Consider the following 144179-nt stretch of genomic DNA (forward strand, 5'->3'; position numbering starts at 1 on the left):
TGTTCCACCAGAAGCTATGATATAAGGCTTGGAATGTTCACTACCACTCCCCCCATGCTAGACCTTGAGAAACTCGTCCAATTTCAATGTAATGGAGATGAGTACATTTAAAAAAATGCATATTCTGAAAAATTTTTTCTGAATGTGCATATTCCAAAAACACATTTTTAGCACATTTTTTCTATACCACTCTCAAATTATTTGCTTCAGTGGGTGGAGCTGGCGTGAATCTGGCCCTACCCACTAAATGTTTTTTTTTAGGACAAGGGAATGAGCACATTTTTAAAGTGGGTATTCTGAGAGCACATTTTTAGCACATTTTTTTGGTACCATTCTCAAATCATTCCCTTGAGTGGGTGGGGCTGGCGTGAAGCTTGGAATGTTCACTACCACTCCCCCCATGCTAGACCTTGAGAAACTCGTCCAATTTCAATGTAATGGAGATGAGTACATTTAAAAAAATGCATATTCTGAAAAATTTTTTCTGAATGTGCATATTCCAAAAACACATTTTTAGCACATTTTTTCTATACCACTCTCAAATTATTTGCTTCAGTGGGTGGAGCTGGCGTGAATCTGGCCCTACCCACTAAATGTTTTTTTTTAGGACAAGGGAATGAGCACATTTTTAAAGTGGGTATTCTGAGAGCACATTTTTAGCACATTTTTTTGGTACCATTCTCAAATCATTCCCTTGAGTGGGTGGGGCTGGCGTGAAGCTTGGAATGTTCACCACCACTCCCTTCACGCTGGAACTTGAGAAACTCGCCCAATTTCAATGTAATGGAGATAAGTACATTTAAAAAAAATGCATATCCTGAAATTTTTTTTCTGAAAGTGCATATTCTAAAAACACATTTTCAGCACATTTTTTCTATACCACTCTCAAATTATTTGCTTCAGTGGGTGGGGTTGGTGTGAATCTGGCCCTACCCACTAAATGTGTGTTTTTAGGACAAGGGAATGAGCACATTTTTTTCAAAGTGGATATTCTAAGAGCACATTTTCAGCACATTTTTCTGGTATAATTTTGAAAGAATTCGGTTGAGTTGGTGGGGCCAGCCCCACCCATTGAATGTGCTTTTTTTTAGGACAATGAAATGATCACATTTTTCTCTAAATGCATATCCTAAGAGCACATTTTTAGTACATTTTTTCTGTGCCACTTTCAAAAAAATTGCTTGTGTGGGTGGGGCTGAGCGTGAAGCTGGCCCCACCCACTAAATGTGTTTTTTTTTAGGACAATGGTATGAGCACATTTTTTTTAAAGTGTATATTCTAAGAGCACATTTCCAGCACATTTTTTGGTTCTATTAACAAAAAATGTGCTCAACTGGGTGGGGTCAGCTTCACGGAGCTCGTTGCGATTTCCCCTTATTTCCCAGTCAATGAGTTTTTTAATATCTCAGCCAGTTTCTCCATTATGTAGTAAACATCTTCTTCCTCAGCCAACGGCACCCCTATGATAACTAAATTGTCCTTTCGTGAATTTTGGTTCAAGGAGGAATCTCTTTTTTCAAGTCGCAAATTTGATTTTGCATATGGTAGTTGTCACTTTTCAAAACTTTACATTCTTCTTTCAATACTGCAAATTCATCTTTCGTCGTTTCTTTAACATCTTGACGGAATGAGGTTATTTGTTCCATAATTGATGCAAAAGACTTATCAACAGTTTCGAATTTGCTGTCTATTTTACTACTAAGATTTGAAATAGATAGTTCAAGATGCGAATCACTTCCCATTTTACTATTACTACCAGATTTAGATTTATTACAATCATCACATATCCATCGTCACACATCACAAGTGTTTTTACATTTACCTAGATTTTTAACTGATCCTATACGGCAACACTTGGCATGGAATGATTTATCACACTGAACACATTTTATTTGATTTTTGACGTCGTCTAAAATGGCTTTGCAATTAGAACAATCTACCATTTTCACAGAGTACAGGCAAAAGTTATAGAACACGGTATTTGCGGATCAACATCACTAATCTAATCAGACGCCAGAGCGAAAACAACCTTTCCAATTGAAAGCTCAGACTAGACTGGTCTAGAATTGTGTTTCTCAGACTAGACTGCTCTAGACTGATGCTCTATGAGCTTATAATCAAGAAAATATGTTTTTCAAAAAATGTCTAACCTTCAAGAGCGGATATCACGAAAAGTGAAGAGATAAGGTTTAGAAAAAGTTAATGATTCAGTTTTTTTAAAAATTATGTATAGCCTAAGTTTTAATTTCGTATAGAATAGTCATGTCATGTCCGTAAGATGCACAGTTCTCAAGTTATATGCGAGAAACTAAAAAAAGTTACCTCTGAACTACCCCCACCCCCTTAGCACAGGGGCTAGGGTAGGGACTTTTGATATGTTTACCTCCTCACTACCCTGAACAGAACTGCGGGGTAAAAAATTGACTTTCAAACTTTTCTCTCAATAATCCTTTGTTTATTGGAGGACAATTAAGTGATATTTGTTAGCCTATTATATTTATAAATGTGATCACTGTGATTTTAGTCAATTCTAGAAATCTATGCATGGGATAGAGAATATTATGTTTACTACCATTTTTCCGAAAACAACCCTCCGATGCCTGGCCCATTTTGGGGTCATTACACAGTAATTCCAAAACTCCCTCCGAAAGCAATTGCATTCTTCTTCAGGCAAATATCACTTCAGTTTTTAGGTATTTCTCTTGAAATATGAAAGTTGAGCTTCTCCCACATCCTTTGAAAGTTTTTATGTATTCATGTAAAATACTTTCCTCATTTTGGTCACACAAACATGTCTCAGGTTGTCTACGAGACATGTCTATAGAACAATCCTCGTCTATGGGCTGGTTGTGAGACCAAAAATTGTAGTAAATAATGTCCCCTAACAGAAATGGAAGTGTTTCTAACATGCAATGTTAGAAATTCTTGTGAAAATTTCTTTGCCTCTTTCAAATATGTATATGAACGTGAGAATGCTTGACATTTTAATGCATATGGTATCTCAGTCTTTAGATGGCGGCTTATAGACTATGCTCTTGACCGTCTTGCTACCTGGTCTCCCTCTAGTAGGAGAAAATAAAACAACAAATATTTTTGCTATTCATATCTACCTCTAGTTCCCCAGTACCTATTTTTTCATATATCAAATTCTCACTATAGGTTCCCGATATCAAGTTACACGATAATCTATTGTTCTCTGAACTCAATTTTGGCTTCTATGAAGAGCATATAATATATATATTTGAAGCTACATAAAAAATAAGGACGATCACATATCCTGAAAACATCTATCCTGTCTCTCTCTCCTGTGGAAGTACTTGTGTGCTAGCAAAACGTACATACATTCTTTCAAATCAGTGAAAGAATATTATAAAAGAAGGACAATATTATATTTGATTGAAGTAGTCTCTATTTACGGAAACTGGGAAGCTTTTTTATGAGTTTTCCCCCCTCCCCCCTCCCTCCCGCACCCATCCTACACACCCCCCTCCCCCCGCACCCATCCTATCCCACCTCCCCCGCTCCTGCCGCCCCTCTCCAGCCCAATCCGCCGCTCCTTAGAAGGAGAAGAAGCTCTCTCTCTGTCTCTCTTTCTCTCTCTCTCTCTCTCTCTCTCTAGAAGAAGGAGAGGTGGGAGGAGAAGGAGAAAAAGAGGAAGAAGAAGGAGAGGTGGAAGGAGAAGGAGAAGAAGATGGAGAAGAAGAAGATGATAATGATGATACTCTCTCTCTCTCTCTCTCTCTTTCTCTCTCTAGTCATGCTCCAGTTAATATAGTCATGCCTAATTACACTCAGTCATGCTCAATTACATTTAGTCACGGTCTATTTGATGTTGAAGCAGAGAGAGAGATATGTGTGAGAGAGAAAGGCAATCTACTGACAGATTTAAGTGAAACAAACTTCTGCCAGATTTAAGTGAAATGAATATCTTACTCTCAGATTTAACTGAAACATGTACTTGACAACGATGTGAAGCACATGCAGAATTGTGGGTTGTACACACAACCAACATTATATTTTTAATGTTTCCTCAATCATAACTAATGCATAGAATGAACTTGTATATCCAAATACACACACATTGGTAGAGATCTAGAGATCTTTAAACTCTCTAGAGAGTGATCTATGATCTTTTACATTTTTTATTGGCAATGTCATATAAGAATTTACAGAGATCAATAGAATTATTAACAATAGCAAATGATTCATCATTATTTGAACAACCATAATGCAAATGTCCAGTTTCTAGTATATCGAGTAATTAAAAAATTTCAGATAAAATTGGAAAGTGGAGATTTTCTGTTTTTGTTAATGCAAGATCACTCACCTCATCACCCGTTGAAAATTTAATATTCTTTGCAATTAGATCAAATTCATTGAATGAAATTGACATCAAGAGACGAGATAGTTTCTTGAACTTTGAAAAGCTATAACAATCAACCATATTTTTCAGTTGAGTGTATGTACAGGTAAAATGTGATAAGAAACTATTTGAATGAACTTGTATCTGCACACTATACTACACACTTCTATAAATAGAATTGAGCTTCAACGCATGTGAGATCTTTACAGCTCAACTAACAAAGCATTACTGAACGATTAAACCTAGACATTGCAGGTACAATGGAAAATGAAAACAATCGAGTATACACTAGAAATTTATTTACACAATTCACTACAATTGTTCATCACTTCCTCTTCAATTTTTATTAGTTTACTAACAGACAGTTTATGGGGTCTGTAATAGCATAGATAATCATTTATATTGTTCAAATTCACTGTGATTAAGAAAATGTCTTTTTGTTGTTTCACCAAATGATGATTTTCATGAGTTGAATGTTTAATTGCAATTTCACAGGCATCATACCAATCAATACACTGTTCTAACCTCATTTCCAATTCACTATCAGCTTGCATCCACTTGCACGGGTCCATGATGAGCAAATGAAGAAACTATACATATGTCGGTACTAATATAGAGAAATTAAATGGTTCCTGGCCCTTCCCTCCAATGCAACATACACGAGCAGTATGATATTTCAATGCTTGCATACAATAAACACATTGAAATTTCTTGTCCGTTATAGAAAAAGCCATATCTTGCAAAGTTTTTCTTTTCTGTATTTGAATAGAATAGACATTTTTTCATGCTAAGCATTCTATTGTTTTCGCACATGAAATTTTGGAGATGAGTCCATATTTTTCATTATCAATGAATTATAATGAACCGCCACGAAGAGCACACATTGGCCGCCTGGATTGCGATGATGAATTTCACAGGCATTATAACACCAAGAACTTGTAAAGTAGTTAAAATTTGGTTTCTCAATTTCATCTGGTAAACAACATACGTTTTTGTGTAACCTTCTAAGAAACTTAGCTTTCTCTGTACCTTTTGTGTAGATTTTATCATATCCTTCAAGATAAGATATCAATAATTTGTCTGTATAAATAAAATGACCATCTTCCCAGCGTATTTTGTGATAATTGTTCTTTGCCCATGTTGCTTGCTTACGCAATTTAGCATTCAATTCCGACTTTGCAAATGGCGACTTGAAATGCAACACAACAAAGCTATTTACCTGATCTACGATTCCGATTTCTTTCATGATAATTTGATTAGAATTTCCCTTGAACCAATGCATGTCGACTGTTGCGAATTTTTTACAGGAGAGAGTTTCTTCCTTCTGTTCGATGATGTGCTCTGTTTTCTCCTCCTCCATTGTCCTCCTTTGTCCTCCCTTCTCCTCCTCCTCCATTGTCCTCCTTTGTCCTCCCTTCTCCTCCTGTGGTTTAGGTGTACTACATCTTGAGTGATAGCAGAAGAAGTCTTGTTTGACATTAAGATCACACTGTGTCCCAATAGATTGTGTTTTCTTCTCAGAATTAGAAGACATTATAGGTGTACTACATCTTGAGTCATAGTAGATGCTGTCTTCTTCCTCCTCATCAAGATCACACTGTATCCCGATAGAGCGTGTTTTCTTCTCAGAATTAGAAGACATTGTAGATGTTAACCGATCAAAGCTAAAACCTCAAATGAGTAAAATTTGAAGAATGCAATACTCATATAGCTTGTGCTCTATCGAGAAATTACTGAACTTCCTTCACCATAGAAGTAAGAGGAGTGTACTCCATGATACGATCACTGATTAAAATGGAATAAGCGGAAGTATTTGGAGGTACAGCTTCCTTAAATTCCATATCTATTCTAATATCTATGGAGGATTTCAAATGAGAAGATTGATGTGAACAGTCAATTACAATCAGGGGTGTTTTAGTACAAAATGTGTCAAAATCAATCTCTGTTCCAAGCTCACTATTGATACTATGGTTATAGTACGCCGACGCAAAATCCAAAAACATATGGTACATCAATTCTTGTTTACCAAGGAGGTTTTCATAAGGAAAATAGTCAGAGTTCAAGTAGACCTTTGCATTTTGAAGATTACAACTATCAAATTCCGAGATTGATTTATTCATTTTATTCTTACGATCTGTTTGAAATGCTAAAACAACATACTTTGGTGTGTCGAGATGGGATGCAGTTTTTACTGCCCAAGAATGAACAGTGCTATTTTGTAAATTTGGTAATTCTGAGATCTCCCAATGACAAAAGCTCAGCTTCAGCGGTGTATCAGCATCAAGCAATCTCAAAAATTTCAACCTCACATTATCTTCTAAAGTAATATAGGGAATTCTCCATTGAAGCTTCGTTATTTTTATATTAACGTTTGTTGCTTCTGTAGACTCGTTGCAATTGAGATCTGTTGGTGATCTTAATAATACAAGTTCTTGTTTCAAGTTTAGAATTATTCTTTGAAAGTCTTCAAAAAATGGTAAAACTAATTCAAGAGGTACACAGAATGTAAACTCATTATCTTTTAGTGTATATCCTGCTCTTTCAAACCCAGCCAAGTGATATGTGTTCTTATCAAACATATTTTTCACTAGTATAGCTTTAATTGTTGATGTTAATCCAATTAGTCTTGATTTAGAAATTTGTTGTCCAGCCAATTCATATCGAATTTCATCAAAGAGATTTCCAATGAGGTTACTGGATAATATATACTTATCTTCTATCAGATCATCCCCGGCCTTCGCAGCTGGTTTTGTACACTTCACCTCCCCCTCAATAAATATAAATGATTTGCATGGAAGACTGTACTGATCCATAGAAGCCACATGGATCTGAGCTTCATCTGAGGGTTTAATTTCTTGACCCAAATATACTGTATGAGTATGGAACTGAAATTTAGTAATATCATTATAGAACTCGAGTTGAGATTCAACATCGAGAATTTCACTAATTGCTGCGCTGTACATGATGCCAATCTACTATAAATCCCAACTTTTCCAATATTCTTGCGCTTTTCGGTGATATAGCACGTAGCTTTTTAGGTGTTGACTCTATCACATTCGAGTCTCTAATGAGCTTCTGTGAGCAAATGCTAGTGTGAGGTTTGAAAACAAGGAATCCCATTTCAAGTTCTTTGTTTTTCACGAATGTGAAGTCTAATTGTAATTATATCTCCCCAGAAATCAATAAACGATCCTTCTTGATCGGTTACCTTTACATTAATGCTTTGAATTCTATGTGTGTTTAAAGGCATATAGATTATCAGATTAGGCGTTTCATTTATCAAATACCCACTAGGTACTCTAGGTGAGAACTCGTATATAATATGTTTCTGTTTGCCATCAGAGTGACTCCCACAGGCTATATTGCACCCAACTACAATAGAGTCAATATTTGTTATTCTAACTAAATGCTGAGAATAATACCATTTATTCGGTTGTAATATAACATTATCAAAACCAAGCATTTTTCCTATTGAAGTAGATGATGTAAAGTCAATAGGCTTATCAGAAAGAATTTTGAGCTTCATAATATTTGTGTTAGCTCTTATATTAAGTTTCTTTTCGTCACTATTCAATTTAGTTTTTAAAGCTAATATAATGTCATCAACTTCATACGCACCCGTATCAAGATCAATTAATTTATCACCATATTTGAAGGTAGAATTTTTACCTTTTATAACATTTGCAATGCTATTGTAAGTACAGAAATTAATCAATCCAATTTCCCATTCTTTATTTTTATCCAAATCGAGAATTTCTTGCAAATGTTCATAGAGATCACTTGATCTAGATCATAATGTAATAACAACCATCTTATATGTTTTCGGTACAAATACTGGATTACAACTGGTTCGCAAAAAACAAGAGCATAAGGTGTCCACATATATTTGTATGTAATGGTTGCATGTGCTCAACATTGTAAAAAATATTTACACCTGTTTCTTTTTTCCAATATTTATTCAATTCATAAGGTGGTTGTAAATTACCAATTGGATCAAAATAGTAAACATTTGATCCTCGTTTCTTATAACCAACCCAGTGTGTACCATGTCCAGATTGAGTGTCTAAATTAACAATACAATTCTCATTTTTTAGAATTTTATTAGGTAATTTATCTATCATGTATACACCTCGTAGGGGAATTTGTAATAATTTATATCATTTTATTAGATCGTGATTAGACAATTCATCATCGATATTCATTTTTTCACCTTCTTTGCCTTTCTATATTTTTTAACTTTTTTTTTACTTTTTTCTTTGGGAATAAACGTACACCATATGGTGAGGAGGATGTGGGGTTGGGCCCAATCAAAATACGACCACCACTCGAGATTGGAGGGTATGGTTTCAAAAAGTAACCTCTACCTGCAATATGCTGTTTCAACTGAGCAATGACTTTTTTCCTTATCGAGCTGCTATGAGTTTTCCTAACACTTGTGCTCTTCTTCTTCTTTCTCAAACCACCGCCAAATGCTGCTTTAGCTTTCATCACGTTTGTTACAAGATAACTAAGTGCTTTTTCACTTAGAGATGATTTTGGATTCTTGAATATTTCCCATGCTGTGTTTGCAAGAGCTCTGTCTGCAATCGCTCGCGACCTATTATCACTATTTTGAGTGTATGCTATATCATGTACCTTACAGGCTCTATCTAATGAATTTATACCTTGATCGCCTCTCTTTAACCTTTCATTAACCTTCGTGCCAGGGCCACACCACTGATAGCCAGGGAAATGGGTTTCCGGTGATGCGTTTATTAATTTATTTATAATAGTTGATGTAATGTCCCCCGCAGTACCCGCTATACCTTTGACAATTTTGCTAGCCGAACTCAAGATTCCTCTCCCTCGTTTCCTAGAAGATAACTTTCTTCTACATACCATTTTTCATTACCTTTCAACTCAATAGTTGAACATCGACTGAGGTTAATTAATCAAACACTTAACCTCAATCGAGAGACAAAGAAATTGTCTCACTATGTGCTTTATATATTACTACAAAGTTGGTATGTTTTAATCAATAGGGAATACAATTTTCTATCATCATGATGTGTCTTATTAACACACTTGTTAAGTATGTTGTAAGTTTTGTAGAAATTGCAAAGAATTGAACGTTCATCAATCATAAATCTATACCAATGTCTTGGACTAACATCGAGAGAAGCATCTGATGAATTGACACATGATTTGATATAAGATAATGTATGATTTCTTACTAGCAGTGATTCCTGCATCAATTGAGGTGTTTCCAAATCCCTAATCTTATTTCGTACATTTTGTATAGATTCCAATATTCTCTTACTATCATTTTGCATTGAATCATATTTTTTCAAAGCAATATGGAAAAGTAATCGCATATTCACACAACATCTTATAAAGAGAAGAACAAATAAAACTCTCCATACGATTATCTTCATTGCACAACTTCTCCATTCAAGTGTTGTAAGCATACTGATAAAAATAGATTGCAATATCTATAGTGAGTGTATAGCGCTAACAGATGGAAGAGAATCTCGCAACAAGGTCAAGACCGACATGTGTTGCATGCGCATGCGCAAGCAGCAGCAACTATAAAATAGCTTCTCTTGTGAGCGAACACTCATTGACTGTACAAGAGCATTACTATTCTTGCGTGAACTATTCTACATTCATTGAGTGTTCAGTTACAAGAGGATCTATTCTTGCGTGAACAGTATACTATTCTACATCTTCTTCTTTGACACAACAAACAGGTGAGAATTAAAAACAATTTTTATAAAAACAATATTACAATTTATTATCAATCACTACAATATTTACATTATATACTACTACTACTACTACTTGTAAAGCATCTCACCGCAACATGGTATGACAATAAGATTGTTAAATTTTAACAATCTTAATGTCAGTCCATGTAGCGGTGACATGCTTCACCACTATTGCTAAATTTTTACAATTAGCATTAAATTTAATAACTTTTACGGGGGAAATTATGGATGAAAATCTCTGAGGTAGATATACCTCAGAGATTTTCTTTGTAGATGAAATGTTTATTTTTTATATTATTTGTCTCCCGTGGTGGTTTGTTTCCCCACGAGCCGAGATGATACTATGTGGGACATCTTCTCGCGGAGAGGCATCCACGGTTTAGCTGTGGGTCTCTTGATGATTGCAACAAAATCATCCTGATTGTCATCATCGCAGCCTCCTTCTCTAGTAGTGGAACCATGGAGGAGTTCTCACCTTCATATGCACATTGTTTCTGTTAAATAAAAATAAATCTATGATTAGTAACTTATTATAATTTGTTTCAGATTATCAACTACTTGTGATCAACAGATTATTGTCATAATCTCAACTTGATATCATCCGATTGACAAGACATTCTCTACACAAAGTGAGTAATATCAGTTATTGAAATAATATTTCTTGCTTCATATTGCAGAATCCAATAGTGATGCATACATCAAATTAATAAGCAAACTCTTCCAATGTACATTGCAACAAATAACTATCAACTGAATCAGTAATTTTCTTAACACACCACTTCAATATTATATTCTATTATAGCAGAAAATATTATGCATGATTAGTACAAATAATATGTAAGCATCATAATAATGAAATCAAAATATTCATCTTATTCAATTTTTTGACTGAAGTCCAATCAACTAGTAAGCTTGATCAGTTTAATTTCAAAAAGTAATCATTATAATATTCATGAATTCAAAATATACACATCTTAACTGAACTCTAATCATTTAATATCACATTGTGCATGCATGTAATACGAAGACATCTATTGGAAATTAGTTTTTTTTTCTCAGTAAAGTGAGAAATTTATTAGATAGTAGCATGCATTCAATCTAATCACTTCAAATAATAATATTTCTTGATTTCATAAAACAACATAGAAGTTGCTCAATTCAAATGAATATATCAATGTAATCATCATATTCATGAACTCAAATATACATCTTATTCAATTCTGAACTGAACTCTAAAGTTGAATAGTTTCATTTCCTATATTACAATTCGTAATCAAGGATTAATTCTTGATTGAAATTGTCTTTCAAATCAGATTCATCAATTTCTCACAATAAATTGAACTCTAATCATTTAATATCACAATGTGAGTACATGTAATGTGAACAGATCTATTGGAAATTAGTTTTTCTCAGTAAAGTAAGAAATTTATCAGATCCTAGCAAGCTTCTAGTAGCAAGCTTTCAACAAATTAATGACAACATATAAAGATTTAAAATTATCTGTTCACATTACATGTTAATAATATTTGAAATAACTAACCTTTGAGGGTACAAAGTTGGTTTCCTCCTCATCCTCCTCCAGAAAGTGCAGCTTTCTCTTCTCCTGTTGCTTGTTGGAAATCATCGTGAGCGGTACACGCCTCGGTGCCCACCCCAGATGAGATGGTGGTGTGTCCGGTACAATGAATTCCTCACTGCTCATCCCTCTCTCCACAAAAACACCACGGCTCTTCAGCGGTGAGTCCTCGCAGTCGGATGCAGCAGCAGCAGCAGCGGGAGCAGCACTGGTATTGGCGGATGGAAGTTTCTTCTTCTGTGCAGCTTGCGCTGCCCAGTAAGATGGGAAGGAAGTGCTTTGTTGTTGATGAGGAGGAGTATCTGGAAGAATGTAGTCCTGACGCGTAGATGATGAGTCCATGATGACAAGGATATGTGTAACAGGAATGTGACTAGTACTCGAATGAAGCTGGCAATCCAATAACCGCTACTTATATACTCGTTTGTTTCTCTCTCTCTGTTTTAGGATGAGTGAGAGATAGTGCATTTTCCCGCTTATCACATCCTTGACATACAAATGCATTCTAACACGTACAGCAAGGTGCATTCAGAGAAAAAATATCAAATTCTCACAATGCACTAATATAAAATTTCTCAGTTCCAGATATAATATCTCGAATAGCAATATTTAGAATGTGAGAGCAATGTAATATCAAATCTCCTCATTAATTTTCATAATTAACATCACTTGTTGACTTGCTAAATTTCTTCTCAATATTATTGTGATTTTCATTATGTTCGTTGATTCCACAGAGTTCAAGTGTGCACTACTGCATAATCACTCCAGTCTTTGAGGAGGAAAGACGTATGAAGAACTAGTCTGAGAGTTGGAGTGTAAGCAGAGAGAGAGAGACAGTACAGCACATCATTCATTGCATGTAAGTATGATACAATTCTTTATTTTTCTAATCATGATTTTTTCAGAACTTACTTCTTTCCTGATACTACTACAATGCACTTATTCCTAACAAATCACTAACATCTCGCTTCTGATTAGGAATTACTTCTACAACAGAGTGCATATTGTACAATATCCACCTTGTTTTCCCACAGCATCTTCTTCAACATTCGTCTTTTCTTTCCCATTATAGCTCATCTTTTTATATATACAAAATGGAACATGTATCACTTTTTCATAAGGATTTTCAATAATATATTTTCAATATACACATTGCAGATATGATTTCTCATTTAAAAAATATCCATTTATTGCAAAATAGTCTGCTCTATCAATAAATACCAAGAGCTTGAATGGTTCTGGACGATGGAAAGTTAAAACTCGTTCTTCATATTGTCGTAGAATATTATTATTGAAATTCTCCTCTTCACATGAGATATTATCTTCTTTGCGCCATCCACAATTTGGACTGCATCGCTCATGTTCCTTACTAGGATTGTCTGTTGCCAACCAATTTTCTAAATATACTGAACAAAACACACATTGAACAACATCAGGTGCTCGCACAAATTTAAAACCCTGTTTAGCCATATTTTGAGGTGACAACAGACTCGATTCTAATTTCCAACGATTATCAAATGTTAATAACCTCAATCGTTCGTGCATGAAAATCTGATCCTGAGATAACATTTTTTGCACTGTACTTGCAGCTTGTCAAATCACAACTGATTTTTTAGATTAATGTTTACTTGTTTTTATATCTAATTCTATGTCATAGTAATATATTCTTTGTTTGTTTTCAGCAACCCGCTAGTAGCAGAGATGGAGCACACCAGAGAACACAGGGTTGGGGGCGTGAGTTTGCGAGCAATTCGCCATTGCATTTCCTTCGAAAATGTAGCACCTGACATTGAAAATGTGCTTCAAAACTCAAAATCTTGTGTTTTCGAGATAATAAGAGAACATGCTGCACGTTTTGAAGGAAATGTGAAATGGTTTTTAGTATTAAATGTATTATTGTATAAGATGGTAGTTTTAGAATCAGAGGAATCCGAAGCTGTTTCATCCATTGTGAATCTTCATAGCTACTCGGCCATAGGCTTGAATGTCTTGGACAGTTATGTCAAATTGAATGAACAATTTATGTTAGCAGTTAGGAAAATTTTAAGTTCATTCGATAACTTTGTTCGATTTGGGAGTTGGTGGGTGTTGAAGAAGATTGACTCGTTTGATGTAAATGTGATTAGATATAATCCAATATACACAAGCAGTTATATTCAAACACCCCAGTTCATCAACAATGAGAAATGTGTTATCAATGTCAAAAATCTTTCTGATAAAAAGTTTTTTTCTGTGGAGTGTTCTAGCCTATTTCCACCAGAAACCAAATAACAGACACTTAACGGTGAAATATTTAAGCAAATTTGCTCACAGGCTGAACACTCGCAGAGTTAATTTCCCAACCACCGATCGCGACATAAAGAAATTTGAAATTCCTTATACAGACATCGCAATTCATGCTATCACGTATGACAACAAAAAGTTGTTCCCCTATCGAACAAGCATATTCCATATGCGTAAATACCAAATTAATCTTTTAATGTTGAAAGGCGATGCAGGAAAAACACATTTTTGTTTAATTAACACCGCGAATGGGAAAAACGGATTGTCGCATCTTCTTTCTCACCTTTCGAAAGCTAAAGCACAAGTAGATGTTTGTAATTTCTGTTTTCACAGATTTACAACAAACAAATCTAAAAATTGTGATGGGAAAGCAAATTTGATGAGACATCTAGAGCTTTGTTCAAAGTTCCAGTCTCAGAGAACTTTGTACCCAAAACGAGGTGAGACAATCAAATTTAAAAAACTCGGTTCAACTTTGAAGAAAAAGTATACAATCTACGCGGATTTGGAAACATTTGTTGTAAATATGGATGGTAATGAATCTGAGGATATACCTATCACCAGAAGTTACACCAAGAAAACAGTGCGTCATATTCCATGCGGGTATTGTTTCGTTGTAATTGATGTGAATGGAGATATTGCGTACGGCCCAGTACTCTATAGATCGAGTAATATCAATGAAAAGATCATGGAGAAATTTCTCAAGGAAATAATCGAAATTATTATTGAGTGCAGATATAAAATGTGAAATTCCAATGAAGCATTCAAGTGAGCGTCAGCAATGCAAATTTCAAAACACTGATAAGTGCTGCCTTTGCGATGAAGTTTTTACCGAAACATACACAAAGGTACGCCATCATGCACATGAAAATGGAAAGTTTTTGTGTGCTGCTCATGTGTCGTGTAATTTAAATACTCAAACTGACGATACGATTAGCTGTTACTTCCATAATTTTAGCGGATTTGACAGTCATTTTATTCTAAATCTCTCGGAAAATGTAAAAAAGAAATTTCCTGTATTGCCAATACATCAGAGAGATTTTTGACATTGACAGTGGGAAAAATCAAGTTTTTAGATTCATATAAATTTATGAATGAATCTTTAGAAGTATTAGTGTGCAACTTGGTAGATAGTACAGATATGGAATCAAAGTTCAAATGTATGTTTTCAGTATTTAATGACCCCGATCTTGAACATAGGCAACTCTTGTTAAAAAAACGAGTATATCCCTATTCGTACATATCTTGCCCTGAAAAATTCGCTGAGACTTCTCTCCCTCCGATAGAATGTTTTTATAATGATCTTAACGATACACCCCTCTCCCCCAAAGAATATGAGCATGCACAAAGAGTGTTCTCAACATTCAAGTTGAAATCTCTTGGCGAGTATCATGATTTCTATCTGTGCCTAGACATCATAGGTCATATGGCCTCAATGTGACTCATTTTCTTTCGCTTGCTCATTAAACTTGGAATTGTATGTTAAAGTTCACCGGGGTTGAACTCCAATTGATTAGCGATCCCGATATACATCTATTGTTTGAATCAGGAATGCACGGTGGTGTTTCATTTATTGGCAAGCGTTATTGGGGAAGCCAATAACAAACACATCCCTGACACATACGATCCCACAAAACCAAGTAACTATTTGCTTTATATAGATTGTAATTCTTTGTATGCCCACTCTATGAATCAATGGTAATTGAATTGAATGGTAATTGAATTGACTCTATGAATCAATAATAATTTACCTTATGGAAATTTCAAGTTCCTCTCAGAGGAAGAAATCCATGCTCTTGACTTTACAAATTTGGAGAGTGAATCAGAAACTGGTTATGTAATTGAATGTGATCTCAAGTACCCACAGGAGTTACATGATATGCATGCCAATTTCCCTCTCACTCCACTTCAAATTCCTCGTAGCGAATTGTTCTCCGAGTACCAAACCAATGAGAATGGTCAAACTCTGACTAAAAAACTCATGAACACACTTTTTGATTGAGAGAGGTACATTGTTCATTACATGAATTTGAAACTGTACCTTCAACTCGGATTGCAATTAACAAAAGTACATTGTGTCATTAGCTTTTCCCAATCACCTTGGTTGAAGAACTACATTGAGTTCAATACCTGTAATAGGCAAGCCACAAAAAATAAATTTGAAGTCTCATTCTTCAAACAGATGAGCAATTTAATTTATGGGAAGTCATTACAGAATAGTCAGCATCATTGTAATGTTCAAATTATCACAGACGCCAAGCATCTAGATAAGTACATTTCAAATCCCCTATGTAAACGCTGGCAGATAATAAGTTTGGATGTGATTGCGGTTTTCTCGCGAAAGTTGGAACTAAAAATGAATAAGCCAATCTATTCAGGTTTCTGCATCCTGGATTTGAGTAAACTACACATGTATGATTTTTTCTACTGTAAATTGCAAAAAATCATAATGTGGCAACACATCCAGCTTTGTATGACTGATACAGATAGCTTCCTCTTATCGTTGGAGACACCCGACGTCTACCAACTGATAAGAGAAAATCTAGAATTGTTTGACACTTTAAATTACCCAGCTGAGCATGAATGCTTCTCCAATGAGAGGAATAAAGTTGTTGGGAAATTTAAGGATGAGGCGGCTTCAATTCCTTTAAAATCTTTTCTGGGACTATGGGCGAAATTGTATTCATATCTTGTAAATAATGAGGAGGAAACTGTAAATAAGTGTGTAGCAAAAGGTGTGAAGACACATGTAAAAAATAGAAAACTTAGTTTTGACTTGTATAAGAAATGTTTGATTGAACGATGCCAACATATAGAAAAATATGATATGTTGAGATCCTTCAATCAAAACATGCATCAAATTGAATGTGCAAAGGTTTGTTTAAGCCCGTTCAATGACAAGCGCTTTATTGCAGAGAACGGAATCGATACATTACCATTCGGTCACTACAAAATAGCAAACTGATTGCACAGATCAGTGTGTGTGTAACGAGGTAGTGACCAACACATCGAATTCTGTTTCAAGCGTGTCTTCACACAAAGAAGAATGAGTAATATTAGAGTAAAATTAGCAGCAGAGCTTCACTCTGCTGCACGTGTAAATTACCCCACACATAGATATGAGTTGAAGAATGAGAACAATTTATATCAATCAGATCTGATTGAGATGGGTAGCTTATCTAAATTCAATAAAGGATATCGTTATATTTTAGTTGTTATTAATTGTTTTACTAAGTATGCTTATTGTATACCTTTAAAGAATAAGACTGCACAGTGTTTATAATGCACTCGAACCCATTATTCATAAGAATAAACATATGCGTTTTTTCCAGACAGATGGAGGGAAGGAGTATTTTAATAAGCATGTGAAAGATTTGTTAGATAAGTATAATATCAAGCATTATTCTGTTTTTACTGATAAGAAAGCTAGTATCGCTGAGAGATTTAATCGTACAATAAAATCAAAAATATATCGATCTTTAACTGAACGTGGGAGTAAAAACTGGGTTAATAACTTACAAAATATTGTAGATGATTATAACAATACAGTACACAGTACCATTGGAATGCGACCTAAAGATGTAACTAAAAAACATCATAAACGCGTTTTAGAATCACTAAACTCTGCATTTAATAGACGATTCAAATTAAAAGTGTTGAAACCAAAATATAAGCTAGGTGATATTGTGAAAATTTCTAAAAAGTAACAGATATTTGATAAAAAATATCTAATGAATTGGTCACCCGAATATTTCCGAATTGTGAGCATACATCCCACAAGACCTATCACTTACTCATTAGAAGATCTTAGTGGTGAGATAATACAGGGTAATTTTCATCAAGAAGAAATTAAAAAAACACATTTGAATGAATCTGAAAGAAATGTTTATTTGATAAGTTAGGTTAGGATAAGATGCTTGTGAAATGGATTGGATTTCCACAACCAACATTCATAAATCGAGAGAATTTATTAGAGTAAGATTGTAAATAATCAGAGTAAGATCATATGTTAGATCACATGGTATAATTTTATCGATTCACATTTGTTGTAAATAATTAGAGTAAGATCATATATGATGTAAATAATGTACATTATATAATTATCTATCCACATTTGTCGTAAATAATTAGAGTAAGATTATATTATGTAAATAATGTACATTATATAATTATCTATCCACATCTGTTGTGGATATTGTAATATTCTTCACATTGTGTGTGTTTTTTAAATAAAAACAACTTGAATTGAATGTTTGCTCTTTCATTTCTCATTTTTGTCATAGAGAAGTGTGAAGTAGTAGTAGCATGTGGCACAAGTTGTCTAGATGTTGAATGGATGAGTACATGTATGTGTGACACCTAGAAACGCTTCATTAGCGAGTGAACCAGACACATGAAACAGTTCGTTCTGTTTGTATATCTCACTTTCTCAACATGAACAAACTCATCATTGTAAATTTCGATAAGTTAATTGCACAAGAGGAAAAGCCTGTATGGTGTAAGAATGGTACATTGATACCACATAACGCTAGAATTCTCATCGTAGGCCCATCTGCATGCGGTTAAACGAATTTATTGTTCAACTTGATTTTTTCCAAAAATGGATTGAGATTTAAACATATTTATTTAAATACTAAAAGTCAATATCAAGATAAGTACTTGTTTTTAAGAAAAGTCTTTTCAAAAATGAAAGGTATTGAATTTCATGTCAATGATAGTCCCAAGAGTATTCCACACCCAAATAATATACCACAATATTCTCTAGTTATATTTTTGATGATTTACAACTTAGTCACACACCTCAAATAAGAGATTATTTTATTATGGGTAGACATCATAATATTGATACAGCATATTTAATTCAAAGTTATGGTGCAACATAAAAACATTTCACCAGAGATAATGCAAATATGATTGTTATATTCAAAATTGATCAATTATCACTCAAATTAATACATAGAGACTATGTGGGTGAAGATATTTGCTTCAGAGATTTCAGTAAATTGTGTTCAAATGTGTGGAATTCTAAGAAGCATAGTTTTCTTACTATTATGACTGAATGTGTAGCTAATAGTGGAAAATACAGGCAGGGTCTGGATAACTTTATTGACATTCAGTAGAGAGTGAGTAGCAGTGAAAGAATGAGGATGTCTCGTAGAATACAAAACGCTAGCATTGCTCTAATCGATAAGATTGAGAAATTAAGGAAAGTTATTAGAGATAAACATAGAAGCATTGTACATTTTGAAAAGCAATCTGACGATTACAGAGAAAAACTTTTTAAACCGATTATCAAACCTCTAGTTGAAATGGGGAAAACTAAATCTTCTCACCAATCTGATCAGAGTTTTATACCAAAAAAGGAGGAACAAGAAGAAGAAGAAGAAGAAGAAGAAGACGACGAAGAAAGTATGGAACTAGGAGAAAAACATGATGATATTAGTGAAACAATAGAAGTTGCATCACCATCAGCAGCTGAAAAAGATCTAAGCATGAACGAATCAAGTATATTTAATTCAACTAGGCTTGAGAGTGATACAAGCAGCAAAATAAAGAAAATAAAGAATCAAGTGCTTGCACAATATTTGTATACATTTCATAGTGAAAAATTGGATAACTCGATTCCTTATGGAATTTCCTATGATTCTGACCGAAAATTATATTTTATGGGTGAGATGGTTGTTAGCTTTGATAACTACTTCTTTTATATTGAAAACGAAAAATTCTGAATTACACATGGTCTATTAGAACTGTTATTTGCCTAAAGACCAAATTCATATCTCTTTGATGAAAAAGATCTAAATAAATACAAGAAGATTTTATCAATAACAAAAGTTCATTTGGATAGACGAGGATATGTGAAACGTAACAGCGGTGTAAAGTCTTGCTTAATTCAAATGCTGTTTCCTGTTAAAAAAACAAGTAAGAGAGGTTCAGGGTTATTGAAATTTGCAAAAAATACTTCTAGCAATAGAATTTACCAATATTATGACAACTATGATGAATTGGTTCAGAGACTTCATTTATTAAAATCATCAAAACTTGCTGGAGACTCGGGTCATGATGTTGAGATTGCATCAATTATAGAGGAATTACGTGAAGGTAAAATTATTGTTTAGTTGCAGAATGAGCGTGCACAGATTTGGAGGTAAAAGCGAGAGAGTCGCTGCGAAGAAAGAGATTGTATGGAATGAACCAGATCTTGAGAATTTTAGTGAGAGAATAATACAGGCAATTAATCAACAGGCTGTTAGTGAATCTCTGCATTCGTATTTAGATTCACAATTATCTAATATAGTTAAGAATATTGGATTGAACAAGATCGAAAAGGAACACATCTTCAGTACATTACAACAGTTATCTGACAATATCGATAGGGGAGTTAAAGAGAAATCTATCAATTTGGAGAATTCTCTACATGATCTCAAATCAACAACAGAGATATTCAGATCACACTTGAATATGATAATAAAGTTGACAAGAATTATTTGGATGAGAAATTGAAAGTTATCTCAGACAAGATTAAAGATTTGCAAGTATTAGATAGAAATTATCTAAATACCAGATTGAAACAGCTTAGCACAGAACTTTTTACTAGAGTAAATGAAACTCATTCATTATTGGTTGATAAGGAATATTTGGATAAAACTGTGCAGGCATTGAATAACATTGTTATAACAAAACAAGAGTTTGAAGATTGATTATCCGCAATGTCTAATACGATAAAGACAAATCTTATGGAGGGGATTGAACAATTTGTTTCAAAAAACGATTTGAATACATTGCTAACTACATTTAGCGAAACTTATGTATTGAAAAATGATCTGAGTATTGAAATGCAAGCATTTATTAAGAAAGATGAATTATAAGCTACAGTCAAATCAATTCGTGAGGAAATAGCATCTTCAATTAAAAATACTGAGAATGATGAAGTGACAAGATAACAATGTTCAGCCGCATTCACCGATTATCTCACTTTATTTATACATCGAATAGCCTACCAAATAGTTTGGAACTATGCTAAGGTTAGCTTTCATATGAATTGGATTGAGGCAAAACAGCATAATTTGACAGAAGATCAAGTAGGTGATTTAATTACTGATAAAATGGGTCTCAGTATCTACGGGAATGTTCTAAAACCCTAAAGTTAGAATCATATCAATCTTTAACTGATTTTCACTATGCGAATTGCTTGGGAGAAATTTCATGAGAAATAGATAGCTACATTCTATTTCAACGTGAGAGAGTGTTCACATGCATTTTTTCCAAGGTGAAACAAGATTATGCATGAAACGTGTTAATGGTCGAATTTGAGATGAATTAGAGCAGAGATGCATTCATCCTTGTGAGCTCTATGAAGTAAAATTGCAAAACGTGCCAATGATCGAGTATTGAATTAGACCGGAACCGTATTCGTCCTTATAAGCTCTGTGAAGAAAAATTGCAAAACGTGCCAATGCTTGAGTATTGAATTAGAGCGGAACCGCATTTGTCCTTGTAAGGTCTCTGAAGTGAAATTTTGAAACATGTTAATCATCAGCCAAGAGGAGAATTGGTGTGTAATTATAACGTTCAAGGTTGTCTCACGGTAAGCTTGTATATGATTGTAATTAGTATATCCTTATCTATAAATGTTGCTACATAGTGCTGTGAGATGAGTGAAAACTACAACAAGAAATGACAAACTTTGATATGCCAATGTTTTTCAGTTTGATTGGTTCTATGTTAAGAATGTAAGATTTGGTGAGAATGATTTAATTTATATCAATATAAATTCAGAAGACAACTTTGAATTCACTATTATTCTTCCAAAAGAATATTCAACTGTGCTGAATACACACACAACATAAAGAGTTTTAAAAGGAAAAGATGGGAATTGATTGTTACTGCTGGACATGTATTCTTGAAAGAATGGTAAAATCTCATCCTAGTTGTCAAGTACATCTAGAATTTATGACAGTAAGAAGTTTGTTTTACTTAAATCTGGCAGAAGTTCGTTTCACTTAAATCTGTCAGTAGATTGCCTCTCTCTCTCACACATATCTCTCTCTCTCTGCTTTAACATCAAATAGACCATGACTAAATGTAATTGAGCATGACTGAATGTAATTAGGCATGACTATATTAACTAGAGCATGACTAGAGAGAGAAAGAGAGAGAGAGAGAGAGAGAGAGAGAGAGAGAGAGAGAGATTGATTGATTGATTGATTGAGTACTTTATTTATGTAGATTACAATATATACTGGCTTATACACTTATATACAATAGCTTACAATACAGCAAAATTATAGATGAATTTACATAATATAGACTAGGAAAATAACTATAGAACTGTATATGATATGAAAAAGCAATTTGTAATATAATAACTATAGATAATAATCATATTGTTATGCATCTACATAAATTGGCGGAGCTTTGGACATATCAATGTCCATTCTTTGGGAAGAATAATAAAAATATCCTCCCCACTAACTCTCTACCAAAACGTTAATTTCGTTATTTAAACTAAGGATTTATTTATTAATGGAAATATTGTAAAAGTTTTAATCAATATGAATATTGGAGAGTGTTCAATATGAATATTGAATAACATGAGTTTATATAATATAAATATATATACAATTCGTACTATAACATGGTTTTAAGGTTTATATTGGTGGAATGGGTGAGGGATGGTTGTCATGTGATCGTTCTAGGGCGAGAGAGAGAGAGAGAGAGAGAAAAAAAGTATCATCGTTATCATCTTCTTCTTCTTCTTCTCCTTATTCTTCCACCTCTCCTTCTTCTTCTTCTTCCTCTTTTTCTTCTTCTTCCTCTTCTTCTAGAGAGAGAGTGAGGGAGAGCTTCTCCTAAGGAGCGTCAGAGGGGGCAGGAGAGGTGCGGCAGGAGCAGGGGTGGTGGGGTAGGATGGGTGCGGGGGGAGGGGGGTGTGTGGGATGGGTGCGGGGGGAGGAGGGAGGGGGGAAACTCGTAAAAGCTTCCCAGTTCCCGTAAATAGAGACTACTGATTAATATAGTCGAAACCGTTCATGATCTGGAAAGAAAGCAGAATCTGGAAAGTTAGCACTTCAACAACCCATACCTCGCTTATAAGACCACTTAAAAATTTCTGTTGCCACTTTTTCTCACTCATATAATGATCTTAACAGTTATATTGGAAAAGATTATCCAATTTAAGTAAAAAAAAGTTTACCGAACAAAAAAAATTAGATCGCCTTGAATGCATCTTTGAACATTTTCTCAAATTTTTCAATACATGTTGATAGCTGCTTTATTATTGGACATAATCAAGTTTTAGAATAGGAAATTTAAAAATGTTTGGTAGAAAATTCTCTTTTTGATCAGCACCAATGATCGTCTCCATGAACGACCTCGCCATTCAGAATCATATCCAATGAGAAAGAAATTGAGATGATCCTTTTTATAATTACACTGTTTATCAAAAGCTTCTATAGATACATACAAAATTGAAACAACAATTAATTTGTATTTGAATCACATACAAATCAAGCTTCTACAAGCTTGTCTCAATTGTTTTCAAGTCTCTTTTCCAATTCATAATTGACCGAGCGAAGTGAGGTCTAAGATTCAAGTCGACGGTTTTGCATTCTCTTTATGTTAATATTTATGTTCCGCAATTACAGCGAAACGCAGCAATAGATTTTTATAAAATTTGACAGGTATGTTCCTTTTTGAATTTCGCGTCGACGTATACATACGGTTTTTTGAAATTTTGCATTTCAAGGATAATACAAAAGGAAAAGGAGTCTCCTTTGAACGCCAATATTACCGTAAAAATCAGACTTAAGAATTATCATAAATCAGCTGTCTAGTGGACTATAATACTACCCGTTCAAAAACATCGAACATCTTGGAAATGTATCTTTCCATCATCGTTAGTATAAAGTTGACTATAATACTCCTCGTTCAAAAACATCGAACATCTTGAAAATTTATCTTTCTATCAACCTTGTAGACAGTTGCAGCCAGACCTGATAACAGCGCTCACACTCACATTCCGGGACGACACGTCACGGTACGATAGGACAGAAAGCTCTATGTTTATTTAGGATTTTTTCTAGTCATTTTAAATTGATAAATTATTTATTAATTTTTGAGAAAACATAACAACAGGTCAATGTAACTTACTGAGCGTGAGGTCTACTGTTCATAGAACTACTAGTACATTTGCTTTAACCATGGAAAGGTGGAGAATTCCGTCAATTTCGTGGAAGAGTAGTTCGTCCAATATTCGCCACAGTATTGGTGCTGATCAAAAGGAGAATTTTCTACCAAACTATTTCCTATTCTAAAACTCCATTATGTCCAATAATAAAGCAACTATCAACATGTATTGAGAAATCAGCGGAAATTTTCAAAGATGCATTCAAGACATTCTAATTTTTTTTGTTCGGTAAACTTTTTTTATTTAAATTAGATAATCCTTTTCAATATAACTGTTAAGATCATTATAAGATGAGAAAAAGTGGCAACTGAAATTTCTAAGTGGTTTAATAAGCAAGTTATAGGTTGTTGGAGTGCTAACTTTCCAGATTCCGTTTTCTTTCCAGATCATGAACGGTTTCGACTATATTAACAGAACTTCTCTTAAAAATTAAAAAAATGTACAGTATCTTTCCAAACTAAAACATTTTATTCCCCATAAATAAAAAAGTAACATTTTTGTAAATTCGATAACTTGTTTATTTTGGCAAAAATCGCGAAAAAAGCATATTAGAACAAAGCCAATGATATACTGAATGTATTAAAAAAAAAACTCCAATGGAAAATTCTAAACCGTTTATGATCTGGAAAGTTAGCACTTTCAACAACTCATAACTCGCTTATTAGACCACTTAAGAATGTCAGTTGCCACTTTTTCTCACTCTTGTAATGATCTTAACAGTTATATTGAAAAAGATTATCCAATTTAAATTAAAAAAAAAAGGGTACCGTAACTTAACTAAAAGTTATTTTTGGTTATTTTTAGTAAACTGAATAACTATCTTAAAAATTGATATTTTCAGAAAATTTTGGTTTTACTAGATCAACAATACCATGAAGAATCTATCCTCTAAATCTCATGGATTTATCTCTTACCGAATTTGAAATGTTCTGTCCCAAAAATTTAAACTTTAGGCGCTCATATCTCAAAAAGTAAAGATCAGAGAAAAAATGTTTTCCTGAGAAAACTTTTTCATTTTGATAGCTTGATGTTATACTAATCGAAAAACTTTGAAAAATATCACGAGTAGAAAGTTTATTTTTAGCCTTTGCACAGTTTTCACAGTTATCAACTGTAGCCCATTACTTAAGGAATGGGCTACAGTTGATAAAGTTAAAATGGGGGAAGTTGTAGAATAATGTATCCTCTCATATTCCCTCTTAACTGTTATATTGATAAAATCACCATTTAAAAGTTACACCCAATTAAAACTTCCATTTTCTTTATTGTTCATGATAATCCAACATAATCAATAGCCTCTAAATGAAGATTGATTCAAGATGAAAATATGTCTTTCAATTTAAATTTTGGATAATTAAATCTTATAGAAGCTTGGTTGTTGTATCTCATTTATCCACAACTATAAACATTATAAAGTATTTCATGAGATTAGTTTCAGGGTTAATTTTGCTACATCAAAATTTATTTGTACAACACTATATTGAACATTTACAATAAATTATTCAAATGGTTGAGATCTCAAAAAATGAGCCTTATCTTTCCTCATCCAATGACGAGATAAATATATTTAAACAATAGTTTAAGAAAAATGTCCTTTCTCAATCATTTGAATATCAAAGCGTTGATAATAAAAAGCTTGTATGATAAAAAAATTGTATAAATTTTGTATAATAAAAAGCCCAGCTTCGATATAAGAATCCATACTGGTGGCGATGAAAATGAGTTAGTGTTTTATGACCAATAAAATTCTTCGAAAAGGTAAGATTATTCAATGCATAAAAATGACTATACATGTTTAACTGAAGTTGAAAATAGAACTATGAAGTAGAATAAAGTGGAATCATCTATTTACAATACATTATTATTGCAAGGCCTATTGGCCTAAAAGGCCTATTGTAACAACATGTCATACATTACATTTATGACAGAAAAACGATCTATAAATTTAATTATTGAAATAAGTTTTTAATATAGTATTAGTGCACAAAGGATCAACATAGCTGCAGTTTCATGATCAAATCAAGTCTGTCTAGTATTACATAATAATGTTGCCCAAAGTCCAGTTGCAGAGTCAGTCCTTAACCTTCGACCAATGACGTGTGAAATATAACTGGAGCAGAAAATCGACAACGGATTCTTACATAATGCGAAAGACAACTTGACAACATAAAAAAATGAATAATAAAAATATTGAGACCTGTGGTTATTCATGATAGCTTACACAAGTGGTACTAATAAATCTACATTATCTTGAAAATGGAGAGCTCTTATTTTAAATACTTGTATTTTCAACCAATTTGCATATACACACAATTTTGTATGGATCGATTAATTTTCTTTTATTTTGACAAAATGTCGATTTCTGGCAAAGCTAATTTGATCATCAAGCTCTCTTTATACAAAATTTATAGGGTTAATATAATATCAGTGGAAGTTCAATAATCCCAACTGATTTCGTCTAATGTTGCATTGTATTTTTCAGTAAATTCAATAAATCTAGTAGAAACATTATAGAGATTCATAGATTTATGATGTCTCATAAACCAATGAGTTCCTATTGCAAAATATTCATGAAATTTAGGCTATATTCCCCGTGTATATATGGTATTTGATGGATTTTATAAAATCAGCAAATCCACTTCAAATTATGCAATTGACAAAATATATTAGGATTTAATCGATTTGCAACAATTATAATGTTGATTATGACCAATTCAAATTTGTTCATATTTTTCTATTCAAAAACTATTATTTCTAACTCGATCTTATTTCTTTCACAAGAATACATAATCTTTTCATGAACCTCGGAGCTCGAATAGACTTGGAAATATTTCAATGAAAAAAAAACATTGGAGATTTAATAGTTGTGGAAGGGTAGACAGGAAAAAAATCCATGTTATTTATTTAAAAAATTATATTTATTTAGCCTTCGTTCGAATTTAAGTTATTTGAAGAGTTTTAAGTAAGTTAAAGTTTCAACACAATATTTATTATAAGAGATTGTGGGTTAGTGTACGCCGTCGAGTATAAATATGCATATATTTGACATAAATACAGATACTTTTCTAGGTATAGTAATTGAAGCAACAACATATTAAGAAAATAAGGCAAAGTCATAGGAATCAGGACATTTACAAAATCTATTGTCACTAGATGAGGAAAAATAACTAGTAATATGATAGTTGACAATAATGCCATAATGAGGTAACGTGGTGAATATGACGACATGTGTGCAAAGTACCAAGTTCCAAACAAATGCATTTTTTTTTATAACATGTGAAACTGAATGATCAATGAGCAAATCAAGGTACCTTACGGCAACTATATCTAGAGATTAGAATATTTTATTACCACAAAAGCTGGCACTGTCTTCTTAACGAAGTAGGAAACTTCTTAATAATTGTTCAGAATAATAAATGTGAATAATACTATACAAAAAATCCAATTTGATATTCTCATGGAATCCCACAAAAAATGCTATCGAAATACATTGTATAAAAATATCAAAAACTCAATTGAAATGGTTCATTACAGATGAAGGAAATTAGGCATATTAATTTCCTATAAGAAATGAATGATTTTTTTGACTTAGTTGAGAATCGTACCAGTTCGAACACTTTTCAAGTGAATTCATTGAAGACATGGATTTAATTGAATTAATGCCAGATTTTCAACCCATGTTTGCCTATAAGTGTAGATAATTGATTTTAACGACTTATTGTGGACAGCATTCTACAATAGAGATGAAAACGCATAACTAAGCTAATCAAATTGAACTAAGCTACAATGATAAAAGATCGAATAAATGGAGGAAATATCAAGACTATATTATAAATAGTAAGCATCACTTAAAATTTGGCGTTATTTTCTATATCATTAATCTAGATTTTTTTATGAAACTGGTGTTGCAATTAGAAACAGAATATAACAAATATATATTCACCTATTTATATAAAAGTAAATTGTCTATTTTCTGGATACCAAGAATAATAAACAAGTCTCTTATATAATTTGCAATAGGCGTTATTGGTTATTTCAATTTTACAATTCTGTTTCTTTAATGAAGCGTAATAATAAGATTTTGCAAGGTATAGAATACATATTAGTACATGACGAAAATGCACAGTCGTGTCAATATGACTTATTATTCCTTTTACACTTCCCTATGGTAACTTATCCAGAATTTATAAATCAGGTACACTGGATTTACATAAAACCATGGAATTCAATGTTAACACAGTTAAATATGCTGAAGACATAACAATAAATAAAAACAGTCTACATGGTGTTGTGAAACCATCGATGGGCTCATAAAGAGCTCCAAAAAAATTCTATAGAAGTACAACGATATGAAAAAGGGAAGATCGAAAGATGCAAGAGTAATAATTATTGACAATGAATCACATGATGTATAATTCATCACATGATGTGAATGAACGCTTTCCACTGTCCGTGATGATCCTCCACAATTTTCTGTGAGATTATGCAAGGAAAACAAGTAAATTCAGATTGAAAATATCTATCGTGAATACACTTGTTGGTCTTAAGCTCTAAACTGAGCATTTGAGACTATTATTCAATCGCGGAGCTTGAAACAATACTCCAGAAGATAGGTACAAGTAACACAATACTTAACAGAACAAGTCAAATACTGGCCTATGCGGATGATGTGGTGCTGATAGCAAGGAATCGCGATAAGTTGAAAGAGATTTTCAGCACAATGAAAGAGGAAGCAAGGGAGCTGGGTCTGGAAATTAATATTGGAAAGACTAAGTATATGAGAATGTCTGCAAATGAAATAAGAAGGCACGTAGACAACTTGATACTATCAGATGACTGCAGCATTGAAGGTGTCAGTGAGTTTAAGTATGTTGGAGTTACACTGACAGCCGACAATAAGACTAGCCAAGAAATTTCTAGCAGAATTATGATGGGCAATCGAGCGTATTTTGCAAATCAAAGGATTTTTAAGAGTAGAATAGTATCAAGAGCAACTAAAGTGAAAATGTACAAGACGTTAGTCCGACCGGTTGTGACATATGGAGCAGAGACATGGACACTGCTGAGCAGGGATGAAAGAGCACTGAAGTCATTCGAGAGAAAGATGTATCGAAGGATCTGTGGACCACTATGTGATGGAGGGGTTTGGAGAAACAGACATAACAGCGAAATCGATGAGGCTATAGGGGAAGGAGATATTGTAAGATTTATTAAGGCAAGAAGGATGGAATGGCTTGGACATGTGGTGAGAATGAATATGGAAAGGACACAACTTAGACTGCTGGATGGACGAATGATGGGGACGAGAAAGAGAGGAAGACCGAGAACGAGATGGATAAATGATGTGATAGGTGATCTGCGTGTGCTGGGCGTATCCAACAACTGGCGGCAAAGATCATAGAGAAAAGACGATTGGAGGCATTGTGTTGAGGAGGCCAAGGTCCACCCAGGACTGTAGAGCCAACTAAAGTAAGTAAGTAAGTATTCAATCTCGGAAGAACTCGAACTGCTTAAAGTAGACAAAAAGTCTTAAAACAGTTCATAAATCAAAGTAAAGCAAATTCGATTCACTTGCGAAACAATAACTAAAATGATGGATACATGTTGCAGGAAAGATGAAAAAGCATCAGTTCAAATGTCATTATCATATGATTATGAGATTACTGACTGGAAGAGTAATTCTCTAAATATTAATAGTACTGATATATCATCAAATTTTTAGCAATAAACACACCTAATCAGGTAAAATATCTCATAAAAACGTCTTCCATAAAAACTTCCGAGTCGGAATAAAAATAATACTGCTATGTAAGATAGCTTACAAACATTCCAAACACCAGAAAAGTTTCTAAAATTATCTGTTGGATCTGCCACAAAAGCCATAATATTTTATAGTGGCTTTTATTTCTACGAACCACAATGCAAATTAAATTCTAATTGAATGAAATAGATGAAGATTATCATTTTTATTTGATGAATAAATATGGTTTCCACCTTTGCAATCTAATGAGAACATAAGTAATGTTGTATATTATGCTAGGAAACTACAAACATGTTATATTATTAATATAATATACTTGTATAATATTATTATACAAACATATTATTATTATTATTATCATCATCATCATCATCATCAATATGCACTTCATGATTACCGGAACAAGTTATTGGTGCAATTATTTTTCCAGATACCAGTATCCATAAAACCCCTTTAAATGTATATTTATTTAATTTCTAAAATATATCAACGAAGAGAGCACTATTATAAATTATCATGCACTCGAAAAGTTTAATGCTGAGATACACGACTAGGAATGGAACAGAATTTCACAGCCTAAGAACAGACAATGGGAAAAAAATGTCCGTTTTGAAGTTCATTGTGAAATACATACATGGACATAGGATTCAAGACAAAGTTTTGAAAGTTAATACCGTTTTTAATAATTGAATGTAAAGTAAGATTTTAATGTATCATGTCAAACGTTCTCATACCTGACAATATAATAATTATAAAATAATTGCATTTGTCCTCTAGAACATGAAAAAACTAAAAAAAATAATAAGTAGAGAGACTCAATGGCAAGTGGAAAACTAAAACATTATAAGAGACAAATATTATACAATCTGATTGACGTAAAATGAGTTTCTCGAATATTTAAGATTAACATGAAGCATTAAATAGAATATTATTAGTGACAGCTATTTTATTGAAAACATTGGTGGATAGATATTCGAATAAATTAGGTTTTGAACAATAATGATGTATTTTTTAGATCAGAAAGATAACTGCAGTAAATTAATGTTGATATTTTATTCAAAGAATGAAATAGAGCTTGGAATTTTATATTACCGACTGTCTAATTCCAGCAGACCTACCCATCCCTATTATGCATTAGAAAATTTGAACAACCTTTCCAAAAATCCAATACTGTATGAAGCGTAATATCGTTGATATGAGTTAGCCATGATACGTGAATCATGAAGCAATGTTAATTATAAAAAAGTGGAATATGATAAAAATAAAAGAGCCATAATGTATTACTTATCAGTCGATTAATTTCTGCTACTTAAATGATTAAAAATGATGCAAGATTAGTTTATAGAATTGAATAAATTCAAACTAAAAATTCTTGTATGGTTGCTCATTACATTGCAAATGTAGGTACCAAGTGTGATAGGTCTCATATGTTCACTTTAAGACTATTCGATGAAGAAATTATTGAAAACAAACTCGCATTGTGGCTCATTCTTACATTCCATACTTATAAAATGACCGTGTATATATTAAATACGTGGTATAAATATACATACCAAATACTGAACGATTTTTAAAATAGATTCATCGTTAATGTAACAATGTTTGAGATAATATTATGATCTTATCCACATCAGATATTCTTCATTCCATGTATAAAAACACATTTTCACAAGATTTAATGCCACATTCACACAGCTAATATATATTATTGGTGTCAGAATGCGAGAGCCAAGGAGAAAGCACTGCCTTTATTCGCATTGGTGATACCGATATTGTGCTGAATATAACAATAATACAAGGTGTTCTTCAAGTCACATTTATTATGAACAAAACTGTCCATGAGAAATATGATTTCAACATCGTCTAGTATTACGTTTTATAATGCATATTTATAATTGATCATTGTTACTAAATATTGTCACAACCACATTTATTATAAACAAGGAGGCTTATAAAAAAGTAATAAATGACGTTCATTTTCGACTTCAATTATCGTGGTGAGCGTTCATAATACTGATTATTGACAGAACTGGCCACTGTCACAACCACATTAATTATCATACATTTTTAATTATCTAATGGTAATGTGGTGCAGAATTTGTGTAAATACATTCAACACACATCAAATATATAAATAAATAGTTTATATTACGATAGTAAAATACCTTTCAATTAATAAAAACTATTATTTTTATAAAATAACATACTTTCTTAAGATTTATTGAATTTTCTGTTGTTACTATGCCGTGTTTGATCATACCTTGGTATCAGATCATCTGCTGGAGGTGGTGCTTAATGTTTTGAAACGCGCCCGTTCAAAAGAAATATATGAACTCTTGTAAAAGTAAAATTCTCCTTATTAATATTACAGAATATAAAATATATTGGCAAACATTTCACAGAGCATAAAATGATAAAGAATAGTATTTTGTGTAGTATGGAAAAGAATAGACATTTTCATGGATATTCTGATTCTTCAATTGATATTGGTAATTGAGGATTTGTAACTTGGCTAAGGAATAATTGATGTGGTTGTGATTTAACCTGGTATTACCTACTTTTTGTGCTATATTAAATCACTGCGTGATAAATATCATGAACGAATCAAACATATTCAATAAGAAGACTTGAAAAATGTCCTAGACACAGCCACTTATTTTGAAAGAAAAATGTGGACAACCACATTTTTGCAAAATAATTATGGAACTCACTTTATTCTATGGACAAGCACTTCTAATTGAAGGACAAACACTTATTTTATTAGGAATGAATGAACACTTACTCATTTTATAAAAAAATAATGAACGTCTATTCATTTTATAAAACTGAGCAGACAACTACCTACTTATTAATGATAAGTATGTGGAAAACTACTCATTTCATGATAAATAAGTTGACGACCACTTACTTTGATCTATAGGAATCAATGAAATGTGACAATTTCAAGTCCTCCAAATGAATATCTACCACAATATCACCTATGCACTCTTTACAAAAACAAGACTGGTTACAATAAATGTGGTATTATTGAATCAACGCATTCAGACACTACTCTCTCCATGACCCACAAAAAGTATCGGATACATGAACTTGTTCTTATCATTATCTTCAGAAGGAGAAGCGTTTGAATGCTCTCTACTAGAGAACTCTGACTCCCGTTTCAAAGAATCCCGGAAGCCAGATATGTTGCAAGTTAACTTTAAACTCTGCTCGATGTCTTCGAGAAGGTCGATCTCTTCAGTCCATAGCTGCGGAGGTCTATCGTCGATCTGGGGTTCGTGAACCTCGGCGTTGACCAGGACAGAGTCGGTAGTGGTGGAAGAGTTGTTTTCTTCCTCGACTTTGGTACAGCTGGCCGATTCGAAACTGCCGCTAGAAATGCTGATCTGGCCGCTACTACTGATTCCCTTCATGAGAGGAGCGAACCGCTCATCAGAGAGTAGATGCAGACTGCTGAGTAGTGGTGATGACTCAGTGGACTCTGTCACCACCTCGGGGAAGACGCGACCCCATCGCTTGTTGTCATTGTCACTACCGAAACTCTCGGCACTGAAAAAACGATCGCTGCTACTGTTTTTCGAGGCGGTAGCACGGTGGGGAAACCTCAATATTTTGTGTTCATGACTGACCATTGTCACATGCTGACCTGTCACCATGCCACTTGCTCTAGAACTAATACTTGAAACCTCCGACAATGACTCGGGTGTAGCCAGAGGTGCCAATCCGAACCAATCGTCGTGTATCAAGTCGATTTGAGACGAGTTTTGCGGCACAAGTGATGCGAACTCCCAGGGAAGATGTTTGGAATCAGCGGTGCTGAGACTTTCGGGGACGGCAGTTGCGGAGGCGGAACACGGCTTTTGCTTGAGTGATGTGAAGCTGGTTTCGAGACAGAGACGATGCGGAGGTGGGGCTGGCGGTGTAGTGGTGCTAGATCCCGCCAGAAGATGGCAGTGCTCGGCGTCCATTGGCGGCTGATTGTTGTTGTTGTTATTGTTGTTTACCACACGTTGAGGCTTTGCAGGGCCCAGGCTTGTTATAACCTGCAAACAACAATTAATTATTAGGCCTATAAATAATTTTCTGTTATCGGAATGATTTGTAAAAATGATATTTTGCAGAATCTTCCTTGAAAAACCATTAATTATCATAATTTGTTGATTGAGTTGCATTGTGAATAGGGATGTCAATCCCGGGATGACGATCTAATTCTGATACATAGAGATCCCGGGATCACGTAATGTCAATCCCGGGATTTTCGGGATTAATAATACCTATATAATGTCAAAATTATGCATCCAATAGTGATTCAAAATATATCCAGTGATAAAAATAGGATATTCTGTGATTATAAATGTTGTTTTAGTTAATAGGCCTGTTCCACGAGATGGGAGACGTAGATCGTGATGAACAGTGCTCATCTTTTTTTACCGAAATACCTTGAGTCCAATGGTGTCTTTTACATGATGATCGCGCGCCAGGGAACGGGTTGTCACGTCTTTTCCCGTGGAGGCAGGCCACCACCTCTTTCACATGATGATTCTACATCTCCCGCGTCATCACTTTTTCTCAAAATATATCTTTCTTGAAAATTAAGATAGGAGAATTTTGAATTCGGATTTGGATTCAGTGACCCAAACAGGTCTTAGGCCTGAATCACGTCTCCCATTGTTAATCATATTCCATATTTCGCGTCTCTCCTGTGTCTTTTACATGGGGATCCTACAATTCAGGCAACGTTTGCTCATAGTATGACTAACTTTTTTCTCAAAGTCTAACTTCCTTAAAAATAAAGATAGGAGATTTATGATTTCATATTTGGATTCAGCGACCCCAAATTCTGTAAAACGTAATTATCATTTTCGAGAATACCCGAAAACAAGTAAGTTATGGCTGTTTTTAATATAGCTTTCCATTATCATATAATTATATAGTGAAAATGTAGTAAGAAAATAAGAATATTCTTGAAAATGACTAAGCAAGCGGCGTTTAAATTTAAAATTAGCTCATTAGCCTTTAGATTAGATGGTTATAGTATTGACAAAAAAGGCCTCAATCTACCCAGGATGGTTATAAGCCTATTTTCAGTTCTTCAAGATTTCAGTACCGGTACGTCAAGTTTTCAGGTTTTCAGTATGCCAAGTTTTCAGTTCGTCAAGTTTCCAGTTTGTGATACTTTGCTTGAGAGATGAGAGATGACACGACCAGAAGAGTTTATTTGAAATATAGACATGCTGAATACAAAAAACATATAAAGCTACGATTATTTACGAAGTATTAATACAGTAGATTGATTATTTGCTGATTTAAGAAAATTTGGCCCCCACTATATATGAATTATGTGTCGGGATGCCATATCAGTCGTTTTATTGATGGGTTATTGTCACAAGACTCACCCACATCATGGAAACAACAAGTTTAGTAGCTAGAATTGTTCATCAAATCAATAATTTACATCCAAAATATGAGAATTTCATATAGAGAAAATATTGGGATAATTAGCTACAACACTACATGTACATAAGTTCAAGTCATGCATATTACCTTTTTATGTTCTGCTTGAAAAGGTTGAACACGAGAGTAACACATAATCGCTCCAAAAACGTCATTTCTCAAAAATCGTCAATTTCGAGTTATGACCTTTTCTGGACTCACCAGAATCTGTAGTTTTTTTGAAAAAAATATAATCATGAATCCAACTCAATTGAGAACCGCTAGAGAGCAGAAGTGTCGTTTTCACATTTTTAAACACATTATTTTGATTTATGACTGTATAGAGATAAAATGGAAGGCTATTGTGAATGCTTCATATTGTTTTGTGATGTTCTTGCAATGAGATAGAGATAACTTGATTTAATCATTTCACACTTTTTCAAAACTTGAATTTATAATGTTAAACGATTTTTGAAAAATTGAATATTTCTGTCAGAACATGATCAAAAAAAGTATGCTGTGGAACAAAATACTTGGGTTGAATCAATTAATTTTTAATGAGTTTTATTCCCAATTTCAGACTTTCATAATGGTCTCCTGAGAAATAGAAAATTTTGAGAAATGACGTTGTTGAAATTGGTGAGCGATATATGGATTGGACAAATGGATAAGTACAGCCCACAGTATCAACGGTATTATCCTTATGATGACTTTGTACAGCATCACTTGAAGCATATAATATGAAATTGAATGTAGTTCAGGTTAAGTCGTGATCACGTAAATGTATATCGCGTTATTTTATAATATAAAAGTAAACAAAATGTAGATCATGGTGAATATTTATTCCAGCTTTGTAGAGAGAATAAGCTTCAAATTTTCAGACATTTACTAGATCTATGAATAGAGTATAAATTATTTTTATTTCTTCAAGGTTCAAGTTCAGATTTCAAAAACTAAATAGCGAATAAACAATTAAAAACTTTCCTAAACTCAATTTCAGCAATATAGGTTGTGGAACAGGCTAAGCAGAAACTTTTTACTGGTTATATTTTTCCATGTTTTTTTGATTTGTAGAACTAAACAATTCGAAAAACTCAAAGTTATTTTTGGTAATTTTTTGTAAATGAAATGACTTTCTCAAAAATTGATATTTTCAGGAAATTTTTGCTTTATTCAATCAACAATACCATGAAGAATTGAAGAATTTATTTTGAAAAAATTTCATGACGCATCTCTTACCGAGTTTTGAAATGATCTGTCCCAAAAATTTAAACTTTAGGCGGTCAAAATATCCCAAGAAGTAATGATCGGGGAAAAAATGTTGCCTGAGAGAACTTTTTTAATAGCTTTCTTGATAGCTATGATAGTACACAAATCGAAAAATATCACCAGTAAAAAGTTGTTTTTAGCCTGTTGCACAGCCTCAATTTGACAGATTATTATGGTATTAATAATCAAGGGCATTGGATTGATTGATTGAAAAACAAATGAATACAGAATAAGAAAATGAATCAATGGATGAATAAAAAACTGATTTTGTCAGAGTGGTTTTTAGTACAGTATCAGACATTGAACTTTGAATTGATTTGGATACAAATAGATTGAAAAAAAAATGGAAATAAATACCAATAGTTGTAGTCTTGCAGAAAAGACAAGATTTTTTCTGGGGTTAGGGAGTAAACTAGAGTGAGAAATATATAATGTAAAATTATACGGTCAGTAGCATAGTTACTGTTTGACAACCGTTTGACTTGCTTCGGCAGTACACATACTGAATTGGAATTGACTGTACAGAGTGCCTGGAAAGTACTTTCCCATGTAAACCAGGAGTGCTTTACATATGTGAGCAATTTACCTTGTCTCCTCCTCGTCAATTTTTTCTAATGGAGCAATTGGGTGATGCGCTTGAATTGCTCCTTTCTTGTGACAATCAATCACCTATGAGAAGAGAATGGAATGTAACAGAAAATACTAGAGCACTACATAAGATATGTGCAGATATAAAACACAACACCAACTAATAAAATATGAAGAAGTTTTTTCAATTTGATAAAATTTAAATAATTTTCCTAATATGATTATACAGGCATCAATACGCAGCATTCACATTCATGTCATGACCAAAAGCTAATAAAGTGGTATCAGCATAATTATAGATAGAGTAATAGCTTTTCATCTGAATGAGTAAAATAAGGGAAGATAGATTGTTGACTTGAATATATTGAGATATTAATATTATAATGAATGCAGTGGAATTTCATGGAATTCATGGAATATGATTACTACTTTCATCAAAACCTTGATATGCCTAATGATGAAAATTGTAGAATTTTATTTGATGCTCGTTGAGAGCATTCTACTGCATATTACCTTGCGACTGGGAATGAGAGACATATATTATTTATCGAGAAATGTTTTTCAGATCCTAATTATTTTCTGGAACACATAAAATTTCATAAATCAATGTGGATGACGATGAAATTGAAATGTTGCCATCTCAAAAGTGAATAAGCTATTAACACGGATATGTTACAAAATAAAAACACATTGTCATACAGTAATGTAAAAAAATTAACTATCAATTATCAAGCAAAGGTTTTAAAGTTGAATTTTTAACTTTATTAAGTTTTCATGATATAGCATTGTATTACTTATAATTTTTGTCTTAATCGTAGTATGCTATAATATACAAAACTTTCATTCTCAACTCAATGAAAATGTCTATTTAGATCTTTCGAGTTTAGACCACAGTACGTGTTAGATATTGAATGAATAATACTCTTCATATCAACCAACCATCTTTATTTTAATACATTCAAGACTAAACTGTTATTAACGTCCTGGTAACTAGTGTATTGGAATCATATGATAATAATAATTATCATCTGTAACATCTCCCTCTTTAAGACTTTATATTAGTCATATATTATCCTATATTCCCTTTTTTATTTTTCATATATGAATTGTGTCTCTTCGCTGAACACCGCCATTATTGTTTCTAACCAGGAATGAACGTGGTTGTGATAATTTCTCAATTGTTCTTCCTTTTTCACATTCTTTGTTATGAATATTCTGCATATATATCTCCTCTCCAGCTACAAAATCTTCGGTGTTTTTAGATACATTACGATCATAGTAAAGTTTTTGAATCGATTGATTCTTTGCCATCTTGTCGATTATCTCATTAGGTACAATTTTTGGATTCGATGCGTAATGTAGTATAGGAATCTTGGTTCTTATATGTCTGCTATTAAGAAGCTGTGAAGGTGTATATGCCAATCCAGCTACGGGAGCATTACGATAATTTAGTAAATACAATTCCAAATCTTGCTTGTTTGCAGCTGCATTTTTAAACATTGTTTTGAATATTCCAACTGCCTTTTCTGCTAATCCATTTGATTTTGAATGGTATAGACTTTGTTTTCTGGTTAGCAATTTGTAGATGTCTATTGTCATGTTTTGTTTAGGCTTACAATATTTCTCCAAAACTTCAAGGATTGAGGTAACCATTTCAATGTCGTTCTCCCCTGATAATGTGTTGTACAATTCAAGTCCATCAGGTCCCAGTAAGTTTTTCAATCTCGCTACTTGTATTTCTCGAGATTTCTTAACAGTCTCGGTAGCAGTCAAATAAATTGTTACTTCTTCTTTGAAGTTGGCAAAATTATTTGCGATATCCCCATGTATAACTAGCATACCTGGTTTGTTGAATTCCATTTTCAGTTATGAGCTATTACTTCTCACTTGAACACTTAATAATTCAATTATTCTTGTTTCATTTTATTTTCGACTGCGCCATGTTAGATATTGAATAAATAATACTCTTCATATCAACCAACCATCTTTATTTTAATACATTCAAGACTAAACTGTTATTAACGTCCTGGTAACTAGTGTATTGAAATCATATGATAATAATAATCATTATCTGTAACAGTACGGAAAACTATAAAGAGTGAAGCTGTGGAAAGAAAAAAGTTCTATTGAAAACTGAAAACGGGAAATCACATACGTTTCGAATTAATGTAGGAAAAATTTCATTTTGAAAGTTACCATCCCACACATGATCTTAACATGTGTTTAAAAAGTTATTAATTAAAGTAACAAACTTACCAAAAATGAGCATTCAGTCATTGAAATGGGCTCAAATAATTATGTTGAGCGGAAAAGATAGTTGTAAAACGAAAATAAACAGAAAATGATGAAGTAAGGTAGGAGAGTCTTATTTTGAAATATAAGATTTCCTACATTTTGGAGGCTCGTCCGGGATTGAATTAAACGGGAAGTGTATTGTGAAAAAGTGAAGTGAAGATATTTTCCACAATATGTCCAAGAATCTACCAAGAAATTCACCAGGAATCTTTTGGCGACGCTTACAAGAGATACAGGCGATTGGAGTAAATGTTATTTTAACCAGGTTTATATTATTTAAAAATTTTAAGAATTTTAAAACAAGATTTTATGAATTTCAATTTCTTTTTCGGATTAATGAGGAATGATTTCAATCAAATAGACAAACTGGGAATTTATGACTCAATGCAATAACGGAATAAATTTAGAATGATCTGACTCATTGTGAAATGGTTTCAAATATCAAAAGTTGTTCAATGACAATGCCAAGATAAGAAGGGTATTTCTATCTCTCGACCTAGAGTATCAGAGATGAATAGTTGGAAGCAGCAGACCGTCGGAAGCAAAATTGCTTGGTGCCTCAAGGAAGTTACACATAGGGTGTGTGCACAGGTAACTGCCTAGGGTGTGCAGGTTACGACCAACGATCTATAAATACTATAAACTGGATAGCGAACAGAGTAGGCTTTGCCAGCCGAGAAACGGTCCGGCGCCTTTTCAGCCATCCCCTCCACAAAGAGGCACATGAGTAGCCTACTGCCAGCCAGAGGCCTATGAACCATTAATAGCTTTAATTGAAGCTCCAAAGGTCGAGCACCTTACAGGATGGTTCCTACATGTTCTGCATATAATTGCACCAACAGATTTAAGAAAGGAAGTGATATCTCATTTTATCAGTAAGTTGAATATATTTATTCTTTTATGTAGATTGAAATACCATCATTCTAACTATTCATTCAATATTACTACGTTTCATATTATTATTACTATTCATTCTTCATGTTCTACTATTATTTTTTTCTATACCGAGTATATTCTGTAAATAGTTTATTTTGGCTATTGAAAAGAAATAATTTATTGTCCATTATCCAGTCATAGATTGTTTGATAATTATTACCAATTTTATTTTCCAGATTATATAGGAATACATTTATAAACTTGCTGCACATATGAATTAACTGCCTTCTAACCACACTCAATCAGTGTGCTTAATAAGTTTGATACCGTAGACATCTATAACACTTTTATATCATTTGATTGGCTCTTTTATAACAATATTATCGGGGTACCGAGCTTCGCTAGTTATTTATTTATTGATAAACAGAACACAATTCTTTTAAATGATTGGGGAAGGACTAACAGGCACAGCCCAAAAGTTTCTTCCCCAAATTTTCATTTATACACTATAAATAGTCCAATAAGTAGGTTATGATCCACACACCTGAATTTTCAGTCCAAAAATTTGAAAACAGAAAAATTCTAATTTAGGTAGTTTACATCCAAATTGAATAACAAAATAACACTCACTAATCACTTAAAACTGTAATAAAACTGATTAGGTACATTGAACTAGATAGATTAAACTTTATATTAATTGTGAAGTTATTTAAATTTCATTGACCAGTATGATTATATTATTCATTCCATTAATAATTACATTATTCAAATTTCATTTAAATTGAATTGTAGATTACATGCTAGATATATGTACTGCAAACACAAAATATGATATGAAGTGTTTAATTATTGCTTGATAAATAAATATATTAATTCAGAATATTACATATTTTGTTTTCAAATGCTTTGTGTGTCTACAAAGTTGCCTTTTTATCAATAAGTAAGATTATTGAGAATATAAAGCGAATTTTCGTCAAGAAGGGTTTGATAGTGCAATAGAAAAGCAAGGGTAGCCTTCCAGCGCTATGCCTTTCTTGCCTCTTGGTGATGGGGAGAGAGCTCAGCCCAGCCGGACCGGTTCTTTTAGCATGCAGTACGCTATCCAGTTAGTATATTCATATAGATCGTTGGTTACGACATGCATAAGTGAGAAAAACAGGAGCAAGTGAGAGTGTCACTAGCTCAAATGGGACTCCTCAGCATTTGACCGAGAGGAAGCACAGCTGTCCGAAACTGCAGAAGCATGGCTGTCTGGCAGAGAGGAAGCGTGGCTTGTCTGGAACTGCAGACATGGAGGTCTGGCAGAAAAGAAGCACGGCTGTCCGAAACTGCAGAAGCATGGATATCTAACAGGGAGGAAGTGTGTCTGTCCTGAAGCATAGCTGAGCGGAGTATTGTTTAATTTAGAGGTTTGAGAAAACATTGCTGGAGCCAACAAGGTTGAGGATCAAATGCTGCTATATCTAATTGTTTAAGTTTCATTGGAAATCAGAAGAATCCAAATTGTTTGTTTCACTTGGTGAAGGTGAATGTGTGGCTTGAGGGCAAGCCAACTCATCAGAATGGCCGAATTGTAGGGAATATTTCATTTTGAAAGTTACCATCCCACACATGATCTTAACATGTGTTTAAAATATTATTAATTAAAGTAACAAACTCACCAAAAATAAACATTCAGTCATTGAAATGGGCTCAAATAATTATATTGTTCGAAAAAGATAGTTGTAAAACGAAAATGAACAGAAGTTTATGAAGTGAGTTAGGAGAGTCTCATTTTGAAATATAAGATTTCCTACATTAATAATAATGTATTTCGACCACATTCCAAATCGATTCACGAGAATGTTTGAAAGACAGAGAATATTGCACTCAGTCATTTAAAAAAAACACGGAATAACAGCTTAGTAAATTTAAATATGATTGTACAGTGTAAGTTCGTTAAAAATAAAATTAAAATTATAATATTAACTCATATATTATTGTAACAAGTTGCTATAGTACTCAAAGTAATAATTTTTAATCATGTAATTTGGATAATTGCTATTGTGATATCTATGAGCAGTGACCATGCAAGAAAAATTAAAAATTCAATGGATAGAGTATCTGTGAGTAATTTATTTAATCTACATGAATGAATGTCAAGCAGAAAGTCACCTACAAAAACGTGCATCTTCTAACTTCGTTACCTTTCTGAGAAGATGAGAACATGAAGATCCATCAAGATCAGTTTAACCTGATTTTCACCTTGAAAAATGACGAAACATTATTATATTCATACCTTATTGAGTGCATCCAGTACTTTATCGGGCATGTGATCTTGAATCATGACTGGCGAAATTAGAACTTCGTCAAAATCGGTATTGTTTGCCCATAAAGCTTGGTAGACAGGATCATGTTTTTTCAAAACTTGTCTGAAAAAATAACATTTACTAATATTATAAATATTGACAACGATTTTTGAAAATTGTGAAATAGAAATTGAAAATAGCAGACAATAGGATTGACAATTAAAGGGGACAAGCTGATAAAAAATGTAATAATTGCTAACTCAAAATAAATTATCGTTAAGATGACATGAGACATATGGAATCCTTGTGGCTGCAACGAATTGAACCTATAATATTAGCAGAATATTTAAAATAGGCTATATTGGAACATTCATATTCAAATAATATATAAGAATCAGTGGTGGCTCGTGCCGTGAAAAACTGGTGAAGTGTTTTCTACAATATAAGCAACAATACCAAAAGAGGGGGTCCGGGCTTCCTCCCCCGGTAGAATTTAGTAGAATAGAAGCCCAAAATAAGCGTTTAAAGACCAGTTTGGTCTACTCACGCAAAGTAGGCCTATTCTTTGAATGTTTTCAACATCAAATCAAGAAATTTGAACATCTAATTTTTTCTTGTGAATATATAGTATCTCGAGTTTCTAAGAGTTTAAACACTGAATCATTCGCAGGATTCATAATTTATTATGAATTATATTGAATAAATAAATAATTTATATTTCAATTATCGAGCTACATAGTTAGCTACATACAATAGTTATTATAAATATTCACACGTCAGTCTATTCATTATCGTAAGTGTATTTATTGCATTTAGTACCTAACATAGCCTATTTGGAATATTAAATAGATAAATAGAAGGTAACAGGAACACAAAAGAAAATCCATCACCAAATCCATCACTAGCTGGTCCGCCACCAGGCGGAATATGATTGCTAATTTAAAAAAATTAATTAGCATCGAATAGCTTTGCATATAAAACATGGAAACTATCCTAAATACGGCTGGCCCTCATGTGGGAAGCAACAGTCAACTGATCACACAAGTACGAATCAAATAATCTGACGGGCTTCGAAGCTCCAGCCGCTAAACCTTCAGTTGAGGAATTCTTAGATAATAATAATTATGGTGCTGTTGCTGGACGCCGACCGTTGGCATGGCAAGGGAAGTCGCATGGCAATGGAATCAAGGAACGCTTCGATACAACGTATAAGTTAGATTGTATCGACATGTTGGGTGTCCATTGGTCTACTTGTCACCTCGGTATTTTGACCACAGGCGACAGCTTATTCCCTCGTAAATAGTTATTTGTATCTCTAGAGTGAAAAGTAATGCTTTTCCTCCCCGAGGGGAAAGTTTGATGCCCGAGGGGAAGCCGAGGGCAACAATTTTCCTGAGGGAGAAAAAGCATTTTTCACTCGTGATGTACACAACATTTTTTCTCCACCTATATTTATAGAAACTGCAAATCAAATAGTTTTAAGTAGCAGGTAACCCGTGCTCCGTAAGGGCCTAATTAAAAACTTGACAAACTGAAAACTTGACCTACTGAAATCTTGAAGAATCTAAAATACGCCTATAAATAACGCCTTGGTAAATAATAGTTATTTGTATATCTAGAGTGAAAAGTGCTGTTTTTTCTCCCTGAGGGAAAAGTTTGAAGCCCGAGGCGAAGCCGAGGGCAACAATTTTCCTGAGGGAGAAAAAACATTTTTCACTCGTGATATACACAACATTTTTCCTCCACCTAAATTTTCTATAAAAACTGCTAATAAAATAATTTTTAAAAACGTATGTGACCAAACAATGTGTTACAACATAATTTAAAAAGTAAACAGAAACAGCTGGCTTGTAATCACAGTTCTCCTCCGACAGCACTATCTGTCGGCTAAAGTTGTAACAACAATGACAGCCAAAACTACAGCTATTATGAAGTTCCCGTTTCAAATTTGATTAGTTAATAAGTAATATTCGTTGGCTGATATTTTGAATAACATGGAATAAAAGAAAAAATATATACATTTTTTTTAGTATAGTGATATGAAGTTTGTAATAATAATCTCAGCATACAAACCTAAATTTTATATATCGATCAAATGTCTGGTTGAGGTATTGAATTTAGTTGGTTTAATGACTACTCTATATGCTTCCTCATCTGAGCTTAGACCTTCTGACCTATTCCAAATGTACGTTTTTAAAATAGAGATGCTTCCCATGTTATTTAAATGGAGTCACTTTTACTCCCTAGGGAGTTTTTTCTGTTTTTTAGTACCGAGAGCGAAAAAGTGACACTTTAGTATCATGTTTCAGGGAGTAAAGTAAGTACTTTTGACAGTAGGTGGAGGAAAAGAATCTATATGCAAATTTTCAAGGTCAAACGTGATGATGCGTCATTCATGTATTTCATATTCTGTATGTGTATAAGCCAATACTTTCTATTATTATATTAAAGACAACTGAAGAAGACATAATACTTGAAAACCTCACAGCAAGCAATTTTTTCAATGCATCAATAGTATCTATTAGATCCTCCCCAATTTGAGTCAGGCAGCCTTCTGTTTCCCCAATTCCAAACAAAATACCTACAATATTCGTTCCACTCCGAATTTGTGTTTGATAGTACATTATAACTGAAGAAAATAAATTATTTTTCATTGTGATCTATTCATGTCTTTCTTATGAATTCCAATGATGCAGCATGAAACCCATGTCCATTTCATTTGCATTGGTTAACAAATTTTACATTGAATAATTATTTGATAAAATCCACGTCTAATTGTAATGAAAACAACTTCCTTCGAAAAATAATTTATAATAATACGTTTCGAGAAAAAAATTGAGAACAAAAAAATTTGGAAGAATCGGAATTCTACCAGTGTGTTCTACCACTACACCACGGCTACACTCAAAATTGAATGTCTTGTAACAATGTTATAACCTCCATATAAAAACACATTTTACAACAATGTATGCTGTATGAAATTTCATGTCCCTTGAATTAAATTAATTTGAACATTGATTATGGAAAATTTAGAAGGGAAATTGAAATTTGAGCTTTGAGATGCACGAGATTAATATTTTTAGAAACTATGCACAAAATTTGGAGATCTAAATCATACCTGTTTTTCCGGTATGTATTCCACAAGTTGACATGTTTTGATGTGAACAAACACAACCCTTATTATATAGATAACTCACGTTTGTGACAATGTTTTCTTTTACAACATGACCTAAAATCTAAAAAACAAAAACCGGTTGTCTGGCTGCACTGCCGATTGCGCTATCTATCAGCAAAAGTTGTAAAGTTGTAAGCTGGCCTCAACAATGGCCGACTCGAGTTCGTGCGTTTCAGATTTGAATCACAGATTATATTTTGGCTGGTATTTTGAATAGATTGAAATATTTTAAAATATGTATTCATCTTTATCGTCCACTAATATTAAGTATGTATATCATACAAACATATATTTCAAGAGTTGATCAAATTTCTGGTTGAGGTATTGAATTCAGTTGGCTCAAGGACAGACAACTAACTCTATTATGTTTCCTCATCTGAGCTTCGACCTTCTAACCTATTTCCAATGTAAATTTTTATATAATAGAGATGCTTTCCATGTTATTTTTTATTTCCATGTTATGGAGTTACTTTTACTTCCTAGGGTGTTTTTCTGTTTTTTAGTCCTGAGAGCAAAAAAGTGACACTTTAGTATTATGTTTTAGGGTGTAAAGTAAGTACTTTACACAGTAGGTGGAGGAAAAATATATCGCTACCATGAACTGGTAATTAAAGGAAACTATGATACTTGTAGATAGCTTAGAAATCAGGGTAGAATACAATAATATATAAATATAGGTGTAAATGAGTTCAGTATATAACTCAACGGCGCTTGAGGGTTTCACTTGGAATTCATAACCTTATTATAATATTCTATGGGAGAAAATTCATACACAAATGGAAAAAAACCAAATTAATTGTAGAATCTGACAAAGCATTTATTGGAACGGGTCCACTTCGATACTCGTTCCGTTATTCCGTTGTCGTTATTTTGTCCATGTACACTGTCCGGTGACATCACAGTCACGGTTACACTGGCATAGTTCATATTCAAGATTGTGTTTTCTAATATTATTCGTCGTTTCAATTTTAATATTTTACTATTCAATTTTTGGTATTTTATTTTGTCCTTTAGGCATCTCACTTTCAAGATAATTGCTACTTTTTCATCAAATTGTCACGAACGTTAGCTTACGTGTCGGGCATTTCCGTCTTGTCCTTTTGTTAGTCAAGCATTGGCTTGGCTTCTCGTCTTTTGATCATGTCTCGTCAGTGAGTGCACATCGTTTCTGGTTTACTTTTTCTTCATCCAAATTCATCTGGTTTACTGAACGTTTCAAATGTGAAATATTCCTTCAAATGAATTCTTCAAATGTATTCATCAACTGTGATTCAACTATTTATCAATTTCTTCGTGTATTTACGCTGATAGACTTTGTCAAAGTTCCATAGTGTCGTGTTGGCGTCTCTCGCCATTTTTCTAACAACATGGCTTCACCACTTGAAACTCAGACTTTCAATTTCATCATCTCTACCGTTTGGAAATTGATCTGAAAATTCCACAACTTGGAATTCGGATTATTTGTTTGGAGTTCTACATGTTCCTGTTCACATTCCCATTGGGGGAATTGTCTGCTGTGTTTGATGCTTCCATTTCGCCATCGCGTGGTCATCATTGGAGCTTGCTGCTCCTTGGAGTCCTCTGGCTTCACTTCCTGGATTTCGGATCTCTTGAACTTCTTCATGGTCCTGTTTGCATTCTCGCTGGGAGAACTGCCTACCGTCTCAGATGATTCCTGTGGCCATCATGTCGTTGCTTGCTGAACATGCTGTTCCCTGGGGTACCGTGGATTCCCTGCCTGTCTACCTGGTCGCATCTCTTTCTTCAAAATTTAACTCAGGTTACGGTACGTGAATCTTTTTATTCAATTTTCACTTTACTCATGTATTGCATAATTGTTCATGAAACAATTAACAGCGTGTCAAAACTGGACCACGTTGTTCTCTATTTCAAATTTATTTGTATTCAAGCAATTCAATGTTCATTCATATTATTTTTGTAGCTATTATTCAGCTTTTACGGCAATCAAAAACATTTAATTGTCCGTACTTATTCAGCAATCGAGCCTATGTACATGAATTCAATATGTTACAGTGTATGTCTCATTGAGAGCACTGTCCTACCATATTTCAAGGTTATAGAATAATTGTATTATTGATCATCTTATTGTTTTCAATTATCAGTTGGCTTATTTGTGAAGCATTTCAATTTCTAACCTCAAATTAATATTCTCATATCTGAATTATTGTATTGATGTCTAACTTGACATTCATATTTCTGAAGGCCCATGTCGACTCTATTAATGTACTCAACATTAATAATTGTTTCATTGTATTTGATAGCTACCCCTGGCTTACAAGCGTTTTCATTGAAGGCCCATGTCGCCTCTATTAATGTACTCAACATTAATAATTGTTTCATTGTATTTGATAGCTACCCTTGGCTTACAAGCGTTATCTTAAGGCCACCAACGCCTATTTCAATGTGTATGACATTGATTTTGGAACTTACTTGTGTTAATGTCGACCAAGACATTCTCATTCCTGAACTTACTTATTTGTATTGATGTCGAAAAAGACATTTTCATATTTGAAATTACTTGTATTAATATTGTATTAATATATACTAGTGTCAATCAAGACATTCAACTATTTCAATATATAGAGCATTGTTATTTCTGATTTACTTGTGTTAATGTCATTCAAGACATGCAATTTATTTCAATGTATGTAACGTTGATTCTGAACTTGTGTATTAATGTCAACAGAGACATTCTTATTTTATTTGGGTTTTTCATTTAGGGCCTTAGTCGCATCATTTAACGTGTCTCGATTCTTTTTCGAATTTTGAATTTAATTAGCCATGCCAATTTAAGGTATTGCTTTTTTAGAGCTTGAATGCTCCTGTATTCCTTTTGATTATCTACATCTCATTGTCATTTGTTATTATTCTTCTTAAAATCATTAACATTGAATTTTTCAACATTAACTTTATGGTATCATTTAAAATTTTCTATTTTTTGTCATTTTCAATTCAGGTGTCATTGACATTACCTTATCAATTGTTGTCAGTCTTCAACGGTCATTAGTATCATTAATTTACATTCATTCAAAATTTTGTAATTGTTTCCTTTCTAACGGTTTTATTTCATATTGTGATAAGATTCATATAAAGATTTTTATTCAATTCAATTTCCATTCACTTGTTTTTGTATGTGGCCATCTGCCTATTATTTCATTAATATTAAATCTCAACTTTGTTTACTCATTTTGTCTTTTATTGGCATACTCCCAGCACTTCATGCTATCAGTTTTTTATGCACAGAATCCAGAGATTTATTTTGTAGGTATTAATATCAATTATCATTTACAGTTCACTGCCCTGACTTTGGATTCTGCCATAATAAGGATGAATATGTGAAATAATATTTTGGCATTTTCAAAGGAAATATTAATCTATAAGGCGAATTTAGGAGAGCCTCCAAAGCTTCTTCCGCAATGTAGAGCAGCCACCTGCTCACTCTATGCTTGTAGACACAACGCTACACCCCTCAATGTCAGAAATCTCAACTGGATTATTTCGGTAAAGCCAATGAGCTGGATGAAAACAGTTTACAATTTGAATAAAGTTATTCAATTGGGGGAATTGAATGTTGGTATGCAATCTGTTTCTGGTTGGGTAATTATGTTGGATTTCAGTGGAAGTTAGTTACATTTTTAATAAAAACAAGCAGACTTTTCATGAACAGTTATTTTATATTCAGAACTTGGAATTTCTGAAAGAGAAGATTTGTTGAATATCTGTGGTTTGACATTTTTTCTAGTCTATTCTAATGATCAATATTAAACTTGAGCTAGAGTAAGTTTTCCATGTCTGTCAAATAGCTATTTATGTATTAAGAGCGTAATGCGCGACTTTATCGCTCGCGCAAAACAGTAATCACGCGACGCAAAGCGGAGCGTGATAATTTTGCAAGAGTGATAAAGTAGCATTACGCGCGAATTACATACAGCATTTTTTCTACAACTGCACAAACCTGTTAAATTACTTATATCTGGCGGAGTTAATAATAATTTGTCTTCACTGATATCCATCATGGCTGCTTAAGCAGAGCCGGTAAAATTACAGACTTTTTAGGTCAAGATCTGACCTACTTTTGGCAAGGTGCTTATCATCAGCTGATTACGAAACTCTTCTGCGAATGTGCGAATGATTAGCGAGCGTAAAGAAAATCTACTACGCATGCACAGATGGTGAGTGAGCGAAAAAGTAGATTCTCCTCCGAAATAAGCTGTTTTACGAGGAGAATTGAGTATGTAAATTCTTTTTTTATGCGCAGTTGTAGAAAAATATAGTTTTACAATCAGTGTTCACTCAATGCGTGTTTTAAAACTTCTTACCCAATTTAAATTTGAACATTTTTGCGAATAATTGTTTAAATGGATGTCAATACAAAAAAATAAATACACTTACCAATCGCTTAATACGCGTTTGATGAGTTTACTTTTTCAAAGATTTTCCGTTGGAGGACCACCGGACGGCTTGTCCCCCCACTACAAAGATTTATACGGGTGCCCATGACTTCACCTACTTCACCTGAATAGCCGCCACCGATAAGAATAGGCCTATGTATTATAGATATATTATTATAGATTATAGTATTGGATTAGATTGGATTGGATTAGATTATAGATTATATTAGTATAGGCCTAGTACATTTTATAACGATAGTATAGACTACTTATACATTCAGATAGTAGATTATTATCTAATCTTCTACTGTAATTGAGTAGCCCGAAGCCCGGTATCATAGTCGGACATCCACCATTATTTTGAAATTGAGCCAACACTTGACTTTATAAGTCCAAGAGATATTACTTTAACACGGCTCTTACTCAAAGACAGAGAGGCCCGATACTCTTTCCTTCACTAATCATTCCACTACCTATAACAGCATTCTCCCTACTATTGTGTCAGCATCCAATTGTGTGCAGCATGCTTACTCCTCTCCACTACTCTGTCCATGCTAAAAACCATGGAAGGAGAAACTGGTTTCCCCTCTTCATGTTAGAAGTAATATTTCTAGGACAAGTAGTTTAAGTCAAGCTCTAAATATCATTATGAGGCTCCTTTGGATCAAAAACGGACAACTATTCTATTTATAATGTTGAAATATAGGTTTAATTTCAAAACCGTACAGTTTAATTCCAAACTATTATTATTTTTCCTTAGTATTTTTGATAAGAGTGATGGAAGAAAATAGGCCTATTGAAGAGGCGACTTCAGACAGAACAAGAAAGCTATCCGGCAATCTATCCAATTAGAAAATAGCAAAAGAAAAAATTATTTGAATATCAGTTTACTCCAATTCAATACTTTGATTATTAAACTGACTGATTTTGTACAGTACCTTCAAAGTGTGTTCTCATATCAGTTTCATAAATATGATTTTTTTCACTCGAAATTTTTTACTTTTATGCTACGTTTTCATGGATTTCATGCTACGTTTTTCACCTCCAGAGGGTGTTTTATAGTACTCTCATATTGATTTTGCATTTTTATTTCACATAAATTGGTTGAATTTATGGTTTTGAGTGATATTGAACCCTTTGGAGCTAACAAAACAGTTGTACAAAAAACATTTCTCCTGAAAAATGTTGTAAGTGGCGGATTTCCAACTTTGATACTAGGCTATTCTACTTTAAGAGTCAATATTATAATGTTCTGCACTTTCTACTTTGTATTGTACTTGTACTTATGTTGCCTGATGTGTGGTGATGCAATAAAATACTATGAATTCCAGCTTGTGTATTATTCATAGAGTACCCAATTTATTTATTTAACATACTAGTTATGGCAATATATTGTGCATTAGATGACAGTAGCCTGATTTGAAGGCACCAAATATTTTTCATTTACTCATCTTTTTTGAAATTTATATAAAAATATATTAGTTTTCTATTTAATAGGGGAAGGATATATTAAGGGTTCCTTCGGATTGAATGTGTGAACGCAGTAAAAAAGCCTGTATAGGTCATCCCACACTTTATCATAAACTACAAATAGTACGAGAGTATCCATGAAATAAGAAATGAGTCCAAATGCAATAGGCTGCAGATTGTGTGTTTTTCAGATTATAAATGTAGTTCCTTCAAAGCGAAATTAGTGTCAACCATGCGATGGAAAGGAATCATTCATGAAAGGTTTTAGCGAGTTTTTTTATTTTTTATTATAACTCCGAGACAGCCAACCACAACAGAGAAACATAGAGTTGCTAGTTTTGAATAAAATTGAAGCAATCCAGCATTGCATCAACATCAAAGCCATTGAGAGAATACAATTTTTGCCATGAAAAAGAAGCATAAGGAGCAATTAACATTATATTCTAAAGAGATCATTAATTACATTGTCTGCCTACTCAATATCTCAATATTATATAGTGGTACTCAACAGGTGGACTTTGTTTATTGAACTCCTTCCATTTTCTGACCATACCCTTTATTTTTCTTCCAATTTTAATAAAAAGAGAATTAAGCTGAATTATAAAACTTTTATTAATGAATCTTTTTGGTTATGGATTAAAAATCAAAAGGTGCACTGGTGTGAAAAGCTCTAATTAACGATGCTTGCTTTCAAGAAACTGCTGGTCTTGGAGTAGAATAGTTTTATATAATGTAAGAAAATCACAATCTAAATATTCACTTCATGAAAATATTGATTCATTAATATTTACACATAGGCAAAAAAAAACATTCAAATCGAAAAATCCTCATGATTATTATTTAAAATTATTGAAAAACTGGAAGTGCAAATTCAAATGAATATTGGTATGATACCGTATAGTGCAAAATTCCGTTTATCTAGTTAAAATTGATCATATGCCATAGGCCTACGTAGTATTGTATCTAGTAATTCAGTTCGAGCAGTACTGTGAAAATTACAAGAGTACTCCAAGTTCATTTCTTATTCTGACCCAATTAATATGGTGTGACCTAGCTGGCTACGGTCTGGCCAGCCTTATATATTTGTCAAAACTATATATCTGTCATAGTTTTTAGGTTGCACCTGATTGTGAAGCACTGCTAATCTGTTATGACGCAAACGCCAGGCTAGTAAATTGGCTCAATAAGTAATCATCAGTTTTGTGAAATTTTTTATTGAAATGTTTGCCTAGACGATTGGTTAAATTATTATTATTTTTTTCATTCTAGCTGTTTTTAAAAGGTTGAGTACCAAGGTTGAGTAAAAGGTTGATTGGTTAAATTATATATTTTTTTTCATTCTAGCTGTTTTTAAAGGTTTCATAGAATTGAAAACTTATTTCATAGAATAAATTATTTACCTTGAATAAGATTTAGATAAAAGAAGAAGATAGACGTGAAATTGGCAAGTTGGATTCTTATAAATGGATCTTTAGAGAAACTTGGAAAAATGAAAACATTATTTTCCCCTTTTTAATGAAACTATTTAGAAGGAAAACGTTTAACTCATATAAATTATTGGATTGTAGCAACAGTTATTATATGCAATAGGTAGGAACTTAATTAATCAGCATTCATCGCAGCAGGCGGGTTTGGTGGCAATGCTAGTATCATTAACCAATAAAATTATCCACGGAAATCTCAAATCTCATGCGGGCATTATACGAGAGCAGTTCAACCTTCTATGCCATGTTCTTCTGTGAACTTTTTTCTTTCAAATTAAGGGTTTGCATTAAAGGATATTATATAGTTTGTACCTCCCATACATAATAGTTGGAGGCAGTGTGTTTAAATTATTTATAACTCTAGCAATGACATACCTCCACTTTTTCTCATATCGCTGCCTGCTCACAATCAGAAGAAAAAATCGATTAATTCAATAACGATAGCGAATAAAGCACTTTTCACACATCAATTACTGGGTACTTTCGATTCAAACAAAGAAGGAGGATGGTTTCCAAGTTAAAGTTACTATTAAATTGGAATATTTTTAGTGTAGAGCTATGTCCGAAAACTGAAAAAATACTTATATGGAAATTACAATATTTTTCAAGTTATTATTCATGGTGAAACAGACCCATGATTTTATCAAATATTTTTGAAACTAGCGTCAAAAATGTATCATTTCTTTGGACCAATTTAATAATATATAATATAAACATGAAATTACAGTATAGTGATTTGCTGTGTTTGTTTAATTAGGTTAAAGATGATGCGCAACCAATTTGAAGTGGACTTCTAGAAACAGTCATCTTCAACCTATGCTATTATTTTTCATTATATTGATTTCATATAGGCATAGTGAATTATTATCCTTCAATTTAATTTCTCATTTAATAATGTAATTTTAAGTACCGTACCTATGAAATAAATATACATTTTGCATTAGAGAACAGAGCTGGATCTGGGTTTATGTAGATTTACTATAATGGTTTAAATTTTAGTTAATATGAGTTATGATTTTTTAGTTGTGTTCTGATATATATGCTTTCTGATACATGGCTATTACCACAATTCCTAAAGAGGCTAATGATGTAAATCCATCACCAAATCCATGCATAAGAAAGTGCATTAAGATCTGCAGAGTTATATGGTGTTATTAAAATTATTACAGTATAATACTTTTTGTACTAATTTTGTTCTAATTGATGTACTGATTGTAGTAAAAAATAATAATTCAACAAACGAATAGCTTCTAAGATATTGAATTATTTTAGTGACTCGAAACATTTCAGTGAGTTCTCTCTAGGCTATAGTATTTTAAGCCAGTATACTGAACTAGTATTGAATTAGCATCGTTAGTATTAGATTCAAAATGTCCAGTGATTTTAAGCTATCTAAATTCATGTTTGAATTCTTAGAAAAATGTATTGTAAATAGAGAAATAGTCAGCTGGATTACTTTCAACATATTTTGTGAATAATGAATTGAATAATCTTACTTATCACGTTTTGTAGAATACTTTATGTCTTATCTAATAATTGTTTTGTTCTCCGTTTCGCAACACTACAGGGCAGTCGGTCAATCAGAAGCACACCATTTGGGCTATCTAAGATTACATTTTTTCTATATCTAACGTTTAGGAACCAATTGATCACGTTTCCGGTTTATCTTTGATATAAAGGATCTTATTTCATATGAATGGATATTAAGCTATTTTCCCCTCACAAAAAATTACATATTTTCTTTTAAATAAAGCACAAGATATTTTGACGTACCGTTAATTTTATTTTGACAGATCTGAACTAAGTGAAAGTTGTAAAATTGTCTAATACTCTAACTTAGGGAAAAGCGTCCTCAAAAGATAACTATAAATAATAAACTTGAAAGCCCCTTAGGCTTGAACGTTGAAGGATTTTCTTCCGGAAGGTTAGTAAAGCCTACTAACTCATATGAATTACCACCAGTTAGAATCACGATTATGAATAATCTCGAAGATCTTGAGAATAATAAACTATATCATACTTTCAAGTAGTGTAAATATATGTCTTATTAATACTTTTTTCCAACTAAAGTGGCTGCCAGAATGACTCAACATGTCATGGGTTGCGCATCCAAAAATTGAAAAAATCTTACATTGTAAAGCAGAATATAAAGCTGAGCCAATAAAATTAGCAAACAACAGCCAAAATATCGAATCGATTCATGCAAATGATCACGATTATGAAAGAGGTAAAATCCACTTCTGATTATTAGAGTAGAACAAAAATTTAGCATAATAAACTGCAAACTGTGATAAAAGTCTAAGTAAGTTAACATAAATTCTCAATATTATGGAACCCAATTATTTAGCATGTGCTTGAATGAATATACAGTGGTATGAAAGAGGTGAAATTTGAATAAATCTGAATTATTCTCTGTAAGTTATGCAATTACAATTACTTATTGTAGTGTGTTACCTATTGTCATCGTTATATATATATATATATATATATATATATATATATATATATATATATATATATATATATATATATATATGAATCAAATAAGGAGACACAAGACATAAATAGTTTCCACGGACAGTATTTGAAATCCGTGCTCTGTGGTCACGACCGTTGGATTTCAAACTGTACAACTCACTGCTCGGTTGAGGAAGGGAACTGAGTTCCCGAAAATTTCCGTTTTCAAGTGTTTTCAATCTATTTATGTCTTGTGTCTCCTGTTTTGAATCATATTACATACTTTGAAGTGTTTTCTGTTATGTGCTATACATATATATATATATATATATATATATATAATATATATATATATATATAAATTAAAAAAGGAGACACAATATATAAATAGATTGAAAACACTTAAAAACTTACATTAGAAATGGGGGAAATTTTCGTAGACTGAGTATCCTTCCTCAACTTAGCAGACTGCAGTTTTAAAGCCAACGGTCGACCACAGAGTATGCACGGAGACTCTGCTACCATAGCTACCAACTGTTTAATTAAATTGAAATAAATTTCATCATATAATAAATTTCACAGCTATCAAATATATATATTAAATGTTCAATAAAAATGAAAAATAAATTTCATTCAAGTTCAATTCTACAATTCCTTTCTCCAATTTTAGTCTAATTCTTATTTGATATCTAATTTTTAATCTCCTCTTTTCTATCAATTCATAAGCTACACCTTTACTTATTCATAACTCACTCAAATCCTAAATATCCCGTTTGTAACCGCCCCTAAATACCCCATAATGTCCCCTGAATCTGTACCCTTTTTCTCTCCATCCATCTGCACCGCGTAATCTGTGGTCTCTGCTGCTACAATTGAGTCTCCGTGCGTACTCTGTGGTCGACCGTTGGATTCAAAACTGCAGTCTGTGCGGTTGAGGAAGGAAACTCAGTCTCCGAAAATTTCCCCCATTTCTAATGTAAGTTTTTAAGTGTTTTCAATCTATTTATATCTTGTGTCTCCTGTTCTAATTTATATTACAAACTTTTAAGTGTCTTCTGTTATGTGCTATATATATATATAAACACTTAGATTCAAGGTTGGATTCAAAACTGCAGTCTGCTCGGTTGAGGAAGGAGACTCAGTCTCCGAAAATTTCCCCCATTTCTAATGGAGTGTTTAATTGTTTTCAATCTATTTATATCTTGTGTCTCCTGTTTTAATTTATATATATATATATATATATATATATATATATATATATATATATATATATATATATAAACACTTTTAGTTTATATATTTTGTTTATATATAAACAAAAAACACTTTAAAGTTTTATAATATAAATATAAACAGGATACACACAACACGGATAGATTAAAAACACTTAAAAACTTACATTTAAAAATCTGCACCACTTCACTTCCTGGTTGATTGACAAAGAGGGCCCAGCTCCCGAAAATTCTCGGTTAAATGTAAGTTTTTTTAATCTATCCATGTCCTGTGTATCCTGTTTATATTTATATTATATATATATATATAAGGGTGAAATGGCATATTAGATATATAGGTACTTTGAAAAGTAAACATATTTGAGAAGAATAAAAATAATAGCCCGATTAATATTTTTTCTAGCTCAGTATAGATATTCTTTGTGTACAATATAATTCTTAATTCTTGAAGGAATAACTGAGTTCAGTAAAGTTCTGAGTTAAGTGAGTTCTGAGAATAATGTAATAAATATCAATAGGAATTTGACAAAATATACTTCATCAATATTGATAAATAACACTACTACAACAAAATATTGCTATTGGGTACAATCTAAGTTGGATTTACTTTCAAGTTTGTAAAACATCTTTCAGTATGCAGAATTCTTAGCGTAGTGTTACCCTTATATCAGGGCTTGTAATATTCATCAAAATAGCTGAAAAAAGCTGGTCCAGTAATGCTCTGAAATTGATATGATGATGTTAGGAGATGGAATCTTTTTATACAAATCTACAATTTTATAATTTTATTAAAATCTATATATATATAAAAACGAAATGCCACTCACTCACTCACTCGCAGAACTAAAATCTATAAAAATCTATAATCTAGAACTATAATCTAGAGAGTACCTCTTCGAAACAGTTGTTAACTGGTAACTAAATTAATAATTTTGTCAGGTTGGCATTAATTTGAGTTGACTTTTGTTAGGTTGGCACCAAGTTGAAGATTGAAATGCATCGCGGAAAAATTGATTGGGCACTGCTACTCCAAACAGAGCTATCCCTGGGAATATTATATTACTAGCCGTCAGGCTCGCTTCGCTCGCCATATACGTTTTAGCCAGACGTTTAGTCTGGACCCCCGACTGGATCGTCCTAACATATGATAAAAATGCTCAAATGAAAAATGCAGGCGAGCGAAGCGAGCCTGCTGATCTCATCCTTGGACGATCCAGTCGGGGGCCAGGGGGCGGAGCCCCCTGGCTAGACGGATATGGCAAGCGAAGCGAGCCTGACGGCCAGTTCAAAATAAATGCTAGAATATTAGAAAAGATTTGAGATTAGCAACTGTAATTCATTTCTTATTTATTGTACGTATTAAATATAACCATTAGAAACTAAAAGAGCAGATATCAAATTATTGGGGAGCGTTTTAATGATAAGAAGCGTGAATCTCCGAATGTATGCTAAACAGCGTGATATTCGGATTGAAATTATGCTCACTTGATTACTTGATTATGTCTATCAATCCTTTATATCCTGTTTATCATTGATACGGTGTTCATTAATGATATTAAAAAGATACCCACTGTAGCTGTACGTTACTGTTAAACTATAGGATAGCATCAAGATCACAAATTAATACAAGAATTCATAAAATTTTCCACATTAGGTATAGTCAATGATTCATGTATGATTATATTTATTTTGGACGTTCATAGAAATGACATTGTGAATTCAAAATTTATCCTCTGCTTTAAAATGTAAATCTTTAAAATAATGTGACATGTATCGAGTACATAATCTAGATTTGGAATGTTGTTTGAATTATTGAAGTAGGAATAGTTTTGGACTTTGACCTGTTTTGCCATTTTGAAATTTCAATATTAAATATTGATAGAATTTAATTTTATAGTATAGTATTTATGGAATGAATGGGAAAAGACACCAAAATATTATAGAATCGTGAATCGTATAAAGAAATAAGTCCCATAAAATCTATTATTAATGTATAACAACTTTCAATCAATGAAAATAAGTTACCAGTGCACTAGATAAAAATGAATACTGAAGCTTCGGTAAACACATCCTTAAAATCTCCATTTCAACTTGAGAACATTTATCCAGCATTTCAATAGAGAACTTTCAAGAACGTTTTTATGATTATTTTGACGTGTACAGGCCCTGAAACTAATTGTGTAGTTGTGGAACACCCTGAAATGATTGGGCTATGGAAAACTCGAATGAAGCTCAGTATACTGACTCAGTTTTAGTGGGATGATGTCGAACAACGTGGATGATACTGCCTGGAGGATAGAGAGGCTGATGGAGAGTGAGAGCGATAGACGAGTCAGTGGGATGTATGGCCATGGCACGCGCCGAATCTTTCTCACGTTGGTACTCCTGTACTGTCGAAGGATCTGCTTTCAATTCAACCGCTGATGTAGGCATTACTGCACATCCGCAGCATAGGACACTGCATGATATTGTTTTCCACTGTAATCACAACCGAATCAAATATAATTCAAAGATGGAAAAATGGATTTACTCCTCAAAAAATTTAACTAAATACTCATCTTTAATTTCATAAAACTTAAAGAGCATATGGTAAATCCTCTTTGTCGAATGATGAATCTATCGATTTCTGAAGGCATATTCCCAGACTTTTTAAAGATAGCCATTGTTAGATCAATTTTTAAAACTGGTGCTCGAGATGACCTGGAGAATTCCAGGCCAATAGCTAAATTATCAGTGCCTGAGAAGATATTCGAAAGATATTTATCAATCCATTTAAATCAATACCTATCTGATAATAATATCCTGTCAAATGTTCAATACGGCTTTCAAAAAGGGAAATCTGCACAAGCAATTCTTTTAAATTTTACCCACAAAATAAATAATTTTTTGAATGATAGATTTCATGTTTTAGCAATATTCATAGATTACTCGAAGGCCTTTGATACTCTGAAGCATAATATCCTTCTGGATGAGCTTCATGACATTGAAATCACAGGAAATGTTCTAAAGTTGTTCGAGAGTTACCTGAGTGACAGATACTTTCTGGTTGAGTTGGGGAACAATCAAAGCGAATTATTCAAAAACGACGATATTGGTGTCCCACAGGGTAGTATCTTGGGTCCTGTCTTCTACAATATATATGTAAACTCAATTTCAAGCATAATCAGAAATGGTGACATTTTTATGTATGCTGATGACACAGCTTTAATTGTTGGGCATAAAAATCTTAAAGTTGCAGAGCAACTTTTGCAATCTGACTATAATAGGATTCTTAGGTGGTCACATGACAGAAATTTAGTCATTAATAAGAAAAAAAAACAGTTTTAATGCATTTTAAATCACCACATATGAGATGTAATGAATCTCCAAAAATTATCAGTCATGACTGCCTCTGTCTTTCTAAATCACTTCAAACTTGCAGTTGCCCATCACTAACTCAAGTTGACGATACCCGATACCTAGGTGTGATAGTTGACAGTAGAATGAGATGGCATCCACACATCAACTACATCTCGAATAAACTTCAAGCATTAAGCGCAAAAATATTTTACATGCATAAAACTATTCCGGTCGACTGTCTTCACCTAATTTATAAATCTCTCGTAGAGTCTATCATTAGGTATGGTATAGATTCATGGGGCTGTGCAGCTGACTATTTGTTGCACAGAGTAGAAAGAATTCAATTAAGAACCCTGAAGTGCATAACATCTCGATTGCCTCTTCAATAATCTTTCTAATGTACAATTTTTTACCATACACTAACTCCAAAGAATCTCTATATTTACAAGATTATAATATTTTTCAAGAATAATATTAAATACAGATCTTTTGCTCAAAAATTATCACCGATGCTGAATTGTTTGGCGACTAGTTTTTGAGAAACTTATGCTGAATTCATATGGAAAAATATCTGAAAAATTGAATGAAACTAGTCTGGAAGCTGTAGTGTGAGTAGTTTTTGAGAAAAAAGTTGAAATATGCAAAAAATCTAAGTAGAAAAATGCAGACTTCTACGTTTGATGCCCAATAACTTTCTTTAATGACCAGTAAACAAATAATTCCTCGCAATAAAAATTGTAGAGAATTTAATTCTGAAAAGAATGATGTAAGCTGTGTAAACTAAATTTAAATAAAAGTTGGATAAAATGTATTCTTATGTAGTACATTACACCACAAAAATTTGCTGTTTTATGAGGAGAGAACTAATAACTCATAGGTTGTAGCTGATTGCAAATAAAACATGGATTTTAATAACAGCTGTTCCAAAACAGCTGATTCATTATGTTTTAAATAAGAAAATATTTAAAAGAAATTATCAGCTGAAAATTATTTTCAGAAATATTTTAGCTCACTGTTGAACAAAAAAAAAACAAACTGTAAGTTAGGCCTACTGTAACCACGCTGTGTTTTTTGTTTAATCTATTAACCAGTTATTTGTAACCATTCCACTTTGCTTTTGTGTTAAGTGTTAACTTTTTAAAAAATGGCAGGTAATGGTAGACATTATTCATATTCCGAATTAGCTGGCATGCATTTAATGTATGGAATGAGACACTACTGTAATAGTACTGAAGCAAGACGTTTGTATCAAGAGAACTTTCCTAACCGAGTATGTCCAAGTTCAAGGTTTTTTGCCACTATTCATCAACGTCTGTCTGAAACAGATTCTTTGATATCCAAAGAGCACATTTATGCAGGCAGACCCCGATCTACTATGACTGTTGAGTTAGAAGAACAAGTTCTTAATGAAATTTATGAACATCCAGAGAAGAGCACAAGAGAATTGTCAGTACAGTTAAATGTCAATCAATCTATCATTTGGAGGATACTAAAATAGCAACAATTACATCCATACCACCTCCAGAAAGTTCATACTCTATTGCCACGAGACTGTATTCCCTGTGCTGGTATTTGCCGATGGTTTTTAGTAAAACTTGTTCACCCAAACTTTTTAACAACCGTTTTATTTACCGACAAGGCACACTTTACAAGAACAGCTATCGTTAACGTCCACAACCAACATATTTGGGCAGCTGAGAATCCTCATGCCATCAATCCTAATCTTCCACAACATCAGTTTTCAGTAAACATTTGGGCAGGAATCGTAGGAGATCATCTACTTCTGTTTGAGCTTCCTCCCAGGCTCAATGGCATGATCTACTAGTCTTTTGGTATAAGTTTAATGTCATTTAGATATGCTACTTTCATATAAAAAAAAACTTTTCATAAAAAACCGAATATTTTATTTGCAATCAGCTACAACTTATGAGTTATTAGTTCTCTCCTCATAAAACAGCAAATTTTTGTGGTGTAATGTACTACATAAGAATACATTTTATCCAACTTTTATTTAAATTTAGTTTACACAGCTTACATCATTCTTTTCAGAATTAAATTCTCTACAATTTTTATTGCGAGGAATTATTTGTTTACTGGTCATTAAAGAAAGTTATTGGGCATTAAACGTAGAAGTCTGTGTTTTTCTACTTAGATTTTTTGCATATTTCAACTTTTTTCTCAAAAACTACTCACACTACAGCTTCCAGACTAGTTTTATTCAATTTTTCAGATATTTTTCCATATGAATCCAGCATAAGTTTCTCAAAAACTAGTCGCCAAGCAATTCAGCATCGGTGTATTTCACCAGAGGAACTGAATTCCGGGCGAAATATTTCACTCTGTATAGCTCGCTAATGAAGCGTTTATGGATATATGTTTATATGAACTTTTTTTCTTATTTTTACCTCTACTATTACGTATTAAATTTTTTACCATAATTATGAATCACCCTGTTTATCAGTTACCTCGATTTAGAAATATATATGGAAAAAGATCACTCCTCTACATTCTTCCTAAATTATTTAATAAATTGCCTCTGAATATTCGAGATTATTCAAAAAGTGATGTTCTTAGCTATGTAATAAATAACAATAATCTCATATAAAGAAACAGCTAGCAGAGATTTTGCTGGTACATTAATTTTATTGAGTCACTGCCGCCAGCTAGAGCGACCACTTATAATTATTTCTTGAAATTCAAACTTCATTTCTCAATTTTTTCCCCCATGTATGTTTATTATAATTTTTGTTTTCATAAATAGTGAATACTAATTCTTAATGATTTATGATTTGATTTGATTGATATTTTTCTTTTACTTGAGTAGTTTATCTAATTTCTTTTCTTAAATTTTATTATTCTAGTTCCTAGATAAGTTTACCATCCTCACCACGATCCTTCCTTTACATACTCTTCTTACTTCCCAACTTCCCTTTGCATGCAAAATTTTTTTTTTCTCTTCCTCTTGTCAAATTTGTTTCTTTGTAATGTACGATTCTATAATTTACTATGAATACTTACTTATATAGGCACCTACTGAAAAACCTTCGGGTTTAGTGGGGCTCCAATGTGAATATTTTGTTCAATAAAACTTGATTGATTGATTGATATAATTGAATGAGCGAAGCGAATTCTATCTTTCAAGTCAATCGGCGTTTGTCTCTTTGTTTCTTTGTTTGTACCGCAATTACAGTCGCAGTTATAGTCCGATTTGAATAAAATTTGAAACAAGGCGCAAAAACGTATATATTGAGAAATTTTTAATTCATCCCCGTTTCAAGATGGCGGCTCTTTATTTGGAAATTTTACCCTAAAAATCAACCTAACTTTTCAATACTTTATCGGATCAGGTTGAAATTGGGCTCATGGCTCATTCTTCTCAGTATTTGAAAGCGCTATTATTTTACATGTATCACATGTTCAAAATTTTTCAATTTTTGGAACTTCGAATTTTTTTTCCAAGTCCTAAATTTCAAGTTTCAGATTTTTTATCTCTTTAATACTGTGCATCCTAGCTCAAAAGTGTGAGGGACTTCTATTTTCCGGCGCTTCAAGGCGGTCTTATATCATACATCACACTTTGAAAATTTTTAATTTTATATAATTTGATCATTTTTTCACCCCCAAGTCCCACATTTCAAGTTTCAGATTTTTTATCTCTTCAACCGTGCATTCTAGCTCAACAGTGCAGAGAGCTTCTATTTCTCACCGTCCTTCACCGATCCTATTTCATATATCATCATACTCTAAATCCAATTTGTATGTGTGTTTCTGTGTGAATAGTGATAATAAACAGGGTGATCATCTCATATATAAAGGTGCGTACAGACTTTCGCTCTGCTCCGCAACCGAACGTCACTCCAGCAGAGCGATTGATGATCGACCGGGGAACGCGAAAAGATCTAACATCTTCCGTAACGTTCATGATGGGTGCAACTGCACAGCGGGGGCGGAGCGACTGCGGTACGATGGAGGAACGAGGGCGGTACGAGGGCGGAGCGTGCTCGGTGCGGGTTGGAAGCGCGTATATGTGTACGCAGCTTAATAATTCACCCTCGCATTTCCCATTACCCAAGCACAAACAAAAAGCTCAAGTGGGCATCATCCGTAATAAAAAAATATATTAAATAAATAATTATCTAGGTATTAAAATAAATATATTAAAATAAAGATGAAGATCATCTTGTAATTGGCAACAATTAGTAAATTCAACGATATTGTATATTGTTACTTTGAACATTCAATATATTCATATTAAATAATGCCAAACCTTTTGTTGGATTATTTTATAATAGAATAAGAACACACACATTATATCCTACATGTATTGTATAAAATTAAACTATTAATGGAGAATAAATTAACTAATAGTAGATTTTAATTTTTAGATTTTTATTAGGTATTTTTCCTCCTTTTTTCTTTTCAGCACACCCCACCATGAAGTCAGTTTTTGTGTTTTATTAGAAACTTATTTTTGATTGTGATTTTTGTATTTTGATTTCTTTCATGTATTTTGTGTTGAATTGAATAAAATTATTGATTGATTGAATTTAATTATTAAAATTTTGAATGAGGACAGATTATAATTGCCAATGTAGATTAGTATAGATTATACTGGACTAGTACACTAGTAGATTGTCCAATTGATAGGTGAATGAGACAGGTGGATGAATTGATCAACATCAATTTCGATAACAAATTTAAAAAATATATTTTTCTTCCTAGCTATTTCCTCTGTTGTTGATACTGTATACAGAGTGGGTGAAAAGTCCAAAAAATGGCTTAATATCTCATACACAAAGGTAATTTGATGGTGGGTGTGATTGGAGATCCTACTGAAATTGAAAATACTACTTTACTATGACTTCAAAAATCTGGTCCGCCATCTTGGATCCGCCATATTGAATGCAATTTTATTTTTTTAAATAGGAAGGTGGTCATGTGATACATTATTTCGATACAAAATTTCGAGAAAAAATGAATGGCGAAAACCGCATATTGAAATCTCAAACCGTTCAGAAGATATTCAAATTATTAATCAATACCACAGAATTAATAATAGCACAGAAGGCTAGCGGAATAGGACTATCTGTTCACGCGTAATCGAGTAGTTTCCTTTGCCAGATTGTAGATAGCGCGCAGAACCCTACTCCGGTCTCGCTCACCCCCCTTCCGCACTCCGTCGTCACAACAACTCTATCACCCACTCCACTGACAGGTAGTCGCCCCTCACTCCTTCACACTATCACACACACCACACAGATGCACACACACAGTCAACTCGGCACCAGACACCTGTCAACATGTGAAGCAATTATAGGACTATTGTGATAATAATATTATTCAACCGCCTTCTGTTTTCTTTGCATTTCATCCCAACATTTTCCTGATGATTGGGAAACACAGCTGAATCATGACTGTATCATTTATATTACTCTGTGTTCTGTAAGAATGAGAATGCTATGTAAAGAAGAAGTAAAGGAATAAGAAAAAGAAAAGAAGAAGAAAATATGAAGTTTTCAGTTCATCATCTTCTAAATATTTATTATTTTTTATCACTATTGTATAGTATATCTTTATCTTTCTTATCCTCTTCTCCTCCTTCATGATCCACTAATTCTTATTTCTCTCATATGCTACTCCTTCTTCTTCTTTTTCTCTTCCTCCTCCTAGAAGAAGAAGAAGAAGAAGAAGAAGAGAAGAAGAAGAAGAAGAAGAAGAAAAAAAGAAGAAGAAGATTTCTTCCTTCTTCTTCCACTATCTTATCTTCTTCATGTTCTACCACTTCTTATTTCTATCTTGCTACTCCTTCCCATTCTTCTCTTTCTTCAATGGGAAGAAGAAAAAAGAAAAAGAAGAAGATGAGTAGATGATAAGAATAAAATGACGATTTTGAGTAGAAGAAGAAGAATAAATAATAGAACATGATGACAAAAAGATAATAGTAAGAAGCAGAAGAAGGAGAAAAAGAAGAAGAGCTACATCTTGATGATGATGAAAAGTTTTGAAAGAATCGATAAGGTCAACTTTTGTAAAGATATCCAATACTCCAGAATCATTACCCGAAAAATCTTGCGTTTTTGGAATTAATTATAAAAACTGCCCTTTTTCACTATCTCGTAACTGGACTATTATTAAACTAATGAGCTGTTTAACATACATTTCAAGTACCACCAACAACTACAATATTTATCTCAATTTTTTTTTAGAAATTCACTTTTGAACTCTTAGATCTTCCAGAATGCTCGATAATGTGAGGGCATACCGGTTTGGAGATAGAGAACTATCATTTGATACTACGAGAAGAGATACTCTATAAGGAATTAATAGATTCAATCATAGAATTAATATAGCAAATTATTATAGAAGATTTCTCTGATTCAATTTGGCAACATTTGGAAAGATGAATGGCTTCAAAGGTTTTCTACTGGAGGTTTTTTATTCAAAGTTTTAATATCCCAACAATTATATAAAGTTGAAAAAAGGTACTGAATGTATTTCTCCTAGTAATGTTTTGAATGATATAATATAGGCCTATATTTTTCCAATCACTGTTTTATCATCATAATAATTAGACTTGGCTTGAATACTTTAATAGTTATCTTGAGCTTTCTCGTTATTTATTAAGTTTTACATATTCGAGCTGTTTCCTTTGTTCATTGTGATATTCTTCTGCAAGCTCAACCAATATATTCTATTCTTTTAATATTGATTCTAATACCAATCTCAATGCAGAAGACATATAAAGGGAAAGCTAAGATTAATTTGATAAAAGTGAATTCAAGAGCGGATGCAGAGAATAAAGGTTGCTAGTGCAGGGCATTCCATTAGTAATTTGGAAAGAGAATGTGGATAATCAATGGATGAAGATGGTAAGCGTGAAGATGGTAATAATAATATATTTGATGATTTTGTTTGTTAATCAATTGGATTGATCAACAATTGAATTTCAATTGAATTTTCGATAAAGAACTTTGGTTTCAAAATTATTTCTACTCAGTGACCAAGGCACAATCTAGAAAAATAATTTTTATCACATATACATCACTCACATTATATGTGATAGAAAGCCCCAATATGGAACAAAAGAGAGTATGGGGTGATAGTATAACACTCACATCATAAAAGCATCATAAACTGAATAAATTGCAATTTTAAAAAAATATCTTAAAATATGCCCAACTATTCTCTCCGATTATAGGAAAATAATGTGGAGTTTGGAAGAAATTGGAATTTACCACACATTATCCTGTTTTAAGTGTATGGGAGTTTAATTTCTAGAATAGAAATGCCCTCCGAGTTGGTTGAAGAGGTTGTCATTCTTTCGTAGTCTTTCAAACAGGCATTCAACCAATCCACTTGTCTTAGAGAATTATCATTTTTTTAGAAGGAATATATATTGTAGGGTATTTATAGTATGAATTCATAATCATACGAATACTTTTCAATTAATGATTCATTTTTATTAAATACATTATTATTGGATCATGAAGAGTTGGTTTTCCTTTTCACAAATAAAAAATAAAGAATGAGAGTTTAACAATAAGAGAACAAGTATCATTTGAGAATTCCTCTCACAAATTATAAATGAGAAATATGTGTTTCACAATACGAGAGCAAGTATTCAATACAATTCTCAATAATTACTGAAAATTCCCCACGCGGTATGCATGCTTTAATAATATATATTCACCCTTATATTTTTTTGTAGTTTCTAATTAGAGAGATTCAACCAGAAAACTATTTCCTGATCAAGTATATGGAAGCCATAATTTTTCTGAAAAAAGAGATTCTCCTCCTAATAATAGTTAACAATAATTAACACTCACACATCCTCCTACTCCATCACCTCCTTCTTCCCCTTCTTCTTCTTCTTCTTCTTTTTCTTCCTCTTCTTCTCCTTCCTCTTCTTCTTCTTCTTCTTCTTCTTCTACTACTTCGTCTTCTCCTTCTCCTCCTCTTCCTTCAGCTCCTCCTCCTCCTCCATTCTTATCTTCATTTTATTCATCTCCATCTTATTCTTCTTCTGCTATTTCTTCGTGTCTTCTTATTCTTCTTTTTCTTCTAGGAGGAGGAAGAAGAGGAGGAGAAAAATAAGAAACAAAGAAATAGCAGAAGAAGAATAAGGAGAAGAAGAAAATGAAGATGAGAATGGAGGAAGAAGAGGAAGAGAACGTGAAGAAGATGAAGAACTGAGAATAATAGTGGAAGAAGAAGTGAGAAGAAGGATAATAATTATCAGAGGGAAAGAAAATGATCAGAAGTTCTTCACTTTCTTCTCCTTATCTGTCATATCCCATCATCACTCCTCCTTCTCTTATTATTATTATCATCATTATTATCATCATTATCATCATCTCATCCTACTCTTTTCTACTCATGATCATCAAATAATATTTTCTTCTTATTTTTCTCATTATTCTTATCATCCTCCTTTTCTTCTCCTTATCATATTGAAGAACTTATCATATCAACAGATTATAGCAAAATAGAAATTATATATATTCATAATTCAGCTCTAGAGTTGTCAGAGCAGAAAGCTACATGTCACAAAGGAATGAAATTGTTTGTCTTTTATAATAGGCCACTAATTGGCCTTTGGTTGTGCTTGCAATATTATTGTTGAGGCTTCCTCATAAATGAGTTGAAAGCCTGGCAGGCTGCCATATGCAGCTATAAAAAACCGGATCAAAAGACTGACACTCTCCTTCCATATTCCCATGCCAGCCCACTTTTCTCCTTCCACTCATTACAAGCCGTTACAAGCGACTGTTGACATGCTTATGCAATCTGGTGGGACAATGCAGAACTAACTTATGCTAACTTATGCGTGATATTATAAATGCACTACGTTGTTATTCTCATTATAGGAGTTTTCTCTGTCAATACTATTAAAAGCAGAAAGGAGAGAAAAGAGTATGAGTACGGCTTAGTATCTCATAAAAGATTGTGATTCCAAGGTGGGTGTGATTGGGGATCCCTCTGAAATTGAAAATACTACTTTACTATGAATTTGAAAATAAGGTCCACCATCTTGGATCCGCCATATTGAATGCAACTTTATTTTTTAAATAGGAAGGTGGTCATGCGATACATGATTTCGAAACGAAATTCCAAGAAAAAATGAATGGCGAAAACCGCATATCGAAATCTCAAACCGTTCAGAAGATATTCGCATTATTAATCAATATCATGCATATCAGAAATTAAATACATAAGTGATATTGATTATAATGTGAATATCTTCTGAACAGTTTGAGATATCGATGTGCGGTTTTCACCATTCATTTTTTCTGGAATTTTCGTATCGAAATAATGTATTGCATGACAACCTTCCCTTTTAAAAAATAAAGTTGCATTCAATATGGCGGATCCAAGATGGTGGACCATATTTTCAAATTCATAGTAAAGTAGTATTTTCAATTTGAGTAGGATCCCCGATCACACCCACCATCAAATTACCTTTGTGTATGAAATATGTAGCCGTTCTCGGACTTTTTCTCTCCTTTCTGCTTTGAATAGTATTGATTAATAATGTGAATATCTTCTGAACGGTTCGAGGTATCGATATGCGGTTCCCGCCATTCTTTTTTTCTTGAAATTTTGCATCGAAATCATGTATCGCGTGACCACCTTCCCATTAAAAAAATGAAGTTGCATTCAGTATGGCGGATCCAAGATGGCGGACCAGATTTTGGAAGTCATAGAAATGTAGTATTTTCAATTTGAGTAGGATCCTCAATCACTCCCACCATTAACCTTTGTGTATGAGATATGTAGCAGTTCTCGGACTTTTCACCCAACCTGTATATACCGTACAATTTATTGCAAAAATCTTCAGGGTTTTGAATAACTGGATGGATTATTATTTACAGAATTTATTTGTTTATCCAATCCATTCAGAATTATACAACTTTTCTAGAAAAGTGCCATATGCTAAAGCCAAAAACGGTTCCAATTAAAATTTACACAATAGTCCAAATGTATCTAGGTTACATTGGCAAGTGAATGTCACTTTCACATTTTTTAGTTATACTCCAAAATTATTAATGCAAATTATTTGCATTGTCATTGATAAACTATTTTAGAATTCACAAGAATTGTGAACCCCCTTCTCATTCAAATTCCAGACACTTAGTAGTCTACTAATTTCAATTATTATTTAATTAATGTAATTACAAAAAAATATTAGTAAAAAATAAATATTAGTATATTATATTATTCCAGACACGACAAATTCTTAGTAATTCTTTGTAATCGATTGGATTTTCAAGTAGTCTAATGGGTTTTGGAAATGAGCCGGTTCCACCGAAAACAATTAATGAACTGGTAGATGTTCTATTGACCCTCTATCGGTCGCCTATTTCTATTAAATTTCGATACTTTCGTTGCTTATTGTTGAGGAATTACAAATTTCCCGCTCCGAGGAATATATTGGTGGACCAGTCTGGTTACTTAAATGCACTTCCAGCTGTAAACCAGCGGTAGCCTACAGTGATTGGATAAACACACACATTACTGTCGATGATAAGTACAAATTTAGTCAAACTAAGACCATAATATTTAATGAGCATGATAAAACTAAACACAACACATAGACATTATGTTAAAGCTAAGGAATTAAAAAGGACACCAAAAATCGTAATTTCAATAATTATCGAATTGTATATAACTCAACTTAGTCTGTATACAGTTTGTGAGCAAGTTGAGTTCCATCAAATGAACCATTGGGAATGATACAATTACAAGTACTTGATCACTGATTTAGATTCAATTGTAGAAAATACAAGTAACAGATGAAGGTGCAGAGTAAAAGATGAGTTGGTTCTCGCTACCAGCAAGGCCGGCATTAGGGCGGCCTTGTTGGATTTCTATCTCCATAAGCGTAATGTTAATTGGGATTCCATATAACTCAGCTGATTTTCATTCAAAATTTTCAGACAATATATCGTTTTCAAGATCTGTTTATCCTCTGTGCCTACCAGAAATGAGAAGGGACCACTAATGAGGTCAATGAAGCGGAAACAAAGGATAATAGAGAATAGTAGTCGAGAGTTGGAGGATAAAACTTTTTGTACCTTTATTGAACAATACCCAATACGTGGACAGGTAGCGCGGCCTCGTCTCCTTTCCGTAACCCGAAATACTCAATCAATATAATTTCAATAATTATTGCAATCTCACGTTTTATATAAGAATATATTTTTCCTCCACCTACTGTCTAAAGTACTTACTTTACTCCCTGAAACATAATACTAAAGTGTCACTTTTTCGCTCTCGGTAGTAAAAAACAGAAAAACTCTCTAGGGAGGAAAAGTGACTCCATTTAAATAACATGGGAAGCATCTCTATTTTAAAAACTTACATTGTAATAGGTTAGAAGGTCTAAGCTCAGATGAGGAAGCATATAGAGTAGTCATTAAATCAACTAAATGCAATACCTCAACCAGACATTTGATCAATATAATATGAAATTTATGTTTGTATGCTAAAATTATTACAAACTTCATATCAGTATACTATAAAAATGTATAAATATTTTTTTTATATTCCATGTTTTTCAAAATACCAGCCAACGAATATTCCTCATTAACTAATCAAATTTGAAACGGGAACTTCATCATAGCTGTAGTTGTGGCGGCCATTGTTGTTACAACTTTTGCCCTCAGATAGTGCTGTCGGCGGAGAACTGTGATTACAAGCCAGCTGTTTCTGTTTACTTTTTAGATTATGTTGTAACACATTGTTTGGTCACGTACGTTTTTAAAAATGATTCGCCTCGGGCTTCAAACTTTTCCCTCAGGGAGAAAAAACAGTACTTTTCACTCTAGATATACAAATAACTATTATCACACCAATCAATGAGTAATAGTTATGATACTATGAATATGAAAACTATATTGATAGGCCTATACTTGAATGTACCTTAGCAAACCCCCTGGTGGCGAATAGGCGAAACACTGCAGATCTGGATGACTCTGACGAAGTAATATGGCTAAAATAGCAGCTGTTCCAGCACCAAGCGAATGACCAACCAAAACTAAGCTGAAAGGTTCTCCACTTTTTTTTATACTTGTTGACAGTGCCCTAGTCAAGATACTTTCAGAGCTCAGTTTGTCTCGTATATAAACAGCCGCATGGACCATTCCCTGCAAATTAAACAAAATAAATAATTCATAATTTTTATTGATACTGAACAGATCTTAATTCAGCAGATTCATTTTCGTCTGAGAATATGAATTTGATTCTAACTAGAAGATTTCTTGAAATCCTTGGAAATTATGCAATGAGAACCTTGTAAAGTGTAAGGCAAATAATTGGCCTGAACTGGGAAGGGTCATGAGTTGACTCCTTTGGTAAGAAATTGCAGCACTCTATCAGGATTCTCAGGCAATGAGGAAAAGTGGTTTGCTATCAATTGATAGAAAATGGGAAGCTTTTCAACCAGGAATTGCGGAGCTTGTCTGGCTCAGGCGTGGACCAGTTGCTGGTTTTTGTAACTGCATTTTTTATTTCATTTACACCAATCATAATTCTTGGCATTTGTTGAGCTCCTGTCACTCTATCTTTTATGGATCAATACAGCAACTTGGTTATGATCCTTTTTTGAAATTTTCATAAATTCATTACTGGCAATTTTATCACATTCAAAGTCAGCTTATTATCATAATCAGCTGTTTTTTATAGCTTATACTCTATCAAAACCTTATTTTCTGGAAACATGTCAGTTAGAACCTTGCCAAACCAATGCCGCTACTTGATAATGGCATTATAGTCTGAACATGTCGTGTCTAGAGAACAGAAACTTAAAGTGTACTATGTTGCATATTTTCCAATGGATCTTATATTACTATAAATTCTGAAAAAATCTTTTTTCAGGGCTACTTGATTTGTTAGCAATAAAATATAATACCATAGTACTCTTGGAAAAAAAACTTTTCAATATAAAATACAAAAACAACAAGTATTATATTTTTTACTAACATTAATTCCGTTTAATAGACGTTGCCGGAGCCAATCACAGATATAGCTTATAAAATAATAATAATTATCACGTCAATTTCAAATTCAAAATTGTAATACCGGTACCGATTTTAAATTCGTTCACAAATAGCATTGCTCAAGAGTTTAGATTCGAGTATAATTTGAACTTATTTCAATCATGACTGCCTAATTTCTTTTCAGTTGAAATTAAAGTATTCGTAAAGTTTTTGTAACCTATCATTATCATCAATTAAGGTTTGCAATTTTGAAAGGTCACAGTAGTTCTGGTCTACTGACCTTACAGTGAATTATATTCATATATGGGTTATGTAGATATAATATCTATAGATGGATACTAAATGAGATGGATACTATATCTATAGATGGATATAACTTATATGGATAATAAATGAATTAAATTTGATACCATTATAGATTTTAATGAGAGAATATACCTTATGTCCTAGCCAGTCTTCTCTGGGTGGTGTCAATGGTAATGTCTCACTTTCAGCATTCAAATCTGTAATCACATCCTGAAACAAAAAAAAAATGCTCACTTATTACGTTGCCTCTTTGTAATGAATATTCTAATGGATCACTTGTCCAGTTTATCACTTGTATATTCACATGGATAATAATTGTCCAGTACTCTCTTATTCTATACTCACATACAGTAATTTTATGATCGAACTTATAGCCTACAGAGTGAGGCAAATGTCAATACTGAGGTTGAGGGTGATGCCCACATAAGCTCTTAGGCTTGTGCGTCAGTTATGAGTGAGAGGGATGATGATGAGAGATGACTACTTTTTAGGTAGTCGGGACCAACGGCTTATAGTATCCTCCGAAAGACGGGGTGGCCGATTGTGCTGTGGTCAAACAATTTTTGCCCCGGTCGAGATTCGAACTCGGGTTCTCTAGATTATTGGACCGGCGCGTCTACTATCACTTACTCCAACGAGCCACCCCATGTAGGGGAACAAATTGATATTTCTATCACAAGGATAATTTTACAATAGGTTTAATGCGTGATTATATTTTTTCTGTTCAATGATGCTCCTGTAATGCGGACGTGACCTTGTTATCAAGGTCTTTTGAATACAGTGCTTTATTGCGTACAATGTATTTTTCATTTCTATGATTATGTATGTATATTTCAATTATTATTGTATTATTAATTGGAATTATTTTCTAGTGATTTTGTATTTTGCATTTTGGCGAAATAAAGTTTATTTCTCATTCTTCTTCTAAAATAAACTTTCTGTAGCTTCCAAATTATGATCCGCCATCTTGGATCCTCAACTTCAATTTTTCAAATGGGAAGGTGGTCATGTGATATATGATTTCTCACATCAATATTTCAAACTATTTTAAAGTGATTTACATTCAAAGATACTATGAGGCATGATACTAAGATCGAGAATATGCATCACATGATCACCTTCCCATTTGAAAAATAATGATTTGGATCCAAAATGACGGGTTCTAGATGGCGGTTTAGAATTTTAAAGCGACAGAAATTCAGTCTTTTTCAATCCAAATAGGATCTCCAATCAAACCTGTCAAATCATCATTGTAAGAGAAATATTAAGCTGTTGTTATATTTATGAACCGAACTGATCTCAAATCTGAACTGATCTCTCACAAATTTAACTGATCTCAACAAGGACGATTGGAAAAATACAAGTGTATTCATCATTCTCATAGAATTAATTAATTCATGATTACAAGTGAATTATTCAGAATACGAGTATAGGCTGGTGCGAGTGATACACGCTTAGGCCTAACTAAAAGTAAGCTATAGAAGAGCGCGTGTTGGCATATGAAAGTTATTCTTCTCCTCCACACTTATTCAAGGTTAATTTTATTATAAATAATTATTATTAGCGTATGACTTGAATTGTGGGGAGTCCCATTAATATTCTTGAATAATAATAGAAAATTATCAACTTTTTTATACTTCCTTATGATGGAAGTAATACTAAACTATTGAAAATGTTGAGGTTTGATACTTACCGTATATTACGATAAGTAAATCATGAATATATCCACTATCATCGAATGTAATGTGCCTTACATAATGTGGACATCATTAATGTACTGTTAAGTACAATTGTAGATGTGTTTCATAATACAGTGGATGATGAATAAATGAATGAATTGAAATTATTGGAATTTATGAATGATAATTAACCTTCATTGAAAGAGTGCCCCGTATACTGAGTACAACTTTTCTCCTCTTATAATCGATGGCGACGAAAAAAGGAGTCTCCCCAACGTCCACATGGTAAGTGGCATATTCAATGGAGACATCGCCGGCTGACACCATACTGTGCAGTGCTGCGTAATTGCAATTACAGCAATTGTCCTCCACCACTACAGGTTCTTCATCTGTCTCATTGTGACCACAACAGCACGAAAAACAGGCACATCTGCGCAAAAAATTCAATCAAATAGAAAAAAACTGACAAATGATTCATCAAAAGTAAACAAAGATATAGGGTCTATAATAAATTCAAATTATATACATTCATTACTACTATTTCTTCATCAAATAGTTCACTTATTATTATAGAGGTTAATTTCTCATCAACAACTACCATACACGATAATGTTATGTAAATCGTGGAGATAATGACGAACTTTAAAATTAATGTGTCTATATTTTTGATGTTGTAGGTATACTCATTTTTCTGTAGTCTCATTCTATCATTATATAGGTACTATTTAAGTAGACGCAAAGAGCTGCTGAATTCCTTCTAGTTTTACGCCACTTTATTTGTACACAGTACCTACTTACGCCAGGAGCTTAGTTCAAGCAGCTATGTCAAGAAAACCAAAATAATGACAAATATTTATCTTGTGTTGTATAGCTAATTTGTTAGGTTGTGCTACATCGGTTAATTTTGACCGGATATTTTAGACCACCTGAAGTGAATGATATCTGATAAAAGAATCGCACAATCTTTTTAATTATGTTTTTAGAAATAAGAGGGGATATTGAGAAGAAACTGTTACCTGAGTTTGGTGCATAGCTGACAAATACCGGTGGGGGAGTGAGTTAGAAGAAACATTGGCCACCCATATGCTGCCAAGGCATAATGCATGTAGTGAATAACGGCTTGGAAATGTTGGTAATATTGTGCATCGCCCAACGGTAGAAACCTTGTTTTGGATGTGACTGCCACGCCTGACAAATATCTATATGTGTCATTCTTTCTCTAAAATACAACAAAAGGGAATAATGATTGTTATTCATTGATATTTGAATGAAAAAATTTAAATTCACTACATCTACATTTAAAAAGTAGTATTTCAACTCTGAAGTTTTCTCCCTCAAACTCTTTGGTAGAGAGTTAGTGGAAAGGATATTTTTAATATTCTTTCCGAAGAATGGACATTGATAAGTCCAAAGCTCCGCCAATTTATGTAAATGCATAACAATACTATCTATCGTTATTCCAAATTCATTTTTTCATATCATATACAGTTCAATAATTATTTTCTTAGTCTATATTATGTAAATTCATCTATAATTTTGCTGTATTGTGAGCATTGTATATAATGTTTATAAGCCAGTATATATTGTAATCTACATAAAGTACTCGATCAATCAAATTATCACTTAAGAATGTAACTTCATAAAACAAGCATATTGGATCTTCTTGATACTTGAAAGTTAAGAGATTAATACATTCATGACAACATAATTCAATTACATTAATCATTTTAAAGTTTCAGAGATTGACCGTTTAAATGAACTGAAATGAAATTATAAATAACGAATCGCTTGAAATTATACAAAATGCACAATGATAGATGTTTTGCATTTTTTCAATTATGTGAATTCTGTTCACTCTGTAACCATTTAATAGTCAGATATTCTTACCTGGCTGACAATGGCTTCTCTTTCAATTTTTTGGAATTTTCTCAATAGAACAAGACCGGCAATGACGTCTGAAGGAACAACGTCTAGATCTCTGAAGAAATCTGATAGTAAACGGGCAATATCTGCAAATGAGTTCTGAAAAGAGATAAAATTATATGCTTACAATTCTGAAAGAGGACAAGTTCAACAGTTCGAATAAAAGGACCATCAGTGACAAATGCAGGATGTGCGACAGTGCAGTAGAAAGTATCCAGCATATTGTATCTGGTTGCTCAGTGCTAGCTCCAAGAGAGTGTAAGTTGCGCCATACCAATGTGGCAAAAATTGTGCACTGGAGCTCCAGATCAGGTTTAGAAATATTGCATATTTATATTATAATTATCAGCCTTCTTCTCTGGTTGAGTTCACTCATGTCAAGATCTACTGGGATGTCCAAATAATTACGAACAGGCGAGTAGTGAACAACAAGCCTGACATCCTAGTATTGGATCAGCTGAAGAAGAAGGCTTCTAATATAATTGATGTTGAAATTGCAGTACCATCGGATGAGAATGCTCAGAAGACCAGAGACGAGAAACTCAGAAAATATCAGGAGCCATCATTTGAGCTGTATGGGCTGAATACAGTGAGAATACTTCCAATAATAATAACAGTCAATGGCCTTATACTCAAGTCAGTTATGGAAACTTGTCGAAGTATTGATCTGGTAGATATAGTACTGGAGAGAATGCAAAAATATTTCCTCCTAGAGACTACACGTATTGTGCGAAAGCTCATAAATCAGTTATACAGTGTTACAAGAATGAAATGAAGGTTTCATAAAAGTGCCCCTTTTTGAAAATATATCCGCAAAAGCGTGCTCACGAATGAAATAATAATATTACCTTATTTCTGTCCGAGTTTCTCATGCAACAAAAAAGTAGCCGACATCGATGGTCCCAACTGTCTTGATAAGCACGCAGCACCTTCCTGAAGAAATTTTAAAATTGAATTATTCTCACTCTAGCGCTGACTTGAGCTTCAGATTATAACGAGTTTGAATAAATGAATCATAGAACTATTGCATATTTTCAAATAACAATTTAAGTTTCTACAGCGTTCATAAAGCTATTACTTTTTTCTTGGAACTGAAATTTTAGTAAGTTAGATACATGTTAGTGAAGTGTAAAGCTGTTGATACGCAGTTTGTTAATAATTTCGGCACAGCTTTGTGTTCAGTTGCAAATTATAATGTGATTCATTTTTCATTATGAAGAATACTTCAACAAATACAATGTCTAAGAAAACCTGATAATACCATAGTATTCGAAGACATTGAAAAAATATCCTTAATAAACCTTCATTTCTACGGGCGATTTAAAGAGAAGTCCAGTCTTTTTATTTAGCTATAAGGATTGAATTAATAGTAATAATAATCCCATCCTTTGACCTAGTTGTCTAATGCAAAAAACTGAGTGTATTTGCTTATTTGTGTGCTCAATGTGTGAAAAACCTTTTTGTGTATTTTTTGTCTTAATGACTACTATTTTTGGATATAGTTTAGATTACCAAAGGAAATACTTAAGTGTTTATCTGTGAAAATTCAATATGATTCTCTTTGCGTAGTTCGATTCTGCGATCTTCATAAAAATATACATTACCTTTGTCTCCAGTTTCTTGTTCGATTTCCAGATCTTTTATACTGGAACCTCGACTCGGATTCTTTCATTGATCTTTGAAACTTTTTCATTTTGACCCAAGAACGGCCTGCACTGTCAAATGCACACCAAGCTGTTAAGATCACACTTAATACTACAAGCCAACTGCATATCACCATACCTGCAGTCAAAATTAATCACTGAATTAGTTCTCGTAATAATATAACAAACAATAATGTAATAAATGAAGTACAATAAGAAAATGTTCACATGTTCACACGAAAAATAGTATAATTTCAAACTAAATTGAAATAATTTAAAAAACTCTCCATTTATCAGAATATCAGTTTTAGAAACATTGAAAAATATTAATTCAACAGGGTGAGTGTGTATTAAAGTTTCTAATTGAATTTTTTCCTTTCAATAATACCTGATCAGGACATTTTTCATTGAAAAAATTAATTTAATAAAAAATAAAATTTAATTCACTGAAGTAAATAATTTAAATTAAATAATATAATTTAGTAATAAATTTACTAAAATCTAGTTTACTAAAAAATCTGCTCACCTAAAAACACTTCTTTAGCACCCTCTATTGGACAGCCTTGATAATGAATTGATAGCCATATAACAGCTAATGTCAACCATATCATCTCAATTACCATTACACCTGTAAAACAAAGTATTGATTGAGAAATTAAAATATTAAAGGAATGAAATTCACAAATGACATGGTTCATTCATCAACTTTCTATAAAAAAGGAAGAATTACTGAAGTATGATGAATAATTATTATCAATAACGACCTCTTTCCACAACTCATCATGAAAAAGGTGACCACATTATCTCAATTTCACTTTTTTACACTTTTTTGTGGAGAGACTAATTAACTACCAGAAGTTCCCTGAGCATTCTACTTGAACTCTGATCTGTGACAAAAGTTTTGAAGCAGAGGTTTATAATAAAGGTGCGTTTTCATAAAATAATGATGATTATAATAAATCACACTACTACACTAGTACTCTTTATAAAGTCAGTGGGGATGATAGTACAATAGGGTTGCTGGATTCTTATTGATGATGATGAAATATATTTTATTCGCCGAGAAAGTATATTTTATCTTGATTTAATAATAAATTTCCATAATTGGAATATAATATTTTGATAGTTTATCATATTTATTCATAGTGAAAAAACCGATTAAGCAACAGTGCGGATGTGGAAAAGGACATAGCTGTCAGACAAAGATATTGATTAAATATCAATCAGGTGCAATATCACTATATACACTCGCTAAATAACGTAGCTTCGATCTGGAATACATTGTATTCTATACAATATAATATCTTATAAGTGCTAACTTACACCAAGTCAACTTTGTCCTTATAGTACCTATAGTGAGGTCCACGTTATAATCTCTCTCTCTCTCTCTCTCTCTCTCTCTCTCTCTCTCCAATGGCGCAACAGCCCCAAATCGGGCTCTGGAGTCAACCATCGCTACGCCTCAACTACGCCTCCATCCATCTCGGTCTAATGCAGCTCTCTTCCATCCCCTTACACGCAACATTTCATTAGCATCCTTCTGCACCCTATCCTCCCATCGCTCTCTTGGTCTCCTTTGGCACTCGTGCTTCAGGCATTTTGTGCACATGCCCTGCCCATCGGAGGCGCATTAATTTTATGTGGGACGATAGTTGGGGCTCTGCATATATCTCTTTCAATTCAGCATTTGTACTTATGCGCCATTGTCCATCCTCGCAAACTGGTCCATAGATTCTTCTTTGGTCCACGTTATAATGGCAGTCTTTAATTAGCAATTATATTGTTATTCTTGTCTATCATTCAACAAAGCGAATAGCGCTATCTCTTTCTCGCTTTGCTCTGTTGCCAGATTGTTTTTAACAATGTAGAAATATAATTAATTAACAAAATATTTAATCTTGATTATGAAAATTCATTATGAAATCATAGGAAAATATAATTTCTTGCTAGATGAAATATAATTGATTATTTTAAACAAGAATGAACAGTTAATATTATTACATCAATAAACCGGTATCAGTTACCCTCCATAGAAGGCATTAACAAGACAGAGGATTGGAACGTTGTCCTCCTATCTTTCCCCACTGCCATTGCAACGTGTTCCTCACTATACTGTAGCATACAGGATTCAAAGTTTCTATGGAATTTCTTTTGAGTTCACTCACCCAATCTCAAGTAGATGAGGTATCTCATGGGAGCTCGTGCCTCAACTTCAAGAATGCCGCCTCGCATGGCCACAAATGAGATCATGAGATCTAGAACAGCTGATCCGAGTAGGATGAGAGCATATCCCAAACAATGCTGCCATAGCATCCATATACAGCGCATGCTCAGATCAAATTCCACCACATACAGAACACCGCACAGTACAATCAGCCTGAAATATATGTTGAAAAGTACAATAAACAAGTTTCGAGAACAAAGTTTTATGTAGAGGTTTATTTTCAACACAGGATGACTTCACTCAGCTGATCATTTATGAAATTTAATAAAAAGAAGTTGACCTTAGTCAACAAACTGGCCGTTTGCACAGTGACAGTTTAAACAAAATTTCATTTTAAACTGGATTAAATCCGTATAAAGTCTAGTTTGTTATAATGTGTTCCATTTTGAGTTTAAGCTACCAGCTAATTGAATCGAGTTCAAGCTTTGACTGTGCAAACGCCCCTAAATGTTTTAGATTAATCGTACTGAAAATGAGAAGTTGCACAGAATTCAAACAAAAAAGTCTGAAAGTTTATTTAATTCTGAGAGTGTTTACAATTGAATTAAAGTGGAGATAAGGCGTGTTGCTAAATGAGGTGAGGGAAAATCAATTCTATTATTGCTGCGAGCAAAAAAATTGTAAGCAGTATTATAGATTTTAGACCTAAATATAAATCAATGGAATTTAAGATCACTCAAAATTCACTCTATTCCCGTACTGTGTAGAAATTGATATATTATTAACTACAAGACATGCTTCCAAGTCTCTAGATGATGAGATTAGTTTAAGATGTTTAGAGGCTCAGTTCACTCTGCCTTATCACACTGTGTGGATGACAATTAAGAGTTACTCATCACTAAGAACCAACAACAATTTGAAGGCATAGTAGAGCGAAGCAATCAATCTCTCATTCTTAGTTTATTTAGCCAGAATAATAAGTAGAATAAGAATGAATAGTAATCGCGTATGCATTATTTCTGAAACAAGAAAGTAACACTATTTGCAATAAATTCCAATGTCAAATTCTAATTAAGACGAAGTTCGTTGTTCTATGTTTTCCAGTTGTGAGTGTGGCCGCTTTATGTCTAACTGTCCAGTAACATTATCCTTCACTTATATCATTTTAAAATAATTTTTCAAAGATTTGGAGTCCATCATAACAGTAGTAGGCTATGCATCTTTCTCAATCATCTCTCTTTTGTCATCTAATCATCTCTCATTTCATTTCCCACGCACAAGCAAAAAGCTTATTGGCACATCACCGCCCAATCATCTCTCTCATTGTTCATGCCCAAGTCCAGAACTGATGTGAACACCATCTTCAGTTGGAATAATAAAATAAATCAGTATAATAATAATAATATCGAGTGACCTGGCTGGCTCAGGTCTGGTGTCAGAGTTTTCAGGTCGCAACTGATCAATTTCAGGGCCTCTGACATGACCTAACGACTGCCGGGACCGACGGCTTAACGTGTCCATCCGAAACACGAAATAAATCAGTAAGACTCAGATTATTCAAGCAATCAAATTACAATATATCAACTCAAAAGAGGATCTTTGTGGACTGGTAATTCAAGATAGTAGAACAATTTTGCTGGAAAACTTTTTACAGTTTAATTTCACCCCTTCTAGTTCTCTTCTAACAAACACTGTAATTGACTGAGAACGTTTAGAGAGCCTTCTGGTTAAAGCTCGTTTTCATAGCTTGAGCCGATAGCACAACAACAGTTTACGGTCAAACAAGGATTAAAATTACCATGCAAGCCTTAGGCCCAGCCATGAATGGAGTACTAGCCCTAGGTATTTTTAGACATGACGTTTCGAGATAATGTTTTGACTCTTCAGAATTAGTGGTTGGCGTCTCAAAACACACAACAAAACGTTAAAATAAAGTAGATAAGAATAGAGAGGTCGCACTAATACCCTGGATGATGTACGATATGAGCTGAGCTGTAGGTTATTTGCGGGAGCCTTCTCTAGCATAAACCAATGAACCGAACTTATTTGAATCCTCTAACTTATGCTTTTAGGCTGTTCGGTACACTTTTTCAATACTTCATTATTTAAATTGGATAATCTTTTTCAATATAATTGTTAATAAGAGTGAGAAAAAGTGGCAACTGAAATTTTTAAGTGGTCTAATAAGCGAGTTATGGGTCGTTAAAGTGCTAACTCCGTTTTCTTTCCAGATCATAAACGGTTTCGACTATATTAACAGAACTTATCTTAAAAATTCAAAAAATTTATCTTTCCAAACTGAAAAATTTTATTCCCCATATCTTTCATAAATAAAAAGTGACATTTTTTGTAAATTTCTTAACTTGTTTATTTTGGCATAAATCGCGAAAAAACACATATTAGAACAAAGCCAATGATATACTGAATGTATTAAAAAGACTCCATGGAAGTTCTTCCACGTGGTCGAAGGGAGTACCTCCTCCCCTCTCCTTCTTCCACGTGTTCGGCCTGGCGCTGCTGGGTGAATAGGATTCCCGGAGAAGTGTCTGGCTTTTGTACTTTGTTGAGAATGATTTTCCAAAGGGAATAGATATTTGTACTGTCATCTCTTTTGTCAAGGTTCCCTTGTTTCTCTATTTCTATGGCCTCTCGTACAATCCTAACCCGAAAAACTTGAATGTTGGCTATTTGTTTTGAATTCTTAAAGTTTATTTTGTGACCTGTGTTTTTTTCATGGTTGTAAAGGGCTGAAGTGGATTGTTTGTTTTTTATGTTCAATTTGTGTTCCTCTATCCTGGCTGATATTCTTCCATTTTTTTGACCTACATACATCTTGTCACAATTCAGGCAGGGAATACTATAGACGCCCTGATTTTCTAGTTCTAATTTCTGAAAGGGTTTCTTTAGAAATTTCGAAATAGTTTGGAGAGGTTTGTAGACTGGTTTGATTTGATGTTTTTTCAGTATTCTTCCAATACGACCGGTAGTACCCCTGATGTATGGAAGAAGGACGGTTTTTTCGAATGCTTTCTCTTCCTTGAGTTTTTCTTCGGGGATTGGAGGAGTCAGTTGTTTTTTCAATGATTTTTCGATTATTCTATTATTGTAGCCATTACACTTCAGTATGGATTTGATTGTCTTGATCTCCTCTTCTTTGCTTTTTTCGTCCGTGAGATGAAGAGATCGAGAGATTAGACTATTGACTACAGAGAAGGAGTGTGCGGGGTGATGATGAGATAGTGCATTCAGGTATCTATTTGTATGGGTTGGTTTTCGATATACAGAGTGTTCAAGACTGCCATTTTTGTTTCTCGTGATTAGAGTGTCTAAGAACGGTAGTTTAGCTTCTTCTTCTATTTCGAGGGTGAACTGTATTTTGGGGTGTATCTGGTTCAGCTGATTGAGGAATTCGAAAAGTTCTTCTTTACCATGAGGCCAAATGATAAAGATATAGTCGACATATCTCTTCCAAAGGGTTGGTTTCAGTTTTGTTCTACTGAGAGCTTCTTCTTCAAAATGAGTCATAATGAGATAGGCTATGGCTGGAGAGAGGGATGAACCCATGGGATTAGTTTTGCAAGCAAAATGCGATAGTATGGCATAAATCTACCGAAGAATGATTAAGGTTTACAGAGTCACCGTTATGAGATATTATATTATGCGTGAATGGTGTCGGAAAATTAAACACATCAGTTGAAGTGATATCCGGAATCATTGTGATTCGTGACAACTCGGCCTCACAGTGAACCAAACGGCTTCTCCAGCATATCAATTGGGATAATTTCAATCACCCGCCTTACAAACATGTATTGGCCACTAGTAACTTCTACTTTTACCCTAAACTCACGACTTGACTTTAAAGGCAGAAGAACTTCAAAACTAACGAGGAGCACCAAAACAATCTAATGGCTGTTGCCGCCAGATGAGTTTATAAAGGTGGGCTGTGACTTTGTTTTGGAGCTCCTCGTTAGTTTTGAAGTTCTTCTGCCTTTAAAGTCAAGTCTTGAGTTTAGGGAAAAAGTAGAATTAACTAGTGGCCAATTCATGTTTGTAAGGCGGGTGATTGAAATTATCCCAATTGATATGCTGGAGAAGCCGTTTGGTTCACTGTGAGGCCGAGTTGTCACGAATCACAACGATTCCGGATATCACTTCAACTGATGTGTTTAATTTTCCGACACCATTCACGCATAATATAATATCTCATAACGGTGACTCTTTAAACCTTAATCATTCTTCGGTAGATTTATGCCATACTATCGCATTTTGCTTGCAAAACTAATAACGCTACTCAACTAGCACTTGTCGGGAGACTGAGTTGAGACGGCAATGTTTCTGGGTCTATAACTCGACAAAAATTGACGATCTGGCCGCACCGATTACAGGGCGTTGGTAAGAATGACAAACTGTTCAGCTCTGCGCCCATAAGGCTTGTCTGTATCTTAATAAGATTATGATAATTATGTAATCGGAGGCTGAAAAAATGTCCCTAGTATATCATGCAATTTTTTTTCATGACATATACTGATGTAGGTAGTTATTTTAAAAAGTAGTGGATAAAAAAATATAAGTTGCCGTTTATGTATTATATTTTGCTTTTTACTTTCCTTGCCCTCGTAAGGAGAGTATTGCTTTCACAAAATCATCAAGTTACCCTACTTTCATGATTTCTGTACGTTTTGAGGCCTCCTGAGCCGAAATAGTTATTTGTATATCTAGAGTGAAAAGTACTGTTTTTTCTCCCTGAGGGAAAAGTTTGAAGCCAGAGGCGAAGCCGAGGGCAACAATTTTCCTGAGGGAGGAAAACATTTTTCACTCGTGATATACACAACATTTTTCCTCCACCAACATTTTTATAAAAAATGCAAATAAAATAATGTTTAAAAACGTATGTGACCAAACAATGTGTTACAACATAATCTAAAAAGTAAACAGAAACAGCTGGCTTGTAATCACAGTTCTCCACCGACAGTGCTATGCGCTATCTGTCGGCAAAAGTTGTAACAACAATGGCCATCACAACTACAGCTATGATGAAGATCCCGTTTCAAATTTGATAAGTTAATGAGGAATATTCGTTGGCTGGTATTTTGAATAACATGGAATAAAAAAAATTATGCATTTTTTTAGTATAGTGATATGAAGTTTGTAATCATTTTAGCATACAAACATAAATTTCATATATTGATCAAATGTCTGGTTGAGATATTGAATTTAGTTGATTTAATGACTACTCTATATGCTTCCTCATCTGAGCTAAGGTCTAAGCTTAGACCTTCTAACCTATTACAATGTAAGTTTCTAAAATAGAGATGCTTCCCATGTTATTTAAATGGAGTCACTTTTCCTCCCTAGGGAGTTTTTCTGTTTTTTACTACCGAGAGCAAAAAAGTGACACTTTAGTATTATGTTTCAGGGAGTAAAGTTTAGACAGTAGGTGGAGGAAAAAAGTATTTTTCTATTTTCTTTGCATTTCCACCTACATGAAGAAAGTATTGCAACACACAACATAACATCCTTGAGCACCAACAAACATTTTCGACCATATGTAATAAATATTCCAGCTGACTGAGCAAAAGGCCTAAATGATGGAAAAAGCCTTTCAGAAGCTCCATCAACTGCCAAAAGCCACCTGCCTCAAAAAATTGTTAGAGCTCCGCCCCATACCTTAAATTTTGGAGACTTTTTCAATTTCCGCGCCTTTTCATGATTTTGATTTGACCAGAGGCTTTTTGGCTTATAATTATTTACAACTTTAATTAATTAATAAATAAGAAGCTATAAATGGGAACTGAAAATGAAAAAAATAATTACATAAACAAATTCATAGAATAAAATAAAGAAATTTTCACTGAAAAGCATAAAATAATACTTTACAGTAGATCAAGACTACATGTTGTATTCAAAATTGGATTTCAGCTGTGGCTAAGGAAAAATATTTTTTATCAAAAATTATGAAACATTTGTAATTTCTACATTCCTAGAACATTTTGATGATGCACCCTTTCAGAAAATAATACTTTTCCAAATAGCCAAACATTATATGAAATTTTCAATATTCAAAAAAAAAATTACTTGGAAAGATTATGTATCATACTAGTGGAATATATTTTTGAAAATACATGGCAAGGAAAGTAGTGCCACACCAAATTTTTATAATTATCTTTGAAACAAATTTTTTTATGAAAATTATATGTGAAATACAAGTTCTTAAATGCAAATAGTTCTAGATCGTTTTGGTCTTGAACTCTTGATGCTATTAGTCTTATCATTGAAAATACTAGTATTGTCATCTGATTGTTCCTATAATTTAAGATTCTAATACCGAAAGTGGACCACTTCATAGAAAATATAAGTCCTCCCATTTCTGCAGAGCCAAATCTGCAGTTCATAGTATAGGAAAGGCTACTATTAAGTTCATTATTAATTATTCATAATGAATCAATCATCCTACAATGACTGTCAACGATAATTAATTACCAGTTGACAGAGGTCACGAAAGAATTTAGCAGGACATCGACCTATCAAGCTGCTCGAGAATAGAGATATTCTATAATGATATGGAACTAACAGATTATTCAAATAAGACTTGATTCACTTTTCCAACTCGATTATTCAAATACGACTTGATTTACTTTTCCAACTCAATTATTCAAATTCCAATTTTGGTAGTTTAAATTTCCAATATAAAACAATTGACTGTAAAAATAATAATTTCTAATACAGTTTACATCATAAGCCTAGTATATGGTGGATATATTGAAAATACAATTTCCGATCTTTGATTAATCAGTCCAAAGAGATAAATACAATAATCCTCATTAACTTCCAACTGTTATACTCTAAAGCCCTGACCTATGTTTGTGCAAATCCATTACAATCAATAAAATCAATTCTTTGATCTCCTTCAACTACGGTAGTTTATACAGGTTGAATAATGCTGAATAGAATTAAAATTGATTTCTTAGTTACTATTTAACGACAAATCCTCATCAAATAATGTAGAAATGTAATAGTCTACGTAACAGACAATAATAATGCAGATTCTAGAAGATTTGAATAATCCTCAACAGTCACACTCCACAAAAATATTTTCAGATAAGTTTATTGAAAAATTGTATATATATCTATTGAACATTTATGAAGATAATATTCATATTTATGTTATGTTGTTCTTCAATGTTGTTAATTGGATGTTATGTTGTTAAGTCCATGGGAATTACAAGTGCATTATAGTTACGGTGGACTACTTTAGCACCTAGGAGTAAATAGCAGTCGAGTCTTCAGTATTCTGTCCTGGGGAGTGAAAAGCGACTTTCAGTAGTAGGCTAGTTGGAGAAGAAATTAATTGGTTTTGACAGATACTGACCATATGAAGTGGACTAGAAAGAGAAGAACCCCTGGCACGACGAGATCGTCGCTTCCAACACTCCATCTTCGTCGAAATGCTACCAGCCCTGGCATGGTTGCCTTTCCTTCCTCCTCCGCCCCCTCCTATTCTTATTCCTCCTCCTCCTTTTTTCTCCCTGTAACACAAAATATCAGGTATACTTATTATTACTATCCTTATTTAAACGGTAGGCTTATGTGTAATATATGAATATCATGCTCATGATACATAAGGCATTGGCAGAATGCGCGGCACAACAACGCTAATAAATAATGTACATGTTCGTTGTAACTTGTGATGTAATAACTACGGTATGTCTAATAAACTAATACAAATGAATAAGTGTTTTAATAATAAAACCTTTACATGGTGTCAGAAGTGTCGGAAGTGAAACGAAGTTTAGCTAAGTTTAATAATAGTTGCCAAGTACTAATCTGCGTAGTGAAATTCAATAACCTACAAAATGAGTTTTAAGGCCCCGGAGCAATTGAATTTGAAAGCGGGAGATTCCGTACATAATTGGAAACTTTTCAAACAAAAATTAGAAAACTACCTCATTGCATCTGTTAATAGTGACAAAGATGACAAAATTAAAATTGCTATCCTTCTTACGTGTGTGGGTGATGACGGATTAGAGATTTATAATAGGCCTACCTTCAATCTCGGTAGCGTCGGTAAAGACGTTACATTGCAAGTTGTGCTCAAAGAATTTGACAATCATTTTGAGCCTCGCAAAAATGTTGCATTCAATCGTTTCAAGTTATTTTCTCGAAAACAAGAAGAAGGTGAAACATTTGACTATTTCCTTCAAGCTCTCCGTATATTGGCTGAAGAATTGAATTGAATTGAATTGAATCGCTGCCTTTATTAAAAACCTAGGAGGGCGAAGTTAGGGCGCAGCCGGCCCTCTCTTACACTTAACCCTCCATACAATTCTAAGTTACAACTAAACAACATCATAAACAATGAACTAAAGTAAAAGAAAACAATAACTTAGAAAATTTACAAGAAAAAAAATATATAAATATAATAACTATATTTAACTTTTTTATTATATTATAATTATTTATAATTATATATAAATATAATAACTATATTTAACTTTTTTATTATATTATAATTATTTATAATTATATATAAATATAATAAAAATAAAAAAAAGAGAAAACTCGAACTCCTTTCGAATTTGAGTACGTAAAGGTGGTTATGCAGAAAGGAAGAAGAGAAAAGTGAATACAGTTGAGAATTTTCAGTCCAAATCCATAGATTATTCCGGTAGAAGAAAGGGAAGAAGGGAAAAGAAAAAAAAGAAAAGGAAGAGAGAAAGAAGGAAGAAAGAGAGAGGAACCACACATACACACACACACACATATATAGACTATATAGACTTGAATTACGGGTTAGGGAGCATTCCAGCCGAGTCCACCACCTCTGATCCACCGCAAGACAGCCGCGCCGAACCGGCGACGTCCCTCAACTAGCTTCAGCTCAGCAGGCAAAGAATTCCATAAACTACAGGCTGTCACAAGGAACGACTTATTGAACATAACAGTCCTATGTGTTGGGACAGCCAGCAGATGGGATCCATGCCGCGTTCCTCCACGGCCAAAATCACCCAAGTAACGGTACTCCACTGCCAGATACTTAGGCGTTTTGGTTTTCAATATCTTATGCAGGAAGCACAAAGCATGATGTGATCTACTCTCACGCAGCTTCATGAGTTCAAGTCTGTTAAAGTATTCGGTCACATGGTCGTCACGTCTCAGGTTGAAGATAAAGCGAACACAATAATTATGTGCACGCTGCATCCTCTGCAAAAGTTGAACTGTCATGTCAAGAGTCACAATGTCACAGTAGTTGAAGATTGGGAAAATCAGAGTCTTGACCAGCATAACCTTTGTAGGAAAGGGAATGAAGTCAGAGATCCTCTTCAATGTCATGATCCCCCCAATGACCCTGTTACAAGTCTGAGTCACGTGGCTGGTCCAGTCAAGAGTCCTTGTCATTGTCAGTCCCAAATTTTTCACGTCAGAACTGTATTCCAATTGTATGTTATTCAATGTTATGTATGGTCCGTTAGATATGTCAATTGTGTTTAAAAGTCTTGAGTAACCTATCACTATAGATTTCGATTTTGTCTCGTTAATTTTTAGTCCATTATTCTCAGTCCACTGTACCAAACGAGTCAAGTCAGCATTGACCTCATCAACTGTGACGCCAAAGTCATTTTTCTTGCAGTGTCGGTATATTTGTAAATCGTCTGCATACAGGTGATGTCTGGTCGTAAGTAGAGTGCTTGTCACGTCATTTATGTAAATGCTGAACAATAGAGGACCCAATACCGAACCCTGAGGAACTCCTCTGTTCACTTCACGCCACCGTGAAGAGGCATCCCCAACTCTCACACACTGACACCGACCCCGAAGATAGGACCTCACCCATGCCACAGTGGAGTTGGAAAAACCTAATTTTCTGAGTTTGTAGAGTAGAGTAGGATGGAAAATACTGTCGAATGCCTTGCTAAAATCTATTAGGACTAGAACTGTTAGCTCTCTATTATCCATGGCCCTACGGATGTCGTCAGTTACTCTCAGGAGTGCAGAGGTGGTGCTATGACCACTACGGAACCCCGATTGAAAGTCACCAATCAATCCAGAGCCATGAACGAATGTGCTCAATTGAGAGTGAACAATGATTTCCAGAACCTTTGACAAGACGGACAATAAGCTAATAGGCCTGTAATCAGATGGAGAGAGAGGGTTAGGGATCTTGTTCAAGGGGATTACAATAGATGACTTCCAGCCATCAGGAAAAACCGACGTTAAAAGTGAGGTATTGATTAAATGAGTGAGGAAAGGAAGGATGAGAGGAAGGATAATTTTGATAAATTTGATTGGGATACCATCTGCACCAACAGCATTACTCTTTACTCTATGAACAGCCAAGAAGACCTCTTGCTCCGTGACATTGGAGAAGTAGAAATCCTCATTTTGATGACAATCAGGCAGAGAGTCAAAATGAGCACGAGCTTGGTCCAAACTTACAGGGATGTCAGTGAAGAAATCATTGAGATCATCCAGCGAGTGAGCAACAGTCGGTACCTGCCTCTCCTTGCCAGCCCCAATCTCCCTCAGAGCACGCCACAAAGATGAAGTTGATGATCGCTTTGAGGAGATCAAGTCTCGGTAAAATGTAGCTTTAGAATTTCTAATTTTTTGCTTGCAAGAGTTTCTCAAACGCTTATAATGATTGAAATCATTAGGGCTTTTTGACGCTCTTGCTTTTTTGCACCAATAATCTCGATCCCTCATCAGCTGGCGTATCTCATCAGTGAGCCATGGAGCAGGATCCCTGGTTATTCTACGATTTTTCAAAGGAACATGTTTTTCAAAAAGAGAGATTATATTGTGATTCAAAATGTTCAACATAACATTAACATCGTTAGTATGGAATATGTGTAGCCAGTCAAGGTTAATTGCATCATTAAACAAGCTGTGGTAGTTAATATTCTTATAATACCTATAAGTGATTATTTTAGGTTTAGGCTTAGGCCTCTTGATATTATAGACAAGGAATATCATATCATGTGCTGAAAGGCCTGGAAAAGGGATCTGCCCATGGCACACAGCTGACTTCTTATCAGCAACTGCAATTAGATCAAGCAATGTGTCAGAGGTGGATGTATGGTGCGTAGCTTGGAGAGGCAGCAAGGTCATACCATTCGCAAAAAACATAGTGGTCAGTTGTATTTTGTCATGAGTATCAGGTCCAAGTAAGTCAGTATTGAAGTCACCCATGATAGCCACATGTTCATAGGGCACCATCAGCTCAAGTAGTGCTTCCTCAAATTCTGACATATACCCAATATGAGGCGGCCTGTAGCAAACTGCTATTAACATTTTAACTCCGTTACACTTTACCTCAATAAACATGTATTCAGGTCTAGCTGCACGGGAGGTATCAGAGGAAAACTTATGAACAGGCAACAGAGAACGCTTGACAAACGCGGCAACCCCTCCCCCATTCTTGTGTAACCGGTCATTCCTAATGAGCACATAATCCTCTAGTGCGACAAGTCGATTAGGGATTGTCGGTTTTAGCCAGGTTTCAGATATAAGAATGATGTCACAATCTTTGCCCTCGAAAGTGTGCCTAAATTCATCTATATGGCAGAGAAGGGATTGTGCATTGACATGAGCGACTTTAAGACGATCAGGGAAAGGAGAGACAGCCCGCTTGAGGGCATCGCCGACACTCAGCGCGGCCGCGCCGTCATCCTGCTGTATAGACAAGGTGGCTGCGACGAAGCAGCAAGGCAGAAGAGAGGGGTGAAACGGCGAAACAACAAGAAGATACAAAAAAGACACTTACCACATTCATACTGACACACACACACAAAGAAAGAAATGAGAAAAGAAATATAGAAATCATATGAGATAAAAGAAAAACAAAATCAAGTGAAGAAGTCGAGCGCTATGAACAATAGGATAACGCTGTATTAGATGGTCAAGGCGGTTCGGCTCCATTGATACAAGCATACTAATACTGTTGATCAAATACAAGTACCACAGGAATAGTGAATATTGAGAAGAAAAAAGAAGCAGAAGGCTGATAACTTAATCAAAATACTGTAATTAGCAAAATAATTAGAGAGAGAGAAAAAAAAATATATATATATATTTATACACATACATATATTAGGCAACAAACTGCATACTGATAGTGTATGAGCGGTAACTTATTTCCATTGTGACACAGAAAAATGAGAAGATCGCCATAAAAACATACATAAACATATACTAATATATGATAATAATAATAAAAGAATAAATAGTCGAAAATAATAATAATAATAATAATAATAATAGAAAAGTGAATAATGTTATCATGTACTCCTGACAAAGAGGTAAACCCTACCGATTAGCAAGAATTAGGACAGAGAACGGAGGCAACAGATAAGTTAGGCGTAGTCATGATAACGGGATAAGAAAGACAACTAGATCACAATCACGTGAGATTCTGCTCTTCATTCACACACAGAAATATAATGCAAAAGTAACATCAAGATAATATATGGATTTGACTGAATGGAAAGGTTCTGTTGAAGAGAAATGTTATACTGAATCATACTTCATTTATCTAGCCGACCGACAATAAAGAGAAATAAAGTAATAAAATTCTAAGAGAAAAACAAATAATAATATTAATAATAGTAATTAATGATTCATTGAATGAAATTAAGTGGGCAGAGAGTATGAAATATGAAATCAAATAAATATGCTGTATATAGTGTTAAATAAATGGAACAAATAAATTAAATAAAATCATATCATTAATGGAAATTTAAAACTCAAAGCATAAATACATTTCTCAGACATGGTTGGCTGCACTATGCTTTTTACCCTCAGTGTCAGTCCAATAAATTATTCCATCAAAGGACCATACGTTTTTATATCCAAATTTTTCGACCATTGAATTATATAATTGTATTCTTCGTTGTGTTAAGTCCTCCCTTATAACAACGCCAGTACCCTTGAGCTTTTTCTTCTGAGAGAAAACTGCATACCGTTGACGATAGCTAACGAATTTGACAATGATGGCGCGGGGTCGGGGTGGAGGGGTGTTGGACGCCGCGACGGCCAGCCGACGCCCCACGCGATGCGAGCGATCGATGTCTTGCAGCTCGATGTTAACACCCAGCTTATCTTTACAAACATCGATCACTAGTTGATCAGTATCTTCCTTATTTGCTTCTGGCACTCCAAATATGCGAATACAGTTTCTTCTTTGATACTGCTCTAAATTATCGGCACGATCAAATGATTGCTTGACTTTCTCATCACTGAGCTTAAGCTGCTCTTTCAACGATGACACTTCTTTTTGAAGATCCACTATTTGAAGAATAGCAGAGTTCAGAGATGCTGTCAACCCCTCAATGACTAGGGAAGACACGCCGGACACAACGTCTTTAACTAATTTGTTATATACATTGCTGTCATTTAGAATTTTAAGCACGAAATTGTTCTCAATACCTGAGATAACAGCCGGTGATAAAGGGCGAGCCGGCTCAGAGGCAGAGCCTTGCTTCGAAGCAGTAGATGTCGTCTGCTGTGGCACCTTATCTTTCACAGCTGATGAGGACGACTGCGATGATGACGATGACTGCTTATCTGCTTTGCCTGACTGAGAACGAGTCACAGTAGTGTGTTTTGGTGAATTCATGATTAATTTTAGTTTTAAGACACAATTTGCAGCCACAACACCAAAGTAACAGGAATTATTAACTGACAATTTTATAAAACAAAGAAAACTGCACACGATGGTACGTATAAAAATTCAAAAATCCAACTTTAAACTGACGAAAAGCTATAAAAACGAGGAGCTCGAACCTGACACAGCCTCTACTCGGAATCTATCATTATCTCTCCCAAGAATGTGAGTTTGTGGAGGAAGAGTCTCTTCTACGTGACAGAATTGTTATTGGAATAAGTGATAATGCGCTTCAAGAACGTTTGTTACGAGCCAGTGATTTAAAATTGGACAGTGCCATAAGTTCGTGTAGGGCTACAGAGGCAAGTAGACAGCAGGCAGCAGCCCTCCAACATAATGACTGTGTTGTTTTGGATGCAATTAACCACAAGAAAACCATGAACAATACATCGCCACAAGACAACCGCAAGAACAATAATACATCGCTAGGGTCTGATCCTTCATACCTCTGCTTGAAGTGTCATCGCCGGCATGAGCCACGAAAATGCTATGCCTTCGGGAAGCAATATAATAATTGTGGCCGGTACAACCACTTTGCTGTAGGTTGTAAGTATCAAAACAGTAAACCTACTGGTAAGTCAACATTTTCAAACAATGAAAATAAAGAGCTGAGTGAATTATTTATTGACTCTTTAAAAAATGTACATGATGAAAAAGTTTGAACTGAAAAATTTATAATCAAAAATACATCAATTATGTGTAAATTGAACACTGGTGCCATGTGTAATGTCTTACTGCACAGCTTGTTAACAACTCTTGGCAATGGAGTAGTATTACTACCCAGTAATAAACTGTATCAATCATAACATATTGCAATACAAAATTAGAGATTGTAGGAAATGTAGTGATTGATGCTCAAGTTCGAGGGAAAGAGTTCAAAATTAAATTTGTTGTTGTAAAAACAGACAACATTCCTATTTTAGGACTAAATGCATGTGTCAAGTTGAATTTAATCAAGACTTGATAGGAATGAAACAAGGATTTTATACAGAAGAGTCATTTGTAAAAACGTATAATGAAAGTTTTCATGGTCTAGGTAAGTCCCAAAAACAATTAAAATTGGAATTAAAGGACAACTCAGTACCTGTTATAAATGCTAATCGTAGGGTCCCCGAAGTTATAAAATCAAAACTGAAAGAAACATTGGACAAACTTGTAGATAATGGGGTAATTGCACCAGTTGATCACCCCACAGACTGGGTGGATAATATAGTGATTGTTGAGAAACCCGATAAATCATTGCGTATATGTCTTGATCCCAAGCATCTTAATAAATGTTTGAAACCAGATACATCTCCTATTCCAACTATGGAAGAATTTGAAAGTTTATTGAGGGATAAAAAACTTTTCACTGTACTTGACATGCATTAGGGATTTCATCAGATATGGTTAGACCAGGAGAGTAGTTTATTAACAACATTCATCACTCCTTTTGGTAAATATAAGTACTTAAGGTTGCCGTTTGGAATCAATGTTGCTCCTGAGGTTTTCCAAGCTTATAATATGAGAACATTTGGAGACATACAGAATGTTGGTATATATTTTGATGATTTCATAGTTGCTTCCGACTCTGAATCGGAGCATGATGCTGTTCTTGATAAGATTATGACTAGGGCTATTGAAAATAACGTAAAGTTCAATTTGAGAAAACTGCAGTTCAAGGTTAATAATGTAAAATATTTAGGATTGAAATTTTCAGAACAGGGTGTATCATTGAATCATGAAAAAGTTGAAGCTATCCAGCACATAGAAGCTCCAACTTCGAAAAAGAAATTACAGTCTTTTTTGGGAGTTGTAAATCATTTATCTAAGTTCATTCCAAATGTGTCAGTCTTAACTGCACCTCTAAGGCAGTTACTGAAAAAGAATGTTGATTGGAATTGGTCATTGTCTCAAGATAAAGCTTTTAGTCAGATTAAACATGAAATAATGCAAAGTACCTCATTAAAGCTGTTTGATCCTAATGTGCCTGTTGAAATATATGTTGATGCTAGCAATGATGGTCTGGGTGTCTGTCTGATGCAAAATAATTGTCCAGTGGCTTTTGCCTCACGTTCACTCAATGACGCTGAAACTAGATATCCAATAATTGACAAGGAAATTGCAGCTATCTGCTTTGCTGTTCGGAAATTTCACCATTATATTTATGGTGCTGATGTAACTATATATATATTGATCACAAGCCAATACTTGGCATAGTAGACAAAAATATGGCTGATGTATCATCTCGTTTGCAAAGATTTAGAATTAAGCTCATGAATTATAGATTGAAAATTTCTTATTTGCCTGGTAAGAGTAATGTTGTAGCTGATATGTTGTCGAGGTCTGCAATGGAAAACAAACAAGATGTGTTTCCATTGCTTGATGAACAATTCGATGTACATAGTTTGACCAATCAGTTAGCAATGTCAGATAAAAGAAAGCAAGAATTCAGGATTGCCTTAGGTACTGACCCTACTCTAAAAAAAATTGCAATCTATATACATACTACAGATATTTCTACAGAATAAAATTATAGTGCCCCTCTCCTTGCGTCAAGAAATGTTGAAATTGATTCATGAAACACATTTAGGGATTAATAAGTGTAAAGCTAGGGCAAGATCCATTTTTTATGTGAAAAATTTCGCCATCAGAATGGGAAAGAACCACTGTTAAGTCATGATTAGGCAAAACGTCCCTGGGAAAGGATTTGTAGTGAAATTTGTGATTATGATGGTGAATCTTATTTGGTGGTTGTTGACTCATACTCAAATTGGATTGAGATGGAAAGAATTAAGTCTAAAACTGCAGATTGTGTGATTCATTTTTTCAAGAAACTTTTTTCGTGCTATGGTATTCCTGATTTTGTTATGTCAGACAATGTTCTATTCAACAGTTATGTTTTTAAAAAGTTTGCAGATGAATACAAATTTGAGAGTATCATATCCAGTCCTCACTACCCACAAAGTAACGGTAGGGCTGAGAAGGTTGTATCTATTTTTTTGTAAGGGCCTCCTCAGACGGTCGCAAGTTAGTGGAACTGATATAGAATTAATGTTGTTAGAATATAAGAATTCTGTACTGACAGGAACAAATAGTAGCCCTGCTCAGTTATTTCTGAACATAAATTTGAAATCAAAGTTGCCTACATCAGATGAGTTTTACATCCAAAGATTGTGGTAAAGAATTTTGAGAGTAATAATAAACAGTACTATGATAGGACTGCTAATGAGTTAAATGATTTTGAGCTAGGAAATGATGTTTTATTTGATAGGAATCATAAATGGGTAGCAGGGAAAATTGTAGATAAACATGTGTCTCCAAGAAGCTATGTCAGGAAAGAAATTTCGAAGGAATAGAAGAATGATTAGGAGAAGGTACAATGTACTAATGAGTAGATCTAATAATGATGATGATTATACTGAAGTATTATGTCCAGCACAAATAAATGATCCTGAAATTTTGATTCCCAATGATGATGTTGTAGAAGAAGTAGAGGTGAGGAGACCTCAAAGAATAAAGAGACGACCAGTATATCTTGATGATTATGTTTGAGTAGAAATATCCTAGTATCTTAAATATTACTTGACTATCTACATTTTTTTATGTTTATTGTACTTTAATTGGTTCTTTTGAAATGTTGATTATGTTTACTATTGAAAATAGACTAATGTGTTTCTTTGTATTTTTTATTCTTAAGAGGGGAGATGTAATATATGAATATCATGCTCATGATACATGAGGCATTGGCAGAATGCGCGGCACAACAACGCTAATAAATTAATATGTACATGTTCGTTGTAACTTGTGATTTAATAACTACGGTATGTCTAATAAACTAATACAAATGAATAAGTGTTTTAATAATAAAACCTTTACATTATGAGAGTTATTGTAAACTTTATACAATGTCAAATCCAAGTTGGATTTGAAAGAAAACAGAGCTCAACCATTCTATATGCGAAGGTATCACTTGCATTATGGAAAAGTTACATTAACTTTGTCAAAATACAAATAATGAAAAGTTTAAGAAAAGTGAAAACTTTAAGTGGTGTTATTTCTACACCAACTAATAATATTTAGTTGAAATATTTTATTTCTTCATATTTATAGTTTTACTATATCTTTTCTACAAGTCGACTAGTAGACTAGACAACTTCTGATGATTTAAACTCACTGTGAATTATCTTCTTCTTCGTTCTCTTTCTATATAATAAAAGAGAGTAGGGTTGTGTTTGTTCGCTTGTGGGACAGAAAATCAGTTATTTTTATTCGAATAGGATCTCAATCTCAAAACATGTTCACTGTGGATTGCATACCGGAAAAACGGTAATGATGATCTCCAAATTTTGCACATAGATTCTAAAAATATCAAAATCGTGCACCTCGAAGCCCAAATTTCAATTTTCTTTCTAGATTTTTTAGAATTAATGTTCAAATTCCATTCAAGGGACATGAAATTTCATACAGAATAGCTTACATTGTTGTAAAATGGGATTGTTTATAAGTTATAACGTTAGTACAAGGCATAATAATTTGAACTTAGCCGTGGTCTAGGGGTATAGAGTACTCGGTTACGGCGCGAGTATTCCTCGGTTCGAATCCCGAGTCTTCCGTTTTTTTTACTCGATTTTACTCTCTCGAAGTGTATTATTTATAAATTATTTTTTGAAGGAAGTTGTTTTCATTAAGATTGATCATAGATTTCATCAATTAATTATTCTATGTAAAATTTTGCAACCAGTACAAATGAAATGGACATGGGTTTCATTCTGTGTCATTGGAATTCATAAGAAATGCATGAATAGATCATAATAAAATTAGTACCGTGATAATTGATATTCTTCAGTTATAATGTCGGCCTACTATTAGACACAAATTAGGAGTGAAACGAATTTGTAGGTATTTTGTTTGGAATTGGGGAAGCAAAAGGCTGCCTCAATCAAATTGAGGAGTATCTAATCGATACTAAAATTGATGTATTGAAGAAAAATCAATATGATACTATGAGTTTTTGAAGTATTATGTTTTCTTAAGTTACCGTATCTATATATAAGATGATTGGTGAGTAACAAAATGCAAATAGAACTGCGGAAGAAGATGGCCAAGTGTTTTGTGTGGAGCGTGGCTCTCTATGGAGCGGAAACCTGGACTCTCAGAAAGCAGGAAGAGAAGAGATTGGAGGCCTTTGAAATGTGGGTGTGGAGGAGGATGGAGAGGATCAGCTGGATGGATAAAGTGGGAATGAGGAGGTACTGCATAGAGTAGGAGAGGAAAGGAATATTATGGCAGTGATATGGCAGGAGACGAAAGCGGAACTGGCTGGGACACTTGCTGAGGCATGGCGGACTACTTTTGGAGACAATGGAAGGGGGGACTGTGCAAGGAGGGAGGGTGCTGGGACGAAAAATAGTGAAGTTGGTGGATGATATCAGGGAGGAGGGAAAGTACTCCAAGATGAAGAGAATTGCACAGGACAGAGAGGAATGGAGAAGAAGGAATCATGTTTAGACCTGCCCTAGGGCAGAACACCAGTAATAATAACCGTATCTATACTAATAATAAAGGAAAGAGCTGGCTTAGGCCTATACACGTACGGAATAGGAAAATTATGTTTGACGCATCATATATCACGTCTGAACTACATGAAATTTTGCTAATAGATTCTTAATTAACCGAGGATTGTTATAGGCCTATTTTCAATTCTTGAAGATTTCATTACATCAAGTTTTCAATTTGTCATGCCTCCAATATAGAAACAGCTGAACATTTCTTTTAAAAGGGAGATTAGATGAAAGGTATGATTGAGATCCTATTCGAATAAAAATAACTGATTTTCTGTCCCATCAAAATTTTTGTCAGCCATCTTGGAACCGCCATTTTAAATTCAACTTCATTTTTCTAAATTGGAAAGTAGTCATTATAATACATGATTTCGATACAGAATTTCAAGAGAAAATGAATGTTGAAAATCGCACATCGATTTCTCAAACCGTTCAAAAGTTATTCTCATTCAAAGATACTGATAAATCATCCATCTATAATGGAAAGAACTGGCTTATACACGTAACGGGATAGGATTAATTATGTTTATATGCACCATCACGTCTGAAAAATTGGAAAATTCAGTCCATTAGACTGAATGACTTGAAATTTTGCATAAAGATTCTTTATCAACCGAGGATGGTTATAGGTCTATTTTCAATTTTCCAATATTTTATTACGTCAAGTTTTCAGTTTGTAAAGTTTTAAAATAGACCCTTGCGGAGCACGGGTTACCTGCTATTCGTATATAAAAGTGATAGTCATTTTGCCTTTGTGATAAGCATTATAGGACTAATCCTTGATTGTGACTGATACCTTCAACATATTTTTTTATTATTTCACATTAATTATTATTTTTATTTAAAAATTTTGTTTCATTGAAAAGTTCAAGTCAAACAAACTTGCCAAGTTGAAGAAACGTTCTATAGGCTATATTCTTCCTTCGATGGAGTGAACAAGACAATATATTTTGGTAAACAGGAGCATTGATAATAATTACTTTTAATTAACATCTTATATTTGTTCAATCATTCTACTCCAACAATGTCTTACTTCACAATCGCACTATGAATTTATGTTTCAAGTTGTCATGTTCACCTATCTTCTATAAAAATGAGGTTTTACTTCAGGTTTTAGCCTCCTAAACCTTTGTTATTTCTAAGTGAAACACGTTTTTTTATCAGCTTTTTTCAATTCTATTCGCGTTATAGTCAATGACGTTACACAACAAATTACACTACAGTTCATATTCATCAAGGTGTCATTAAAGATTAAAAGGTGTTAAGAGTTATGCGGGATCATCAGCATTGAATACTGATAAGTACATTTCACTATGAAACTAGTAGTGTGTGAATTATCAAGGCGAGATTATGAAGCGAATATAAACAGTGCAGGAGAAAATCAAAACTTGGAACGTAACTTGGCCTATTTTGGCAAAGCGGCGTGAAGGACCGACAATACGTTACAACCTACTCTCAAACTCGAGTTCAATGAAATCACAAACGTTCGTTCATTGAATACACTCAAAGGCTTGCCAAAATAAGAAGGCCAAATCAGTAGTGTGACGTAAGAGTAGCCTGGTATTGATCTATTGCAATAACTGATTATACTTTCATACATGATCATTTCTTTGTAGATCATTTTCGTTGTTTCCAGTGGGTACAGTGAAACCTAGTTCATCCGTTTTTGATGGGACCACTGTCATTGTGGGTAAGCGAGTTTCCGGATAATCCGTATCTAAAAATTTTTGAATGAAGATGCATAACAGAAAACTAATACCCCCAATTCTAATCTTTGTTGAATCTATATCTATAAAAGGCTAAGCCCCGACAGACTGAAATCACACCACAGCCCAAACTCGTGAGCCTATAGACTTGAAATTCTGCACAATTATTGTTTATGGTAGCCTCAAAACATCCACTTAGAAAGGATTTTATGAAATTTGCTCCCCTGAGGGAGCTGGGGCCCCCCAAAAATGTTGTACTTTTTAACCGCTCATTGCACAGCAAAGTCATGAAGAACTTTTTTGTTCAGTTACGAAAAAAAATTAGATCTATGCAAAAAAATTCCGATCAGGATCACAGGGGGGTTAAGGAGAGGGCATTTTTCGAAAATGTTGTTGTAAAATCACACTACAGCTCAAACTAATTGGCCTACAGACTTGAAACTTTGCATAAATATTCTTCAAACATGCTATAGATGCGCACTAACAAAGGATTTTGAGATATTTTGACTCTAAGGGTTTCAAAGGATGAAAAAGGAACCTATTAAGTAAGGTTATGAACATGGTAAGGTGAACGCCATAATGGAATTGAGATAATTGAAACATGATATTCCAACATATGTTGTAATCATTAGAAAGCTTAAAATAATTTTATCAATCAGCTGATCGAATTAATTTTGCGTTGGTCAAGAGCGCGAGCTTGCCACTGGTGTGTTCCATTGTTGTATGCTTGGCCAGTTTGATTTGCGCCTTCTATCAGCTGTATATGGAGTCTCATACATTCCAATTAGAACAGAGCACAGAGATTTTCTTTGGTTAAGAGTTTGTTGATAATTTCTTTTTTCAAATTCAAATTTTATTGCCATCAAAAATCACATTGAAAACTTAATAGACAACAAGATTACAAAAACAAAATGTCAAACATATACCTACATTTATTTGTAGCACGGCCAGAAAAAGACAATCTTGAGTTATATATATATATATTTGTTAATATTTTGTGAATAAAAACGTAGTACGAGTTGATGAGAGATGTGAGTAAATTCCTGATATTTGATCCCAATGGTTATTCATATTGTAGTAGTCGGGGTCACTGCAATAAAAAGTTTTTTATTCTGTAGCTAATAAATTTCATATGTATTGATTGTCCATAATGGAAGTGATTGGACTACTCAAAATTAATGGCTTATTGGTCCCTCATAGAATTTATAGTATTCTTGGTGATTGAGCCTGTCTTTTTTCAGCGTTGACTATTATTTAATAATAAAGCTTTATTTACAACTAGCTTACCCGGCGAACTTCGTACCGCCAAAAAATCTATGTATCTCATGTCACACTTGACTTTATTTGGTGAATCATGAAATTTATCTGACAATCTACGTGATAGTAGAGGTAAAAATAAGAAACAAGTTCTTATAAACATATATCCATAAACGCTCCATTAGCGAGCTATACAGGGAGAAAGATTTCGCCCGGAATTCAGTTCCTTTGGTGAAATACACCGATACTGAAATGTTTGGGGACTAGTTTTTGATAAACTTATGCTGGATTAATATTGAAAAATTGAATAAAACTAGTCTGGAAGCTGTAGTGTGAGTAGTTTTTGAGAAAAAAGTTGAAATATGCAAAAAATTTAAGTAGAAAAACACAGACTTCTACGTTTGATGCCCAATAACTTTCTTTAATGACCAGTAAACAAATAATTTTTTTGCAATAAAAATTGTAGAGAATTTAATTCTGAAAAGAATTATGTAAGTTGTGTAAACTAAATTTGAATAAAATGTATCCTTATGTAGTACATTACACCACGAAAATTTGCTGTTTTATGAGGAGAGAAATAATAACTCATATGTTGTAGCTGATTGCAAATAAAATATTCGGTTTTTTATGAAAAGTTTATTTTTATATGAAAGTAACATATCTAAATGACATTAAACTTATACCAAAAGACTAAAGATGATGTTCAAAGTGACCTCCGTTGCTCTGAATGCATATGTTCAGACGTCTTCTCATCGATTGTCGGACCTGTTCAAATATTCCAGGAGTCTGCTTTATCATTTCTATCCCGTTCAAAATCCTTAATCGGAGTTCTTCAATGGTATCAATCGGAGTATTGTATACTAAGGTTTTCAAGTGTCCCCAAAGATAAAAATCCAAAGGATTTAAGTCTGGTGACCTAGCTGGCCATGGTACTGGCCCACCTCGGCCTATCCATTGATTTGAAAAGCTGTGATTCAAGTGTTCACAAACAGCAACACTGAAGCGTGCTGGAGCTCCATCATGCATGATTCTCACAAAAGCAAAGTGAAAGGCCTAACTTACAGTTTGTTGTTTTGTTCAACAATGAGCTACAATATTTCTGAAAATAATTTTCAGCTGAAAATTTCTTTTAAATGTTTTCTTATTTGAAACAAAATGAATCAGCTGTTCTTTAAATCCATGTTTTATTTGCAATCAGCTACAACCTATGAGTTATTAGTGTTCTCTCCTCATAAAACAGCAAATTTTCGTGGTGTAATTTACTACATAAGAATACATTTTATTCAACTTTTATTCAAATTTAGTTTACACAACTTACATAATTCTTTTCAGAATTGAATTCTCTACAATTGTTATTCCAAAAAAATTATTTGTTTACTGGTCATTAAAGAAAGTTATTGGGCATCAAACGTAGAAGTCTGTGTTTTTCTACATAATTTTTTTGCATATTCCACCTTTTTTCTCAAAAATTACTCACACTACAGCTTCCAGACTAGTTTTATTCAATTTTTCAGATATTTTTCCATATTAATCCAGCATAAGTTTATCTAAAACTAGTCCCCAAACAATTCAGTATCGGTGTATTTCACCAGAGGAACTGAATTCCGGGCGAAATCTTTCACCCTATATAGCTCGCTAATGAAGCGTTTATGGATATATGTTTATAAGAACTTTTTTTCTTATTTTTACCTCTACTATCACGTATTAAATTATTTTACCATAATTAAGAATCACCCTGTATAAGCTAAGCTAAATTAAAAAAATATATATATTAGAAAAGAATAAATTATTCTGTAATTCTTCAGTAATTAATGAATGCAATATGAACAACTCTCTTTCATGAGGTGAATAATTTTTTTCAACATTTTCCAGTTTCTCAATGATAGGGGAGTGATAATCATTTGTATAGGTCTTCTAAGGAACCATTATCTACATCTGGTACCAATCAACTACACTTCAACTCCAAACTACCGTTTCAATACCAGTACACAATTTATCACAGGGTGACGTGTTTATTAACCAGCTGGTAACTTTAGATGCTGAATCATATTATCACAATATGATATTGAATCATGATCATCTTTCCGTTCTTCGGTAACCGCTCGGTCGAAAATTTTGAAAACACACGGTAGGACTGTAAAATGGATTGATAAATAATTATTATTACCCATCCTATTAAAATTTCTGTTCAGAAACCATGCCCAATATTCACACAACATATTCCCAACGTTTCATGCCGTTATGTCAAGTAGTTTTCAAGATTATAGGGAACAAACATACAAGCAAACACACAGGTATTCATTTTTTTTTATATATATATATATATATATTATATATATATATATATATATATATATAGAATTACATTCGCCTCTCTAAATGGAGGTAGAATGATAAGGTTGTCAACTCTCAGTTCTGTTGTTTCAACATTTTTTTTTCAAATAACTTTCAAAAAGTTCATGTAGTACCTACTATTGTGTTTGAGTCACTTCTGGTGCTATCATAGTTTCACCACTTTTCTGTTCCACAGTCCTATCTCTTGCAGTCGTTAATTATATCTATAATAAAGTAAAGAGCTGGCTTATACACCACGTAAGGTATAGGAAAATTATGTTTGACGCATCATCACGTCTGAACTACTGGACTAATCAACTTGAAATTTTGCATATAGATTCTTAACTAACCAAGGATGGTTATAGGCCAATTCTTCAAAATTCCATTACGTCAAGTTTTCAGTTTGACAAGTTTTTGAATAGATCCTTGCGGAGCACGGGTTCCTGCTAGTACGTTTATATTCAGATTGAATATTGTATTTTCTCCACCAAGACTTCCAAGCTCTACAGACTATCGCAAATCTCAATTCGCGCTGTAACTATTACTGCCAATCTTTTTAAACTCTCAAAACCATAGACCGGAATAAGACGAGTACCGTATGAAAAACCACATAATACAATCAAGCCTATTTTAGGTTCATAGTTGATCCCCCCAAAAAATCTGCAATTTTGCCAGAGATATTCCAAATGGATTTAATATGAATTTTGGCAGATTGCCATTTATGAAAACAATTTTATAAGTTACATATTGGAATATTTACACCTATTGGAATAATTGGAGTATTTTGGAGTTGACATCATTTCTCGAAATATTCATTGAAATCCCGTTCAATTCAAACACCATATTTATTGGAATAATATTTCAATTTAATAGAATAGCTGGTAATATCAAATACTGCACACCTTGTGAAAACTGGTAAGTAGAATAATCATACAAATCTATATAACAAAAAAAATACTGATGATGTTTTCTTAGGACGAAAAGTAGTTATTATATCTGAATAGACAGCAATAGTACCTTTTATATATTTATTTTATCATAATGGGTAACCTATTGAGATAAAAGTACTTGACATTTTAAAGATTTCAAAAAATAATCTTTACATACTATTCTCATTAATATGAATCGGTTCTATATCAATAAGTGATACTATTAAGCAATCGTCTTTACTCAAATGTGCAAATGTTTTACTAAAGAAGTAAATATATGCTTAAAATTCTTCCTTTATATTGACTTCAAAATAATTCATTGTTTAGACCTAAATTAATTTAGATAGATTTGAATAATTTTCCCAATTTATACAATTAAATGAACTGACGATTGTTGTGAACCATTATGTGGCGATTGGGAATATTCAGCGGTGATTTCTATTAATGTGTGATGAAACATGAAAACCGTGATATAATTCAGGTTTCAATAATTACAATGTCATTTCCAATGAATGCGATTAATTCCAAAACTGTTTATTATTGTAGGCCTGAGTATACATATTTTTTAGAGAATTATTCTTGTTTGAAATGCTTAGTGAATTATAGCCTACTAGAGGTATTCTTTTCATAATACTAAGATACCAAATTAATAAGGAACTGGAATTTTCATTTTAATGCTTCAGTATTAGAATTAATATTAAACAAATTAATTTAATTCACAAAAGGATCAGCAGCTTGACGTATAACTACTCTCAAATTGATGTCTACAGAGATCTGTGAACTAAATCTCAATACTCACCACCTCAAAGAACTGGAAATTAAATTGAGGAAGCAATGGAGATTTCAATGGAGGAATGAAGGAACTCATTTATACTGGTCATTGCATTCTGAAGTCAATTGAAATAAGAATGGTAGTTACCATCCATAAAATTTATATCATTCTGTTCGACTTAAATCAAGATATTCCACATTATTAGTGAGTAATAACTTTCAAATAAAACATTTTAAGTACTTATTTTATTACTCTTCTATTCTTTCTGATGAGAATGTATAGTGCTGTTGTGCTGCAGCGTTTGTTTGTGCTAGTAATTTTTTTTGAAGTTTTTATCTTTACAGTTGATGATCCTATGATTTTTGGATTTGTTATTTTAGTAATTCTAAATAGTCGTGTCGTGACCTTTGTGAGGTAAATATACGAATTGAGTATGAAATATGGTGTTTTATCATCTATGGGGACGTATCAGTGACAATAAAAATGTTTTGTTTTCTTGCTGCTATTAAATTTCTGACTTTTGATTTTATTTCCATTAGTTATTTTTCTTTCATACCGAAAAATGTACAATTATATGTTCAGCGAACCGATTATTACACATTATAATATGTGATTATTTAATTCCCAATTCAAACGTAATATTTTGATTGAAATCAATAAGAAGAAAATAAACAAACATCAAGTTGTAGTATTTATCACTGTGGACAATTGTTTTTTCTGTGAACTATTGAGGTTTTGACTGTTACTGTAATCAATTTCAAATGATGCTTTTTTGAAAAAAATTGTAGTCACGAGTAATTTTGGATCTGATAAAATTGCAATCGCTCGATAGAATAATACTAATATGTGTATGAAGGTCTACCTACTGTACTCAAGAAAAGTGAATACTCAAAAGTAACAGAAAAGATTGCTCCAGATAAATCTAAATATAATAAGAACCATAACAACCATCAACTAGATTGTTATAGATACATACTAATATTGTAAATTGATAAAAACATTGACTTTCGCATATAAAATTGAGACACTAGCATTCTACCGTCATTATTAATAAATACAGGTAGGGCTTACATATCTATATTATAACTATATATTGCACTCATAATATACCTAAGTAATAAATATACACATATGGAAACAACCATATCAATTATTCCGGTTGTTTGAAAAACAAGCAGTGAAACATATTATTATAAATCCAATTGTAAAAATGAAGTAGACTTTAAATTGTTGTAGAATAGTTATTCTATTTTATATTATTAACCGTTATTAGTGGGCCTATAATCTATGCAAGATAAAAATAATGATAGTGACTATGGATTGTCACTGATAGAAGATTATACAGTAAGATTCGGTTAACATAATTTAGATAGTACAATACCTGTGTAGTATCTGTTGTGAAACAGCTGCTAATCCAGACACCAAACTCTTATTAAACTGACGATTAATAGGTATAAATTTAACACCGATTCCAATTTTATCGGGACAACATGAGGTGGTAAAGAACATTATAGTGTAGCGAAGTTAGTGGTTCACCGATTTATGTGCATATGTGAGTAGCAGAGGGTGAAGTGGTCGGGACTCATTGCAGAACAAATAATGTTGAATTTTTTAATAGTTGTTTATTGAAGTGTCAAGTATTGAAACGTATTGAAGTGAGAAGGATTGAGGGTTGAGATGAGTCCCTGATCACTGCAACTGTCACTTTACGGAAGCATATTACAGATGGTGCTAGTATCGCACCCGATCAATACCATATCTTCTCCAATTCAAAACACGGTACACTGATTTCTTGGAAGACGTCTTGTTATCTAACTAGAAGTTAGGACAAACGTGTCACCTCAGAATTAAACACGCCGCTCGCTAACTCACTAACAAACATACTGTGGTCTACAGAGTTGTAAGCTTGGACTGGCATTGATGACTACAAACCCCTCATACTTATTAAAACCCCTCCCCCAACAAAACCGATCGTTATTCTGTGCTCTCTCTCACTCACCTCGCTTCGGCGCACAAACGCTTCTATCACTACTATAACACCGTCGTTGATCAATGTAGCAAAACAGTTCAGCAAAATTTCAACTAGTTTCAACGTTATTGCACAAAGAAGATTTTTGTCGTTGATCAACGCAACCAAACCCTTTTTTCAACAAAAAACTACTTCGATGAAAATTGTATTATGGTATGCTTTTGTACTACTATCAAGATGTGAAGGATCGTTGACGGTCACTCAACTCAATTATGGAACTGTTCGTTAATGAACGTTAACTGGTTAAAAAGTTGTTATTGAACTAGAAGTTGGTTGGATATAAGAACTAGTCATCTTTTTTATTCAACATAATACATAATTATGCTCTTTCAGGTTTTCCTTGATGAAATACCAACTAGTCAAATATTCTATTATAAGAGACTATTCTACTACATAATATAATTCAGTGAATAATTATTTTCACAGTGAAATACCGTCGCCTTTCACAAACGAATAACTAACATGCGTTTCAGTCATTGCATTCACGCTGCATTTTTACGGTAGGCTACTGTTTACTTTTTATTCTGTTTAACTCATATTCAATCGAATTTGTTGAACAAGGTGTTTTTCAAAATTGTTATTTTAAATTTGAAATACAATTATTCATATATGTCATTCTATTAACACAGTTATTGAGTTTTCCAACTAGCATTATCAATAAAAATCAAATGGATTAGTTTAAAATTATAAATTTTGACATCTATGTGATCTTCTCTATTAATTAATGCAGGAGTTTGTATCATTATATCAATATAGACACATATATATTCATCAGTATATTCAAAATGAGTTGTTCTAGATTAGCTTGGTCCAGTGGCAACTGGTACTCTGGATAACTAAAGGGTATTACAATCTTAAAATTCCTTATAGATTCTATTTACAAACATAAGAATTATCCCAATTAAGATAGGAATTATCCTAATAATACATAAACGGCTCTGTTCACGTTTACCCTGTCTTCAATTTATAAATCGTTCAAAACTTGATTCGATGATGATTGAATAGAAGAGTAGAAGTAAAGGAGAAAAAAAGATGACGATGAAGAAGAGGAGGAGATTGATTTATTGATTCATTGAGTACTTTATGTAGATTACAATATATACTAGCTTATACACTTATATACAATAGCTAACAATACAGCAAAGGAGGAAGAAGAAGAAGATCTATAATAAGTAAGAGTAGAAGTAGAAAAGGAGAATCTGAGACTAGCAAAGAATCTTAATCTAGTCCAGTACCGACACTAGCGCCCAGACTTCAGAATGAAATGGAACTATGCAGCTTAAAATCGTATACTGAAGTGTCTGTTGTCATGGCAACCATAGCATCGGTTGATGCCATTTCAATTCCGACGCTATTCTCTCATAAACAGAAGTGAGTGAACTGGTGCATTTGTATGCACTAGCTGCAATACACTTGATTCTTGGGTATATTTAGATACCGTAAACTGAGCGCCAAATACAAGCTTCAACAATCTGTTAATTCGTATACTTGTAAGCCAATTGTATTGGAAAATTGCAGTTATTTCATATTAAAAGCCCAAGTATATTATCAGGAGTGACCCAAAAAACGCAACATTTGAATTGCTTATCTACATAAATTTTACAATATTTTTTATAAATTTTAATTACAACGGGGGAGTGAATTGTAATCAACAGAAAAATGCACTTTCCACTGTAATTGGTAATATTGTAAAATTTTGAGTGAATTTGACGATTCATTGACGTTGCGTTATTTATGGGACCATCTGATGGTTTGACAACTTGTCAGGAGCTATCCCCTCAGCTTGTTGAGCTCCTCAACCCCTACCTGCTTTATATCAACACCAGCGCATCAGCTTATGGTGGATCAAGTCAGGCGGTAAAGAATATTATTAATAGTAACCCGTTATACACAGAAAAATGACCAATTTCTATAATTCAATACTATTTCAGTAACCCGTTATTATAAAAAATATTACTTGATCTTGAAATGTACAATATAATCTTCTCTTTCAGTTGCTGTGAACGATTCATGGAAAAACATGTGAAATGAGATTGATATGATAATCATATGTCATGAATCAGTTGTTTGAATTATTCTAAATCATTAGAAAGTTTGTTATTTTATCTCAGTTTATTTTAGTCAATAAAAGCCATTATTCTAGCTCTTCAATGGTCTCTATTTATTACAATTTTATTGACTAAAATAAGTACCGGTAATCAAAATGCCAAAGAGGAAAACCCGGGATCGAAATAATGTTGGATCTCCATCACGGAATCAGGATAAGCCTACAGAATTATCTCGAAATGAACCCGTTGATACATCTTTCAACTCGGAATCAATTGGGAAAATTCTCAAACCAAAATGTCTAAGTGTGGATCCAGATTCTCCTAGTGCACCAATGGAATGGAGACACTGGAAAAGAATGCTGGATGCCTACTTGAAAGGAAACTATTGCACTGAAGATACGAAATTGGATATCTTAGTTACCTTGCTGTCAGCTGAAAATTACAAATTGATAATAGATTGTACTACATTCGAGGAAAGTATCTCCATCCTTGAAGGCATATTTATCAAGAAGAAAAGCGAAATCTTTACAAGGTACCTTCTCTCTATAAGAAAACAAAAACAAGGTGAGTCCATCGATAATTTTTTCCTAAAACTGAAAGAACTCAGCCTAGAATGTAATTTTACAGCGATCTCTGCTACAGAGAATCGAGAGGAGCACATAAAAGAAGCATTGATTGCAGGTTTATATTCATCCGAAATCCGCCAACGAATTTTAGAAAGCCCAGATATGTCTTTGCATGAAACTTTTAATCGTGCAAGAGCTTTTGAGTCTGCAAAAGATCAATCACAATGCTACAATAAATCTAATCCTCCATTTGAGCTTAATGCTTGCAAAGATACAGAAAATGCATCAAATCTAATTCCTAATCAAAAAAACACTTCAGACTCCTCATTATCAGCTGTTAGTATTAGTGGACAAGCATGCTTTTTTTGTGGCAACAAAAAAACTTTCTCGACTATTTTGCCCAGCTAAAAACGAATTCTGCAAGAAGTGAGGTAAGAAGGGACACTTTGCTCGGTTATGTAGCTCAAAATCTTCCATATTAGAGAAAAAAAGAGAGTTTAGTAATTCGATATTACTAACACCTTCAGTACAAGCCGAAAAATGTCTTTCAAAGGTTATTATTCCTATTACCATAAACGGAACTGAAAGTCAAGCACTGATCGATACTGGAGCAACTGGCAACTTTATTGACGATACCTATGCAAAAAAACTGAATTTAGAAGTTATACCAGAGATAGGAAAAGTAACTTTAGGCTCAAAACGCTTCACATCACAAATCCGAGGCAAAGTTAACGTGAATTTAACAGTTCAGGGAGAAAGTTATACAAACACAACCTTAATGCTTATGCAAGACCTCTGTGACAATATTATTCTTGGGCACGAATTTATGAACAATTTCTCCAGTATAGACATACCATTTGGAGGTAATAAGCCACCTCTTACTATTTGCGGAATAACTCAAGCAAAAATTCCTCCTTGCTCCCTTTTTCAACATCTAAAACCGCTGTAAAATTACATTCTAGGCTGAGTTCTTTCAGTTTTAGGAAAAAATTATCGATGGACTCACCTTGTTTTTGTTTTCTTATAGAGAGAAGGTACCTTGTAAAGATTTCGCTTTTCTTCTTGATAAATATGTATTCAAGGATGGAGATACTTTCCTCGAATGTAGTACAATCTATTATCAATTTGTAATTTTCAGCTGACAGCAAGGTAACTAAGATATCCAATTTCGTATCTTCAGTGTTTCCTTTCAAGTAGGCATCCAGCATTCTTTCCAGTGTCTCCATTCCAATGGTGCACTAGGAGAATCTGGAACCACACTTAGACATTTTGGTTTGAGAATTTTCCCAATTAATTCCGAGTTGAAAGATGTATCAATGTGTTCATTTCGAGATAATTCGGTAGGCTTATCCTGATTCCGTGATGGAGATTCAACATTATTTAGATCCTGGGTTTTCCTCTTTGGCATTTTGATTAGCGGTACTTATTTTAGTCAATAAAATTGTAATAAATACAGACCATTGAAGAGCTAGAATAATGGCTTTTATTGACTAAAATAAACTGAGATAAAATAACAAACTTTCTGATGATTTAGAATAATTCAAACAACTGATTTATGACATATGATTATCATATCATTCTTCCCTCCCAGTGGTGGAACCTACCGGGGCCAATCTACGAATGTTGACAGAAACTTCTCTTCCATCAGAAAGTCTTACTTGAGCGACATGAGGGTTCAAATGAATAATTTCTACCTTTTCAACTTCAGGATCATGCTTACTTCGTCTTACAAAGGTCTTCATCCATGTCTCCTTGGCATTGATCAGCCAGGATGGCAAGTTTGTCATAGACGTGGGATTACGAGGATGAATGAACATTCGCTTGTGAGGTGTGCAATTGATGGTCGTGCAGAGAAGCAAGCGAATGCTGCTTAGTGATTCTAAGAGTACCTTTTCCCAGTGAGAAGTATCCATGTTCCTGGACTGTAGGGCTAAATGCATTGTCTTCCAAATTATTCCATTGTAGCGTTCCACCTGTCCATTACCTTGAGGGTTGTAAGGTGTTGTGGAACTGGTAGCTACACCCTTGGACATAAGGTAATCTTTGACATCTTTTGATAGAAAACTGGTCCCTCTATCAGTGTGTATGTATGAAGGATAGCCGTATGTGGTGAATAAGTCATTGAGATTTTGAATTACTGTTTCTGATGCCATGTCTCGACAGGGCTAGGCAAAGGGAAATCTCGAATATTCATCCACAATAGTGAGGATGTACTTGTTTCTAGTTGATGATGGCAGGGGTCCTTTGAAGTCAATGTTGATCCTTTCAAAAGGCCGAGTTGCTTTTATCAATTTTCCTTTGATACAGTTGAATCTTGGCTTCAGCTCTGAGCAGATCTTGCATTCCATGCAGACTTCTCTGATGTCATCTACCGAGTATTTAAGGTTATGAGCTTTAGTCCAGTGAAAAAATCTTGTGATGCCGGGGTGGCAGAGGTCTTGATGATATTTTATCAAGTCTTGTTTTGATGTGATACATCCCATTATCACACATGCTCGAGAAAGAGCGTCAGCAGTTATGTTCTCTTTTCCAGGTCAGTAAATGATTTCATAGGTGTATTGAGATAGCTCAAGGTGCCACCTCATGATTTTTTCATTCTTCACCTTGCCTCTTGCCATGCTATTGAACATGAATGAAACAGATTTTTGATCAGTAATAAGTTGAAAGAAATGTCCAGATAATTAATGACGCCACATCCTAATAGATTCTACAATGGCATATGCCTCTTTTTCAACTGATGAGTGTCGTTTTTCACTTTCGTTTAGCATTCATGAAAAGTATGCAACAGGACGTTCATTGTAAGATAGTGTTGCTGCTATGCAAAAATCTGAGGCATCAGTCTCTACAGTGAGAATGCCTCCTTCATCAAAAACATGTATTACAGCTGCAGCTACCTCTTTTTTAAGATCTTCAAAAGCTGCAAGGGCCTTTCCTTGAAGATGGAATAGCGTACAGTGTGCCAAGGCATGAATTTTACTTGAAAAATTTTGTATCCATCGAGAGTAAAGTGCGAAGAGGCCCACAGTTCTCTGAAGAGTTTTGGGATTAGGAGGTGGGGGCATATTAAGTAGAGGCTCAAGGCATTCGGGATCTGGACGTAATGATTTGTTCCAAGTAAAAATCCTAGGAAACATATCTCCTTTTGACAGAATTTACTCTTCTCCTTGTTTATAGTGAGTTATTTGAAGCTGCTGCAAGAAACCGTTCAAGATTAGTGTCATGTTCTTCTTTTGAATTTCCACAAATTATGACGTCATCTAAATAAGTATAGGTATCAAATAATTTCTCTTTTTGTATGAGTGAATCAATTACTCTTTGAAAAGCTGAAACACCATTAGTGACACCAGAAGGAATATGACAGAACTGATAAAGTTTCCCACATGCTTCAAATCCTGTGTATTGCCTTTCTACAAGTAAGATTGGTACATGGTGATATGCGGATTTCAGATCTACAGTACTATACCAGGAATACTGAGCTACTTTGCGAACTAAACCTTCCATATTTGGAATGGGATAGGCGTCCAATTCAGTGAATTTGTTTATAGTTCTAGAATAATCTATAACCATCCTTTTTTTCGGTTATCAGGTTTAACAACAAATGCTTGGGCACGCCAAGGTGTGTGGCTTTCTTCTATGATGCCATCTTCCAGTAATTGTTGAATTTCACTGGGAATGAAATCTTCATCATCTTTTGATAATTTGCAAGATTTGGTTGTAATTGGTTGACAATTGGGTTTTAGATGTTGAAAAAGGGAGCAAGGAGGAATTTTTGCTTGAGTAATTCCGCAAATAGTAAGAGGTGGCTTATTACCTCCAAATGGTATGTCTATACTGGAAAAATTGTTCATAAATTCGTGCCCAAGAATAATATTTTCACAGAGGTCTTGCATAAGCATTAAGGTTGTGTTTGTATAACTTTCTCCCTGAACTGTTAAATTCACGTTAACTTTGCCTCAGATTTGTGGTGTGAAGCGTTTTGAGCCTAAAGTTACTTTTCCTATCTCTGGTATAACTTCTAAATTCAGATTTTTTGCATAGGTATCGTCAATAAAGTTGCCAGTTGCTCCAGTATCGATCAGTGCTTGACTTTCAGTTCCGTTTATGGTAATAGGAATAATAACCTTTGAAAGACATTTTTCGGCTTGCACTGAAGGTGTTAGTAATATCGAATTACTAAACTCTCTTTTTTTCTCTAATATGGAAGATTTTGAGTTACATACCCGAGCAAAGTGTCCCTTCTTACCACACTTCTTGCAGAATTCGTTTTTAGCTGGGCAAAATAGTCGAGAATGTTTTTAGTTGCCACAAAAAAAGCATGCTTGTCCACTAATGAGGAGTCTGAAGTGTCTTTTTGATTAGGAATTAGATTTGAAAAAGTCATGAGGTGGCGCCTTGAGCTATCTCAATACACCTATGAGATCATTTACTGACCTGGAAAAGAGAACATAACTGCTGACACTCTTTCTCGAGCATGTGTGATAATGGGATGTATCACATCAAAACAAGACTTGATAAAATATCATCAAGACCTCTGCCACCCCGGCATCACAAGATTTTTTCACTGGACTAAAGCTCATAACCTTAAATACTCGGTAGATGATATCAGAGAAGTCTGCATGGAATGCAAGATCTGCTCAGAGCTGAAGCCAAGATTCAACTGTTTCAAAGGAAAATTGATAAAAGCAACTCAGCCTTTTGAAAGGATCAACATTGACTTCAAAGGACCCCTGCCATCATCAACTAGAAACAAGTACATCCTCACTATTGTGGATGAATATTCGAGATTTCCCTTTGCCTAGCCCTGTCAAGACATGTCATCAGAAACAGTAATTCAAAATCTCAATGACTTATTCACCACATACGGCTATCCTTCATACATACACACTGATAGAGGGACCAGTTTTCTATCAAAAGATGTCAAAGATTACTTAATGTCCAAGGGTGTAGCTACCAGTTCCACAACACCTTACAACCCTCAAGGTAATGGACAGGTGGAACGCTACAATGGAATAATTTGGAAGACAATCCATTTAGCCCTACGGTCCAGGAACATGGATACTTCTCACTGGGAAAAGGTACTCTTAGAATCACTAAGCAGCATTCGCTCGCTTCTCTGTACGACCATCAATTGCACACCTCACGAGCGAATGTTCATTCATCCTCGTAATCCCACGTCTATGACAAACTTGCCATCCTGGCTGATCAACGCCAAGGAGGCATGGATGAAGACCTGTAAGACGAAGTAAGCATGATCCTGAAGTTGAAAAGGTAGAAATTATTCATTTGAACCCTCATGTTGCTCAAGTAAGACTTTCTGATGGAAGAGAAGTTTCTGTCAACATTCGTAGATTGGCCCCGGTAGGTTCCACCACTGGGAGGGAAGAATGATATGATAATCATATGTCATAAATCAGTTGTTTGAATTATTCTAAATCATCAGAAAGTTTGTTATTTTATCTCAGTTTATTTTAGTCAATAAAAGCCATTATTCTAGCTCTTCAATGGTCTCTATTTATTACAGAGATTCGATTGTTTAAAAAAATCCGGTAATTGAAAATAATTTCCTCGTAATTATGGTTTGGTCAGTTTTGGCGGTTCTATGATATGAAAAAGATATTCAAGATGAATTATAGGCAACTCAGCTCGTTGAGTATGAAATTATCTGCAATTTGGAATCAATCGTGGGTTTGTATGATGTATAAGACTCGTTCTAGATCAATTCAAATTTGCCTTGCATTGCTATTACCCGGCTGCTCTCTGTACCTATAATTCTTTCAGATCTTTGTAGAATCATGCAATGCTCTCAAATAATGTCATCAAATATGACAAATCAACAGCTGTTATAATCTTTTTTTCACTTGCTCACACTCACTCTGTCTAGTTTCCGACATGCAATATAAAGCTCTCTCTGATGCTGCTTCATGAAAAAAACCCAGGTTATTTAGCTCATAAATTTGTTTTTATTGGGGATCGTAGTGTGAGAGGTACCAGGCAGGGCTCCAAACTATTAGTTATTCCAAACCATAGAACATCTATGTATAATAAAACATTCCATGTATCAGCTTGCCGGATCTGGAATCTGTTGCCTCCAACAGTGAAGAGTATTGGCGATCGAGCTCTGTTTGGCATGGCAGTATTGAATTGACTGGGATCTGGTGGCACAGATTAGGCTTGGGTTGAGTTGAGCTTTATTTTTATTGTCTATTTGATTGTATCAATCTACATGAATTTAGATCCTTTTTACTTTTAATGCAACTACAGATATAAAAATATTTCATCTTATATTGTTTTATGATAATTATTATACTTTGTGAAATCTTTCTTTTTAGGGTTGTTTTGTGTGCATGTGTGAGTGAATGGCAATTTGATTAGATCTTCATTCCTGATAGGTTTTCCTATAGGATTTATCTAGTGAAATTTGAAATACTGTTTCCAATTGTATAAATAAATTAAGTTTAAAATTATCTTTTATTATATGTAATTGTATTTTGATTAAGAGTTTTATTTATTTATATTAATCTTGGATTGTCATAATTTTTGAATGTCGTTCAGTTTGCGGCAAAAGTGATACTAACGCCTCTGTCTAGCTATAGCATAAGCTAAAAGGAGTCTGCGCAGTCTGACATGGACAGTATCAAAAAAGTTGTTGCTTGTCACTGTGGGAATGAATTCGAATGTTGAGGAAAGATCGTTGTGCGTTCCTTTTAATTTTCTAAATTCATATAACTTTAGGAGTTTGGAGCAGATTGTTGAAGCTTACATTCGTTTTATTATTTGCTTGTCAGAAGTTTTGTAATTTTCTCTCAAAGTGATTCCATGATTGAATCAGGAAGCTTGTTCAATGGTTGTGTTCATAACCAATCATTTTTATTAATTTGTATGTATTGAACCTTCCTTTAATTCCTATTTCTCTAATAACTGTTCTTTCCATATTCCTATATCCCCAATACACAAATAAGCATACAATATTATAGGTACTGGCGAAAAATATGGTAAGTCCTTTCTTTTGTTCATTATTGTGCATAAGAAAACTTGATTCAATTAGAACATTCAAACCCCCTAAAATTTTATACAGTCCACTTTTGCAATTATTTAAAATCCAACCAGAACAAATCTTATGTAATCTTATTACATAATATGTAATTTATTATTTCTGTATTCTTATGTAAAATTTTTCTTCTTTTGTGAAGGGTTGTGTGACAGAGAGGACCAGGAGTCCTAACTCCGCCCTAATAAAGGCATATAATCAATCAATCAATCTCTCTCTCTCTCTCTCTCTCACTCTCTAATTTTGGTTATCAATCTCTGATCTTGGACTCAATCTTGGTTATGTCGAGTGAGTAAACATATGTTAGTTTGGCTGCATCTTCTAATAGATATTTCGTAGGGTTATACAGTTCAATTCACTCACAGGTTTTTCAGTTTCTCAAGCTAAATTCAATAGTGAAATTATATTTTTGATTGACTCACACTCTTTTTATTTATCTTGAAAAAAATATTCCTAATTCTTCAGTCTACCTTCTAGCCTGTAAAAGTGTAAATCCATCTAATGGTACACTATGGTTCGACCAAACAGAGGCATACTGAAGAATGAGGTCAATGCTCCGAAGCCAGGGCCTTCTCCAGCTATTTCTGGATCATTGTCTAAAGAGACCCTCCACATTATTCGACAGCAAATCGAAGAATCTGTGCAAAATGCTGTCACAATGACTGTGAAGTCTATTTTCGAGGAACTTCAGGCATTGAAGGAGGAGAACAAGAAGCTGCATGATAGAATTCGTGAGCTGGAGGTGTCTTGTCACCTGAAGGTCAACGACCTCGAGCAATACGGGTGCGCTGACATTCAATACGTACATATTTTTGGGATCCCAGAGAGTGACAAAGAAGACAAGGACCTGCTGGCGCTTGATGTCTTCAACAAGAAGCTGAACGTGCCCGTGACTCTGGCGGATGTCAATTGCTTGCATTGCATTGGAAGGCATCAACCACCTCAACAAGGGCAAGTGAAACCTAAGGACTGACCCATCATCATAGTTCGACTCTGCAGCTACCAGACCAGGAAGATGATCTTTGATGCTAAGAGGAAGCTGAAGGGTTACCATTCGCGAGGATCTGACTATGGAGCATCTCAAGATCCTCAACACTGCGGCCGACCGTCATGGGCACAGGAATGTCTGGTCATCTGATGGGAGGATCAAGATCTCTATCAGCAAGGGAGGATCCAAGGGGGCCACACAGTCAAGAGGATGATGGACCTTCAAAAAAAAAGGTAAATTGAATCATTTAAGGATTTGATGACTAAGGTGCCCTTCACTACAATAATAGGAAATTTGCATTAATAGATTTCACAGTTGATATACCTTGGCATTTTTCATGAGCTGGCTTTCTGTTCTATAAATGAATCTTTCCACTGCTATTTATGATTATATATATAGGGCAATTATTTCCAACTATATCTTCTACTATTGCCACAGCTCGAACAATAAAAGACTTTTTATGTGAAGAATTATTGATAGAACAGAAGGGTGGGTAGTCTGTTGATATGCTTATATGGGGGCTGTGTTTCATTTAATATTATCTTAGACATTCATCACTAAAATATTACAGTACTCAATTTACTTCTTTTATCGTTATTGCAACTCCCAATAGTTAATTATACTTCTAATACTATATAATATTTTTCATACTTCACTGTTCAATCCTATTTAAAACTCATCTAAAATAATCTAGCACTTTCTCAATCAGCTCCTCTACTTCTTATATTCCTTTCTCATTTCTCTTTTTAATCTTATAGTTATTATGATTACTAGAATATTGTTGTAATTATTACATTTATTATAACTGTTGTGATTTTTGCGATGATGATTATTATTCTTTTCTATACTTCTTTGTCTTCTTTTTTTTTTCTTCTTCTTATTCTCTTTCTTATTCTTTTCTTCTTCTTCTTCTTCTTCTTCTTCTTCTTCTTCTTCTTTCCTTCATTAATTCAAGATCACAATATGATGTTCTATTTCTTATTCTATAGTTCAGTTTCATAAGTTCTTCTCAATTGTGCACATTCCTTCTTTCTCTTCTCTTCTTCCTTATTATCATCATTATTTTCCCTGTGATTTTTTCACTAGCTATCCAGCATGTTCAAATGTTTATTCCTCTTTCTACCTTTTCTCTTTCTATCTGATTACTTTCTACCAATATCCACATTTGATATTCGATTCTTTCTCACATCAAATCATACTATTCCTCTTCCATTTTATGCAAATATTATTCATTATCAGTTGTATTATATATCTTTTCTCAATTGATAAGTTTCTTCGAAGATTTTTCATTTTCTGCTGGCTTTTTCTTCTCTTTTGCAGTTTTTACTGGATCCCATTTCGCTCTATCTCCACCTTGAACACGATTTTCCACTACTGGATTCCATCTCTCTCTATCTCCACTTGGACTCGATTTTCCACCACTGGATTCCATCTCTCTCTGTCTCCACTTTGACTCAATCTTCCACTACTGGATTCCTTCTTGCTCTACCTCCACTTGGACTCGATTCTTCCACTACTGGATACCTACTCACTCTATCTCCACTTGGACTAGATCTCCCACTACAAGTTCTTCCTCAATCTTCATCTTATTCACCATTAGAATTATTCATCAATGGAACTCCACAGATCACAACATCTACATCTTATTGTGTTTTTAAATAGTGAAATAGTGAAGGGAGTCGAACTGTCAAGGCATACAGAATGCACTCGAATCAAGAGACTTTTCTATTTAGGTTAAGTATTATCAGTTTCATCCACATTTTCCCCGTCATGTGTCGTTCTGAGGTCGGTTCACGGTTGGTCTGCTGCTTCCATGATGCCTCTCACTGACACGTCAGCTTGCTCGCCCTCAAGTAGGTATGATTATTTCAATAATAGAAATAATGATGCAGGTATGTTTCTAGCAAATAAGCTCCACTCTTTCAAAAATCATTTCAAGGCTGCTCACCTTAACGTCCAAACCCTCAGCTGCCTCATTGATGAACTCAGAAGAATCTTCTGTTTTCAGGACTTCAATATAATTGGAATTTCCGAATCATTTTTGAAGCCTAGTATTTCATCAAATTTTGTTGCATTACCTGGATATAATCTTTTCTGGAATGTTAGATTAGATAAAGCTTGTGGGGGTGTAGCAATTTATGTCAAAGATGGTATCAAAACAAAAGTTTTAATCACATCTAAACAAGAGTACTGTTCCAGACCAGAGTTTATGCTACTTGAATTATCCTCATCTAGTACTGATAAATTACTTGTTGGTATCTGTTATCGCCCACCAAAAATAGGTCATTTTACAGATTTCGAAAATGCCTTGCTTTCTCTTATGCCTTGTTATAACCATATATTAGTTATGGGGGATTTGAACACCGACTTGAACATGACAAATCATAACTTTGACTACTTTCAACTGACTACTATTTTCCAATGCCTAAACATGACTATTTTACCTCTCAATCCAACTCATCATACTAATGAATCAGACACACTCATTGACCTTCTCATTGTTAGTGATCCCAACAAGGTTGTTCAAGCAGGCCAAATCCCAGTCCCAGCTATTTCTGGACATGATTTGATCTACTGTGTACTTTCCCATAAGATACCTTAGCCAGAACAGAAAATTATTACTTATAGAGACCTCAAAAACTTTGATGAAGCCGCCTTCCTGACTGATGTGGCTCAGACTCCATGACATCAAATTGAAGCGTTACCGTCAGTTGATGACATGGTCAAGACTTTCGAGAATTGGACTTTGACTTTGTATGACAAACATGCACCTTATGTGACACGGAGGATTAATAGAAAACGACGAGTACAGTGGATGACTGAAGACATACTTAAGATGATGACAAACAATAGACAAGACTCTTAATCACTTTGGCAGGGAATAAAAGAATTCAGGCTTGGCAAACAGAAATCGAATCCCCAAATTGACTTACCATTGAACAATATGAATGACCATTTCGTTTCACACTCTAACCAATGTGACGAAGTTGTCATTGCTAATCATATCGATGATCTTGAAGAGCAGGTTACAAACTTAGATTTACCAATTACTGATCAATTTCATTTCCATCCCGTCTCAGAAGAAGACACTTTCAAAGCAATTCAACATATTCATAGTAATGCTATCTATGGGTGTAGACAAAATTCCTATTGAATTCATCAAGAAGATGTTATTTGCTGTTTTACCAACCATTACATACATTTTCAAAAAGTCACTTGAAGAAGGTAATTTCCCTCAAAACTGGAAGTTTGCTCTGGTTCGCCCTCTAAATAAAGTTCCATCACCCAATAAAGTTGAGGATTTTAGACCAATGAGTATTCTACCTGCACTGTCCGAAGTGCTAGAAAGACTCATTCATGCTCAAGTTGTAAAATTTCTAGACAACAATAGTAAGCTTCATAACTTTCAATCAGGCTTTAGGAAATTCCATTCAACTGAGACAGCTCTGCTTCGTGTCACTGATGATATAAGGTTAGCTAAGGATCAAAGAAAATGCACCATCCTCACCCTATTTGATTTTTCTAAAGCATTCGATACTGTTGACCATACAGTCCTTTTGAATAAGTTGGCTATTCTTGGTTTCAGTCACAACTCGTTAGTTTGGTTCAAATCCTATCTATTAGGTAGGGAACAATGTGTATCTGTCGGTGACAAGCTGTTATGCATGGAGTACCACAAGGTTCAATTTTAGGCCCTCTTCACTTTGTATGCTAATGACCTTTCTTCCATTGTCAAATTCTCCAGTTTCCATACTTATGCAGAAGACCTTCAAATCTATTTGAGCTGTCCTATAACAAAAATTAATGAAACAGTTGAAATAATGAATCAGGATATCAATTCGATAGTGGAATGGAGAAAGAAAAATGGTCTTAAGCTTAATCCCATCGAAACACAACCCATTATAATTGGATATTCTCGTCTTATAAACAATATTGACCTTGAATCGATTCACAAAATGAGTGTAGATGGTAATGACATTCCTTACTGTAGCTCAGTTAAAAATTTAGGCATTATTATGAATAATACTCTTGACTGGTCAGAACAAGTGAACAAAACTACTAAAAAGGTATTCTCAGCCATGCATGCATTGAAGAAAATGCACGATATCCTCCCTAGAAACATTGAATTATTATTTGTTCAATCTCTCATCTTCCCACATTTAATGTATTGTAATTCTGTTCTTAACAATATGCAAGTCACTCTGAATGATAAACTACAGTGTTGCCAAAATTATTGTCTACGTTTTGTCTACTCTCTCCAACACCATGATCATATCACCCCAGCCCACATTGCTGTTCAACATTAAAGCTTCCCGATCAAAGGCTTTTTCGAATAGTCAAGCTTGTTAGAGATATCTTGAAATACGGTAATCCAAACTATTTTAAAGATGATTTAAAATTTGTCTCTGAAGGTAGGAGGATAGATGCTTCACATACTAGAACCGGAGAAAGTACTTTAAGGATACCCAATCATCGAACTACTATTTTCACAAAATCCTTCTTAGTCAGTGCCTGTCGTGCATGGAATGCACTTTCTGTTTCTATCAGGTCCATCGAGAGCCGAGCAAGCTTCATCCTGAGTTAAAAAAACAATATTTTGGAACAAATGACTGAAACTGTCTGGCCCTAGAACGATCACATGACAACCATCCCTCACCCATCCCACCAATATAAACCTTTAAACCTGTTACAGAATGAATTGTATAAAGCTTCAATCTCATGGTTTGTTTTTTTTAACTCATGTTACTTTAATTATCCACTGCATACTGCTGTATATTACTGAAAGTTGATAACCCTGATCTACTTTCAGCCCACTTCATTTTATTAATCAATAATTTGATCTTATCTACCTATATAATTATTTTACTTTATCAATTTCCTGTTTTTTTTCTCTTAAATATTCATATTAATTAAAACTTTTACAATATTTCCATTAATAAATAAATCCTTAGTTTAATTAATGAAATTAATATTTTGGTAGAGAGTTAGTGGGGAGCATATTTTTAATATTCTTTCCAAAGAATGGACATTGATATGTCCAAAGCTCTGCCAATTTATGTAGATGCATAACAATATAATTATCTATAGTTATTATATTACAAATTGCTTTTCCATATCATATACAGATCAATAATTATTTTCTTAGTCTATATAATGTAAATTCATCTATAATTTTGCTGTATTGTAAGCTATTGTATATAAGTGTTTAAACCAGTATATATTGTAATCTACATAAATAAAGTACTCAATCAATCAATCAATCTCTCTCTCGATCAGCTACTACTCAAAGGATGAATCTATTTTTCAAAAAGTCCTTTAGCGAGTTATCAACTTGCCGACATGCAATCCAGTTGAATAAAAAATTAATGAGGATATTAGCCTCAAAGAATGAGAATAATTACAATGTATCTTCAGAGGAAAGGGTGGCTAATATATTCAACCGTTTCTCCTCTGGAGTTGCGTCAGATCTCAGAGCGTAAATAGTTACAGATATGGAAATATTGATGCAAACTCAGAAAACAATATTTAACAACTTCAAAGACTAAACTAATGGGGACTCTATATTTTCTTGCCAACAAATAAAACAGAAGTAATGTCCATAATCCGAACTTTTAATAACAGAAAATCACCTGGGTTTGACAATGTAACTCCTATTCTGATCAAACACATATCCGAAAAAATTGTTGACATTTTGGTTTGTTTGATTAACTATAGCATGTCTGGAGAATTTCCACGATACTTGGAACAGGCAATAGTTATTCCATTATACAAGAAATCAGACAAACTTGACCCAATCAACTATAGACTGATTGCATTGCTTTCCATTTGATAGATTGCAGTATGTGTCAGTGCATGGATCTCATTCAGTTCAGTTCACAAATAGCTCAGGAGTACCCCAGGGCTCAAACCTGGGGCCTTTGTTTTTCCTATTGTTTGTGAATGACTTGCCTGATGTGATCATCAACTCCCACTGTTTAATGTTTGCAGATGATGTCAAGGTATTCAAGGTAATACAAACCACTCAGGACTGTGACTCCCTGCAGGAGGATGTCGATAGGTTGCACATGTGGTGCACTGAAAATGGTTTGCTGCTTAATGCTGAAAAGTGTAGCGTTGTCACATTTACTCGTAGGCGGAATCATTTGATATACACTTACAATATTGGCAACTGTCAGCTGCCACGTCGCCAGCAAGTGAGGGACCTGGAAGTTTATTTCGATTCTTCACTGAAATTCAATTATCATGTCGAAAAAACGATTAACAAGGCTAGTCAGAGCTTGGGCTTTATAATGAGAACCTGCAGGGACTTCAGGGGTGTTGAGGCTTTGTTGTGCCTGTATAAGTCACTTGTCAGAAGTGTGCTGGAGTATGGAGCGCCTATCTGGAATCCATACTCTGCAGGTCTCATTATGGACTTGGAAAGGGTACAGAAGAGATTCTTGAGACACTTATACTTTAAGAAATTCAATGTTCCTTGCCCTCTTGGTTTTCCTAGCATGGAGCTCTGCAAAATCTTCAATATTGATCCTCTCAGTGTTAGATGCTCTGTGCTCGATTTGGTGTTCTTGCACAAGCTGCTGAATAACGCTGTTGACGCACCTGAGCTGCTGGCCCAAGTCAACATCTACATTTCTCCAATACCGCGGAGATCTGCCTTCACCCTTGGAGTGAGTTATTGTAGAACATTGAATGGTTTTTTTGCTCCAATGAATCGACTCCCCAGGCTGTTCAATGCGATTGCGGGTGAGGTGGACATTTTTCATCTTTCAGAGAGTAGGTTCCAGCGTAAATGTAGAGAGGCTCTACTTGATAGATAGACGTTCTACTTGATAGGAGTCTGTAGCATATTTGTATTTAAATTTATCTAATCTAAGAGTATAGCTAAAGTAACTTTTTATAAATATTCTCAGCTTAGCATACACCACTTTTCATTTGTATCTCTCAGGGTGTTTATTATAAGTAAACACTTATTCTTTATCATTAAGTAACCATAATATTATTCTTTCCAATTGATATATTTATGTATATATTTTTATTCTTTTCTTATTTCTTTTTCTCATTGTATTATTATTATTATTATTATTCTGATTTCACTTTGGTTTGTTAATTTTGTATAATGGAAGCAAAATGGATCTTTGTTGATCTGTTGCTTCCACACATTATTGTAAATAAATAAATAAATAATAAATAAATAAATAAATTTTCTCTAATATTTATGAGAAAATTGTCAGAACTCGATTAGTTAAGTTACTAAAAGAAATTAAAATGAGAGATACAGTACATGCAATTCACAAATATATAAGAAAGATGATAAGTATGAGGAAAGCATAAGTAATTGTAAATAATCTAAGCATAAATAATAAATACAGAATAAAACTAATCTAACTTATCCAAACTCATCTAAAACCCATCCGATAAGTTATAAAAAGAATAGGCCTACAATTGAGCATAGAAACAGGTTAAGGGAAAACATGTGCCACTGTGGGAAGAAAATTGATGAAAGCAGAGAAGAAAAGAAAAAGTTTTAACAACAACAGATATTCAAGTATAAAATTTAAGGGATTTATACTGTATGTTTGATCAACTCTATAAAATTAATAAGAATCACGGATTCAATATTAATTGAATCAATTCAGAAACTGAATTCAAATTTAATTATGAATAGCCTCAATAATGCGCCTTCTAACCTCACTAACAGGGCCATGCACATCAACACCTTCACAAACGCTATTGAATAGCCTCAAAACTCTATTGAGTGGAGAGCAGAAGTTATGAAGGGTCCTTGATCTTGGTACATGAAAGGTCCTAACTCTTCTGACATTGAACGTGGGTACCTGGAAACCAATCCTAGAGAGGAGAGCGGGTGAATTAATGTAATTTTTCAAAAGTGACACCACAAACATCAATGAAAACCTGTCACGTCTAGCCCTCAAAGAGTCCATATTGAAAAGGGATCTCAAACGTCCAGAAGGAAAACCCAAGGGACAGGCTCTTCTAAATTGCATATAGAATAGGAAGCGAAGGAGCTTATTCTGTACTTGTTCGACTCTTAATGTATCCTGATGAGTAGAGGGACTCCAGACAATAGATCCGTACTCTAGGACACTTCTGACCAGCGACTGATACAGAGTTACAACAGTCTCAACATTATTGAAGCCGGTAGAGTTTCTCAGAACAAAGCCCAATAGCTTGTTTGCTCTGCCAATGATGTGATCAACATGTGCTGAAAAAGACAATGTACAACTGAATACAATACCAAGATCCTTACACATTGTTACCCTCTCCAAGCACACACCATTGATTGAGTAGGGATAACGAGCTGGATTAACCTTTCTGGAGAAAGTCATACATTTACATTTTTTTACATTAATATCAAGCTTATTCACATGGCACCACAATGCAACTCTATCAACATCAGCCTGCAAGGAATAGCAATCATCCAATCCTCTCACCTCTTTGTAGATCTTCATATCGTCAGCAAATATCAAGCACTTGGAGTTGGGTATCTGAAGTGGTAACTCATTTATCAATAGCAAGAACAAAAGGGGCCCCAGATTGCTACCCTGGGGAACTCCAGACGTACTGAAATAAGCATGAGAGAACCCTCCTTGAACAGTTACAAAATTTTTTCTTTGAAACAGGTAACTTCTGAATAAATCAACCAAAGCACTACTAAAGCCCAGCTGTGACAGCCTCTTCAACAATATACAATGATTAACACGGTCAAAGGCTTTACTAAAATCAGTATAGATCACATCCATTTCTCCACCGGCATCAAGTACATTGGAGGCAGACACTGTAAACTCCAATAAATTTGTCACAACAGATCTTTCAGGAAGAAAACCATGCTGATTTTCAGACAGTATTGGTCGTGAATACCATAGAATCTCATCATAAAGAGCCCTCTCATAAACCTTAGCAAAGACAGACAATATACTGATTGGTCTATAGTTCATGATGTCATCTCTCCTGCCAGACTTGAAAATTGGGATTATCTTCGAGACCTTCCATCTACTTGGAAAGACTCCATTTCTCAGTGACAGGTCAAATAAATATTTCAACGGTCTTATTAATAGCTCACCACAACCCTTAACAATGAAGGAAGGAATACAATCAGGTCCAGGAGCTACTCTAGGCTTTAATCTTTTGATTGCAGATTGAATACTTTTCTCCTATAATGATGCAACTTCCAGAGTACTATTGGCTGTATCATGCAAAAACTCAATTCCATCACCCTCCTCAAAGCAAGCGGTGACTGGTGAGAAAACAGATCCGAAATAATTGGCGAACCCTGAGGGAATTTCATCTCCAACAAAATGTTTGTCATGCAGAGTCATTTTCTCACAAAATCCATCAGACTTGCGCTTCTCATTAACAAACTTCCAAAAATTCTTGGAATTGGAACCGAGGTCAGACTCAACCTTCAGCAAATAATTCTGATAGGCAACTGCAATCAAAGACTTCAGTTCCCTTCTCAGTCTTACAAATTCATCTTTGTAACGAACTGAAGATCGCTGTTTACGTGCACATTTATTCTTCCTCTTAACCAAGTCAATTATTTGGCGAGTGAACCAAGGCGGATACTTAGACCTCTCACTTGAGATGCTTTTAAGGGGGATCGTGGCATTAAAACACTCATAAATGACACTGTAGAACCAGTCAACGGCCGCATCAACATCCTCAAATCTGTACAAATCATTCCAGTCATAATCTCTGAGCAAATTATACAGTGCAAAATAATCTGCTCTATGGAAATCATAGACAGGAGGAGCATTAACGGGCGATCGCCGTTTCACAGAAATTCCAGTTATCAAGCTTATATTCAGGGCTGGATGGTGCTCAATATCCTCTGGTACCAGTGCATTAGAGTCATGCTCAACGTTTATAACGGGTAAACCACAAAGAACCAAATCTAGAGTGCGTAGGTTAGAGTTTTTCATTCCATTGATTGACTTCAAGTCAAAGAAATTTAGAAAATGTCCTAACCTCTTAGCTGCTACCGAGCCATTGTGAAGATCATAATTACAATCTGTTACTTCAGGCAAATTAAAGTCACCAGCAATAAGCAGTCGATCTCCAATCAAGTGGACATATCCTTCAATACAGTCAAAGTACTTTCCATAGCTCTCAGAATTGGCAGAGTTGAGGAAGTAAACAACATTAACATATATAGGACCATCCCTATCATTTTAATCATCAAACTCTCAAAACTCCGACAATCGAAAGATGAGTTGATGTTGACACACTCTTCAGAACGGATTTGCTTACGAACCGCTATCAGAACTCCCCCTCCCCGACATGAGTCACTTCCGGGGCGATCCCGGCGATAGACGACATATCTTTCATCAAAGACCTCATTATCAGAAAAACCAGAATTCAGCCATGTTTCAGTCAACAAGATCAAGTCATACTCAGAAGCAAGTAAAGATTGTATAATAACACATGAGTTTTGGTCCTTAAACCTCTCACATTTTGATAATAAACGCTCAATTCCCTAGAAGCCATAGCAACTAATAATCAATTACAGCCCACCCCTAAACTCAACAAAAATTCCCAATCAAGCATGATGCAAATGATACACAAATATGTGTAAGTAATATAACCAATTGATTAAAGATTAAAAATGTTTAGAAATAGATAAAGAGTTCTGAATGTAAGCAAATGAGGATGATAAGATGATTTAACAATAGAAAAATTGGAATTTAGAACTAATTAATTAATTAAAGAGCAATCACGAATACTCTCAATATAAAAATGGAAGAGAAAAGAAGCTGAAAAAAGAAAGGAGCTGATGATATAGAAGAATTAATTAATCCAAAGAGCAATAAGCAAATATTGATTTGAATAATGATAAAAAAATGATTAGAATGAGTTGGAGTTGAGCAAATAAGGAAGAGAAGATGATTTTACAAAAGAAACTTATTAATTAATCCAAAGAGCAATAAGTGAATGCTCTCAAGATAAAATAACAGAGAAAAATCTGTATGAGATAGAAGAAAATATCCCACCCGGGACCACCAACAGCCTAAGCCTCCAACCACACAGCCTAACCCACAACAACTAAAACAGAAAAAAAACAATACAAAAAAAAATGTGATTGATTTTCTGAAGGAGCATCGATGTTTAAAATTTTAACATCAAACACCAGTAATTTCTGTTGACAACGAACGATAGTGATAATAGTCCAGATAATAATCATTATCATTTCCATAGTTTGACAGCCTACTTGGCATTACAAAATGAAGGAATGCTCATAGCACTGTCTCAACACAGCTCTTGATACATTAGCTAGGATAGAAACGCCTACATCAGGTTTAATTCAACAATGACAATAAAATATAATATTCTACTGGAGCAGTCGATAAAAAAAAAATAATAATGGATGAGAAAAAAAAATATATATAGGCCATATGAGTGTGTTAGGTGGAAGCAAACTCTATCTAATCCATATAATACTTCATTGGACTCTTATCAGCCTATCAGCTATGAACTGCAGTCTATCTACTTATCAGCCTACTACCTCCGAAAAAGTATACCATGTTACTAATCTGACATTAATGTTCAATCCCGCTAGATGAAACAAAATAATATCCTACTTCGTAAGTATCTCGATTGATTGAATGAACTTAAAATTATCACTTATAGTAATTAAAAGTATTTTATATAAATAGAAAGGTCGTTCGAATAGTCACAGCTCGAACGGAATATTCAATAAGCTGGTGGCTTAAACCATATAGGGAAACGAAATTCTATAATAAATTTGATCCACGAAACACTATAACTTTTACAGTATATAAAAAATGGATAATAAAATTTCCAATACAAATAAGCACTTTGAGATACTATTTTAAATAATCATTCCATATGAACGGTATATTATTCATAGATAAAGTAATAACCATAGAGATTTCTGCCTAAACTGTAAAGAACCACATTACAATCAGCGAGAATTTATATAGATTGATTCGTTAAGCAAAGAGCAAAATTACTAGCAACAAGTACAAAGAGACAAAAATGTTTTCAAAAATAATCAAGAACAGATAAACTAATGAAAGAATTCGAGTTCATGAACGGGAATCTTCTATAACTTGGGAAAATTCAAGTCTTCGGCATTCTTTACAATATTTGAAGCTCCATTGACATCCTTGCGAATTCGAACTCGCCCCTGTCTGTCAACCCACGCATCTATGATTCGCCCGTTCTTCTTGAGCTGCCGGGCCAAAACCAGTAGTTTCCTCCTTGTAGAAGTTAGACTTCGGTTGATGTAAATCGGACCCTGGCCGACTAGACCGTGTATCTGTTCCCTCTTGATGACCCCAAACTTCCTCCTCTGCTCCATCAATTGGTCGGCGTCGAGACGCCTGACAAATCTGACGATTATAGCCGGTGGCGGTGGAGGTAACAACGTTGTTGCTCCGTGATTTCCAATAGGCCTCCATTTCTTCACTTCCAATCTATGGCAGGCGTCCACCATATCTGGAGTTATGTTGAAACCCACCACCCTTCCCACCTCAGTCACCGTCTGAAGCACATCCTCCTCCGGTTTCGCGGGAATACCTTGAATTTCGAGAGTATTTCTCCTGGAATACTGTTCATGCTCGTCCAAACGCTCCTCAGTGACCAGTAGCTTCTGACGAATCACGTCCAGTTCCTTACTCAGAGTGTTAATAAGGCCTTGTTGATTGTCTATTATTTCATTCTGTTTACTTATAATCATGGTAAGTTCTTCCTGTTTTTCTTGACTGGTGCCGACAATAGTTTTAATTTCCTGAATGCTCCCGGACAATTGCTCACGAACACTATTTATCAAACTTTCTAAGGACTCAAATGAAGCGGAATTTCCCTCCAGCCGAACCATACTCGAGTCCCTATTACCTTTAACTGGTGTAGAATCAGTTTGTTGAACACTCAACGAACGCTGCTTTTTCAAACACTCGGGGCATGACCACGTCGAACCCTTCATAAATGATAAATCCTCTGGCTTAATGTTGAGGCAAGAAATATGGAAATAAGACGTACACTCCCTACAGCAAAGTTTATCTGTATTGCGACTAACAGGTTGCTTACATTTGCCACAAGAACTCATCTCGAATGCGTGATTTTGTAATAAGCACAAAAAATAATTTCAAAATGAATAACTCACAGTGAACACTCACAAATAGGCTGGAAAGCTCAAGCCGTCAGTAGTCCATAGGGCGAAACTAAGCGATAATCATTATCGAAGATAAGGGAGCACAAAACAACACTACCGTTTCGACCAAGCTCTAGCTGCGTAATTTTAAAGGCCTTCTTAAAACTAGAAAGATGACATCAATATGCTCTATGATACTTTTTGCCATTTTGAATAAAAGTATCATAGAACATTTTTATTGATGTAATCTTTCTAGTTTTGAGAAGGCCTTTAAAATTATGTATCACACAATGGGTGTTTAGGTTCAAAATATTTTAGTTACAACCCCTCATTTCTTTGAAAACTGAAACTTCAATCAGCTGCCATTCTGGATACAAGTATCAGAACATTTTTTCAATGCCATCTTTCTTGTTTCGAAAAGGCCTTTAAAATGATGTACCACACAATGGGTGTTTACATTTAAAATATTCGAGTTACAACCCCTAAGTCACCCCCTTATGAGGGGTTGAAATTCAGTTGTACGTCAAAAGGTAGAGTACTTGACCAATAATTTATCCTGGAAGTTACAGTATTATATCTACAATAGTTTCCAATTTATTGAAGGGTTCCCATACATATGACTCACTCTGTATGATAGTTTAAATGAAGGTTTTTGTGTGCAGGTCTCTTTATAGATGCAATGAAGGCATTTGACACAGTAGATGAGACAATTTTATTATCACACTTGTATAATGGAGGAAACAGAGGAGTTGCACTCCAATGGTTCTCTTCCTATCTATCTGACCGTTCCCAACGTACCAGAGTTGAATCGGAACTGAGCAACTCTATAACTGCTGATCATGGTATTCCTCAGGGTTCAGTCAGAGAGTATAGTATTACATTCTATTCTCACTGGGTTCAGTTCTCTCTGGACCACTATTCCTCATCTACATTAATAACTTGTGCAATGGAACATTACAAGGTGAATTGTCAGCATTTGCTGACAATACAGCCTATTTTATAAAAGTTATTCCATTAAAGAATTGGGAAAAAAGATGCAGTCAGATATTAAACTGTTGGGGAGTTGGTTAAACCTGAACTGGATGGTCATGAGCCCGAAAGAAAAATATATTATCTTTAATGTCTTGCAATAACATGTAATGCAGAAATCTGTGGTTGTCCTGAGATAGAGCAGGTCGAGAAAATAGAATACCTAGGGCTGATATTAGATTGTAACTTAAATTGGAAAGCACATGTAAAATATGTTGAAGGAAAATAAATGAAATACATTCGAACTTTTCATATGCTAAAATCTGTGTATCCTTCTGTCGTTATTCCTTTGTTGTATATTTGCATTTATTGACTCAAAACAACAGTATGGTTTGTCTGTTTGGAGTGGTGCATATTTTACTAACATAAAACCTGTAATTCTTTTGCAAAAGGCTTTTATCTGTGTTTGCAATAATGTCGGCTACTCAGATCATTCATGTTCTCTTTTCATGGTGTCTGGAGTGCTCTCCTTCCAAAATTTATACATTTACAAGGTCCTAAAAATATTATTTAATAGGGCGAGTACCGAAAGAAGATGCAAAAGATTTGGAGCATCTTATAACCTTAGGAAAAGACTTCATGTAACAGTACCTAGACCAAATATCACAATGTTTAAAAAAAATTCTTTCTTGGCACTAAAATTTTATAATCTATTGCCAGAAACCATAATGGGAATCAAAAATACATATTTATATTTAAATACATAAAATACATATGGGAGACATATTTCTGAAACACCTGAAAGAATACCTCATTCAACTAGATGACATAAGCAGATTTTCATTTTTTTTTTTTAGGGTACGTGACTAGGTTCCACCCCGACTACTTGACATCCCTACTACCTGTCCCCTTTTAAAACCGGTTTTTAGGGGACAAGTAGACGTGAGCCATACCCGTCTACTTGTCTCCTTTCTGAGGAGGTGACAACTAGTCCGGGGGACAGCCTGTCGCGAGGGTGCGAGGTGTCAAGTTGTCGTTTACGGTCATGACTAGTAGCCACCTCTGGTCCAGTAGGTGTCAAGTAGTCGGGGTGACAACTTGACGGCAATGGTATATTTTTACGAGGGTACAAGTAGTCGTCTACAGTCACAACAACCTATCCCCTCGACTTCACTTCACAAGAAATCACCATTCCAGCTGGCTCTTCATTTGAAAGTTGGAAAATGAAGCCTATCAAGTTCAATATGAAAAGGCATTAAGATTATGAATAATTCTATAGCAATGGTTTACAAAACATCCCACAGTGGGTTGCTTTTCGTGAATTAGCGTGGGTCTACTTTGCAGTGGGCCTTAGGACTCGCTGCCACACAACCCTTTACATTTCATACTGGAAGAAAATACTATATTAGAAAATCAAGATCAACGTTGATCAATCATAATTAATCAAAAGGGTATAGTTACAAATTAATGAATAGTGTTATTCAAAAGACAACAGTGACAAATCAATGTAGAATTATTCCTTCAATTCAGATTACATGGAAAAATAAAAATATGATAGAATAAAGTTTCAATCTGAAGTTTTGAATGCCATAATTTGAAGACTAAACAGTAGATCAGAGTTTTGCTTGATGATATATGTAATATTCTATGCATACATGCAGGAATGACTTGCTAGACATACAAACTCATTATGAAACTGCTTGCCAATTCAATAAGGAACATTTCCAAGTCAGTTGAATTCGGAAAGAGAAATAGTTTATTCTTTTAATTTTATGTTTGCAGCGATAGAAGTGACAACTCCAACAAGCTTTTCTTCTAATAATTGAATTCATAGAATGTATACAACAGTATCTGTGATTGCACTACTTCCCCGCCCGTTTCAAGGTTCAATAGGGTATTAGCTGTCAGGGAGCTTAGTTGTCGGGTACGATCACAACAACCAGACCCATCATAGGCCTATCTAGCAGGGGATTTACTATTGGAGAGACTAGTTGTCGTGAGAGTGTGAGGAGCTTAGTTGTTGCCGACAACTAGGCTCCTTCGGTCTAGTATTTACTGTTGAGGAAACTAGTTGATAGCAATGGTATATTTTGCCAGGGGATTTACTGACGCCTGTGATCAAAATAGTGAGGAGACTAGTTGTCGGGGAAACAGGTTGGCGGCGAACCGACAAAACTAGTGTAGTTCCAGAACTCGCCACAAAATTCGCAATGCGAAAAAGCGCTGCAAATGCTGCATGTTACCAGGCGCAAACCATTGAGAAAGTTTTGTTGCGGTGCAAATTCAATTCGCATTCTTTCTATTACCAGGTGCACACTGACGCGAATATAAATATTGTGAAGTTCTGTTGTGGTGCAAATTCAATTCGGAGAAATTTCCGTGCAGAAATTTAATACCATTGCGGTGTATGTGCTGGCGCAAACCAATACTTTGCGAAATATTCCCTTGCGAATAATTCGCAGCTTTTGCCACATGCAGCATTTGCAGCGCTTTTCGTGTTGCAAATTGTGTGGCGAGTACTGGAACTACACTAGTTTCGTCTGCCTTGTAAACAACATAAGTCAACTCGAATATTCCCGCCCTCCACATTGTGATTATTTGCTTCCCAGTGTGCATGCCCCAATACTTCGCAACGAGAACTTTGTTTGGAAACCACAGTCTGAATTCTTGAAAATTCCGCAACAAATTTGTACACATTGGTGTACGCATACCTTGTAGCAAAAGTTGCGAATTATTTGCAACGCATTGGTTTGCGCCAGCACATACAATGCAATGGTATTAAATTTGCCACACGGAAATTTCTCTGAATTGAATTCACACCGCAACAGAACTTCACAATATTTATATTCGCGTCAGTGTGCGCCTGTTAATAGAACGAATATTTGCATTATTATCACTAAAATAGAAAATATTCGTTATATTTAACAAATAGCCATTATTTGTTGTCACACATATTTATGTACGGTAAGTGTTTTTCTGTAGGCTAAGTGTCTGTAAATTTGAATTTGAATAACTTTCTTCATAAATTAAGCATCTAGTCTATTACATAAATGGACATTCAACTTTCTGATTTTGACTAGCTATGAGAAATAGTTTAAGATTGAAAATTAGTAGATCTTGCAAAATAAAAGTGATAACAAAGAGAAGTTCAAGAGGTTTTCTGCTAATACTGTAATATTCCAGAAAAAACTCAAACGTATAGCCTATAAATAGCATAGAGAAAGGATAAGCGTGAGTTTGTCTCTACTGTTTGTCCTATTTGTTTGTCTCTACTGTTTGTCCTATTTGTTTGTCTCTGCCTATAGGTACAGGTAGGCCTACCTACTTTTTGAAATAACCATCCAAGAAGAATTATAATAAGGAATGAGTTGTTTACATCACCTTAATTTTCTCCGAATAACGATATCAATTTTTCTTTTCATCTTCACTTGAATAATTAACTAAAAATTACCGCAACACAAACAAATTGAAGTTGTAATTATACAAAATCCGAAAATTATAACCTATAATCACAGTATACATACAGTACGGAAACTTGGCTATATCCTGACGCCAAAATCCGCCATCTTGTTAGGAAGCGCCGCATTGTAATAGTATTGATGGTAGGTTCGGATCACTTTAATGATCCGGATCAATTGATCTCGTTCACTGCCACGAGCCAATCAGAAGACCAGGATTGGAACTTTCCAAGGTCACGTGACGTGTTTAGTATAGGGGTCATGTAAAAAGCATTGGTTAGATGGGCGATTGATTACAAGTTTCCATTCTGTATATTCTGTGCTATAATCACCAATTTAATGTGTTTGTTTACATGGAAAGGTATAGTGCAAAACTGGGTTGACGACAAAGTGGGTCATTTTTTCGACCGCATTTGTCGCCTCATGACACGACAGATGCGGTCACCTCAGGAATGTGACCCACTCTGTCGCTGACCGCATTTGTCGGGAGGTGCGGAAATGAAAATTGACCGCATTTGTCGCCTCTTGACACGACAGATGCGGTCACCTCAGGAATGTGACCCACTCTGTGGCTGACCGCATTTGTCGGGAGGTGCAAAAATGAAAATCGACCGTATTTGTCGCCTCATGACACGACAAATGCGGTCACCTCAGAATGTGACAATATATATCGAGATTCTGTTATCGATACATTGTACTTTATCGATATCGTATAGCCTTTGATAATGCAGAAAATTCGAAGACCTTAAAGAGATGCATCTTTAAGGTCTTTGAGAAAATTGGTTGTATAAACTGATTAACTGATTTGGGCTAAGCTCTAGCCGGTATGCTCCCCCTATTATCTCAGTTATTATTGAAGATATCGACTCAATTTTTTTTTTAAATGAAAGAGGAAGACAAAATAAAGCGCGCTAGCATATTTTTATACCATTTGATTTAATTTTAATATTAGAAATAGCTGTTTCAAAACTAACCTTATTCTATAGAATGGACGATTCTAAATTATAATGATTTGTATCAACTATTATTAAAGATATTATGGGACTAAATTTTTTTAATGAAAGAAGGAGAAAAAATACGTGTCGGTAACTGAATAACAATTCTAATCAATGAAATTTAATGTTATTAATATTAACAGCAAATTTTGAATTTTGTCCAACCTATAATACTATCATGTTTTTACTAGCACCATAGAGTTGTAGAGTTATAGAGTTGCTGCTCTATTCTTTAAAGGTCACAAATTTGAAGCATGCTAAATAGAGTTGTCATCGGTTTTTGAAATTGCTCGATAAGAAAGATTCCGATTTCAACTTGTTCGATTAATGATTCAAGAGTTCAATATTTATTTTATTGTTTTTTTATTGTTATTGTTTTACAAACTTCAATTTGATATATTTAAATTATAATTTGTTCTACATTTTTTCCCATAATTGGAATACTTAATACATAATCGGGGAGTCCGATCTCACTAGGCATCAAACCTGCATCCTTGTAGAAACCAATCTGAAAAAACAAACCAATTCAAACTTTTTTTTGAAAAAATTGGGAACCCCAATGGGTACTAAATTTGTAAAGTCTCATTTAGGTATTAATGATTAAAGTTTATTTATTTATTCAATCATTCAGAATTATACAACTTACAGAAAAGTACCACAGGCTAACTTATGCTTAAAACGGTTCCAGTTATAATTTTCACTACCTATCTTCAATTTTTTCAAAAAAAAATCCAATTTTGGGAAAAAAATAATTTTGAATTAGAACTCAAATGTATCAAATTTGAATAAAAATTCTAATTCCATCAAAGAGCTAACCATTACTGCTGACCACATTTTCTTCTGTATTTAATGCTATTGATGAAGTTGATAGGAAATCTGGAAAATATCAAAAATGTGCCAGTTGTTTGCCTGAAAAATGTTGAGCATATTTTTAAATGGAGCTAATCATAATTACTGCTGACCACATTTTCTCCTGTATCTAACAATATTGATGAAACCCTACCTACCAAAGTTTGATGTGACTATCAAACCTTAAGTGATGAAGACTGAGCAAGTCTGAGGGTTGCTCAGTCTTTATCTGGTAAGGCTTTGTTATATTAGGTTGGAAAATGCTTGGTTAGAGGGGAGCTCAATGGTTGGGCTGGACTGCATTTGTTAGTTTGAGTTAGGCTTTGTTGGGTTGGGGATAATAAAAAACTCAGGTTACAAAGGTTTGGGTTGAAAAAGGTTAGGTTAGGGGAGGTTAGGTTGGGAAGATTTTGCATAGAAAGGATTTGGTTAGGAGGCATTAGCTTAGAAACACTTAGGTTGAGAAAATCTTAGGTTAGGAGATACTTAGGCTAGGAAACTGTTGGGTTGGGAAAAATTAGGTTAGAAAAAGCTTTGGTTTGTGAAAGCTTAGGTTAGGAAAAGCTTTGGTTGGGGAAAGCTTCGATTAGGAAATGCTTAGGTTAAAAAAAGCACAAGTTAGGGATAGGTTGGGGAAAAATTGGTGAGGAAAAGCTAAGGTTGGAAAAATCTAAGGTTAGGGAAAGCCTATGTTAGGAAAAGATAAGGTTAGGAAAAGCACAGGTTAGGAGAAGCTAAGGTAAGAAAAAGCTTTGGTTGGGGAAAGCTTAGGTTAAGAAAACCTTGGGTGAGGAATAAGCTTAAGTTGGGAAAAGCTCTGGTTAGGAAAGCTTAGGTTAGGAGAAGCTAAGGTTGGGAGAATCTAAGGTTGAGTGAAGCTTAGGTTAGGGAAAGCTTTGGTTAGTGAAAGCTTAGGTGAGGAAAAGCTTCAAGTTAGGAGAAACTTAGGTTAGGTCAAGCCAAGGTTAGGAAAAGCTTAGGTTAGGAAAAGCTTAGGTTAGGAAAAGCTTAGGTTGAGAAAAGCATGGGTTAGGAAAAGCTTTGGTTGGGAAAAGTTAAAATTGGGGAAAGCTCAGGTTAGGAGAAGCTTAGGTTAGGAGAATCTAAGGTTAGGTAAAGCTTAGGTTAGGGGAAGCTTTGGTTAGTGAAAGCTCAGGTTAGGAAAAGCTTTTAGGTTGGAAAAGCTTTGATTAGGGAAAGCTTTGGTTAGTGAAAGCTTAGGTTAGGAAAAGCTTTGAGTTAGGAGAAACTTAGGTTAGGAGAAGCTTGGGTTTGGAGAAACTTAGGTTAGGAAACTGTTGGGTTAGGAAAAGATTAGGTTAGAGGAAGCTCAGGTTAGGAAAAGCTTTAGTTAGCAAAAGCTTTGGTTTGTGAAAGCTTAGGTTGGGAAAAGCTTTGGTTGGGGAAAGCTTTGGTTAGTGAAGGCTTAGTTGAGGAAATCATTTGAGTTAGGAGAAACTCAGGTAAGGAGAAGCTAAGGTTAGGAAAAGCTTAGGCTGGGAAAAAGCTCAGGTTAGGAAAAGCTTAGGTTGGGAAAAGCTTGGTTGGGAAAAGTTAAGGTTAGGTAAAGCTGGGTTAGGTAAAGCTTAGGTTAGGAAAAGCTCAGGTTAGGAAAAGCTTAGGTTAGGAGAAGCTAAGGTTAGGGAAAGCTTTGGTTAGTGAAAGCTTAGGTTAGGAAAAGCTTTAGGTTAGGGAAAGCTTTGAGTTGGGAAAAACTTAGGTTAGGAGAAGCAAAGGTTAGGATAAGCTTAGGTCAGGAAAAAGTCAAGTGTTAGGGAAAGCTTAGGTAAGAAGAAGCTAAGGTTAGGAGAAGCTAAGGTTAGGGAAAGCCTATGTTAGGAGAAGATAAGGTTAGGAAAAGCTCAGGTTAGGAGAAGCTAAGGTTGGGAAAAGCTTTGATTGGGAAAAGCTTAGGTTGAGAAAAGCTTGGGTGAGGGATAAGCTTAGGTTGGGAAAAGCTTTGGTTAGGAAAGCTTAGGTTAGGATAAGCTAAGGTTGGGAGAATCTAAGGTTAGGTAAAGCTTAGGTTAGGGAAAGCTTTGGCTAGGGGAAGCTTTGGTTAGTGGAAGCTCAGGTTAGGAAAAGCTTTAGGTTAGGAAAAGCTTTGATTAAGGAAAGCTTTGGTTAGTGAAAGCTTAGGTTAGGAAAAGTTTTGATTTAGGAGAAACTTAGGTTAGGAGAAGCTTGGTTTGGGAGAAACTTAGGTTAGGAAACTGTTGGGTTAGGAAAAGATTAGGTTAGAGGAAGCTTAGGTTAGGAAAAGCTTTGGTTTGTGAAAGCTTAGGTTGGGAAAAGCTTTGGTTAGTGAAGGCTTAGTTGAGGAAAACCTTTGAGTTAGGAGGAACTTAGGTTAGGAGAAGCCAAGGTTAGGAAAAGCTTAGGTTGGGAAAAAGCTTAGGTTAGGAAAAGCTTAGGTTGGGAAAAGCTTTGGTTGGGAAAAGTTAAGGTTAGGTAAAGCTTGGGTTAGTAAAACTTAGGTTAGGAGAAGCTAACGTTAGGTAAAGCTCAGGTTAGGAAAAGCTTGGGTTAGGGAGAGCTTTGGTTAGTGAAAGCATAGGTTAGGATAAGCTTTAGGTTAGGGAAAGCTTTGAGTTAGGAAAAACTTAGGTTAGGAGAAGCAAAGGTTAGGAGAAGCTTAGGTCAGGAAAAAGTCAAGTGTTAGGGAAAGCTTAGGTTAGAAGAAGCTAAGGTTAGGAGAAGCTAAGGTTAGGTAAAGCTTATGTTAGGAAAAGCTTTGGTTAGTTGAAGCTTAGGTTAGGAAAAGCTTTAGGTTGGGAAAAACTCTAGTTAGGTGAAGCTAATTTTAGGAAAATCTCAGATTAGAAAAAGTTTAGTTTAGGAGAGATCTGTTCTTGGCCCAGGCTTAGTAAGCTTTGGTCAAACTTGTTCAGGTTAGTAATTATTTGACTTGATTCAAGAGTTCTGTTGTGTATTTTTGAAAGAATAAGAACTCTCAGTAGAATTATTTCAATGATCTTTATTGAACACTTTATATTATTGTTAAGTCGAATACAATACAGAATAGAAAATACTAGAACAGGTGAACAGCGCCTTATGAATGTGTCTGTCTTTGTGTTTCAAATTCAATGCCTTTCTGATCTTTTTGAATGTTGTAGTGTAGAAATGTACAATGGATAATAATTTAGATTATAATGCAAATGTTTGTAATATTCATATCATATTCATGTAAAATAAATGTTGTTGGTATAAATTGAATCAGTGTTTTCTTCATTTCTGTGCAATATTTTATGTTGACTACTCTGTTTAGGCGGTAGTTCAAATATATATATAACAAGTTCATTCAATTAAAATGTATCATTGTTATAAGAAAATGTGATTAAGAGTAAAGGTTTGTACATTGAACTGTCCACACCTATACATTGTCCACCACTTCTTCAACTCCTAGTTCTTAACATTATAGTTCTTTCCATACTCAAAGAGTCTCCACTATTGAAAAATCTCTTTATCTTAACTCTTGAATCCTATCTCAATGTTCAATTGTTCTATTCAATCATCTTAATTACTATAAATATAAATGACTTGAACCTGACATAAATTGACCAGAACCTAATTGTTTTTTTAATGTTTAAATTAGTATTTTAGGATAGAATTTATATTACCGACACCTATTTTTTCTTCCTCTTCAATTTAAAAAAATTGATTGATATCTTAAAAAATAGTTGAGATACAATTTATTGTGAGATACAATTATTGTTAGTCACATAAACCAAAAATTACCAATTTCTGTTCTGTTTCAGGGTCAGCTTTAGAAAGTTAATGTTAATTTAATGAAAAACTTACTTTACTTACTTACTTACTTTTACTTCCTAGGTCCTCCCGACGGTCGTGTGTCCGTGGAGTCGTCATAGTTGTCCCGGGTTAGTCCAGGTGTGTAGCAGTGTGTTCCCCAACATACTCTGCTACTGAGTAATAGGGTCTTGTCAGCAGGTACATCTTCAGTGTTCTTGGGAATGTCCCAGTATTGACCATTGATTTTACATGCAGCGGGAGCAGATTGAAGAAGAAAGCCCCAGTGTAGGCTGGTGATTTTGCAGTCTTAGTGAGTCTGTGTTGGGGAAGATCAATATTATTCCTGGTTCGGGTGCTGTAGGTGTGTTGTCCGCATCTCAGCCTGGGGTTTGTTTTCACCACCGCTAGTACTGTTTCCATGATATATAGTGAGATCACTGTCAGGATATTATACTGCACAAAGAAGCCCTTACAGTGATCCAACATATTTCTTCTCAGTATAGTGCGTATAGCTCTCTTCTGTATACACAGTACTCTGTTGAGGTTTGCTATTGTTGCCGATCCCCATGCAACAATGCCGTATTTGAGATGAGATGAAAATAGGGCATGGTAGGATGTAAATGCTGTCTTCTCATCTGTTATATTGCGTATTCTGCGGATCACATACACTGCTGAAGATAGTTTTTTACACAGGTGATCTATGTGGTTTTGCCAGGTGAGATTTTTGTCCACTAGAATTCCGAGGAATTTTGTATTGTCGGCCTCCATTATTTCTCCATTCAGGGGTTCATGTTGTTGATTTCTATTTGTGAATGTAATACAGACTGTTTTTGTAGTGTTGATGGTGAGGTTTAATTTATTGCAGATTCCTTAATTTCATGAATGTAGAATCGATTACTTCATTTTTAGACATTTCCTTGCTAGTGGGCATAAGTATTGTTGTGTCATCTGCAAACAAAATACATTTTTATCAGGTTGTAATTCCTTAGAAAAGTCGTTTATATAAATGAGGAATAGCAGGGGGCCCAGTATCGATCCCTGTGGTACGCCTTTAGTGACTGCTTGTATGGATGATCTTTAGTTGATTTAGATTTTCTGTGGAGAAGTTTCGGGTGTGTTTATATATAGCATTTTCATATTCTACCGTACTAGTTACTTTGCAGATGACAGTGTGATGGTCGGAAATTTGGTTTGGG

General features: G+C 34.1%; 1 protein-coding gene across 1 annotated transcript; it reads right to left on the reverse strand.

The window, feature by feature from the left end:
• Positions 1-27057: 27057 nt before the first annotated feature.
• On the reverse strand, positions 27058-109836 carry LOC111045568 (diacylglycerol lipase-alpha). Its single transcript, XM_039442039.1, has 15 exons — positions 108533-109836; positions 88320-88476; positions 80952-81163; positions 79313-79414; positions 78748-78925; positions 77992-78076; positions 77108-77242; positions 76237-76439; positions 75413-75650; positions 73674-73751; positions 72160-72383; positions 59144-59383; positions 53585-53608; positions 42659-42791; positions 27058-33962 (listed from the first exon to the last, which is right to left on the reverse strand). Exons 2-15 carry the CDS (start codon positions 88412-88414, stop codon positions 32961-32963), a joined length of 2949 nt encoding a protein of 982 aa, XP_039297973.1. The 5' UTR covers positions 88415-88476; positions 108533-109836; the 3' UTR covers positions 27058-32960.
• Positions 109837-144179: the final 34343 nt, after the last annotated feature.

This window comes from Nilaparvata lugens, chromosome X (assembly GCF_014356525.2).
Source record: "Nilaparvata lugens isolate BPH chromosome X, ASM1435652v1, whole genome shotgun sequence".
Classification (NCBI taxonomy): domain Eukaryota; kingdom Metazoa; phylum Arthropoda; class Insecta; order Hemiptera; family Delphacidae; genus Nilaparvata; species Nilaparvata lugens.

What these genes read in the sequence shown, in the direction of transcription:
- LOC111045568 (XM_039442039.1), bottom strand. Translation starts at nt 88,414, where the DNA reads ATGCCAGGGCTGGTAGCATTTCGACGAAGATGGAGTGTTGGAAGCGAC. An exon ending in TGCTAAAGAAGTGTTTTTAG is followed by an intron (nt 78,926 to 79,312) that starts GTGAGCAGATTT and finishes TTTTGACTGCAG; the next exon opens with GTATGGTGATATGCAGTTGG. An exon ending in GAAACTCGGACAGAAATAAG is followed by an intron (nt 77,243 to 77,991) that starts GTAATATTATTA and finishes ATCTCTTTTCAG; the next exon opens with AACTCATTTGCAGATATTGC.